At 29.4% G+C, this 144,179-nt stretch overlaps 8 protein-coding genes, 1 long non-coding RNA gene, 1 other non-coding gene and 2 pseudogenes across 20 annotated transcripts; 3 read left to right on the top strand and 9 right to left on the bottom strand.

The window, feature by feature from the left end:
• Positions 1 to 30,776: 30,776 nt before the first annotated feature.
• Positions 30,777 to 35,192, bottom strand: LOC129315692 (putative disease resistance RPP13-like protein 1). 7 transcript variants are annotated; one of them, XM_054959616.1, is made up of 4 exons: positions 34,649 to 35,192; positions 34,047 to 34,466; positions 33,291 to 33,608; positions 30,777 to 32,525 (listed from the first exon to the last, which is right to left on the bottom strand). In XM_054959616.1, exons 1-4 carry the CDS (start codon positions 34,965 to 34,967, stop codon positions 31,369 to 31,371), a joined length of 2,214 nt encoding a protein of 737 aa, XP_054815591.1. In that variant the 5' UTR covers positions 34,968 to 35,192; the 3' UTR covers positions 30,777 to 31,368. The 7 variants fall into 7 exon arrangements, with proteins under 7 accessions (XP_054815591.1, XP_054815592.1, XP_054815593.1 ...); XM_054959617.1 differs by having other exon boundaries at positions 33,291 to 33,605; XM_054959618.1 differs by having other exon boundaries at positions 34,143 to 34,466.
• A 10,782-nt stretch (positions 35,193 to 45,974) lies between these two features.
• Positions 45,975 to 49,676, bottom strand: LOC129315034 (uncharacterized). Its single transcript, XR_008594363.1, has 3 exons — positions 49,203 to 49,676; positions 47,068 to 47,264; positions 45,975 to 46,216 (listed from the first exon to the last, which is right to left on the bottom strand). It is a non-coding gene; the product is annotated as an uncharacterized LOC129315034 (long non-coding RNA).
• Positions 49,677 to 61,660: 11,984 nt separating this feature from the next.
• LOC129316682 (zinc finger BED domain-containing protein RICESLEEPER 3-like) lies at positions 61,661 to 62,831 on the top strand. The gene is made up of 3 exons (XM_054961080.1): positions 61,661 to 62,309; positions 62,402 to 62,581; positions 62,743 to 62,831. Exons 1-3 carry the CDS (start codon positions 61,661 to 61,663, stop codon positions 62,829 to 62,831), a joined length of 918 nt encoding a protein of 305 aa, XP_054817055.1.
• An 8,959-nt stretch (positions 62,832 to 71,790) lies between these two features.
• Positions 71,791 to 77,291, bottom strand: LOC129315236 (flavin-containing monooxygenase FMO GS-OX-like 4). 3 transcript variants are annotated; one of them, XM_054958817.1, is made up of 7 exons: positions 76,386 to 77,203; positions 76,155 to 76,225; positions 74,081 to 74,230; positions 73,669 to 73,751; positions 73,403 to 73,538; positions 72,711 to 72,854; positions 71,791 to 72,217 (listed from the first exon to the last, which is right to left on the bottom strand). In XM_054958817.1, the coding sequence occupies exons 1-7, from the start codon at positions 76,915 to 76,917 to the stop codon at positions 72,044 to 72,046; spliced, it is 1,290 nt and encodes a 429-aa protein (XP_054814792.1). In that variant the 5' UTR covers positions 76,918 to 77,203; the 3' UTR covers positions 71,791 to 72,043. The 3 variants fall into 3 exon arrangements, 2 of the variants coding, with proteins under 2 accessions (XP_054814792.1, XP_054814791.1); XM_054958816.1 differs by having other exon boundaries at positions 72,711 to 72,884; positions 76,386 to 77,187; XR_008594421.1 differs by having other exon boundaries at positions 72,078 to 72,217; positions 72,711 to 72,884; positions 73,396 to 73,538; positions 76,386 to 77,291.
• Positions 77,292 to 79,220: 1,929 nt separating this feature from the next.
• Positions 79,221 to 83,391, bottom strand: LOC129316203 (flavin-containing monooxygenase FMO GS-OX-like 6; annotated as a pseudogene).
• A 1,119-nt stretch (positions 83,392 to 84,510) lies between these two features.
• LOC129316681 (flavin-containing monooxygenase FMO GS-OX5-like) lies at positions 84,511 to 90,217 on the bottom strand (annotated as a pseudogene).
• An 8,082-nt stretch (positions 90,218 to 98,299) lies between these two features.
• Positions 98,300 to 100,643, bottom strand: LOC129314791 (proline-rich protein 4-like). The gene is made up of 2 exons (XM_054958214.1): positions 100,492 to 100,643; positions 98,300 to 99,124 (listed from the first exon to the last, which is right to left on the bottom strand). Exons 1-2 carry the CDS (start codon positions 100,577 to 100,579, stop codon positions 98,508 to 98,510), a joined length of 705 nt encoding a protein of 234 aa, XP_054814189.1. The 5' UTR covers positions 100,580 to 100,643; the 3' UTR covers positions 98,300 to 98,507.
• A 3,642-nt stretch (positions 100,644 to 104,285) lies between these two features.
• LOC129316241 (proline-rich protein 4-like) lies at positions 104,286 to 105,981 on the bottom strand. Its single transcript, XM_054960562.1, has 2 exons — positions 105,771 to 105,981; positions 104,286 to 104,958 (listed from the first exon to the last, which is right to left on the bottom strand). Exons 1-2 carry the CDS (start codon positions 105,859 to 105,861, stop codon positions 104,552 to 104,554), a joined length of 498 nt encoding a protein of 165 aa, XP_054816537.1. The 5' UTR covers positions 105,862 to 105,981; the 3' UTR covers positions 104,286 to 104,551.
• A 10,578-nt stretch (positions 105,982 to 116,559) lies between these two features.
• LOC129316840 (annexin D3-like) lies at positions 116,560 to 120,252 on the bottom strand. 2 transcript variants are annotated; one of them, XM_054961212.1, is made up of 6 exons: positions 120,009 to 120,252; positions 119,542 to 119,687; positions 118,217 to 118,444; positions 117,452 to 117,583; positions 117,205 to 117,294; positions 116,560 to 116,910 (listed from the first exon to the last, which is right to left on the bottom strand). In XM_054961212.1, exons 1-6 carry the CDS (start codon positions 120,235 to 120,237, stop codon positions 116,707 to 116,709), a joined length of 1,029 nt encoding a protein of 342 aa, XP_054817187.1. In that variant the 5' UTR covers positions 120,238 to 120,252; the 3' UTR covers positions 116,560 to 116,706. The 2 variants fall into 2 exon arrangements, with proteins under 2 accessions (XP_054817187.1, XP_054817186.1); XM_054961211.1 differs by having other exon boundaries at positions 117,371 to 117,583; positions 120,009 to 120,251.
• A 1,301-nt stretch (positions 120,253 to 121,553) lies between these two features.
• LOC129316841 (annexin D4-like) lies at positions 121,554 to 124,866 on the top strand. The gene is made up of 6 exons (XM_054961213.1): positions 121,554 to 121,705; positions 122,032 to 122,204; positions 122,832 to 123,050; positions 123,597 to 123,821; positions 124,000 to 124,068; positions 124,577 to 124,866. Exons 1-6 carry the CDS (start codon positions 121,660 to 121,662, stop codon positions 124,784 to 124,786), a joined length of 942 nt encoding a protein of 313 aa, XP_054817188.1. The 5' UTR covers positions 121,554 to 121,659; the 3' UTR covers positions 124,787 to 124,866.
• Positions 124,867 to 128,419: 3,553 nt separating this feature from the next.
• LOC129314907 (annexin-like protein RJ4) lies at positions 128,420 to 134,685 on the bottom strand. Of its 2 annotated transcripts, none has more exons than XM_054958388.1 (6): positions 134,528 to 134,685; positions 129,996 to 130,141; positions 129,574 to 129,789; positions 129,134 to 129,346; positions 128,938 to 129,027; positions 128,420 to 128,832 (listed from the first exon to the last, which is right to left on the bottom strand). In XM_054958388.1, the coding sequence occupies exons 1-6, from the start codon at positions 134,598 to 134,600 to the stop codon at positions 128,629 to 128,631; spliced, it is 942 nt and encodes a 313-aa protein (XP_054814363.1). In that variant the 5' UTR covers positions 134,601 to 134,685; the 3' UTR covers positions 128,420 to 128,628. The 2 variants fall into 2 exon arrangements, with proteins under 2 accessions (XP_054814363.1, XP_054814364.1); XM_054958389.1 differs by lacking the exon at positions 134,528 to 134,685 and adding an exon at positions 130,325 to 130,480.
• Positions 134,686 to 136,638: 1,953 nt separating this feature from the next.
• Positions 136,639 to 136,711, top strand: TRNAR-ACG (transfer RNA arginine (anticodon ACG)). The gene has a single exon. It is a non-coding gene; the product is annotated as a tRNA-Arg (tRNA).
• Positions 136,712 to 144,179: the final 7,468 nt, after the last annotated feature.

The following is a 144,179-nucleotide window of genomic DNA, read 5'->3' as shown; positions in this document are numbered from 1 at the left end:
TAAGATAAATTTATTAAAATTTTTATTATTTTTATTTTAATAAATATTAAATAAAAAATAAAATAAAAAGTGTGAATTTGGATCATCCAGATTTTTAGGTTGCTCATCACATGATGATCACCAACCAAACCTGCTCCGTTAATCATTGATCACTTGTTGATGGGAATGGGACACAACTCAGTGCGTGGCAAAAGTTTATACGCAGCCTCGTTCGGACTTACTACAAGCAAAACTCACTGCGTATTTATTAAAGACCAAAAAAAGACACGAAAGATTATTTGTCAAAACGAACCTCACATCTTGATTGGAGCGAGCAAAATGCTCTACATCAAGCTTTACATGACTCACGAGCATGTGCGTCATTAATTGATAGTTTATTTCTTTAGCAGATTCTTATGTAGCATTACATGTCCTGGTCCCACACCTTCATAATAAACGTGCTTCTCTTGCATGGGGCTCTCAATCACTCTCCATGGCGCACGTACAGTCACTCCACTTGGATTAGCTGTATTAGTAGAGTTAATAATATAGGTTGAGTGCACCAACCCACAAAAATAAGTGGGTTGGGTTAAAAAAATGAGTTCACTTCTATGCAAAAGATTGCTCGTGTTTTGAAAATTTGTGTTTTCAATTTGGGTTCTAATAAAAGTGAATACTGAAATTTTGATTAGCTCAAGTATTGAAAATAATTGCGCTTTTATGTCAATATGTTGATTTATATATTTGATAAGGATGCATGTAAAAGGTGCACTAATGCAAATTATGAATTTTATAGGAGATTTGTTATGTCAGTTAAAAAGTAAACAATGTAAAAAATCCAGACATGTGAATTTTATAATATTTACATTTGACTGCGTTCTACATCAGGTGTGGAGCACTCGATGTAGAAAATGTTTTAAATTTAAAAAATAGTTACTTTTTATATTGGGTGCTTCACACCCAATGTAAAAAGTATTTTAAATTTAAAAAAATAAAAAGGTTAATTTTTATATTAGGGGTGCTCCACTCTCAATGTAAAAAGTGTTTTAAATTTTAAAAAAATAAAAAAATGGTTACTTTCTACCTTAAGTGCTACCTCAGGTGCTTCACATTTGATGTAAAAAGTGCTTTAAATTTTTTTTAAAAAAATACTCACTCTCTATCTTGGGTGGCAAAATCACCTAATGTAAAAAGTGATTTTAAAAAACTAATCACATCTTTCATTTTCTTTTCATCGTGCCTTTTTCTTTAATTTCTTTCTTATCATTTTTGCATAGCGTTGTTATCTCTCCCTCCTCCTTTATGAGGGCTGCTCGTCTTCCTCCTACCTCCTCCTACTCACAATCATCCTCCCCCATAACCCAAAACCCATTTCCCTTTTCGCTTGTCCTCCTTTGTCCGTCCCATCCTCCCCCTCAGGCCTCCTCCCCCTCCCCCCTACCTCTTCCTCCCCTCTCCTCCTCCTGTGGTTCTTGAAGAAATTTTCGATATGCTCTTAACTTTCTTCTTTTTTCAATTTTAATTTTTAATATATATATATATATATATATTATGATTATAGTTGAATTTAATTAAATTTAACTTAATTTTAGTTTAATTAGATGGTATTTTTTTAATTAATTCTTTAATTAGTTAGTGGCTATTATATATATGATGGTCAAATATGATGATAGATGAATATTATTTTAATTGCTTGGGGAGTGCTATTAGTGGCTCGCCTAATGCCCTAGATCGTTTCATGTAATTAAATTATTGTTGTTGACATTGTTTATGATTAAAATTGTGTCTTGTTTACTTGTAAAATTTTTTAATTGCCTAGGCTGGCTCCCTTTATTACAAACTTGGGAAGGAAATGAAGAAGATGATAAACTCGTAAGTATATATATGCAAAAACTATTCAATTTAATTCTCTCTGAATATATTAGTTATTAACTTGGTGATCTTGATCACAAGACAATAAAAACATATTAAAAAGTGATCATGAAAAAGTACAAACATGAGCTCAAGGATCCCACTTGAATCGAGCCAAAGGTAAGTAAACTTATACTTTATGAACATGTTTAATTATTAAAAATTTTCACTGATTTCTTATGATTTATTCTTATATAGAGCTATAGACAACTAGTGTTGATTGTGAGAATTTTAATTGTTGCAATTTTTTATATGAATTATGTTAGGTAGTTGTTAGTTTTGGATAGTTAAATTAGATTGTGATTTATACTAGAAATTATAAATGAATTTTGCTATTTGGCTGTGGCAATTTTTGTGTAAAAGGACAGATAATTGAAAAACAAATACGATATTAAAAAATAAAAACTTTCTACATTAGTTATGATTATAACCTAGAAAGTTTTTAAACTGATGGAAGAGTCCTTTATACATCTATTAAAGTCATAATTCTAGCATTTACAAAGATGAATCCTCCACACTCTAGGGTTGAATTAGCTAAAAAAAGTGCATGAATGCTTGATAGATTGGGGAATTGAGAAGAAAGTGTTTTTTTTTTTACATGAGATGTTGTGCTCACATCTTCAAGAAGGCTTGAAAGTCATAGTTCAAGAAGCTAAGGCTTGAAAGTAGCAACTAATATGGTATATAAGATTAGGGAGAGCATTAAATATATAAAGGTATCAGAGACAAGGATGATAACTTTTTAAAAATATGTTCAAGATGGAGAGGATGACATTTCCATGGCCTTAAGGTTAGATATCCCAACTAGATGGAACTCAACACATGCAATGCTTAGAAGTGTATTAAATATCATTGTGCTTTTGTTAGTCTAGCTTTACATGATACTAGTTCTAAATATTCTCTTACAAGTAAAGAGCAGTCTATGATGGAGGAGATGTGCAAATTCTTGAAGCCATTTGCCATGATAACAAGGTTGTTTTTTGGGTCATCATATCCAACTTCTAACATGTATTTCATGCAAATTTCAAATATTAAGTCATTGTTAACAACAAATTTGGATAATATTGATTTTGTGATTAAAGATATGGCTTCTAGAATGCTTGTCAAGTTTGATAAATATTGGAGTGATTGTTATGTTGTTCTTTCTCTTGGAATTATTCTTAATTCAAGGATGAAGTTTGATATAGTAAAGTATTCTTACTTAAACTTGATCTGATACATTGTAATGAAAAAATTGAATATATTGGAAGCAAGGTATATTATTTTTTCAATGATTATAAAGTTATGGGATCATCATCATCTCATCTTCAACTACTAGTAGTGGTGTTGGAGGAGAAGATGCATCAAGTTCTAATATGCCTATGTCATTGTTGTCATCATCATATCAATCTACTCTTGATTTGGTGGGATCAGAGGAAGATAATTACATGAATGCTTAGTGATTTTAATTTTATGTACCAGGATTATCTTGCTTGCAAAAATCAAGACATTTTATCCATAGAAAAGTCTGAACTAGACTATTACCTAGAAGAAGTAACACTTGATCCTAACTTGAAAAAAAAATGTGTTGGAATATTAGAGAACTAACTTGACTCAATTTCCTCGTCTTTCAAGGATGGCATGTGACATTCTTAGCATCCTAATCACTACAATGACTAGTGAATCTGCTTTTAGCATTGGATCAAGAGTTCTCACAAAGTATCGAAGTAGTCTTTTTCTAGATAATGTTGAAGCTCTTATTAGTACTTGGGATTGGATTCTAAATTTTCCATGGCTCGACAGTATAATAATTTTATTTTTTCAGTTACCTTCTAGACTTCTAAATGTTAATTATATTTCCATGTTTAATTATTTTTTATTTTTTGTTTGTGATAGATAAAGCTTTGGAGAAATCTACTCAAATTAATGTTATTACAATTTCTGATAAAGCTTCTACCATTATGATTGATTAGAAGAAATTTTGTGACATATTATATTTAATTATGTTTTTGGATTGTATTGTATTTTAAATTTGTATTGTATTTTTTAAAATGATTTAGAAGGAGTTTTATTATTATTTGGATAATTAGTTTGTAAGAAGAAAATACAATTTTTTATCACAAAAAATAAAAAAAAGATGAATTTGTAATTCTTAAAATTATTATTATTATTATTGGTGGGTTAGTCCACGAACCCGCGACGGGTTAGTCCACAAGATGCGAGTTATGCCAACCCGTTCCATCAAACTCACAACTCGTGGGTCGCAAGTTGACTTATATTCTTAGCTCAATGCATTGCGGGCCCAATGTGGCTTGTAACTTTATATAAATTGAGATAATAAGAATTCATCATCATTTTTATCATCAACTTTAGTACAATTTTATTAATTTTGGAAAGTTAATAAATTTTATAAACTATATATATATTATAAATTGATAATAAAATTTATTATTAATGATATTCTCCTTCAAATTTTTTAGGAAAATCATTCTCAATTTATATGAAAATTTATCATCAATTTACAAGAAAATTAATATTAAATTTATAGGAAATAAATTTACAAATTAATATTAATTTAAAATATTTTATTAAATTTATAATATAACCATAAAACATGTTTATTTTATTAAAAATAAATATAGCACTACGTATCATTCATATATTTAATATATGGATTTTTTTTGCTATAAATATATGGATATTTTATTAATATATTTACTATATATATTATATGTATTATATATATATATATATATATAGATAATTATATGTTATACGAAAACACATATACGTACTCATTTTGTGTGGAAGGAAATGGGATTAATACCGAAAAAACACGTATTCGTCGCTTTGCTTTCAAATATTGAAGGCAAGCTGTTGACACATTGATTTCAATTGCAGTATTCTGGTAAATATTTTCAATTCCCCATAATAAATATCTTTTACAGTATGACATTTTGATTAAAAAAAATTGTTTATAGTATTTTGCTCAAAAAGCCGTAAAAATGCAAGACACGGTTACTATGTTCGACTTTTTCCCCTATTTTCTTATTGTATTTTTAAGCGGTTGAGATCGCATTTTAATATTTTGAATTTATTTATTCATGTGTTATATACTTATATACTCTAACATTTTAATAATAATTTTATGATATTTTAAATCTGAATATTTCTAATTTTGCATATGATGATTGATGAAGGAATTTGTTTAATTGAGAGAGTGAATTTTAATTGGATATAGATGAGTTGGTACCACCGGGGCAGTATGTGCTATATGGCAATAAGTTTAAAATTTAGAAGGAGTACTTCAGCTGCAGGGGCTAATTTCTAAACTTAAGTAAAGTTCAGAGTCTCTAAAAAGATTAAGATAAAATTGTAAAAGTAATTGAAGTTTACCAAAAGTTAGTTGTGATGCAAATTCCAAAAGGAATTGAAGTTGCCTAAAAGTTAGTTTGATAATTTGGATTTAAAAAACTGGATTTCCATATGCATTTTGTATTTTTACGATTGAGCTTTGTTAAATGTTATCTAATTATAATTGATTTATTATTTGTATTAATAGTGATCAATTTTGAATTTCTTGATCCCAATAACTGGTTCAATGATTATTACTTTCTTTTTTATGTTGGAGCAGAAAAGGATTCCAAAAACGGACCTTAAGAACTATGAGTTACTATTATGAATATTAATGGTTAATACGTTGAGTTGTAAAATATTATTCCGATAAGCTGAAAGTAACGTATCAACATGAAGATGATCGATTAGTTTACTATTTTTTTCTACCTAAATCTTTCCTCAGACATTGAGTTAAAAAATGTTAGCTCTCGATTAATTCAATTCAATGACTCGTTTATATGCCAATCGCCAGGAAGGGGCATATCATCTGTAGTAGGGGTGTTCACGGGACGGGATGGGACCGGGACACCCCCGTCCCGTGTCCCATCCCGAAAAAAAGATCGGGACTGAATTTTGGTCCCGTGTCCCGTCCCGTCCCGAAAGTCGTCCCGTCCCGTTAAGAGTCGGGACAGGACCAGGACAAAATCGGGACGTCCCGCCGTCCCGATAAATGAAATAATATCGAAAAAAGATCTGGATAATAATGTTCATTAAAATTTTAAATTATATAATTTATTAAGTTTAAAATTAAAATAACACAAGTACATAAATAACAATAATTTAAAATCAATTATTGAATTATTTTAATCACAACTACATATTATAATAAAAATACAAGTGATCTTTATGCTATAAAATTAGCAACAACAGGCAAGTCAAATACAACATCAAATAATTGTTCTTCTAAAAATAAGCAAGAAGTATGTTATAAATAAAAGTTATTAAATAGATAGATATAAGAATAAATTATATTAATATAATTAATATATTATAAAAAAGATATCGCCATGTTTACTCCATACCATTAAAATTATCAATATAAAAATACTTTAGTTTTAAATAAGAATTGTAAGTATTAAAATTATAATTGATATAATTAATATAAGTATAAATTATATTAATATAATTAATATATTTAAAATAAAAAATAATATATATAAATTCGGGACGGGACGGGACGTTCCGATGGTAATCCCGTGTCCCGTCCCGTCCCGAACCCCTTTCCTGTCCTGTCCCGTAAAGTCCCGTCCCGATTATTTTCAGGCCGGGACAAGACCCGTCCCGATATGATCGGGACGATACCGGGCCAATCCGGACGGGTCCAGATTGAACACCCCTAATCTGTAGTGTCATTTGTCGAAAATATTAGTGATTAATTATATGATGTTGCCAAGTGAGGTAGCCTGCGATAGATATCATATTTTGATACGATTAGTTATAATATTATGTTGCCAATAATATCTTATTAACTAATTTTTCTGTAAGCTAATTAGAATATGTGACATAGAATATAATTACTCCTTTTTCCTGTGGAATTAATGATAGGGAAGAGTTGGCAAAAAACAAAAACAAAAGAAATTTCCTTCCTATATATAAGATTTGGTTCAAGGCCGGTTTTATTTGGCCAAAAACGACCAATGTTTTGTCTTGATGATGTGGAGTCCATTATTCACTCTCACTAATCAAGATAAGGTCTCGTTTTGACAATCATATCTTCTATGTCTTTTGGTTTTTCATCTGCTCTCTCTTCCCTCCCTTTTTACACTATACACATGCAAATACGTACGTGTTACTTTATTTTATTATTGAATGCTTAGGAAAAAAACATTTATATGATGTTACGTGAAAAATTTGAGTAATTTAAATGAGATAGATTTAGTTTTTATGTAACTTAAATATATAATATTAATTAATTAAAGTTATTTCACTTGAACAATCAAGTTGGCGGTGTTTTTTATTTTTATTTTTAAAAAAATTACTTTGGCGTTTTGCTTTATGCTTGTTTTGTAAGAAAGACAGAGGATGGTGACCATTCAATCATTCATGAAAAATTAGCGGTTTGTTTGCTTGTTAGTCAAAACGAGAACGAGAACGAGGCTGCCTCTATTAAGCTTTTTTGCAAGTGATCAATATTAACAAGCAGTGTTACTGATTGTATACTTGAGCCATATTGAAACAAGCATATATTCTGAGTATATGTCAACTGTTTTTTTCAAAACAAATTTACAAGTACAGACTTACAGTAGATATCTCATATGCAGGGAGCTCATGCTTCTTCCTCCACAAGCTCCTTTTAATTGCTGTAAATATCAGTAGGAACCATGCATGCCTTCACCAAAACTATGGCAAAAGTTCATTTTCCAAAACTCCTTAATACACATTAATTTTTTCAATAATATATGATGGTTAATTTGTTACACATTATTTGAAATGACACCGTAGATGTCTTAACCACAATAAATCCAAAGAATGTGAAAAGTGTTATTACTAAAAAATAAAAAACATGAGAATTGAGCTTTTAAATTTGAGAATCCATAAATTTTATGGAAATTTATCTTTTAAATAAAAGAGGAAACGTTTTATATTTTATAAAAATAATAAATGAACAAATATATTAAAAAACTTTACCAAAATTCATGAATTTTAGTTTCGGATGATTTAAGTCCAAGAAATATACGAAAGATATAAAGGAAAATTTGAATAACCAAAAAAAGTTACTCTTATAGAAAAATTTGTGCCAAGAAAAGGAAAAGAGTTTTGGACATAGAAGAAGGATTGAGAGAATTAAAACAAAAATAATATAATATAAATTAATAAATTTTCATTTAGGATTAAAATAAGATGACTTGTTACTCCCTCGATTCAAAAATATAATATATTTTTTGAAGAGTTAAATGTTTAAAAATATAAAATATTTTTAGTCTTTTGAGGTGTAATCATTGCCTTTTTTTTAAATAATGACTTTATATTTATTGTAAGGTATTTAATAAGAGTAAATATAAAAATATATGATAGTTTGAAAGTAGGTAACTACTTTATTGGGGATAAAATTTAATTAAAAATACCTTATAGTTTTGAACGAATGGAGTATATATTATTTATTTTACAACAAATTCTTGTTATTAATATTATTAACACATTAATATATAACATTTGTGGATAAATTGGATTACTGACCGAAAAAAAATCTCAAGCCCAAAAAATATAGAGTAAATTTTTGAAAATTTGAGAGAATGGCTGATTTACATTGACGTATAGGGAATTTATCATTAGATATTTGATAATCTACAATGGGCTTATTATTGATATATAATGATATATCATTAACAAATATAATAAATTAACTATAATGCAAAGTATAATAAATATTTTTGTTTTCTCGGTTTGGTTCCATAACATGAGTTATATATGTAAAAGCTTCATTTATTTGCTTTGATTTTATTGGATAAATGTATATTAGATATATAATATTAATTATATAAGTCTTGTCAAAAAATTATGAGGATATTCATCTCCTTTTTTATATTTATTTATTTTCTATTCTCAAAGATACCCTATTTTATATATCATAGATATTTTAGTATGGTTTTATTGAAGTAACTGCGATATTTAATTTATATATCAGTTATTTTATACATAAAAATTTTTATGAGATCCCTCTAAAAAGATTTCTTTGATTTTTAACATAAAAACTACCTTACAAGATTTAGTGAAACGTTAATTTAATTATTTGTATAACTATTCTTGATAATTTGGAAAGAAAAATAGGGCATTGATAGATGCTAGCTTTTACTATATTATTAAAAAATAAAGATGCTTGCCAGTTGCCCAAGGCTTATTGGTGTAGTAGCGCCTTTGAAAGGTCGGAGGTTCGAACTGAGATAAAGTTCAGGTGACTATGGTATTGTGCGTGGAGGGCGTGCGGGCTCCCCCATAGGGAATTACATGCGTGTGAGTGAAAAAAAAAAAATAATAAAGAAAGAAAAGAAAAAAAAAAAAAGAAAGAATCAAGATAGTTTTGAAATATTATAATATTTTTAATTAATTTGTAACTACATTAATCAAAATTACATTCCCCTGAAAGGGACGACGTGGTTGTACCCCACAAAGAGACTTTAGCTGTAAATTCTAATATTGTTAGCTTAATAAATGGTGGTCCTCCTCCTCTCTGTCACCCAAAAACAACGCATGTCGCAAAAAGTTTCAAAGCAAGCATATTGCTTACTTTCCTTGATTAATCTTAATTAAATTAAATTAAATTATTATAATTATCATTACTCAAATTTTAATTTTATATAGAATCACCTAAATTTTTTCCTAACTATTTAACAATAAAAAAATAAGTGATAAATTTGTCCTTGGAGATTTTGGTCTATTATTTATTCATAGAGTTATATTGAATAATGATGTTATTAATTGATAATTTGCTTTCTTTTAAGCTACATGCTTGTTTTTTATCGCTTGTTTGCATTCGGTGGATTTCCTCGGTGAGTTGCCTCTTCTCCCACCCTCCTGTGCACATCTGGGCCGTCTTATATTTTTAATTTTATTTTTACTTACTAAATAAAAAATATGAAAATATATTTTTATAAATCTAGTCATCAGTCTAATCAGTCCATATTTAATATAGTGATCCAAATTTAATATTAAATTTTTTATAAATTGATAATTCAAACATATATATTTTGGACAATGTTAATTTAATATGAATGGTTCAAATTTAATATTAAAAAGTTTTATAAATTAATTTTCTAAATATATTATTTACAGTATAGATATCTACTAACAAGCACTTTTAAAAAAATTAGAATATAAATATTTTACATCTAAACCTTATATTGCTTTTAAAATGCTTGGGACTTTGTTGTTATTTTAGAATATTTTGAAACTTACAGTTTGAATTAAATTTTGTGTCGTACATCGGACTAGACATGTGACGAGATTCTAGTCAAATCAAACGGTCCAGTTCTTACAATGCTTATATTGACTAGTCATATGAGAAATTACAAATCATGTGAGAAATTACAAATCACATAATAAAAGAAATTTGCAAATGTCACGCTGAATTTTGAGTTGGTTTAGTTTAGTAACTTCTAAAATTCAGGAAGTTCTTTTTAACTATTCAAAAATCACATGTTGTTTGGCTTTCAATTATTTTTAAGAAGTTCATTTAAAAAGTCTTTTTTAAATGTTATTGAATGTACTTTTGATCAATTTAAAATAATAAAATTTTTAAAAAATGAATTTAAAAAGTGGCTTCAAATGTTATTTGATCATACTAACTTAAATTTAAATTTTTATTTTTTATTTAAAAAATAATTAATTTATTAAAAATATAATTATCATTTTAATAATAATAATTAGATATCAATTTTTTATCATCGTTAATTGAATAATTTATCATATTAATTTTTAACATTAATATATAATAAAAATTATAAATCTTTATTACATTTTTTAAAATTACAAATTAAAAAGTACAAATAACTAGAGATCATGTTTTTAGTATTATAGATTAAATTTTATGTTATTTAAAATCTTTATCACATTTTTGAAATATTTAAAATTTATTACATTTTTATAATAAAAATTATAAAGTATTATAAATTAATGTCCCTCTTGGTAATTGTATATTTAAAAATATAATTCATTATTACAATTCAAACAACTTTCAGTATACTAAAAGAATTTTTGAAAAAATATATCCAAACACAAATTGATTACAACAACTGACTTTTACTGAACTAACTTTTGTCAAATAAACTTTCAGCGAATGAATTTTTAATATATTGAAAACTGAACACACAATTCAAGGAGAAATTTAGCATCATTTTAGTCATGACACTTTTTCTTGCAAAAAGACCTAAGTGGTTGGGAGTAATTTCGAAATTAACTTAATAATGCCCTTTCTTTCTTTCTTTCTTTCTTTCTTTCTTTCTTTTCTCGGTTTAATTTCTCCTTACTTTTGTCCTCATCAGTAATAATGCGGGACCTTATAGAAACAATCAAACAGGCTTGTTTGCATCCCCGGCCCCGTGATATGTAAATCGCCATGCGAAAGTCAGCTCATGGGCAGTTAGCCGTAACGTTTGTTTGCATTCGGTGGACTGCTAAACCAGGCTCTCCATTATCGATCGCTTGTATCAGATTCAGAACGAGCCTCCCTATAAAGTTTTCCCATCAACCGCTAATCTGATCAATTAACAACACATTTACATACTTTGAGCCATGAAATATATTATGACATTAGAAATTAATTAAAGCATGTGTCACTTTAATTCGAGAGAGACATAGATAGCTGGATGTGTTTGTTTTTGTCAAAACAGACTTACAATGCAGATTTCTCATATCCATCAGACTCTTGCTCAATTACTAAGCCCTCATAACTGCTATAAATATACGAACCATATATGCAAGTCTTCACCAAAAATAAGCCTCGCCTCCACTTGCTCTTCATTTTTACTTATCACTAACTTGATCTGCTGCTGCTGCTGCTTCTTCTTCTTCTTCTTCCCCATCGATCATATGGATACAAGACATTCTTCCGGCTTACAGTCCAACATACTCAATATTGTAGTCGCTGATGATGGCGATGGCATTTGTCCTCGAGACCTGAAATCTGCATGGAATAGTCTAAGCTTCACTATTAACGATGACGATGGAGATTCCAAAAAGAAGGAATTCATGATTCGCATCCACACTGAGCGTGACCTTCAGTTCCTACTGGAAAATCGGCCATGGGTGTTCAAAAACAAGTTCATTGCTGTTCATCAGCCACATGAAGCTGCTCGAGATGGTCTCTACGTATCTCCGATGTGGGTGAGGTTCGAAGGTCCACCTACGTGGTATTATCATCAGCTGTTCGAAGGCCTGGACCAAGCTGCTGGATACGTTGGGAGCATAGTAGGTGATGATCCCATGTTCTTTGATGACGTTGCAGAATCGTCCTTGAGAGTAAAGGGTAAGGTTGATCTAAATCTTCCGCTGATTCAGAAAATAAAGCTCCAGTCTGCAGGTCATGTTTGGACCATCCAGTGTACGTACGAGGGAGTTTATCGTCATTGCACCAAGTGTGGCCGTATCGGTCATATAGGCCGTGGTTGCAAATTTAACAAAGCCGAAAGACAAGAAGATCTGAACAAGTTGGACGAGAGAATTCGTGGAAAGGGTTATGGAGATATTAAGGTTGACATCAAAGATGAGAAACCAAGAGACAGAAGTGTGATGGTAAGCATCGGGTGACTTATTATCATGACCCAGTGGCCCGCAGGTTTGAAGTTGGCGGGACGTCAAGCACAGATTCTGACGTGGCACCTGCCAACGAATCACCAAGCTCCATGCAGCAACTGGATTGCAGCACAACACAAAACCTAATGACTGCTGGGACTGGTGTACTGCTTTTTGCAGCAGAAAGCACCCCAGTACAAGTGAGTGTTATTGATTCTTCCTTCCAAATTCCCAAACCTGATTATGGGACTGATCAGGAATTCGAAGCTCCAATGTGGGAGTGGGATCATCTATATGGACCATAATAATATGCCACAGCCACACTCTAATAATGCCCAAGGTAATGAGGAGAAGGAGGGCTCTCGATCGTGATCTGAATCATGGACTATGGCTCTGATCTTGTCTGTTTAAGTAGTTCAGTTCCCCTCTGTTCTGTGATTTGTTTTGTTAATTTCTGAACTCTTGTGTGGCTTTCATGTATGCTTCCGTTAGTTATTTGTCTTTCTGGTTCTTGTTTATTACCCTGTGACTTTGCTTTCTCGTGTGACTCATAATAAATAATGGAGATTGTGTTTGTGCCATAATGATAAGAAGTAAATCTAGCGATCGAACTAGTTTAAAATAAAATGTAAACATTTTTAATTTGTTTTGCCAAAATTTATTACTATTTTTTTTAGAAATAAAAAAAATCAATTAAACTTCAACCAAACCTTTAAAATATCTATAACATAAAACATGGTATATCTTTGAGCAAATTTACGTCTTTTCCAAATAAAATTGATTAAATATGGTATATTTAAAATATAAATTATGGTTGGCATTTCTCTCCATTTTTCATCCTCGGTATGTTAAACCTGCCCGGTGCACATCTTTCATTTTGCATTACATTAGAAATTTAATCCAATGATTCTTCAGCAGAAGAACCGTGGGAAAATATAACTTTCGTGTTTAAAATCTTTTTTTTTTTTTTACGGTCATAATATAAACCTTCATTAAAATGTAACTACGACCATAAGAGGAAGGATAAACGAACAACATAGCAAAATAAGCCAAACAAGGCAAAGACCTAAACAAAAATCGCGCAAAACAACAAAGGAACAATCAGCCAATGCCCTTGTGCGGTTCTGCAAACCAACAACGGTACATACCTGACCCTAGATTTGCTTTTTTCATTAAAATGCTAAAATTTCCATATAAGGGCAATTAATAAGAGTTGAGTTCAATTACTAAGGGACACTATTTGCTTTTGCTAGAAGATATGCTTATATTTAGTATAAACACCTGGGCATAATAAAATCTTTATAATGACGTTATTTCGCATATTCCTTAGTCATGTAATTCTTGATAAGATTATGCTAAAAAAATTATCACTTAATAACATCATTATTTTATACAACTCAATGAATAAATAATAGACCAAAAATTTCCAAGGACTATTTTATTGTTAAATAGTTAGAAAAACATTTAGGTGAATCTATATAATAATTTGAGAAATGGAAATTATAATAATATATAACTTAATTAAAATTATTTTACTGAATTAATCAAGTAAAGTAAGCGATTCTTGTCTTGAAACTTTTTGCCACATGCATCATTTTAACAAGATTACAACTAAAGTCGCTTTAATTTGGAGGGTATACTCTACGTCCCTTTCATGTGAAAATAATTTTGATTAATGTGATTACAAATTAGTTAAAAAATATTATAATATTTCAAAAGTTTCTTTAATCCTTAATATACAGTAAAAGCAAGCATCTATATCTGATCTATTCCCAATTTTTCTTTCCAAATTGTCAATAATAGTTTTATTAATTAACACTTGACTAAATTTTGTAAAAGGTTCTTCTGTTAGGAATCAAAGATATCCTTTTAAAGGGATCTTATATAAAAAAATTATGTATAATAAACTAACCAAAGTATAAATTATTTTTTCGGGTCAACCCTTTTTTCTTTTATAAAAATTTATATATTTTTGGATATCAAAATATCACAATTATGTCAACGAAATCGTACTGAAATATCTATAATATAAAATAAGGTATCGTTGAGAAAATTTATTTACAATGAGTCACATATCTTCATAATTTTTTTACCAAGATTTATGTATTTAACCTTATATATTTAATGTTTACTACCCAATAAAATCAAAACAAGTAGATTTAAGGAAAAATTATTTATAGATCCCATGGAGTAGATTTATGTACAATTAAGTCCCACGAAATTCAAAAACCACAACAAAGTCTTTGAGGACTTTAGTACAATTTGAAATTAGACTATAAAAACAATAATGCCCCTATTAATAAATCATACTAAAATACCCCTATTATCAATAATGCCACTATTAATATGTGTTGATAATATTATTAATAAGAACCTATTATAAAATAAATAATAATAAAGAATTTATGAAAAATGACAATGAGATCCCTTCAAATTATGTAAATGAGAATCTGATCTTTCAAAATGTTATAATATTAATGAAGTCCTTAGGACCTTTTTTGTCATTAAGAAATTAATATAAATGACCAAATTACTCTTTGTTCAAATATTAAATGCTATTCATAAGTTTTATTTCAAGATTCACAACTTTTCTTTTTAAAATAGCAAGAATTCAATAGCAATTCACAAGTTTACATTTAAAATTCTGATATTCCTCAAGTGTTACAAATATCAATTCCCATCCATGAGCTTTGTTCTAAGATTCACAACTTTTCTTTTCAAAATAGCAAGAATTCAATAGCAATTCGCAAGTTTGCATTTGAAATTCTAATATTTCTCAAGTATTGCAAATATTAATTACCATTTATAAGTTGTTATAAGATCCAAAACTTTTCTTTTTAAAATCACAAAAATGTAACAGCAATTCATAAGTTGGCATTTGAAATCATGAACTCAAGGCAATTTGGACATTTATATTAATTCCTTAATCACAGAAAAGTTCCTAAAGAATTAGGATATTTTGAGGGACCAATTTGTCATTTATATAATTCAAAGGAATTTTATTATCATTTTTTCAAGAATTTATATATCTTGATTTTTTTTTCCTTTTTTTAATACTTCTCTGCTTTCCCACTATTCGTTCCCACTATTCACCTTCGGTGCACATAAACTTTCAACTAATAAACAAGTTAACATTTGTTTAATCTTAAAAAGAGCAGAAAAACAGGCAGGTAATACTTTTAAAAGCCAAAATAAAATAAAAAAGTGTAGAAAATGTCAAACCTCACATATTAACAAGCCTGATTAGATTTGCTGGTAAAAAAAAAAAAACAAAGAATAAGAAGAAGAAAGAAGAAACCTGATTAGATTTTAGTTTAATTTGGCCCATTTAGTTATTGAGAAATTCTTAAATAGAATTAGTCCACCATGTCATTTATAATCTGACCAATTATAATATAACAAGTCATCTTATTTAATCCTAAATGACAATTTCTTAACTATATTATATTATTTTATTTTAATTCTCTCAATTCTTCTTCTATGTCCAAAACCCCTTTCTTTTTTCTGGCACGCATTTTGTTATAAGAGTAACTTCATGACAACTAATTTATGGTAAATTCATTATTTAGGTCAAATCTTCAATTTTATATGAGCTTTCCAAAAATTGATCCTTACATATTAATTCAAATTTTCCTATATACCTATCGTATATTTCTTAGAATTAAATCCTCTTAAGCCAAAATTCAAGAATTTTCGTGAAGGTTTTTTAGTATTTTATTCATTTTATTAAATTTTATAAAATATAATTGCTTTCTCTCTTATTAAAAAAACAAATTTGATGAAATTTATGGATTCTCAATCATGTTTCTTATTTTCTCTAATAATAATAATACTTCTCATGTTCTTTGGATTTCTGGTGGATACGTCAACCCGAGCCAATAATGAAGAATGTGAATATAACGGAGCAAGTGAAGGCCGCATACATCTAACAAATTAATCATCATATATCATTGGAAAAATTTGTGTATATTTGGATTCTACTGTTACTTTGCAAAAGGAGTTTTGGAAAATGAATTTTGCCAAATTTTTCTATTTTTCAAGCTTTTAAAAAAATATGCATAGTCAAAGAAAAATATTTTAGATTGGATCAATAAAGGGAAAAAAAATAAATTGTGCCGTGTTTATTCAGGTACCCCACGAGAGTTTATAAATGGAACAAAATAATATATTCTACAATTCTAATAAATATCAAATCCATCTACCATAATCTATATCTATAAAAAGTTTGTCATGGTTACTGTTCATCAAAATTTTTCATGAACTGCAGTAACCATGATTTCTTCTTTTTTTAAAAAAAAACAACAATTGCATATTAAGAGCTCACGTAGGATCTATAACAAAAATAAATCATTGCTCACATTTAATAACTGACTAGACTTTGAATAGCATTCAATGTATATAAAAACACCTTGCATTAATAAAATCTCCATATTGACATTATTTCGTATTGTCATGTAATTCTTGATAATAATATGCTAAAAAACAAATTATCACTTAATAACATCATTATTTGATACAACTCAGTGAATAACTAATAGACCAAAAATTTCCAAGGACAAAATTTATGTTAGTTTATTTTATTGTTAAATAGTTAGAAAAACATTTAAGTGATTCTTTGTAAAAAATTTGAGTAATGATCTAAGGGATCGTTACAGAGACATGACGAAACGCAGCATTCTTGAATGTTACCTTAGATCTTTAATTTTTGGCCCATCTTCTTGAAAGTACAGCCATTGGCCTTTGGGATTATTTTATTTTTTTGTTTTTTTGTTTTTTTTTTGTTTTTTGCTGATACAGATTCGCCGTTGAGATTTTACACAGTGAGAATGGGCATTTGCATCTTTTTTTCTGGCCCAATTCGTGAGCAACAGAAAAATATAAAAGCCCACAGACCTGAGTACCACATTAAGACTATAAAGAATTGAATAGAGAGATGAAAAATGAACACATTTACCCAAGGTTATAAAAACCAAACCAGATCAATCGGTTCAACTGGTTAAATTGAAAATTGACTTTTGGTTAACAACTGATAAAACCGGTCAAAAATTGAACAAAAACCAGACCGATTCCATGAGAAAACTGGACAAAATTTAAAAAAAATTAAAAAAATAATAAATCAAAATTAGAATTAAAATACTGAAAGCTTTGGGCCATAAGCAGTAATTTTTGCAAACATAAGCTCAGCCTCTCCCATGACAACCAGCGTGTTCTACTTCTACCTTTTTTATAGATATGTGCACTTCTTTCTTCTTTCCGCACAACTGATGTGGGATTCAAATAACTAATATGCATGTACAGTATGCTCCCTTTTTTGTTTTCCCCTCTTTTTTCTTTTGATTTTGGTTCTTTTTTTTTTTTGCATATATCTTGATTTCTTTTAATGTAGGCACATCATTTTAATCTTTATACTTTTTATTATTAATACATTTTTTTTAAATCTGACCTTTTTAATTTAGCTTAAACATGCCTTCAAAAAATGTTTAATATTTTATCATTCTATCAACATCTTTCTTAATATTTAAATAAAAAGTTTCACTTATAATTAATATTAATTATGTATTTATCAATAATAAATTATATTACCAAGCATCTATAATATATTTTAAAAAAAATACATATTTAAATGTATTTCTTATTTAATTATGATACATAAATTAAAAATATATTAATCTAATGTCAACCGGTTCGACCCCGGTTAGACCTCGATTCGATAAATGAACCATGAACTAGTGCTTCGCCTAGTTCAATGACTGGTCTGGTTTTTAAAACCTTACATTTACTAATGGATGCTCAATAAATTTGACAAGGGATACTACATACATTTTTTAGAATGAGAGTTCAAACTTTGGGGAGTGACAGACACTATAATTAATGGGACCTCAAAGAAGTCATCCCATTGGTACCTCACTACTATCGTAAAGTCTCCTCACAAGAGGTTCTGATTAGTTTGGGGCAAGCAATGATTCCAGAATATCCCAAGATATCATATGCTTTATAGCAAAAAAAAAAAAATGAACACATTCTAGTTGATAATTATTAAACATTACAAAACATAATCCTTTACTTGCAGAACTGCAAATCTCAACCCTTAATTTGAGTGACTAATAAACCCCAAATAATAAAAATTAATCATGAGGTGAGGATCAAATTAACTTCCCTCTTTTAAGTAGGATTAAACTTCCTTTAACTTTAATGAAATGTGATACCATTTATATAAATTTTAGAGTCATCAACAATTAAGTGATTAACACTAATCACTCCTAATAGTTAGCTTTAGATCACAAGTAGTTAATTTGCTCAGGAGAAAAAAAAAACTTCTATACACTCCAAACAAACTGAAAAGCCTTGATGAGTTGATGACAGTTGAGGTTGGAGTCATCATTTTTCAACTTGGTTTCAAATTCCCATGTTGATAAATCAAGTTTAGCGCATTCCCGCCATAGCTAACTTGGGGATTTTTTTGTCCGCCACACACAAATGACATATACTTTACTAATAGTAAAAATTTGATTTGCCCCTCATACTAAAAACAAGAAATAGAATTATATGAACTGGATTTTCTATATGTGCAAGAGTTAAAGTTGTTTGAATAATAATAAGACCTCTGCCATATACACTAGCTTGCTTTGCTACAATAAAAATTAAAAAACAAATTGAATGTGTAATAGTCATTTAAAATTATATAAATGATTTTAGTAAAAATTTTAAAAAAAAAATAAATGATTCCACTCGTGTGTTACTAGGTTCCTCTCATTGTTTTCCTTCTACTGGACTCTTTAATTTTGCAGCAGGACTGTAATATTACTATGTAGTTTTTGTTTCCCTTGCAATAAGGGGAAAAAAAAGGGAACATAAGAACTAAACAGTTTGAAAATAAAAGTTTCAATAAAAGATAATCTTTTATAATATCTACATTATTATAAAATTTCAATCTTCCCCCACTACCATTGTTTCAAATTTTAATAATTTCATTGTCAACTTCATTCATCCTAATATTTTAAATCTTATGTCCTAGATCCAATCATACTTCCTCTTGTCTCTAACAAACTATGTACCTCAAACCTTCACCTAGACCTAGATGACTGTCCTCTCTAGGGCCATGCACAGTGCCTAAAAGTCAGGTCAACCCGATCTTGCTTGAATCATTCGAGCACATTAAGTTAGGCACAAGAAAAAGGTCAAACCCAACTTGGCTAAAGATATGCCATTTTTGTAAGTAATATTTATTTTATGATATTATTTTTAATTAAAATTTATCAGGAAATATATTATTTTTATGATTTTTTGAACATTTACTATCATTGCAATTTTTTTTAATCTCTTTCAAAATTTAAATTTTTTAACTTTATATTATGTAAAAGTAATCAATCATTGTTGGTCATATGTAATTTGAAAAAAAATAATTTTAATTTTCATATTATTTTTATATAGAATATATTTTATATGATAATAATTATATTTTTTAAAAAAATTATTTATTTATTTCTTTAAAAAAATTTCTGATAATGGGCCAAATCTAGACCGAATATTTGAGCATTAGCCTGGCCCAAACTGCACATCAAGCTGGGGATCAGATACTCGGTAGGCATGATGCCCGCCCTGACTCATCTGTAGCACTGGACTCATTTCTCTCACGTTTCTTTCCTCTTTCCTTAATCCTCTTTCATTTATATACATATATCCCTCTGGCAAGTTAAAGCTCAATACTTATTTACATTGCGCATCCCAAAATTGAGGGGGTGCAGCAATTGCCCACCCTCTGTCGTATGTAGGACCGCCTTGTCTTCTCAATCACTTGATAGGAACCAATTTCAGCAACCCAAAAAACACGAGCTGTGCTCTGTTTTACTGCATCACTTCGTGCTTCATCTTTAATGCCAATCTCAATATCTCCACGAAACTTACCACGAATTCGATTCTTCAACTTGTTCATTGCTTCCAATAATTTGCTCCTCTTCAATTTGCAATCACGAACTACGTGACCAATTCGTGAACACTTCCTGCAATAACGACCAACTCGCTCGTAATTACAAGTAATCCAATGATCTGGTCTCTTATGATCAGACACCCACTTGGTTTTCTGGATCAGTGGAAGCTTTGTGTCAACTTTAACCCTAACTCTTAAAGACGATGCTGAGATATTATCAAAAATTACCACCCCATCATCTTCATCAAGAAACATGGGATCACCTACTATGTTTCCCAACACTTGTGCAACTGCCGGTCTGTGATACCCCATCGGTACATTGTTGAACTGCACCCACATTGCAGATACTGTAACTTCTTCATCATCAGTATTAGGACTCAAATTTGGCTTCAGATTCCATGGCTGGATAGCGATGAAGGTGTCCTTCACCACCCATGGAGCATTTTCAAGTATGAAGTGAAGGTCATGGTCACAGTCGAAATGAATCATGAATGTGTTTTTACAGAAAACTCCATAGATCGAGAAGTTTCCACGTAGATGCCATGCAGATTTCAGGTCGGACTCGAGATGTTGAGGCTCGAAGACACTGTCATCAACGACTCGAGCAATGAGACACTTGTTGAGTTGTTGTTTCACGGTGGAAGGAAGGCTGGTGAGAGCCTCAGCTGCAATGGGGTATGACAGGTCGAAGGAATTAGAGTTTCTAGCCATGACCGATGTGGATGATGATGATGAAGTAGATGGATACGGGTATAAGGAACAAGTTCATCAGAGACGAGGCTTGTTTTGATGGTGACACAGATGTGCTTCTTTTATCTATGACTGAGGAAGAGTCCACCTCACGCACATGAGAAGCTACTTTACGAGCTTGTTTTGACTTAATTGCAACTTGACATCGATGGGCCGGACAAAATCTTTAAAAGTGACTTCCTTCCTTTCGCATCACAAGACTTCTTTTCACGGCTTTGTAGTATGGTGGTCTATTCTCTCTTTTTCTCTCTCTCGTTTTCCCTCTACTTTCCTAATCTTTACTCTTCATTCATTTTATAATTTAAAAAATTATTTAATAAAATAATAATGAATGGTGAATATTTGAAAAGTGAAAAAAAAAAGAGAAGGAAAAGGAGAGACTTAAGTAGCAGAGACATTGCTCCTCATAATTCTTGAGAAATATTTTATGCGCTTTTTATCAATGTTATTGAAAACGGACTCAATCCAATCAATTAAACTAGCAATATATCATTTGAATTAGTATTTTTATCAGTTTTAAAACATATTTTATTCATAACTCATCTCACTATAATTTTGATATAAACTCTTTAATTAATTCTTCAACTAGTTGAATAACTAACCTGGTTTTTAATATTTTAATTTATAGACTCCTCATTTTTTATAAGAGACCTTTGAAATTAGATCTCTTTGAAACCTTAAAACATTTAGTGAAGTGTTAATTGATTATTATTTATACAAATATTCTAGACAATATGGAAAGAAAAATTGGCTATAGATGTTAGCTTTTTCTATATATATATATTAAGGATATTTTTGAAATAATATAATAATTTCTAACTAATTTATAATTACATTAATAAAATTTATATTCTCATGAAAGGGACGGGGAGGCAGTAAGCCCCACAAAGCGACTTTAGTTGCAAAGACGGAATGAATGAATGAAGGAATGGTCCTTTTCCTCTCCCTTAGTCACACAAAACGATGCATATCGCAAAAAGTGTCAAAACAAGCATCGTCTAATTAATTACTTGGGTAATCCTGTGAAATACTTTTAATTAATTAATACAATATTATTATAATTATCATTACACAAATTTTTATACAGAATCACCAAAAAAATTTTCTAACTATTTAGCAATAAAATAAACTAACATATAAAATTATCAATTGTCCTTGGAAATTTTTAGATTCCTATTGATGATTGTTATGCGAACATTTTAGATTTTTAATGGGACAGGAAACCTAGTATTTAATGATTAAGATTTTCACTTAGATTGATAGGAAAGTTTCAGTGTTTGTTTTGACTCAAAGCGCTTGGCCCCCCTCCCCCCTTTTTTAAAATCAACAAAAAACCACATATTGATGTGCTTTTGTTTGTTTTGACTTTGTTTGTACTCATGTAATGGATTAAAAATTGAAGTTTGTTTTGACTTCATTGCAACAACATACTGTTGATGGTTTGAGTGGCCGAGCCAAAACGAATGTGGAGTAATTTAATAAAAAATTAATATTTTTCAAAAAATAGTAATAATTATGTTAAAATTAAAATTATAATAATATAAATAAATGTATCATCATTTTTTTATTTTTAAAAAATTATATTGAATAAGTTGATATAGTCTTTTATTATAAACATGCTTTGTATATTTTATCTAAATTATTTAAATATTATATATTTAATAAATTTTTAAATCTAAATATTTTTTATTTAACTTAACTTAAAGGGGGAAAAAATATAAGAAATAAGGAGTGCAAAGTTATAAATTTTACATGCCTTATTTGTAATTTTTTTTAAGTGAGGGATGCATTCAAGCGAAAGTGACTCCGCCACTGGATGTTTTATTGGGAGACAGTTTCTGGCATATTCTTGTCAAGTATTAAATAACTCTAATAAGCATATACAAAATTATGTACAACTCAAGGGCGTTTAAGATTTTGTTCTTTTTCTGAAATCATATTGGAAAAATTGCTTTCAATTGTGAACAATATTTGAATTTGATTCAATGATACCAAATATTAAATAATTATAATAAAAAACTTATTTAGTGGCTTTAGTTTTGGCCAAACTTTGTCCGTATTCATCATGTTACATTATTTTATTCGTCAAGTATTGCTTTAATTTTCTAATAAATTGTACCCATATCGCATTTCATTAGTGTGAAATATCACTTCAAAGAGCCCCAATGTTGGGACTCTCTCCATGGGAAAAGATTTGACAAATGTAAAAGAATGAAAGTAGCCATCAAAATTTAGAGAAATCTTAAAAATTTATAATAAAAAATAATGGTCTATTAAAAAAATTTGGGATTTGATTGTATGTGGATAAAGTGTTAGGCACGTTATAACACTCATTCATAAAAACGGTTATTCTAAATTGATTGTGTAAAATTTTATTATCCTCTAATCACATGCAAAAATAAAGATAAAAAGGTGAAAATAAATTATTTATTTACATGAGAGGACTTGACCTAAGATTAAATTTTAAGCCTTACATATCATGTGATGGGGATCAAAGTTCACATAGTTTGAAGTAATATTATTTAGGTTTTCTTTTAATTATTTATTTATTTATTATATGAAGAGAATATTAATTATTTGTATTTTTTTATTTTTTTTAAATCATTCCTCAGAAATACCTTTGGATAAGAAGAAAATAATCAATTTTAAAATTTGTGATGATTTAGTATTACTCATGACAAATTTTAAAAAAAAATTAAATTAAATTTTTTATAAAATAACTTAATTATGAAATTTTAAATGCAAAAATTGATACCTACTATAACCTCCCTGAGGTTAATCACAATTAACTCTAAAACATAGTAATTTGAAGTTTTAAAAGGAGAATTTCTTAAAAATTATTTCAAAGGAATCACAATTTTTCAATTCAAATCTCAAACGCAATTTAAGGACTTTAAATCAGAGTTTTGAAAACAAAGCAGAAACTTAAAAATCAATTAGTACCCAAATAAAAAGTTTTAAAACTCAAAAATAAGTTATATGCAAAATGACATGTGCGCCGTGGCGTATCTCCTCTATGCCATGCGTTGTGACGCGTTGCATGAAATTTGACAGATCAATACTATCATTTGACAGCACAGGGAGCGGACTTCTAATGCGTTCCAAATCTCCGTTCGACGTTCAATTGAGGTGGTTTCAGTGTTTACACAGAGCTTTCTCTTAGCTCTAGCTAATGGCATATGTTTCACATTTAAATTCATTTTCTATAAAAAGTTAGACACCAAAATCCATTTCTACCACATTTTTACAAAATCTCCTAAATGGGGTGTTTCAATTTAACCACACGTGCCAATAACCTACACCAACCCTCCAACCATACTCAATGGATTCTTGCAGACTTGTGCAATACACCACATACAATCAAACACACTTATTTTATAAAATTACTACTCAACCCCAATTTTCACAAAACAAAGAAGGGGAGAAAAAGTCGCACAAAATCAACCATTTCATTCATATTTTTCAAAAATACATATGTTCATATTTACACAAGTATTTTGGCCCCATCCATGGGTTCACAACAGATACCCATTAATCCAGGCCATAAAATACACTAGTTAAACACAAAATCATGCAAGTACTGCACCAATTATAACAATTAATCTTAGTTGGCAAAAACATTAACAAATACACATGTAAATAACAAAAGAGAGACATATAGAGGATTACTCCACCAATCCTAAGCCTCTGTATGTTTCCCGACTTGGATCCGATGAGCTAAGTCCTGAAAATATTGAGAATTGAGGGGTGAGTACAATCACTCAGTAACCAAGTTTTACTTAACCCTTACAGTTACATATTAATTGTAAATAGATGCAATTAAGCAAATAAACACATATTTCACATAGCACTAGGCCACGGTTCATAAAACTAATAACTATGTGACCGGGCTTGTCACAAAATACCATATCATGATATTATTAAAAACATAACTCAGGGTCACAAAATAACAACCATGTACCACTAACACGTGCCAGACTATAAAACTAACAACCATGTGGCCGAACTTATATGTATGATCATATGCCAACCTTATATCTTCCTATTACCTCCGACATGAAACTAGTAGTTATGACGTGGTTATGTCCTTCATGGACTAATCTAGCCTTCCACTTGTGAGAAGCTACCGAGCTAAGATTAACTCACTCACTTATGTAATCTGATTTTTCCCAATACTAACAACTATGGGGTATCGTACCCCTAATCTAGCCTCCTCATAAATTGATAGAGACTAGTTAGGTTCGAGTCCCTCGTAGAACAAGTGGGACAGTCTCAAATCAACTATAGGACAAGGGCTACCTCCCAATTCTAACGGTCGGTGCCAAAGCTAGTTCTCGATTCCAACGGTCACTGCCAGTATCACGTGAATTTCTACCAATCTACTCCTTTCCCTAGGCGAACTCCCGCCAATAATCATGCTATGCACATTTCACACATAATATGCATTTTCAACAATCATTTCTCACACATGAACTCACATAACACATATGCTCATAATTAACTCAAATTTCATCACAATTCTTCACCCATAGTAATAAATCACAAATAATTTCATAAAACATCAAGGGTGGCAAAAATTAAGGTTTTCTTTCCAAAATCATTTCCCAAATCCACACTTTCCAATATGCATCATCAATTTAATCCACAAATCACATTCCACAAACCCATTTAACATTTAACTATAAAAATTAAATTTTCTCCGATTACCTTAAACCTTTGAGAGGTCAAAGGTTTACCCCTCACTATATCAACTTCCCAAAGTTTCAACAAGTTCGAATGGTGCCAAAGCAAACCTCTAGTCATCCAAACCATAAGAACATCATTATTACTTAACTCTTGAACTTATCAACATAAAACTCCACAAACACTATTTTAATTGACTCATAATCACTACCCATTAATACCCAATGGGCTCATTAAATTTCATTAATGCACATTATAATTGATAACACCTCAAACCATCAGTAATGCACATTAACCTCTCCTAACTATCTCATAAATGTTAACTTTTGAATATTAAATACTCCCATTGACCACCCACTTCTAAAATCATAAATATGGTGTTTCAATACATTAAACAACTCCCATTTAACTTATTTTAACCAATAGAATCAAACCCATACTCCTATAGATCGAAAATCCATCTTCCAACTCAAACCCTACCATAAATTGTTATAAATGAGGGAGAGAAAAGAAGAAGAAGGCACCATAATCTTACCTTGAATGTTTGAGAGCTTCAATCTATCAATAATGGGACCAAAAGTTGTGCCCTAGTAGAGCCAAAATCAAGCTCTTCATTTTCCTCCTCTTTCTCTCTTCTGTTTTCACACAGCTCATGAGCTGATTTATCTAATTTTTAACCGTGTGTCATAGCGCTCGTTGCCCTCGCCACAGCGCATGACATAGAGGAATCCATTACATTTAAATTGTCTCTATGCACCACAACGTGTGGCACAAAAAATAATTCTTCACTTTTTCATTCTCTTTCCTTGCACGGGTGGCCGGCCATTGATCCGGACCCACTTCTAGGGCTAAAATCATAATAATTATACCAAGTTAAGCTCATTTGGCCACACACCTCATTAACTCACTAGCTACCGTTATTAGGTTAATAAATCAGGGTTAAAAATTTTCGAATGTTAGACCTACAATGACTTAGTATCATGCACAATATTTCATATAATATTTTTAATGATCCACGGTGATTTAGTATTATTCATGGCTAAAATTTTGTTATTTTCATTATTTTACAATAATTTTCAAAAGGGTTTTCTTTGTTCAACAATCACGATAAATTAGTATCACTTACAATGCATCAAAGCATTCACGACAATATAGTATCACTTGTGAACTCTTAAAATTATAAGATGAAATTGAAACATAAGTTGTCAAATGGGTATTGATTGTAAAGAAAACAATGTGTTGGGCCAAACATCACTATTGCTACTAGAACCATGAATCAATAAAACAAGACAAGAATTAACAATGTGTCAAAGCATCCCATGTGTGGACGTGTAGCCAAACCAAGTAAGGATAAAATATGAAGCACAAGAAAGATACAACAGGCAAACATGTAATTGTTTTGAATAAAAGAAGTAAATGTAAGAAGCCACCTAAAAAAGAGTCAATTAAAGATGAGTGCAATTGGTGGTCAAGTATATGGCTACTATTACAAAACTTGTGAGGAGAAAATACCATCCGTGGACTTAAAAGCATATCACCCTAACTTGAGGAAACTCTCCTCTCTACTTTCGAACCAACCATGCACGTAAACCAAAAGAAATGTGAAAGTAGTACAAAAAAGATCACTCACTTTCAAAATTTCGACGATATGCTCCGTGGTCTCATCCCAAAAATTCCTTTCTTGTGCCATTCTTCTCTCCCTTTTAGATATACCACTACAGTTTTTCCTCATTAATGGCCTAATCAAGACCGGATCTCTTCAAATAAAAAAAAAATCCTATTTTGACTTTTTAAATCAGATTTTTAAATTCTTCCTTCAATTAAACCAAATTTCAATTAAGCCATAATCATCTCAAAATCAGAATCAAATAATGTGACTTTCAAATTTTTCTAATTTTCCCTTCATTAAATCAAATTTGGTGGAACATAATTGAGGAGATTTGGGGTCAATGAAAAAGAAGGACTTTTCAATTGAAATTAGTATATTTTTTAAATTTATTTATTATTTATTTTATTTTATCAAGATTTTCATTTATATTTGCAAGTCTAGACAAAATACGGTATTTAAATAATGTCGATTTGACAAAAAATTATGCTTGTGACTTAATTATTTTTGGGTTTATGAGTATTCTGGACCTTAAAGTATCAGGCAAAAAGTATCATGAACTGTGAACTCCTAAAATGTATAAAATAAATAATGAACTTTCAAATCTAGAGTAAATTACCTCCCACTGTTAACTTACAGATAACACCATCAACTGTTGACTTTATAAGGTCCATTCAAATGCTAATGTGGCATCTCTTGCTGATATCATTAGTTAATAAGCACCGCAAACTTTAAACTATTGTGTGAATATCATCCTGGACCCTGAATCTTGAAATTCAGAACAAATTAATCTCATCGTTTATGTGTAAAACGTTGAAAGTTGTGTAAACCAATTTGGCCTTAGTGTGATCCTTCGAGGTGAATGTATCATTGACTGCAGTGAACAACTCAAAATTTTGTGAAATGATGTTTTCGCCTTACTTTTTTGTAATGTTTTTCAAATGATTGATATCTCATGCTTCTGTATACTCTATAACTCTGATTTAGTCTTATTTTAAATATTATTTATTTATTTAATAGTGAAAACTTGGGGTTCCATTTTGAAAAGAAGTTTTCACATTAAATAAGTAAACATTATTTAAAATAAGACTATATCAAAGTTATAGAGTCTATGAAAGCATGAGACACTAATTGTTTTAAACACACTACAAAAAAGGGGTAAAAAAACTTCATTTCATAAAATTTTAGGTCATTCACTAAGACCAATAATGCGTTTGTCATGACGAACCACACTGAAGCTAATTTGGTTTACATAACATTCAATGTTCTACACATATAAATGGTAGAGTTAATTTGCTCTAAGTTTTAAAGTTTATGGTCTAGGATACTACTTATGCAAGAACAACATTAAACCATTTTTTATTGTAAAAGGGGATCATTATAAAACCAAAAAGAGAGAGAGAAGAGAGAGAGAGAGAGATACCAAATGCTTTTACACAACTAATTCAACAGCAAAAATACACTTTAAATCTAAAACAAAACCAAGGAAATTTTATTTTGATCATCCACTCGTGACGTTAAGTACTTATATTGGAGAATGATAAATTGAATTTAATAATGAGATTTCAAAATTTGATACTAATATAGCAAAATTTGACTGCTTTAAATTCCATAATACTAATGTCAAATATTGAAATATCAGTATCAAATTATTTCAAAATTATAATTGAATTTTGATATACATAGATGTGTTTGAATTTTTTTTTTAATGGAAATTGGACACTGCTATATACTAAAAAAAACAAATACAAACAACAAACAAGGAGAGTCTTTATCATTCACCATCTACATAAAAGATGGTTGATGATCAAAGACACAAAACTCACTTGTGATAAGACGACCATGCTTAGCTAACATATGCGCAAGGTAATTCATGTCTCTCTATATAAAATTTATCAAAACATTTCAAACCTTATTTAACATATCAATAATTCTTCGGATTATATCTTCAAAAGTGTGGTGGCCAGGTGACTCCAGAAGGGTGTGATGAGATTAATAGCCTCAAAAATACACTTCAAATCTAGTTCAACTAGTTCAATATACTCTTGAAGATTATATCTTCAAATGCTTTTATACAACTAGTTTAACGGCAAAATACACTTTAAATCTAAAACAAAACCAAGGAAATTTGTTAATTTGATTTTGATCATCCACTCGTGACGTTAAGTACTTATATTGGAGAATGATAACTTGAATTTAATAATGAGATTTCAAAATTTGATACTAATATAGCAAAATTTGACTGCTTTAAATTCCATGATACCAATGTCAAATATTGAAATATCAGTATCAGATTATTTCAAAATTATAATTGAATTTTGATATACATAGATGTGTTTGAATTTTTTTTTTTTTGAATGGAAATTGGATACTGCTATATACTAAAAAAACAAATACAAACAACAAACAAGGAGAGTCTTTATCATTCACCATCTATATGAAAGATGGTTGATGATCAAAGACACAAAACTCACTTGCGATAAGATGACCATGCTTAGCTAACATATGCGCAAGGTAATTCATGTCCCTAGACATAAAATTTATCAAAACATTTAAAACCTTATTTAACATGTCAATATCTTCAAAAGGGTGGTGGTGACTCTAGAAGGGTGTGATGAGATTAATAGCCTCAAAATAATCATTATAAAGATCAATATTTTAATATTTTAAAGAAAATATGGTTTTGAATTTAAAATTAATTTTGACGTTTTTAATGAATGTTTGAATAATTTTAGGAAAACATGATTTTAGGTGCATATATGATTTTAATATGAAACATGGGCATATTTTCACAAAATCAGAATTTTAACCTTTAAAATATATTTATATCATAATCCAAACAGGCACTGAGTGGCTGCTGCGCCTTTAATTTCCAAAAATAAAAGAGAAAAGAAAAGAAAATCATGTTAGCCCCACATTATAAGTTATTATTATACATGCCAAAGAAAATTCCAGTTAAAAATGTGTTAAGTATTGTTGGCCAAGAGTAATCCAATTGTGATAAAGGATAATGCCTCCTCGCCTGATTTCTTCTTCATATATTGTAATCTACACTTCTAATTCATTCATTCCTTTGAGAAGTTCTCTTCATTTGAAATCAGCATTGAAGCCTTCTGCACCCTGGCAGTGAAAAGTTTAAAAAAAAAAAATGCAAACGTGCTCTCATCGACAAGTAGAGATAATATACTTCATCAAGTGATGTGTTAGAATAGAATATATTAAGTATAGCAAATTCATTTCATTGCGTGCCCAAAACAACATCGAAGGATTCAAATTTGGGTCACCACTCACCACTAGCAATAAACATATCACATGATATTGAGCCAAACAGGGGTTCTTATTATTACAAAATCTTAATTACCAACAGAAACATTGTGCGCTTAAAGATAGACTTCTTTTCTAGGTTAGATCGTGTGATTTTGAAGCCTGAAGCTTTATCCACACCTCCTTCCACCCCTTACTACCTAGACTAGCCTTAGCCTCAGGAGGCTAGGTTAAAAATCACCTTTGATCTAATTAAAATCTTGATTAAGAAACACTTGTACTTAATTGTATAAAACAAATTACTCAAAAGGTCATTTTCATAAATAAATAAAAAGAGGCCATTTATCACACAAAGTTACCTAATATAACAAACAAATTTCAAGTGTTATCAAGAGAAAGTCCACATGAAGCCAGTGTGATCTTCAATCAGTTTTCAGCAGACGCATACACGAGGGATGTGAAAACTTTTAGGAAATCTTGTCCTCTATGAGCAATGGACATTTTAATTTTGGATCACAAGAGGCTGCATGAAAAATCAAACCCGCGATCGAACACCAAGAAGGGCTAGCGGCATGCCGCTACGTAACAAGGCAATAGATCATTTTTTATCTATTCTTAATTCATAAAGGCAATAGGAAAGCCATCCTCAGGCAAGTGATTCTATGCCTGAACACGAAGAGGTAGAAGCACTTCCGTCAAGCACCATGCTGGTTTGTCTTACTGACAACTTCCCACAATCTTGTAGACATAGCTCTTCCATAGTAGAGGCCTTGGGGAATGGAGTCTTTAGATTGGGACACTCATGAATTTCTAACCTTTTTAAATGAAGGTGCTGAGGTAAGGGCATCTTCAACTTCGGACAATCACATATAAAAAGCTCTTGAAGACGGGGAAAACTAGCACCTTCATAGCTGATATTCCATTCTTCCCATTGTTTCATTTCGCAAATACTTAACTGTGAAAGGGATTGAAAGGGAGTAGTAGAGGAGCCACTGCCATAAAACTCTGGACCAATCACCGTTATTCTATCAAATCCCCCAATGCTAAGTTTCTCAAGGAAAGGTAGTTGCCCAAGTGGTGGCAAGTTGACACAAAATGTACAACTCAACAAACATAAAGATACTAAGTTGAGATGAGGATCACCCAACCAATCCGGAAATCTAACGCCCCCATAGCATTCAATAAATAGCAGTTTTAAATTATAACTTGGTTTAAGAGCCTTCAATATGCACTCTTCCTGTTCTTGTGGCACTTTGCGATCTGGAATCCATCTCCATTTCAAATCTAGTTTATCCAAATGCTTCTCTTTCAAATTGGCCTCTTGAACATTCATAGGATCGCTTGCGTTCTCTAGATTCAAAATAGTTAATGTACCCCTTAAATGATTTAGGCTTCCTAATTCTTTTAGATCATATCCTTCATGTTTCCTCACAGCAAAGTGAGTCATTGTCCGGAGATGCTTGAGTTGTCCCATGAATTTGGGGGTCTTCTCTATGACACAATTTTCCAAATCAAGATGATGCAAGTTAATGAGTTTGTACAACTTTGATGGCAACTTTCTCAAGAGGGAGCAATTTTTTAATTTCAGAGTCTGCAAATTAATCATTGAGCAAATTGAATCTGGCAACTTCATAATTCTACTCTCAGAAAGATCTAAATAACGCAAGTGCTTCAAATTGTTAATATTATTTATCAACCCTTCAACATTGCAACTTCCATTCAAAGATAATGCCCGCATGTATTTTAGATGAAGAAACACACTGAACAATTTATCTTTCTCTTGCTTATAGTGCCTTGTTGGTCCTGTATCATTTATCAATACAATCAGATAAACTTTTTAGGTAAATAATACAATCAGATATTTAGTTCCCTTAAGAACATGTCCATCGATTACAACAGATGGAAAATTCATCAATTAGATCACAAGCCATCAAAAAGAAAACATGACAAGTACGGAAAAAGCAGTGAACTGAAACAAAAGGTTGCTAAAGTATCGTACAAATAATTAAAAAAAAATGACATCAGTTCAGATATTTGAGCTTAGACAGACATATTATAAGCTACCCAACAATAAAGGGAGACAGAATCATTATAATACTGGTTTCCTGGAAATTTACTCAACTAGATGATGCTACTTGGAAAGACCTCTCTGTTATACAGCAGCAACTTCCTCACTTTGTCACTACTACACCTCTTCTTTGGGGGGGGGGTGTTATAAGGGTTTTATTGTTATTACCCTTAGAGTTACCTAGAAGTGAGAGAAAATGTTAGTGACTTGTCTAGGGGAAAGAATATATCCGTTGTACCTATCCTTTTTCCCCTTTCTGTCGAACGAATATCCAATTTTCCTCTTCTGCTTATATGCCAATATCAAATAGCAGGAATAGCTAAGAAAAACAAACGACAAAAGAAATGTAACGCCAATGAAATCACATATAAATTGAACAATTTCTATGAAAACATCAACGAATAGACTACAAGGAGATATAAACCATGGTTCCATATAGCAAAATGAAGTCAAAGATAAAACGTTTGAGAGATATCAAAGAGAGGGATTGGACAACATACCTTTTACAAAACCATTTTGGAATTTGAGGAAGCAACGTAATTGGTGGCACAGGGAAATATCCTTTAAGTTGTTGATATCATAGGTTGGGAATGAAATGTAACGAGTCTCCCTAGAAATTTCTTGGGCCCAATCACCCTCTAGCCGTAGACAAAACTTACCCATCACAGATTTTGCCAAGTCATTTAAAAGGTCATGCATGATGTATTTATTGCCTTCTTTTGATGCTTCAAAAAATGACCTTGACTTCAAAGAGTTGAAAATTTCCTTGCCCACTTCTTCAATGCTCCCTCTTGTTTGATTGGAATGCAATAAACCTTCTGCCATCCATAATTGGATTAGAACATCCTTGTCTATGACATAACCTTTAGGGAAGATGGAGCAATAAGCAAAACAACACTTAAGATTTGAAGGTAAATAATGGTAGCTCAATCTTAAAGATGGTATTATATTGCTATCATCCTCTGATAAATTCCAGATATCACTATGCAAAATCTTATCCCAATATTGACAAGAATGTTCAGTATACAACAAACTTCCCAATGTTTTTATTGCTAAAGGTAATCCTTGACACCTCTCAACAATTTGTCTACCAATCGATTCAAAATTTTTATCTTCACCATGATGTTGGCCATTAAATGCATGTTTTACAAATAATTTCCAACAATCTTCAACTTGTAATGGTTTCAAAGGATATGTAAGGGAAGAGTGCATGACTTCTGCTACCTTTATATAACGGGTTGTTATAAGAATCTTACTTCCTTGAGCTGCATCTTTGAAAGGAGTTCGGAAGGCCTCCCAAATTTGACGATTCTCATTCCATACATCGTCAAGAACAAGAAAAAAACTCTTACCCATCAATTTCTCATTTAGTTGACATTGATACGAGGTCAAGTCATCTGATTTTGCAGTGGAACAATTGAGTTCTTGGTGGATTGCCTTTGTAGCTTGAACAACATCAAATTCTTCTGAAGCACACGCCCAAGCCCTGTGCTGAAATTTATTTTTCATCCTTTGGTCTTCGTATACAAGATGTGCGAGGGTTGTCTTCCCCACCCCACCCATGCCGACAATGGCAATCACGTCTACGGGTCCTTGGTTCCCACCCATGTTCGGTGATAGTAATATCTCTATTATTCTCTCTTTATCAGCATCACGACCATAGATATCAGCTTCGTCTATCAAAAATGTTGTTGGCAATTTTTTAAAATATTTCCTAGGAACTCCAGAGACTTCTCTCAAACCCAGCCGGTCCCTTATGTTTGCAAGGAACTCAAGGTGAGCAACCAATTCTTTGATCCTTAATTCAATTTTTTTTCCACGTGGATTGAAATAGAAGTAAAGCAGTTATGTAGTTTACCAGTTGCGGGATGAAATTGCAGTTGCAGCTTCTGTCGAGAGGCCTCAGTAGCAATCTCATCCATCAGGTCCTCAGCCCGAAACACAGCATCCTTAAGCTCATCAAGCCAACGCTTCACAGGGGGATCTCTGTATTGCCTTTCCTCAGCATCTTCAATAACTTTGTCGATGCAATTAAGGGTAATGTCAAGTCTTTTCAGCAAGAAGCCATCCTGGATCTTTCGGACACGGAAGAAGTCAAGAATGTCACAAGAAGCCAATCTTTCAAGAGCCAACTGAATGGAAGACGTAAGCAACGCTCCAGCCACCAACTCAGCCATGGTTTTCAGATTTCGATATAAGGTAAGACAGAAGGTATCCAGCAGCAGCGCAGGAAGAAATTCGAAACAGATGGAAGAAGGCAATATGGGTGGTATGGCAACGAGTAGCACCTAAGGCGATGTTGATGGCGGTGAGTGGTTAGGGTTCAAGCGCTGGTGTGAGAGAGAAGGAGAGGGGATGAGATTGGGAGTGAGCGAAGTACAGACAACTCGCCCAAAAAAAGGAAATCAACGAAAAAGTCTTATGCGGAAGATCAAATGGCCCGGTGATACCCAAGCCCCCTTTTAACGAGAGAGGCGGCAGGTTCGATTCGGTGTAGTGTGCGTGGGGGCTTTTCTTTAAAAAAGTGCAGGGTGTGAAACATTTTTGAAAAAATGATTGTAATTTTTTTTAATTATATAAATAACAATTCAATCTTCAAAATATCATAATTTTAATAAAATTTTTAAGAATTTTTTTATAAGTTTTTTAATAAAAATATTTTTTTATTGATAAATTATAATTTTTTATTCAATTCATGCTTTAAATAAAAGTTATGATTCTTTAAATAAAAATTATAAATAAAGTTTGTTATTTTAAGAATCTACTTTTCAATAATAGAAATTATGCTTGACTAATTATAATTTCTCATTCAACTCTTGTGATTTAAAGAATAAAAATTATTATTTCTTAAATAAAAGTTATAATTATTATTAATTTTTTAATAACATAAATTACATTTAACAAGTAGTGATTTCTTACTCAATTCTTACTAATTACAAAACAAAAAGTGTGATTTCTTAATAAAAGTTATGATTGAGATTTGTTAGTTTTAGTTAGGATAAAATGATCTTTTCCTTAAAAAAATTATTAACAAAGACGTTCCTTAAGACTTCATTGATATTGTGGCATTTCGATAGATCAAATTGTCGTGTATGTAATTTGAAAAAATTTTATTATCATTTTTTAATATCTTTTACCTTCTTTTAAGGGTTTATTGGAAAAAGGCTTAAAAAAAATCTTATTGAGTTTGAGTTAAAGTTCATTTTTGTTCATATTATGAGCTAATTTTGTCTCTCAATTTTAAAAATTTCCTCCATCATTATCTTAACGTTAAAAACATTTAACCTTTGTCGGTTATCAGTTGATCCTACTACTTTTTATTATTTTTTATCAAGTTAATGATAATTTTTAACATGATAAATAAGACATCAATGGGTCTCACAATTCTATCATTGTGCTCGTTAGTCATCAGCGTACAAAATTGATAAATAAGGCATGGAGGTTCATATAGAACTACCAAACGAGTCTCATACCTTTTACCTTATTGCTACCAAGAGCGCAAAACCACCACCATTATTGCCTAGCTTCTATTGCAATGAGTAGGGGTGTTCAAGATGTATCCGGCCCGACTAACTCGTACTGGCCCATGCTCGTCCCAATTATATTGGGACGGGTCTATCCCGACTCGAAAAAATTCAGGACGGGACTTTTATGGGACAGGGCCAAATAGGGACGAGACGGGACAGGACTCGGGCCAGCCATCGAGGACGTCCCATCCTATCCTGTTTATATTCAGCATATATATATATATATATATATATTTTAATTTTAACTATTATTTATTTATTTTAATTAAACTAATTTTTAATGGTATTTTTCAATTTTCAGCTTTAATCCCAAGGACAGCTAAGACATGCATGCGACAGCAGGGAGTTCATTTTTTATTTTTCCCTTTCCAGTTTCCACTTTCTAAATCCAAACTTCAGTTTCCAGCTCTCCCTTTCAAAGCTCCAACTCCAAGCCTCCAACCCTCAACCGCAAATCAGTCGTACAGCTCAGCAAACCTTCAGTTTCGATCCTTTCGATTAGAGGCTACCTCCGCACCACAATCCACACGTTCCTCCCTGAATCTCCTTTTTGAACTATTATTATTCCCTTCATCGTGAACGCTTTTAGATCTGCAAGGTTATTTGACGGACGCAGCTGCAAGGTTATTCTCTTCTACCCAGATCTGGTGCTACCTCAAATCCATCGTTCTCTTTTACTCAGATCTGCAAGGAGTCCTCAAATCTGTGTGTTTCATTTCTCATTTGTTGTCTTGTTGAATGCTGAGAAATAAATTACTATTCATATTACGAACAATAAAAAAAAGATGACGATGATAATAATGATGATTCCTTGTGTGCGTGGAGTAGAGCAGTTTATGGACTGTCATGTCAAATGGAAGACACAAATAAAAACAGGACAAAAGGGGCCTTGATTGATAGAATGGAATAACAGGATAACGATCTGTATTTTCAACCTGGGAATAATATATAAAATTTGAAAACTTGAAAATGAAATATTGTGGCTTCCCTGATTGAGCATATCTCAATGTGTGTGTATAATTAAAAAATAATATACCATATTGTGATAAAGAATCAAGGCCGAAGAAGTTTGGAGACCTAGACTAAAATTATTATAGAGGCTTCTTAAGTTATGATATAATTAATGAATTATATAATTTTCATTAAGACTAGCTAGGTTTCACGCTCATTTCAATAGCGTTGGGTAAAAAAAGTTCATTTTATTATTACTTTTTTGAATTTCAAAACATACACAGAGCCATTTTTCAATGAATGAGTGATAACTGATAAGATATTACCGATAAAAATAACAAATAATATATCACACATTCTCAATAATTAAGATCATAATAAATTAATTTCTAAAAGAAAAGATCAATAGATTTTTCTATTTTATGAGTTGCCTCAGTGGCCTATATACAGGTAATTAAACACAGCCATGTTAAGAATGCTAGTTGAGAATCAAAAATGGGACTTTGTTTAATGAAAAAAATAATGAATAAAATCATGAATATACTATCAATAGATTTCACAGTTCCATTGCTAAAGGAAAATACTATTCATATTTGAAATATATATGCCCATGTATATACTATCTATATTTGTAGATTGATAAAAGTAGATACTTCATTACAAATGCAGTATATATATCCATGTTTTAATTAACTTGATTATATTAATTTGCATGTTAGAATTCTATTTAACAAGAAAAAGAAGTTGTGATGCTTCCAATTGAACCTATTACATGCATAATTTTATTTGCATTCTCTGGATTAAGTAAAGCAAATATTGACCATATAAATTATTTAATTATTTGGTTGCATGATTTAGATTATTTGAATGTGTGGAAATTTAATGCCCTTGATTTTTATGCATGCCTATTTGAATATTTAATATGAGGTTTTAATCAGTTAAGGATACTTGTTGTTGCTACTGTTGGCCAAATCTACATTACGAAGAAAAATGGCCACTACACCCACCCTTCAAGAAAATGTAGAAATAATAGAAGGAGATCCTGAAAATGCTTCATCACCTAATATTGAAGAGGAAATGAGTCAAAGAATGAAGGAGAAAGTGGAAGAAAGAGACACAAATCAGCTGTTTGAGCGCATTTTGAAAGGTTGCCATTGGACAAAACTAATGGAGAACCCCGTGCTAAGTGCAAGTATTGCCCAACAACAATTGGTTGTGATTCTACAAGACATGGGACAAATGGAATGAGAAAACATGTAAAAAAATGTCCCAAAAATCTGAACAAAGCAAACAAGTTGGCACAGTCTTTGCTATCGGGCTCTCAATTAGGGTCATCTAAAACTTTGAGTCATCATCTATTTAATCAACTCGATTGCAGACAAGCCATTGCTATATTTGTGATATTGGATGAAATGCCTTTTAATGTTATGGAAGGTGATGGTTTTAAAGAGATGATGAGAAGGTTAGAACCTCGCTTTCAAGTCCCTTTAAGAGCAGAAGTTATTAGAGATTGCTACAAGTTATACCTTGAAGAAGCTAGAAAGTTGAAAAGGTATTTTAAAAAAAATCTCAAATCTGTGTTTCTCTCACTACTGATACTTGAACTTTCAATCAAAATGCCAGTTATATGTGCTTAACTGCTCACTGGATTGATAAGCATTGGACATATCAAAAGCGAATCTTGAATTTTTGTGTTGTTGAAAATCATAAAGGAGAAACAATTGCTCAAGAAATTGAGAAATACTTGCTGTTTTGGAGCATTGATAAGGTGTTTACAATCACAATTGATAATGCTTCTTCTAATAACACTGCTTTGGCATCTTTAAAAGGGGTCTTGAGGCATTGGAATGGTTTAGTTTGTGATGGGGAGTTCTTGCACTTGCGTTGTCGTATGCATATCTTAAATTTGATTGTTTTTGATGGTATGAAGGATATGCACAAGCACAAGTGTATTGAAGGCATTCGGAATGCCATTAAATATGTGAATCTTCTCCATCAAGGTTTCATAAATTCAAGGAGCTTGTGAAAAAAATGAAAATTGATTCAAAGAGGCTACTAAGCATGGATTGTCCAACTAGATAGAATTCAACTTACATCATGTTAGAGAGTGCAATTAAATTTTATAGTGTTTTTGAGAGGATGGAGCAGCAAGATAATGATTATAGAAATTTCTTCTTGGATAAAAATTTGATTGGTCCCCCTAATAAAAATGATTGGAAGGATGCAAAAGATTTTGTGATCTTTTTAAAAGTGTTCTATGATATTACTTTGCAATTTTCAGTATCACTTTATGTGACCTCAAATGTTTGCTTTCAACAAATAGTTGATGTCTTTGCAATTTTATATGAAAGTGCAAACAATCATGATTCCTTTCTTTGTGATATGGCTAAGAGCATGTTGACCAAGTATAATAAGTATTGGGGGAACTTAGAGAAACTTAATCTTTTGCTTGTGGTAGCAGTTGTACTTGACCCAAGGTATAAAATGAAATATTTGCAGTTTGCTTTTGAGGATATGTTTCCTGAGGCTACACAATGTGAAGCTATGACAAAAAAGGTCTCAGATGTCTTGTATCATTTGTATGATCATTATTCAAGTGAGGTTGACACATCTCAGACTTAAAGTCAGAGTCAAAGTCAGACACAAGGAGCAAGTGAAAGTAGTTTGACTCAATCACTTGGATCAGATCATAGGCCTTTAACTTTCTTAAGTTCTAGGTCTAGGGCTTCATTTCAAAGGTTTCTCACCAAAAAGAGACTGAGATTCAAGAATATAAGTATGCAGAGGTGGACAAGTATTTGCATGATGAGTTAGTTGAAGCACTTGATCCAAATTTTAACATTTTAATATGGTGGAAATTGAATTCAGCTAAATATAAAGTCTATTCCTTGATTGCACGTGATGTATTGGCCATGCCTGCTTCCACTGTGTCTTCAGAATCTGCATTTAGCACAGGAGGTCGTGTAATTGATGATTTTAGGAGCTCCCTATCTCCAAAGATGGTTAAGGCACTAATTTGTGCCTAAAACTGGCTATCTCCATCAACTGCAAAATTAAAGGGTGTTGACGTTGATTAACATAATGAATGAAAGGGTCCTTGAAGAACGATAGGGTGGACCGAAAATCCTTATCAAAGACTTTTTTAACTATACAGAGCAAGCTGTGGAAGGTAATATCATTTTTTATAATTGATTATTTCTTTTAATATGATTTAACTTTTTGTTTATCTATATTTAATAATTTTTGTTTATATTGTGTTTATTGTTTTATTTTCAGAAGAATCATTGGCTTCAAATATCTCAGTTGAAGAGGAAGAGCAATGACTCGAAGTTGAAATTGTCCTTAGGGCTTAAATTATTGATTCTTGACTTGTTGTTGCACTTATCACTTAAAAGTTACTTGTCTTTGTTGAGCTGTATTTGTTGAATTGTTGTTGTTGTTGTTGTTTGTCTTTTGAATATTGCTGCTGAAATGTTCTTCTTAGACTTGATTTAATTTGATTTTCTGTTACTACTTTTTTTTCCTTTAGTGGAAAATCTTGGTATTTCCAAAAGCATTCTTTTTCTTGAATTTTTTTCTACATGACTAAGCATATTCTTATGGGGAAGATGGCGACATCACTAATTGAGACTACATTGTATGAAGAACAGAAGAAGGTCAAGAAAAAGTAGCAGGTTTAATACCTTGACACAGTATAGCTTTGCTTACAAAGCATGCAGTAAATTTGTTTCCTCTAATTTGTTTCTTTCTTTGCCATAGCAATTTTTAAGTATCAGGGTTATGAATTGCAAGGGTACGCTAAAAGTAGGGGCAATCTTTCTTTGCCACTTATAAATTGCAGGGACACGCTAAAAGTAGCTTCTTTCTCAAAACTTTAATGTGTTTTTACAGTAATTTCAGTTCTGCAATTAATGATAAATTAATTATAGGAATACTTTAGACAAACAACAAGACTGAATTTTTTAATTTCAATATGATTTTGCAGGGAAGGAATTTGAAGTGATTGAGAATATGCAAAGAAGTCAAGTGCCGTTCAAATGGAAGCAGTATGAGGTAATTTTTCTCTCTCCAAATCTCCCATAAAAGTAGGACATTGTTAAGAAATATTTTTAAAGAAAAAGATCTGGGTGTTGAGTTGTGAACAAAATTTAATTTATATAGTTTAATTCTTCTAGTCTGTCATTACTTCTATGATTAATCATATTCATAATGAAATTTGCATTAAACTTTTTTGGGGTTCTAATTAATGTAACATATGCTTTTTCTTGTCAAGTAATAAGTTGAAAGATTGTAACAATCTTGTTGATGTGTATTCGAGATGTCCCGGTCCCGTCCCGACTCCTTTTGGGACGGGACAACTTTCGGAACGGGACACGGGACAAATTTTGAATTGCGATTATTTTTCGAGACGGGCCACGGGATGGTGGTGTCCCGATTCCGTCCCGTCCCGTGAACACCCCTAGACCTATGCCACAGAGAGAGGCGCCTTGAGCACCAAAAAGCACGGTGACACGAAACACTCTGATATGGAGTGACTGAACTCCCACAATTCACAGGAACGCAATACTATGTAGGATCAAGAAGGGGGGGGGGAATGATCTGTGTCATGGTCACTTGCTAATAGCAAATCCCAGGCTTTCACTGATATTACAAATAGTTGAACTGTTGCAAGGATTAGATTCACTTTTTCTTTGTTTTTCATGCAGGAATTAACAGATTCCATTGTTACAAACACTAATTAATAATCAGGAATCAGAGAGACAGATTACAAAAACAAAAAATAACAAAAGAGAAACAAGCTGACCAAAATTCAGAAATTAACAAGAAAACCCCAAACAGAGCTTAAAACAAATCGATCATGGATTCTCTCCTCCTCGCGTCTGAAGCTCGAGCCGTCATCATCCTTGTGCATGGCTGAAAATAAATTCTGATGTGTCGTGATTAACAAGCCCTCCTTCAAGATCAACATTCGGAGCATGATCGAGTTCAAGAGCTTGAGCAAGCCATGCAAATTGAATACAACATGCATGTACGTGTTATATTTACTGAGTCTCTTCATTAGTTTTTCATATCTGATATCAATTTCAATATCTCAATGATTCTCAATTAACACGTATTCTCTCTTTTACAAGTTGAATGATAGAATTTGTGGTAATTAAAGGACATGGATATATATTGAGATTGAACAACCAAGAGACGCAGCCGTTAAAGCACACATACGTACAGCTTGTGACATGATTCTGACAAAGCAGCTAACAGTTTGGAAAATAAAACAAGTAAATAAGTAATTGCCAATAAAAGCTTCTTCTTCTTCCTCTCGTTTTCACGTGAGAATGAATAATCACACATGACATTAATGAAGTACCAGAATTCTGGGCGGTCTGTGACTTTTATGATTGGATCATTAATTCTCTTGCATTCCGTATGCTTTTGTCAGAACCTATGTGGAGTTTATCTTTTGAAAAAATTACATTCTCTAACTTGTTTTTTTTTTAAAATAAAATTTGCTATGATTCTTATCTGTAATTAATTTTTTTAAATGATTTTGAAATATAATTCTCTCTTATTTTTTTTTCATTGTACTCAGTCACTTCAATATTATTCATTCCAATAGAAGTAGAAGAGATAGATAGACTTTGATATAAAGTATTTGATAGGGCATTAGTTTTATTTTTTATATTGTATTTATTTAAATTCATTGACTATAAAAAATAATGTAGTACAAATTTGAAATATTTTTTATTTGAATATGAGTAAAATTGAAAGTTTATTTTTTTTTAAACAAAGTTAATGATTTTTAGTTTTGATAGATAAAATATAGGATAAAAGGGCAAAAATACTCATAAAATGATTAGTTAGAGAACTTAGTATCCTAAAATGAGAAAAAGAATAAAAATACTCATAATGTTACATGAGTGAGTGCAAAAGTAACTAAACCGTTAGCTTTGACCAAATCAATTAACTTTAACCATTAAATACTAACTATACATGTCATGTGTCAGTTTTTACTGACATAGACTAATAAAGTGGTAAAAATACTTATGAAGTAGTCGGTCAGGAGCAAAAATACACATAATGTTATTAGAACTTGTGCAAAAGTGATCATTTCATCAAATTCGTTAAATGTTGACTGTTTAGCTAACACCAAAGTAGAAGTTGATTATTTTTTCGCTAATGTAGACAAAAGATATTCCTATATAAATTTTTATGAATGTTGATCGATCATCGTATAAGGACACATAATGTTATTTTAGTAGATGCAATAATAATCAATATGTCAAAATCCATGCCACATGTTTTCTTTTCATCACCACGTATCTCGCCACCTTTGTTCCTTCCTCTTTACTCATTTTTCTTGTTTGCAAAACCTAAAATTCATCGTAATAAGATAGGTTGTACACAATTAAAAATTGAGACTGAGCACACTTCTTACACTACCTGACCTTAAGAATATTGTTACAACCTTAAGTAATTTTATTCATGATAGATTTAAAAATTTTAAATAGTTTTCACCACTGTTGCAAAGAAACAAGCAATTTAATTTCATATTCGATCAAAATGATATTTTCTCATATGATATTCATACATTGATCGATTAACCTCTAGAGAATTTGATTTGGAAATATTTTTTATTCATATCAGCAAAAAAATGGTCAACTTCTACTTAGGTGTCAACTAAACGATCAACATTTAAGAGACTTAATGGATTAATAACTTTTGCACCAACTCTGATAATGTTATGGGTATTTTTACCCCTTTATTGGTCCACCTCAGTAAAAATTGATACATGGCATGCACAATTAATATTTAACAATCAAAATTAACGGTATTAGGTCAAAGTTAATGATTTGGTCACTTTTGCACTCATTCATATAATGTTTTGGATATGTTTGTCCCTTCCCTCACTTTAGGATACTATGTGTGTCTCTGACTAATCACTTTATGGGTATTTTTGCCCCTCTATCCTAAAAAATATGAAGTATGAGCATAAGGCTTTTTTTTTTTCAAAGTATCATGTTGAAATATATAAAGTATTTTGGGTTTTTTTTTTTAGCTAATAAGTTTTTTTCTGAAAATACTCTTAATTAAGGGTACAAGTCATGATATTTTTTTAATTAGTGAGAAATAATTCAATTAAATAAAAGTGTCTTATAGTACCAAATGAATGGAGAACTTCCTTTGATCCAAAATATAATCATTTTTCAAGAAAAATCTGCATACTATTAAAATTCTTATTCTTATATAAAAATATATATTATTTTTCTTTCTTACACTTAATCCTAATTATTAATGCATTTTATAATAAGTGAGCGGTAACTTTATACAATAATCTATATTACTAAATAAAAGGGATAAAATAAAAAATTATATTTATATATATTAGGTTGCTTATATTTTGAGTTAGGATTTGTTAAGAAAATAATTATATTTTACATTATACGGAATAATTAGTTAATATTTATAAAAAATCAATTAATAAAAAAATTTAGTTTGCAGTACATAAAAGCTGGCAAGAATTCTAAAAGGAAGTGGAAGTTGAAAAGCTCAGAGTTCCGACAAACATGAAATGAAATGGAGGTGAAAAAATTACTAGCACATGAATAACTTACCTTTTATGGAATAATGTTTGTCCTTGCAAAGGAAAAAAGATAAAACTTTATCTTTCTCTTTCATATTTCTGTAGCAACAACCTCCTCTTCGGCATGTTCCCCCACTATCTTTGTTTAAAAAAAAAATAAAAAATTGGCCTTCATATTATGTTAGATCTTACGCAATGCTTTTCCCTCGCCCTTCCCTTTCTATAATATTGGGAGAATAACGATAAAGTCTTAAATTAAAATTTTTATAATAATTAAATTTTCAATAAAATTTTTAAAAAATAAATTATAAATAATAATTCAAGAATCTCAATTATAAAAGATGAGTTACATTTAAAATTTAAATATCTTATTTATAATTAAAAAATTTAAATTTCTAAAGATTTAAAATAACAATTACTTGTCCATTTTATAAGTTACTCACCAAAATTAACGTGGGTTAGTTTAAATTTTAAATTTTGCTGAAAAGTACTTTTAAAATTGCATGTCAAATATTACAAAAATTAAGAGAAAATAACTTATGTGAAAGATAAAAAAAATTAAAATGTGACTCATGAAAAGAAAAGGAGGGGGCATAACTTATTTTTAAAAAAATTTCATCGAAATCCCAGCTGTAAATAAGTTTCTTCTTCGGACGTGTCATTTAGACTGAGGCACTGACTAGTGACTTGATATGAAGCGCCGCCAATGGCGTGAATGTTATATATTCTTTCAAGCGAGGGCAAAATAGTCATTAAATAATTATAACTCTCAAGTAGTTTCTGCCTGTTTTCGAGGAAGTGGAACTGATCGACTTCCTTTGAAGTCTTGCTTAATTTGCCCATATCATCGGATTTTTTTTTTATTTTTATTTTTGGTTTTGTTTTGACTAAATGGATTTCTTTTCCTTATTTTATATATTCTTTTGTAAAAAAATTTCTTTTTTGGCTTTTGGGATGAAACCTTAACGAAATTCTTCAGACATTTACATTCATTTAGCTTTATTGAACTTTAAAAACGAGGCTTCGCCCTCAAAATCTTGAATCAATATTATCATGGAGTATTTTATGGTAAGAAGTACGTTTAAATCTCACTTAATACAATTAATTATTTTGACATCAATGCTCAGTAAAACTTTATGGTAATTTTTCCCATTTTATAATATTAATATCTTAAAATACATATTTTTATACTAGGCTGAAAATCCACTACCCTTCTCTCTCTCTCTCACCTTCTTTTCACGTGACCTCCGCTCTGTTTTACCTTTTCTATTCTTTCTTTCACGTGACCTCTGTCCACTCATGTGCCCTCTCAAATCTCGTCGTCATTTTTTTCAAGTTCCTTTTCTTTTTCTCTCTCCTTCCTCCATACCTGCAGCAGAGAGAGAGATTGAGCACAACGATAAAACTTCCCTGAAATTGGAAAGCGATGGAATTGGATCCAAGCCAGATTCCCAATTCATATTCTTAAAAAAGTGAATTAATATATACCAAATAACTCAACTTCATTATTTCAATTTTAATCCTATTTCATGTTAGTCAATTTTAACCCACCAAACATAACTTAAGTGCAGTCGTCATTTTTTTTGCCTTACTATGAAGAGACTCATCCTATTCACACACGCATATTTTGATGTACCTTTTGACCATTAGTTTGGCATTTGGCAACATCACATTGAAATATGAAATTTTTGATCCCCCCCCCCCCACAAACTCTTAACTCTTAAGTAGATTACTTGCCAGCTGATTTCTCTTCTTTTACCAGTCATGGGAGGTGAAGAAAATAGAAAAGTAAAACCAAATGGAGAATAAAAATAAATATTTAGACATTGAATAGAGTCATATAAATAGAGCATTTTTTTTAATGCTGCTACGTATATGACTCTATTCATTGTATAAATATTTAGCTTTATAATGGTGCTTTTCTTGTACTAGCCCCCAACTTGAATAATGAATAGAGTCATATAAAATATAAATAGAAGTGGAGAGTGTGTAATTTTCTTAGGGTCCCAATTTGATGAGCTATCAATTTCAAACAACTTAATACCATTTTTAGTCTTACAAAAAGAGAGGCATGGATACCAACTTCAACAACGCATTGGCTTTCATGAATCTTGATTAGTACCACAAACCCCAACTCCGCCAATAGCCCACAAGAACTATAAGGAACAAGCAGGAACCACCAGCAGCAGCCCATATAGGAGTAAAGACAAGAACCCTTACCAGATTTGAATCAAATAGAATAGATCTTCAACACCAAAGTTGCCTTCGAACTAGAATCTCATAGTCCTTGAACCTTCAAGAGTGGGTGCATCGGGGCGAATCTTAACAATACACAATTCACAATTCTCTATCGGACCTTCAAACCATCTTTCTTCATGCCGTCTTCTTTCTTTCCTTCACCAACAAACCCATAAAACCTACCCAATAAATCATGGCCACCATCAACGAAAATATGAAAACATGACTCATCTTAAACCCATGAACACAAACCCTCAACCTAAACAACCTTCCCTCTGACCCATGTCATAGAGAGAGGCGTCGGGCACTAGAAAGCACGGCGGCACACAAAACACTCACAAGACAAAGGGACCGAACTCCCAAACTTCATAGGAACACTTGTCTTGTCCGGATTTTTGTATGCTTACTAATGGAGAATTTGGAAATAACATTTAAATCATCAAAATTTGGAGAAACGTGAGAAATGATCATGAGAAGAGATTGGAATTAATCATTGAAAAAATATTCATAAGTGATTGCATAATGAATGAGGAATATTTTTGGGGCATAAAGAAGAAAATTAGAATATGAAGGAAACGATATTTTTTGGGGGCATAAAGAAGAAAATTAGAACATGAAGGAAACGAATATTTGGAAGAAGTATGTTAATATTGGTGAGTAGAAAATATCTAAAAGAATTAATTATAAAACTTGAAATATTAAAAACTTTAGAAAATACCATTTTTTCGGTATAAACCATTTAGTATCTTGGGATATCCTGGGTTCATTGCCAGTCCCAGACTAATCCGGACTCTTCTTGAGGAGACCTTACGGTGGTAGTAAAGTATCGATAGGATGACCTCTTTAAGGTCACGTTAATTATCACGTCTATCACTCTCTAGTGTTCGAACCATCACTCTCTAGTGTTCGAACCATTGCCCTAAAAAATGTCAGTAGTAGTCCTTGACAACTCTACCGAATGTCCATTAGTGAAAATACCATTTTCTTCCCACCGAGATTCCACAATATCAAATCCACAAGCCCAATTTGAGCCCACATAATGTAAGTCTTACCGTTTTTTTTTTTTTTATATACACACACATTGAGTTAATTCAATTTTTTATTTCTTCTTTAATCAAAACAGTAGGTTCTAGTATAGAGAACCTAATATTTACCGGTGAAGTTTTATAAATGAATTTGTGTATTTAGCTGTGTATAAATTTAAGTGATGATATTATGTTTAATTATTTTGGGAGATATAATATATATATATATATATAGTTCCATAATTTCATTGAGCTGAAACTATGGAAATAGATTGCAAATATGTTTATAACTCAACTATAATCGTGGATGGATTATATTTTGCTATTAAGATAAGTACTTGTCCAAGGTACAAGGTTAGTAAAGGTGTTGTAGTAGTTATACGGTGATTATTACTTTGAATTTTGGATTCTTATAGAGGACAATTCAAGCTTCAAATAAAGTCTGAAATCATTAAATTTGAAAATATATATTATGATATATGATTTTTACAAGATAATATCATAATTCTGGGGGAAAAAAACTAGAGGTAACTGCAACAGTGAGGAACAAAAATTCCTCAATAAATGCTAGTTGTTAATATGAAGTCGTGGATTATTTTTCTTTTAAAGAGAACTTCCTAAGCTTGATTTAGAAAGTTAAATGACCTTATTATAATTTTTATAGAATTAGTTATAATTTTTGTAAGTTGATGAAGGATTTTAAAAAATGCATGTGTTTAAAAGATTAAATCGGTATTTTTCAATTTATGATCTTTGATACTTGGAGATTATTAAGGCTCATAATGATTCTTACAAGTGATTCTTGTTTAAAAGAGTTAAAATAAATAAGATGTTGCAAATACTACTGGGATTGACCCCGGTGTCGTGTCATGGTAATTTGCTACAAGCAAATCCCTGGCTTTCGCTAGTATTACAAATGGTTGTAACTGTTTTTCATTATTCTTTGTTTTTCATTTCTTTTTCTTTGTTTTTCATAATTCATGCAGGAATTAACAGATTTCATTATTACAAACACTAAAAATCAGGAAACAGAGAGACCGTATAGAAACACAAAACAAAAATAAACAAAACGACCAAAGTTCAGGAACTAACAAGAGAACCACAATCAGAGTAGAGCTAAAACAGATGGATCATGGAAAAGCTCTTCTCTTTTGAAGTTCGAGCCATCGATCGTCAGCCTCATCACTGAACAATAAACTCTGATTCGTCCTGATTAACAAGCCCTCCTTCAAGATGAACACTCGGACCTTGATCGATAAAGTTGAAGAGTTTGAGCAAGCCATATACATATTGAACATAAACTGACACTGTATGTACGAGTGCTTTACTGCATTATATTTACATGGTCTCTTAATTTTTCATCTCTGATGTCAATCTCAATATCTCCATGACTCTCAATTAACATGAATTCTATCTTGCAGATTGAAAGCTGTTGAACAAGTCGAAGGATAGAATTCGTGGTAATTAAGAGGTATGGAGATATTGAGATTGACATCAAAGATGAAAAACCGAGAGACACAGGAGATCAATGAACTGAAGTAAAGCACAGATACACAGAGCTTGTGACATGAATGGCGGATTCTTATATAGCAGTTGATTGAAGGTTTGGAAAATAAAACAAATAGTAATTGGAAAAAGCCTCTTCTTTTCCTCTCGATTTCCAGAGTGTTTTGAATCTGATCAATCGCGGAGCACATTAATTAATTAAGTTACCAGAAATGTGGCCTTTTTTTTTTTCTGATTTTTATGGTTGGCATATTAAATTCTCTTTCATCTATAAAGAATTATGTTAAAATCACATATAAAAAAATTAACTATTATAAAATTTATTGCCAATTAAATTAAAGTCATTAACAACTCATTGGCCTAATTCAATTATTAATAAAATTTATAATAATTAATTTCATTGGGTGAGATGTATATATAATTTTTTTTTTATTATTCAAGGAGAATCACATCTCCCTATGCTTTTGTGAGAACCTATGATTAGAATTTTTTTTCCAATTTATATTATAAAATACATTCAAAAAGATAGTAATATTTCTATTTTTTCAATACAATTATTTATCATTTATCGACTGAGGCACTGAGCCCTTGCTAGTTGAGCTAGTACTCATTGATTAGAGAAATTAATATTCTTTAACATAAAATATTTAATGGAGTGTTAATTAATTTTTTTAATATTACTCATATTTAAATTCATTAACTATAAGAGACAATATAATACAAATTTTAAAAAAAATCACTTAAATATGGGTGAAAATGGAAGCTTATTTTTTTTTAAACAAAATTAATGATTTTGCAACCTTTTTCTTGATCTTGGTGTGATAGTTTAAAAAATATTCCCTCCATCCCAAATTATAAGACATTTTTGAAAGAGTTTCTCCTTCTCAAAATATAAGACACTTTTGGTAGATTAAGATTTTATTAAATGCACAATTTTAATATTATCCTTTCTCTCTTTATAATTAATTTCTATCCCTTTTCTTTTCAATTTATTAAATGATGGATATTTTTAAAAGTTTATATTTTTATCTTAAAAATAAAAGGTTGTTAAGTGTATTTAATAAGATTTATTAATATGTAAGATTTCATTTAAAAGTATCTTATAATTTAAGACGGAGGAAGTATGAAGCATATTGGATCGTTCAACATGTAATTAATGAATTTAAAAAAAAAGATCCTAAATAAGAGTGCAACTAATAAGATTTTTTAATTTAAAAAGAACAATTCAATTAAAAGTATCTTATAACATTGAAGGTATGGACTAGTTAGTTAATATTTTATTATAAAAAGATCAATTAATAAAAAAAATTATTTTTTTAATTATATTTATAAATCACTTCTAGCATGTTTTACATAAATTAAAAAAAATTTCAAGTCTCATTAATTTTGTCTAAAAATTTAATAAATTTTCATCTTTATTCTTAATAAATATTTTTAAATTTTATTATTAATATTTTTATTTACAAAATTTAATAAAAATAAAAATGTAAAGATAAATATTGAAATTTAACAAATGTTATATAAATAGTATCAAATTTTTTATTTTATCAGAAGAGGAGTAATTTACAACGCATAAGTTTGCAAGACTACTAAAAGCAAAAAAATATTAAATGAAATAGACCCGGGGGGGGTGTGGGGAGTTAGCACCTGAACAACTTGCCTTTTATGGAAAAATATTCGTCTTTACATTAAATAAGGAAAAAAAATAAAGATAAACATTATCTTTCTCTTTCATTTTCTTGTAGCACCTTCTCCTCGTCATTATTTTCCCCACCATATTTATTTTTTTGTTTCTAAAATTGGCCTGGAGTTTAGTTCGACCTTACACTATGCTTCTCTCTCCCCCTTTCCCTATCTTTATCAATGAGGGAATAATAATAAAGTGTTAAATTAAAAATTAAAAAAATAAATTCTAAAAAAAATTTATAAATAAATTATAAATAATGATTCTAACAGGTATAAATATAAATTCCAATTATGAAATATGAGTTACGTTTAAAATTTTTAAATATTTTATTTATAATTAAAACTTTGAAATTTAAAACTATCCAAATTAACATTTATAATTTAATTTTTGAAAAATTTCATCCAAGTTCCCGCTGTCATAATTTTCTTCTCGGGACTTGCCATTCGCCGATTAATAATCGAGACTGAGGCGGTGAGCAGTGAGCTGATAACTTGATATCCCCGATTCCGCTTCTCTCCTCTGCCTCCTCCGCATTGTCAACTGTCAAGAAGATTTGGACCACTAAATTTAAGGTTTTAATTTTAATTTTAATTCTCATTTATTAAAGAAAAATTAAGGAATTTAATTATTATTCTAGACAATTCTGTCCGAATTTAATATCAAAATTTTTATTATTTTTATAAAGTGAATGTCTAAAATATATATGAATGGTGTGGATTTAAAATTTTTAATTTATAATTTTTTTGAAAGTACATGTTACTCCATTCGTTTAAAAATATAAAATATTTTTTAAAAGTTAGATGTTAAAAAATATAAGATATTTTTAATTTTTTGTAGTTGTAATTATTATTTTTTAAAAAAATGTCCTTATTGATGAATGATTTTATATTTATTCTAAGATATTTAATAAGGATAAATATAAAAAAATAAAATTAATTTAAAAGTAAGTAATTATTTTATTAAAAGATGAAATTCAATTAAAAAAAACTATCTTTGTTAACGGAGAGAATAATAAATTATATTTACTTTTAATTTTAATATTGTATTACAAAAATAATTTTTAAATTATAAAAAAATTAATATTAAACATGCACCGTTTGAAATATAATATTAAATTTAAATTCTCTATGCGAGTGTTTAGATTTATTAACTTTTATTTTATTTTTTTTAAAAAAAATTTAAAAATAACTTTTAAAAATGTAAAATATTTTTAATTTTTTGAGATATAATTATTATTATTTTTAAAATATTTTTATTAATAATAACTTTATATTTATTATAGTGTATTTAATAAAATAAATATTAAAAAATTAATTTAAAAATAAATAATTATTTTATTGAATAAAATTTAATTTAAAATACCTTAGCCGCGTGCATTTCCGTGTACTGAGACAGGCTGGCATAAAAAAATCAACATCGCTATCAATGTTGACACAGATGGCAGTTGGCCACCAAAACACGCCATAATTGATAATCCTCCACTGACCACCCCACCAGCCGCCCTCCCAATTATCCTTTATCATTTTTATTTGAAAGGATCACCTTCACCCATTATTTAAAAAAATTATTCACAATCAAATATCACTGCTCCTTCCGCATGAATATATAAAACATTTTTTAAAAAATTAAATATTAAAAAATATAAAATATTAAATTTTTAAATCACTTATAACTCAGTCCCTTAACTATAACTCGCTGTGACTCAGTCCCTCAACTATAACTCGCTTATAATTCAATCTCTCAATTTTTGAATCACTTACAAATTAGTATCCAAACTTTTGTTAATTTTTTTTTATGTTAGCTTATATTTCACATCGATGAGTAAGAGAAGGGTATTTTAGAATAATATATAAATATTTTTTTATTCCTCTTATTTGATAAAAAATTTTAAAAAAATAAAAAATAAGGACTGAATTATAGGTGAATCGAAAGTTAAGGGACTGAGTCGCAACAAGTTATAGTTGATGGACTGAATTGCAACGAGTCATAATTAAGGGATTGAGTTACAAACGAATTAAAAGTTAAAAGATTAAAATATTAATTTTTTCAATTCTAAATAATTAAAATAAACATTTGTTACCTTTTTAAAATTAAGACTTAATGTGTGTTTTTCACTAAATTTCATTCTCTCTCCCTCTCCTATACTCATCTAGAGACATTGTACATTAGGCTCTATTTTTTTCAAAAGTAATGAATGTTAGTTTTAATTTAACAGTAGGCTTGAAATTGTCATTAATTGATCAGGGTTCAAAATATATCAAATATCAGTTTAAGATTTAAATTGCCCTCGAATTTATAATTTGAATCCAAATTGCTTATTAAATCTTTTATATTTTTATTTTATATTTATAGAAAAACACAATCTTTGATTTTTACGGTTTCATTGGGTTTTGTTTTTAGTTTTTATAATTTTTGTCAATGTTTTTGGTCCTTGTAATTTTAGAAAAATTAAGTGACCTTTATTTTAGATTCTTATAATTTTTATTTTTTTTCAGTTGTCACTATAAAAACTGAAAATATTAAAAAAATACAAGAATTAAAAGTAAAACTTGATAAAATTATAGGACTAAAGATTATGTTTTTTTTTTATATTTATTATTAAAAAACACACAATCAAACCAGAGCTAAAACATATCAATCATGGAAAACCTCCTTGATCGCTTTTGAAGTTGGAACCATCCATCATCAGCCTCATCGCTGAAAAAAAAAAAATCTGATGCGTCGTGATTAACAAGCCCTCCTTCAAGATCAACACTCGGAACACGATCAAGTTGCAGAGTTTTAGCAAGCCACATTGAATACAATTTGCCAAATAATAATAATAAAAAAGAAAAGAATACAAACTGTATGTACATGTGCTTTAATGCATTAGATCTTGGTGTGTCTCTTGGTTTTTCATATCTGATACTAATCTCAATATCTCCATGACTTTCAGCTAGCATAAATTCTTTCCGTCAAATCCAAAGCTGTTAAGCAACTTGGAGGATAGAATTCGTGGTAACTTAAAGGACAAAGAGATATTGACATTAACGTCAAAGATAAAAAACCAGAATTAAGCCTTTTTTTTCTGACTTTGGATTATTAGTCATCCTCCATCTCCCTATGCCTTTTTTTTTTTTTTTTAATGCAAGGGAAATCATATCTCCCTGTGCTCTTGCTTTCAATGTTTCTAGCAGTTGATCGATGGCTTGGAAAGTAAAACAAGCACTCCCCTATCCTTTTTATAAACCTCTTTCTTCTAAAAAAAATTCATGATCCTTTTTATAAATTCTTTTGCATTAAAAAGTAAGTCATTAATAAATTTTTTTAATGTTGTCCCTTCACATTTTTTTATAAATGAAAAATAAAAAATTTCATGAAAATGCTTTTAAAAATAATATATTTATTAGGGATAAATTAAAAATGTTCTTTTATTTTGAGACAATGTTAATCATTTAACTATATTTTCTTTATTTTGGCTTAACAGCATGAAGGAATTTATTAAAAAAAGAAAAATTAGAACGAGTGATTGCTCATAATGGAAAAAGCATCTTTTACCTGTCGTTCTCTTGAAAGGGCATTCAAGATCGACATTACTCCCTCCGGTCCCATTTATAAGTACAATTTTAGAAGTGTATTTGGTCCCATTTATAAGTCACGGTGCGTCTTTTTAGGTAATATTTGAGAGGTATTTCCAAAATTACCCTTCATGAGAGAGAAAAAGTAACAGGATATTACTTTTTAGATTTGTTATATAGGGACATGTTTGGAATTTTACTTACTTTTATTCCTTGTACTTTTATTGTATTGGTATTGATGAGGTTGGTAGAAATGACTTATAAATAGGACCGGAGGGAGTAATTAAGTACCAGATATCCAGAATTGCCGGCCTTTTTTCTGACTTTTATAGTTGGATATTTAATTCTCTCACATGTCCCTCTGCATTTGTCAGAACCTATTTACTCTGCCGTTTCACCTACATTATAAGTCATTTCGTACCTCCAAAATATTGTAAGATAAAATCTTGCGTATAAATAAAATTTATTAAATACATTTTCTTTTTTTATTTAAAAATAAAAATATAAATTTTTAAAAATATTTTTATTTAATAATTTATTATAAAATAATATTAAAGAAAGATAATATATAAAAATAATAATATTAAAAAATATTATTAATAAAATTTTATTTTTATTAAAGTGTCTTTCGTTTTGAGATGTTAAAATTTTATTATAATTTGGGATGAAGTGAATAAGATAAAATTACACATATTAAACTATTTTTATAATTATTTTATAATTTAAAATGAAGGGAATATATTTATTTTTTATCATATAAATAATATTAAAGGGGTGGAATTTATTTTTTAAAAGAATTTCATCTAAGTCATGGCTGTGATAAATTTCTTCGTGGGACTCGTTATTCGCCCCTTCCACAATCTAGATTGAGGCACTGAGTAGCGAGTTGACATGCGGTGCAGAAAATGGTGTGAATGCTATATATTCTTTGAAGCGAGGGCAAAATGGTCATTACTCACTCTTCCGGTTCCAGGTGGTTTCTGCCTATTTTCAAGGAACTCGACTATCCCTGGAAGTCATCCTCAATGTGCCATGTGTCAGGGGGCATTCCTTTTTTCTTTCTTGCTTTGGTTTTGTTTTCACTCGACGGATTTTTTCCCTTTATTTTATATGTTATTCTGTAAACATTGTTTTTGGCTTTTGGAATGAAACCTTAATGAAATTCTTCAGACATTTTCATTCATTTAGCATTATTGAACTTAAAAAATGGGGCTAGCAACCTGCAATGAAAAATTTATTGTATTTTATTTTTAATCCTTACAGTTCATAAAAATTATACTATGACCTTTATTTTTTAAATTTCTATAATTTCAGTTTTTTAATGTTTTTAATCCTTGTAAGAATTGAAAATACTGAAAAAAATTATAGAAACTAAAAGTAAAATTTAATGAAAATATAAAGACCAATAATTACATTCTTCATTTTTAATATTCTTTGCAATGTCCTAATTTTTTTCTTTTTTATTATTAACTTTTATACTTTCTTGATTTAAAAATATAAGATATTTTTAACCGAATCTCACTCCTAATAAAATAATTATCTATTTTTAAATTAATTCTATCTTTCTATATTTATCATATTAAACACCATATAATAAATATAAAGTTATTATTAATAAGGATACTTTTCATGATCCATTCAATAAAATTACACCAATTTAATTAAAAAAAATCTAATGTGTCATTATTTTTAGAGTTGATGAACAAATTACCCCTAAACTTTAGGTCAAATAGTACTATAAATCATGAATTCATTTATTATATAAATTGTTTCATCAACTTTAAAAAATGATACAATCTAACTTTTGCTGTTAATGAAAGTTATCTCTTATCATTAATTAATTAAAAAATGACCCTTCCAATTGCAGAAAAGGACAAAAAATTACAGGCCTCGTTTGGTATGATGGAAGAGTTTTTAATGGAATCGGAATCAAAATCAGAATTGAAATTGGAATAAAATTGAATTTTAAAAGTGTGTTTGGTATGAAAATGAAATTCTAATATAATATTAATTTATATAGGTACTTAAAATAGAAAAAAACTAAATTGCCCTTTTTTAAAAATTAAAAAGACCTTTCTTATTATAAATGGATAAAAAAAAAAAGAAGATAGTGGGGTCCACAAATTGAATTCAAGAGAATTGAAGCAATTCCATGATCAATATGATGGAATTGGATTCTAGCATTTTTGATGGAATTAAAATTTTTAAAAATTATAATTCTTGCATACCAATCATGTTTAAATTAGGATTTCATCTTTAATTCCATTTTTACCTTACCAATTCAATGTTATCAAACATGGCCACAATAAAAGATTCAAAAATTAAATACAAAGACCCAAAAAATTAAAGAAAGAGACAAAAAAATTTGGGTTTGTTTCTATAATTTTTAAGATTATGTTCTAATCAACTAATATTTAAAATTAACTTCTATTAATAATAAAAATCATATTATATTGTTTTTAAAAGTTGAGACTTGAGAGAAGAATTTGCTCATTTACTCTCATTTTTAATGAATTTATTTTTATAGTAAAATATATACTCTTTATGTTTTTATTCTTAAGAGAAAAAAACTATATCACATAATTTGAAAAAAATTAGTTAACTATATTAACTATTTTGAAAATAAAAGAATTGAACTGTAATACCTTTCATTAATTGTGTTTAATCAAGCTTTTATTAATTATTTTTTATGATTATGAATGATAAAATTATAAGGAATAATTTAGAAAGTTTATAACAAATATTTATTAAAAAATGTAATTTTATTTATATAAAAATAAGTTAAAAATGATACTTTTTTTAAAAAAAATATAAAATATTTTTAATCTTTTAAGATATAATCATTACTTTTTTAAAAATATCTGTATTGATAATGAGTTTATATTTATTGTAGGGTATTCAATAGAAATAAATATAAAAATATAAAATTAATTTAAAAATAAGTAATAATTTTATTAAAATGAGATTTAATTAAAAATATTTTATATTTAAATTAAATGGAGGGAGTAGTATTTTTTATAAATAAAAATTGAGGAAGTATTTAAATTTTTGTTTTTCTCTTTTTACTGCCCACATCCGCACTATTTAATGCACTTTAAATCCTACGGACCAGAGAGGCCTCGTGTGGTGTGGCCGCTTCCTAGGGAATTGAACAAACTCTAGTGTACGCTTTCCCACCCTCTTTTATTTTCACTCCTCAGACCCCACATGTGATTCCTTGCGTATGTTACCTTTCCTTTCCGCATTGCGTTTCGGCTCTCGTGCTCTGTGAATCACCAGTCACTTCACCCCAATGGTACCGCTACACGTGTCTCGTGTCACGTTTTCCTTTGTTGCAAAAGCTAAAGGTCGGTTTGACATGAAAGTTGGGAATATGCTTTTTAAAATATATAAATAATAATTTAATCTATTAAAATATTATAATTTTATTTTTTATAATTTTTTCTATCAATTTATATAAATTATTAAATTATTTTTATTAAAAATAAAAAAATTCATAAATTTTGTTTAAATAATCACAATTTTTTTTATATTTATAACAGTATAACATGTTAAATTTTTTATTTATTGTTGCATTATTATGAATATAATAAAAAGAATTGTAAATATTTAAATAAAATTTATAAATTATTTTATTTTTAACAAAAATAATTTAATAATTTATATAAATTTATTAATGATAGACAAGTTTTTAAAAGATTTCCTCTAAAAATACGTTAGAAATAGTAATTCATTTGTGAAAAATAAGTGCTTATTTCCGTTGCCAAATTTTCTCAGTTTTTGGATCTTAATTTCTTAACAAAAGCCCTAAACAGCCCATAGAAAAACAAACTACACACCACCAAACACCAACCCTAACCCTAGGTATGGAAAAAAAGAGAGAACACCGGAAACATGCCAACAAATAAAGGATGAGGGTTTATATAGAATCCACTTGATTTTGATGAGGTGGTTGGATGTGTCTTATAAAATATAAGACATTTTGAATTTTTTAATGTATAATTAATTAATTTTTTTAAATACTTTTAATTAAGAGTGCAACTAAAAATATTTTTTAATTCATGAGGAACAATTTAATTTAAAGTGTCTTATATTATTAAAGGAATCGAGTAATTAGTCAATATTTTATTATAAAGATCAATAAATAAAAAGAAATTAATTTACAACACATAAGTTTACAGGAAATTTAAAACAAGAGGGCAGTTGAAAAGCTTAAAATTTTGAGAAACATTAAATGGAATAGCAGAAAAAATAGCTAGCACATGAATAACTTGCCTTTTACGGACTGATATTTGTCCTTGCATTAAACAGGGAAAAAAAAGAAGATAAACTTTACCTTTCTCCTAGGGCTGAGCAAGCAACCTGCAACCCGCACGACCCGCTTGTACCCGTTAAAAATGAGCGGGTAAAAACCCGCCCATTTAACAAAAAAATAGGCGGGCTAAAATTACGGGCTAGCCCATTAATAAGATATACGGGCGGGACGGGCTACGGGTTCCCACCGGGCAACCCATCCCATCCCGTAATAATTAAAAAAATTTGCAAATTATTTTTTATTAAAACACTGACTGTCAGAGAAGAGTAAACAGTGAAGCAGGACGCTGGCATGCTGTGTTTTGCCTTCTGCGGTTTTCCAAATGCCATTTCCTGCCAATGCTGAAATCAAAACCCTCAGACTCGGTCCCTCTCCCTCGCAAATCATCGCACGTAGACGGCAGACCAGGCAGCCGCAGCTTCACTCAGACAGCCAGACTCGTAAACGCAGAGCGGCAGAGGGCACTCGGGCAGACTCATAGACATAGTCGCATACCTCCACAGCTCTAATCACGCATTCTCATAGTCGTAGGGCAAACTTGTCTTCTGGAGTGTTTCCAAGGATTCTGGGCCATCAGGCTATGGGGTAAGCTTCTGAGAATTCCTTCTGAAGGATTCTTCTTTCTCGCAGACGGCAGACCAGGCAGCCGCAGCTTCACTCAGACAGCCAGACTCGTAAACGCAGAGCGGCAGAGGGCACTCGGGCAGACTCATAGACATAGTCGCATACCTCCACAGCTCCAATCTCGCATTCTCACAGTCGTAGAGGAAATTTGTCTTCTAGAGTGTTTCCAAGGATTCTGGGCCACAAGGCTGTGGGGTAAGCTTTTGAGAATTCCTTTTGAAGGATTCTTCTTTCTCACAGTCGCTACCATGCTTTTTAGAAATATCTTCCAAGTATGATTAATCACTAATCTATATTAATTACTTGTAATTTCTTTCTTATATGATATTTGTGTATGATATAATTAATCTTGCTCAGTCGCTTAGTCACAATATCTTGCTGCCTCGCTGGCTTGCTCACTCCCTGATTCAATCTTGTGCGTGTCTTCCTGCCAAGCTAAGACCAAGTAAGTTATTAACATTATAGTGATGATTATTTGACTCAGCAACTCTGCCTTTGCTCTTAGCTGTGAATTAGTTTAACTGAATTGGATATGCCACCAATAGATTTCATTAACAGAGTTTAGAGGTGACAAACAAATCCTTCCTTTCCAATTTCCAGTATTGCTTGCGTGTCTAACCTGTTGTAGTTAATTAATTTCTTGAACACCATATTCCCAAGCAGTGTCGATGTGCCTGTAAGCCACTGTAAGAAGATCAGGTGATATGAGAACTCTATTATGAAATTATGTGGCTGCTTGAAATCACACAGTTACTACAGTGAGAATGCCACAAATAATGAGGGACAAAAACAAGCACCGGCTAGGAAAAGGAAGAAGTAAAGATCTGAAGCTTGGAAGCATTTTACAAGGATGCCACTTGAGCAAACTAAAGGGAAGCACCATGCCAAATGCAATTATTATGGCATGGATTATGCGAGTTATCCTTCGAACCATAGGACTAAAGTACTTTGGCGGCATTTTGAAAAGTGCCCAAAGAATCCAAACAAAGCCAACAAGATGACACAATCTTTATTCTTTGTTACTTGTAGCCAAACAATGTCTACACAATTGTTCAATCAAGAGAGGTGCAGGAAGGATCTTGCTAAATTTATTGTAAAAGATGAGATGCCTTTTCGAGTTGTGGAAGGGGAGGGTTTTAAAGAACTATTGCACGGACTTGAGCCTAGATTTCAAATCCCTTCACGATGGACAGTTGCTAGGGATTGTTACAAGTTGTATCTTGAAGAAGCAAGACATCTAAAGAAATATTTTAAGAAATTTAAAGTTCGTGTGTCCCTTACCACAAATTGTTGGACTTCAATCCAAAATGCCAACTTCATGTATTTGACTGTTCACTGGGTTGATGAGAATTGGACATTACAAAAGCGGATTTTGAATTTTTCTGTAATTGAAAACCACAAAAGAGATACCATCGGGAAGGAAATTGAGGGATGTTTATTTAGTTGGGGTATTGACAAAGTATTTACAATTACAGTTGACAATGCTTTTTCCAATGACACTGCAATTGCATATTTAAAAAAATGTTTGAGGGAATGGAATGGCCTTATATGTGATGGAGAGTATATGCATATGTGGTGTGCTGCTTATATTTTAAATTTGATTGTTTCTGAAGGATTGAAAGAGATGAATAAGTCCATTGAACTCATTCGGCATGCGATAAAATTTGTTAGATCTTCTCCGGCTAGGCTACATAAATTCAAGGAGCTCATGAGAAAGCAAAGAATTGATTCAAAAAGTCTACTTAGTATGGATTGTCCCACTAGGTAATTTTAATTATTGTTATGAATTGTTAATTTATATTTACTTTTTTATTATTAATCGAGCTTTTTTTATGTTGTTAAGTGGAATTCAACATATCTGATGTTGGAAAATGCTGTGAAGTTCATTAAAGTTTTTGATCAGATGGAAGAAGAAGATGAAGATTACAATGAATACTTTAAAAAGAAAGTTGAAGAAGAACCTCCTAGTCCATATGATTGGGGTGTTGCAAAAGAGTTTATAGTCTTTTTGAAGCTATTTTACTCCACGACATTGAAGTTTTCTGCATCAAATTTTGTGACATCTAACACATGTTTCCAGCAAATAGTTGCAATACAAACCAAGCTTAAGACAAGTACAACTAATTCTAGTGCTCTATTGGGTGACATGGTGAGAAGAATGCAAAGTAAGTTAGATAAATACTGGGGTAAGGCAGATAGCATGAATCCATTGTTGGTGATAGCAGTGATATTAGACCCTAGATATAAATTTAAATATGTCCAAGTTGCTTTGGAAAATATGTATTCTGAGCCTATACAACGTGAGCTAGTTACAAAAAATATCATGGATGTCTTATATAGCTTATATGGTGAATATTCAAAGGATGTCTTTGATAGTAAAGCTTCTCAATCTCAAGCAAGATCAGAACACGATGATGACAATGTTGGGGAGAATCAAGATTCAATTCCCGATGATGATGTTTTGGCAGTCATGGATGATGAAACAATGAAACAATTCTATACAATTGCAAGCATTGAACGCCAAGAGGAAAAAATTTAGAAGTGGATGAATATCTTCACGCTGAGTTAGTTGCTTCTCGCGATCCAAAGTTTGATGTTTTAGCTTGGTGGAAAGTGAATGCTTTCAAGTATAAGGTCTTGAGTTTGATTGCACGTGATGTGTTGGCTTCACCTGTCTCTACTGTCTCTTCAGAATCTGCTTTTAGTACGGGAGGTCAAGTACTGGATACTTTTAAGAGCTCCCTCTCTGTAAAAATGGTGGAGGCACTCATTTGTGCTCAAAGTTGGCTTTCTTAACCTATTTTCAAATTGAAAGAGTTTGATGTTGATAATTTTGGTGAGTCTGACAATCTTGTTATTGGTAATTTCATTAACATTTTCACTTTATATTACTTTACATTGTTTAAATATTAATGAATATAATTTTCTTAATTTGTTTTGTAGAGGAAGAATCAGGGGCTCAACATTCAACCATCTCTAATGATTCTGAAGATGACGACGACGATGATGACGACGATCTAATGCAAAATTAAATATGTGATGGATTGTTTTGTTGCCTTGTTGGCTTGTGAGTTGTGACAAGATTATTTGTGTTGGATTGTTGCTTTTTGCTTGTGCCTTGTGGCAAGACCATTTGTCAATTTGTATGGTTACTTTGATTTGATTAATGTTGTATTTTGAAGACTGATGATGCTTGGTGCCTTGGATGACTGTAATATGTAACTGCTAATATTAGAGTTTATTTCCTTTGATGATGGTGATATTTGAACTATTTTTAGGTAGAATTACAAGAATTTTAAAGCATACAATATTTTTTTATTTTAAGGCAAATTGAGGGCTATTTGTCTAAAACGGGCTGGCTAGCCCGCCCAGACCCATTTGCAGCTCGCCCAGCTAGTTTTTAAACGGGTTGAAACGGGCTGCAAACGGGTACGGGCTGGCCCAGCCCGTTTTGGACAAAACGGGACGGGCTACAGGCAGCCTTACGGGCCAACCCGTCCCGCCTATTGCACAGCCCTGCTTTCTCCTTCATTTTCTGGTAGTAGCCTCCTTCTCCTCCTGTGTCAAAAGTAGGTAACTCGGATAGATTGAGCTTATTTAAATTGATGTTTAAAAATTTATATAATCAAGCTCAATCTTAATTTTTTTTACTTGGTTTAGACCAATCTGTTGGGCTTGATTAAAATTACCTACTCTACATACATGTAGAGTTGAAAACTTTAATAGTTAAACTTATTTGGATTGAGTTTAATTTAAATCAAGTTTATTTAAATCGAGTTTAAAATATTTTAGACTCTTAAAAAAGCCTATATAATTAAGTCTGATCTTAATTTTTTTTTGGCTAGATCGAATTATTAACTTGACCATATTTATTGTTTGTTTTTTAAAATTGGCATTGATTTTAGTCAGATCTTACACTATGCTTTTCTCTCCCCCTTCCCTACCTCTATCAATTAGAGAATAATAATAAAGTCTTAAATTAAAAAATTATGACAATTAAATTTTTGATTTTTTTAAAAGTAAATTGTAAATAGTGATTCAGACACTTACAAATATGAATCCTAATTAAAAATAATGAGTTTCAAAAATTTAAATATTTTATTTATAATTAAAACTTATAAATTTTTAACTATCCAAACTAGTAACATTTACAATTTTTTTTTTTAAAAATTTCATGAAAGTACTCGATCTGATAAATTTCTTCTTGGGAATTGTGAGGCAATGAGTGGTGAGTTGACATGCCGGATGCCGTTTCTCTCCTCCTCATCTGCAATTTCAAGGAGATTTGAATCACCAAATTTAATATTTTAATTTTATTAAAATAAAATTTTTTAATAAATTTGATAATCATTTTGAACATTATAAATTTAATATTAAAAATTTCATAATTTTTATTAATTGACAATCTAAAATATAATATTATAATGTGACCAGTGCGTATTTAAAATTTTTAACTTGTAAATTCTTAATAAATATTTTTTGAAAATGCATGTTAGAAGATTATCTCTATTTTAATATTGTATTACTAAATAAAATTGTAGGAAAATTAATATTGAATTGCACAGTTTAGATTAATTTGGATAGTAAATTTACAAAATTATAAAAATCAATATTAAATTTGAATATCCCTTATTGTATAGACTGTGCAAATGGGTGATTAGATGTATTAATTTTTCTTCTAATTTTTATAGATGTTTATGTTGGAATATTTATATGAATTAATATTAATTAATAAGTCTAAATAAATTAGTCATTATAATTTTGTGTGAACCGTATAGGTGAACCACACAAGTGAGTTCAATGGGTAGAGGCCCAACTCACAATTCAGTAACCGTCAGTTATTTTTTATCTCTTAACTGACTAAGTCAAAGATAATAAAATATAATTATTTAATAAATTAATTTTTGATCTGATCCTTAGAAGTCAATCAGTTGATAATTACAAAACATATGATACATTTTTGTCTACTCTATTATCTCTGTACTTTCTGAAGACTTTGAGATTTAGTGGATTGTGCATCTGTCTACACTCGAGGTGATTGGAATATTTTTAATAAATGATTATGAATTCTTTAGGTACGCACATATTTTTTTATTTTATCATATTTAATCATATTTAAATTGAGATAATATATTTAACAGTTTAAATTAAATATTAATCTGAATCATTATAAATGTTCCAAATCTTTTTAGAAATGTAGAGAGAGGAGCTTGCAGGAGAGGGTCTTTCCACTTCTTTTCTCTCCATTTTCCTCTACTTCCTCCATTTTTATCATTCATTAATTTTATCATTTAAAAAATTATTTAATAAAAAAATTTAAATGATAAGAATGAAAAAAGTGGAGGAAAGTGAAGGGAAAAAAATGGATAAACTCCTCCCCGCTTATAGAGGGTTGTCAGATATATGCAGTGTTGTGAATGGTATGGATGTTATATATTCTTTCAAGTGAGGGCAAAATAGTCATTAGGCATCCATTCCAGTTCCAGGTGGTTTCTGCTTATTGTCAAGGAACTCAACGAGTCCGGAGACCCACTTCAAGGAGCATTTTTTTTTTTGGGTTTTGTTTTGGCTAAATGGATTTTTTCTCCTTATTTTATACTCTCTTAATTTAAAAATATAAAATATTTTTAATCAAATCTCATCCTTTAATAAAGTAATTATTTATTTTTAAACTAACATTATCTTTTTATATATACCTTTATTAAATATTCTACAATAAATATAAAATTATTTATCAATAGGGATATTTTTAAAAAGGAGGTAATGGTTATACCTTGAAAGATTAAAAATGCTTTGTATTTTTTAATATTCAACTCCTCAAAAAATACCTTACACTTTTGAACAGAGAGAGTGTATTCTTTTGTAATTTTTTTTCATTTTTGGGATGAAACCTTAATGAAATTCTTCAGACATTTACACTCATTTAGCATTGTTGAACTTGTAAAATGAGGCTTCACCCTCAAAATCTTGAATTTCCAAAAAGGAAGAAAAAAATCCTCATCTTACATTGTTCGGCCAATTACTTGATGGGTTCACTGTCAATTAAATTATTGCTTAAAAGGTCAAATAAATGGATTTTGAATTATAACTTGAAAATTTTTTATTCCATCTTCGAAACTTATCTGTTTAGAATAACTTATATAGCTCTTGTAATCTCTCCCCAAAAATAAGCTAGAAATTGTTATGAACAAATCATGCAAATTAAAGCTCCTCTATATATTTCTGGTGTATTATTAAAAAAAGAAAGAAAGAAACAGGAAGGTACTTCTGATTTTGAACTTAAAAACAAACAATGGAAAGCAGAAAAATAAAAAAAATTAAATAAAAAACACAAGTCATGACCTAGGATCCGTATCTGTCGAGTGTTGACAACTTACCTAGCCAGTGTAATGTGGAGAAAGAGTCTTGACAACCATGAGAATTTTGATATTTAGATGTGCCTTGCCCCTCAATTCCATTGAGGAGTTACTTGGAATGAAAAAAAAGAAAAGAAAAGGTAGTAGCACCATCCTATTCCTACTCATTCAGTCAGAAATAGGGAGTCACTGCCTAAAAATGGATTGAGAACAAATGGGCAATAAATAATTAAAAAAAACACTATATTAAATTATTAATTCAAAATTTAAGTCTATAATTATTGAATTCAACTTTATTTAATATGAGGTTTCCTACAGCCATTCAAGTTTACTGATATTTGTATTTAAAAATTTTAGACTTTGTTTGGCACATGAGAATAAATTTTAAAGGATTAAAAATAAGAGCGGAATTTAAAAATATATTTGGTATGATATAAGAATAAGAAAATAAAACTCAAATGAAAACAAAATAAAGAGAAACTAAAAGATCAAATTATCCTCATCCTCATCTTTCTTTTGCCAAAGTCGACAGAAACTCGAACCAGATCTAGGCAAAGTCTTCCACAAATAATTCTAACCATTACAAAATAAAAATTTTATATTGGACTGTCTTCATCAATTGAAAGGCAGACAATATAAAAAATTAAGGTGATAATATTTTTATAATATTTGTCATTGATTGCTAGTATTTTTATATGGGTGCTCTCGAAAACAATGTAAAAAGCCTACTTTCTAATTGAATATCAAGGAACCCAATGTAAAAAGTCATTTGCATTTTTTTTTTAACAAAAAAATTCAACTCAATTTTTACATTAGGTGCTTGCTTTTAATTTTTTTTAAATTGCCTTTTCTACAGTGAATGTCTGACGCACCTGATGTAAAACGTTCATTTAAAAAAAATTATGATAAATGAGAGATAACTTTGCCAATACATTTTATGTTAGATGAGAGATGACTTTACAAAAAAAAATTATGTTAATAAATAAAAGGAGTAAAATAAATTATTTTTGTATACGTTAGGTTGCTTAAATTTTGAACTAATATTAACTAAGTGAAAATGCTCATATTTTGAATTAGAGGGAATAATTGGTTAACTTTTTTTTATAAAAAATCAATTAATCAAAAAAATCAGTTTACGATACGCAAAAGTTGGCAAGAATTCTAAAAGAAAAGGGGAGTTTAAAAGCTAAGAATTCCGATAAACATTAAATGAAATAGAAAAAAAAGAATAAAAGTATAAATTTAATCATGTATTATTTTTTTCAGAAGTATTTGGTGACATAAATTATTAAGTGGTGTGAAATAAACTCTTAATTTAAAAAATGAAGCATCTATTAGTTCGTCATTAACTTTACATAACGAATATTATGTGGAGCCCATGATAATAAGTGTCACTTTGCAAGCATGACATGTCAACATGTATAAATGTGTAAATTTAATCACAAACTATTTTTTGAGGAACATTGGATAGTTTCTTCTGTAAAAATTGAACCATCCAATACCTTCTTACCAATTTTGATCAAATATTATTTATTTTTATAATTATGAGACTCACAATGTGTTAATTTCTCTAATTTTCTTGCCTTTGTTTTCAGTCTTAGTTCGAGAAAAAGATATTCAAAAAATTCTTATCTGAAAACATTTATGAGGATAATGTTAATAAAGTAAAAGTTTGATTTTACTACGTGTGAGAGAAGTTTGATTCTAGCTTGATTTAATTATAAATCATTTCTTCTACTTTGCTTGCATCATATTTGTGAATGTTAAGAAAATTGGGAAGATTGACACATTATGGGTTTTATAAATATGAAAGTAAATAGTATTTAATCAAAATTAATGAAAATGTGTTGGATAGTCTTTTTTTTTATAGTAAAGGTGACTTGGTGCTCCTCAAAAAATAATTTGTGACTAAATTTATACCATTACACATGTTAATGTGAAGTGTTACGTGTCATTATGAGCATTACATAACATCCATTAGATGAAATTAACAGCAGGTTACTAAATGTATTATTTTTAAAAGTTGAGAGTTTATTTCACCTTACTTAATAGTTTAGACCACTAAATATTCTTAAAAAAATAATTCATAATCAAATTTGTTATTTTACTAGGAAAAAAAAACTGGCACATGAATAACTTGCCTTTTATGAAATAATAATTGTCCTTGCAGGGCTTGGACAAAACAAGGAAAAAAGATGAAACTTCATCCTTCTCTTTCATTTTCTTGCACCAACCTCCTCCTCCTCAACATTTTCTCCCACCATATTTATTTTTTGTTTTTAAAATTGGCCTTCATTTTTCTCTGATCTCACGCAATGCTTCTCTCCCCCCCTTCCCCATCTCTAATAATGGAAGAATGATAATAAAGTATTAAATTAAAAGTTTTATAACAATTAAATTCTTGATAATTTTTTTAAAAATAAATTATAAATGATAATTTAGACAATTATAAACATGAATCCCAATTATAAAAGATTTTTTTGACTAAATGGATTTTTTTCCTTATTTTATATATTCTTTTGCAAAAAAAAAATTTTGGGGGGTTTTTGGGATGAAATTTTAATGAAATTCTTCAGACATTTACATTCATTTAACATTATTGAACTTGAAAAATGAGGCTTCACCCTCAAAATCTTGAATTTCCAAAAAAATCAACAAAAGAATCTTATCTTACATTCTCCAATGACTTGATGGGTTCACTCTCAAAATTAAATTATTGCTTGAAAGGTGAAATAAATAAACATTGAATTATAATTTGAAAACAATGGAAAATAACAGAAAAATAAAAATAAATGCACAAATCATGACCTGGCATTTTTTTTTTTAAGTATCCTAAGTAGCCATTCTTTAAAAAAGGGGGCGTTCATACAAGTGTAACTACACACAAGCACACGCACATAAAAGTAATAATAATTTTGGAGGAATCACACTGCAGGCCTCAAAAAGAGTAAAAAATTGCATTGCAGGTCCAATATATTTATTATCACACTACAAGCCCAAAGACCTTTATTGCAATTCTTTTGGGGAGCAAAAGCATAATTTTGCCATTATATAATTTGAAAACTTAAATTATATACAACCCAATGTCCATGCTTGTTTGGTTGATAACTAGGTTTAATAAAATATACAAGTGACATAGATAATATGCAACACAATAATCATAATGTACAATATGATGTTTATGCATTTTCAACTAAATGTCCATGTGTGGACACACATGAAAATTGTGTCGAGGTTCTATGAACATTGTATTGTACATTCATGAATATTATATTGTATATGCTTTATATGACTTTATTTTAATTAATCTATAGATCAATTAGATATATATGGACATTATGTTGAGAATTTATAAATATCATGTTATACATTCATGGACATTGTATTTTACATGATCTATGTGATGTATATTATAACTTATAAATCAACTGGACATACATGGATATCGTGTTGTGCATTTGTGAATATTGTGTTGTACATAATTTGAATTTTAAAATTACATAAGAACAAAATTATATTTTTACTCTAAAAAAAATTACAATAAGAATCCTTGAACCTGCATTACAATATTAAAATGTATTAGGCTCCAAGTAAAATTTTTTGTTATTTTAAGGCTTGTTGTGCGTTTCTTCCAACAATAATTTTCCTAGCCACCTAATAATGGAACCCACAACTTTCCTTTTTCATGGGGGTTAAGGAATACCTCTGAACTGACATGTTTTTGACATGACCTACCGTCCTTAATTTGACAATTTACCCAACAAGTGGTAACGTGGAGAATGCATCTTCACAACCATAAGAATTTTGATGTGACTTACCTCTTAAAATTCCATGGCATGTTAATCTGTTGAAAAAGACAAAACGATTTTGAGAAGTTACTTGAAAAGAAAAAAATTGAAAATAATAAGCATTCTATTCATTTGGTTGGAAATGAGAGCGACCCTCCAAAATGCAACAAGAGAATAAATGCATAAAAAAATAGCACAATCACAACGCATCTAAATTCAATATTTAAATTTAAGTCTTTTCTTTACATTAAATTTAACTTTTTCTGATGTAAAATAGAAAGAAACACCTACTTACTACCAATCCTATTTTTCCTTCCTTACTATAGAGACACTCATCCTATAAATACATACATACATATATACATATTGATGTACCTTTTGACTATTGGTTTTGGCACTTGGCAGCATCATATTGCATATGAATTTTTCATTTTTCCCCCTACTCTCAAGTAGATTACTTGCCAGCTGACTTCTTTTCTTGTACTAATCATGGGTGGTGAAGATTTTCACTTGATAAGTTATTATTGTACATATGCCGAGCAAAAATTCAATTTTGATAAGGACATGACAACATAATGCTTCCTCACGAAATTTCTTTTTCACATGCTTCAATTTATACTTCTAATTCATTCATTCCTCTAAGTTGTTTCCTTCACAAAACTGAGATCTGTACCGCAAACGGCCTCCAGGGAAATGCAATATTGAGCACCAAGTGAGACATGTTCTCAGTTGAACAGTTAGTAGAAATAATAATGGATTTGATTGTGATGTGTTTTGATTGTGTACAGAAGAATGCATTTCATTGTGTGAGATCAAAAAGAATTGGGGTTGCAATTCTTTCTAGCAACTCTGAAATCAATATGCCACTGAAGATCAGCATCTTCAACATTTGAATGAGGCCTTCAAGTAATATCTCAGCAAAATACTGTTTATTTATTCATATATAAATATAAATACAGACAATATGACCAGCAAAAAAAAAGATTAAATGATAAACAAACTTAGGCTATTTTGTTACAGAATGAGGATGTACACATAATCTTACTACTGTTCATATATTTTTACCCTCCTCAACTTTTATGTAGTTTTATTCTTTTTTACAGGCTCTTGCATAATGCCAACCCACACAGACAAAAGCATTGATAAGGGACTATAACCTGAATGAATCCAAATTACTTACGAGTCTGGATGCATTTGGTTTAACTTTTTAGCATATCAGATTGGATGGCTCTTTGGCTATCTCTAATTATGCTATTTTTTGCTTATTCATGATATAAAGGATTTTTAATATAACCTTTATTAATAAATATAAGAAAAACACAATCTTTGGTCTTTATAGTTTCATTAAATTTTGCTTTTCGTTCTTACAATTTTTTCTAAGTGTTTTCAATCTCTATAGCTTTAACAAGAATGAATGACGTTTGTTTCCCAAGTAAAAATGTTAAATTATATGGATTATAATGATTGAAAACACTGAAAAAAAGCTATAAAGATTAAAAAAAAATTAATAAAACTATAAGAACTAATGATTGTGTTTTCCCATAAATATATATATATATATATATAAAGAAACTGGAAATCGGATTTTCTTCGCCTAACATTGCATCTATCTACCTCTCACTTCTTATATTCTTATTGATAAACCAGTGGCTTCAGCCGAGAGAAAATATTCGTCGCCTTGTCCTGTTCTGATACATAACACATTTTCCAGCTCCACCCGATTAGCGTCTTCAGTATGGTCTTTTTATTTTATGAGAACCTAATGTGAACCCTTTATAGAATTATAGCATTTGTGTCTCATTAGTTCTGAAAATTCAGAAAGAATACAATTTGACAGACAACAAAGGTAATGCAAAGGGAAACTTAGATAAAATTCAATATACAATTTATTAAGGTTTGGTCCCCAGAGCCAGAGTGAATCCTAGATACATCTGAGTCTAGACCTACATCTAATACTACTGGCCTATTTAACCACGGCTTGTTTCTTATAAATAGACCCGAATGTAATATTAATCAAGATGATGAGACAATAATGAGTATATGGGAAATAAACTCATCAAAACGGATATAGTACTCATTGGAGGGACAGCAACATCAGATCTAGTGAGATGATTCACCCTTTATGATTGTTTCCCAGTAAGCATCATCCCATTGGTCTCTGTAATTGTCTTCCATGTTGCTTATCTTTGTGATGCTCTCTACATACATTTTTTCTCGCCACTCATCCACTGGAGGCAACCCTGCTTCTTCAGCAAGCCACTTGCTGTACCCAACCTGAAAGAAGGATTTGAAATTATGTAAAATTAATCGGCTAGAAAGTCATGAACTCCGCAGAACTTTATGAATGGCCATATGTATTTGATCTATATGAAAAGTTTCCAGACATGAGACAAGGTGCATATAATTTTGTTTCAATCTACAAGCCAGCCGAACGAATAAACCAACCTGAACCGACATGTGTAAACAAATTACTTAAAAAGATCTAATCATGCATTAGATATGAATCTAATACAGCTAACACTTGAAAATAGAACCACAGATGAATGAATCTTCTTGATGGGATTTTCCCTTTTTTTTTCACATGAATAATATAGTTGACATATAGTTTATAGGATTACTTTTTCAGAATATAATACTAAAGGTATTTAGGATATATACTTTTGATATTTTAGGAAATGCCGTTAAATGGAAAGTTCAAGCAAGTAAAATTGTATAAATAATAATATGCATGATTTTTTTTTTTTTTTTATAACACAGACATGAATACCTCCTTAAAATGCAAGTAATGAGTGAAGTGCTTGGGAATCCCATTCTTCTCCATTTGTTGACAGTATTCTTCAACGTACTTCATCATCTCCTTTTCCGTTGGTATAGGGACTTTACCAGATAAAACTCGCGCCACCCACTTGGATTGCAATTCCAATGTTTGGAAGATGATGTCCTGTTCAGAGTATAAATCAAGGTGGACAGCAAAGTTTGAAAGGTCACTTTATATTTCTTAGCTTATCAGTTATAGAATTAAAATGAAATGTGACACATTTATTATGGTAAAATATCTTGAACAAGTTGTAAGTAGATCAGGCCTGTAAAATATAGGCGAACCGAACAATCATAAGCACATATGTAAGCATCTTGGCATTCTTTTCAATGGGATCCTAGAATTGGCAAGTTTGCCTGTTCATTAAGAATTGAATTAATCTGCTTACCTGTTATAAAATGATCTATCTATGAGGTTCTCTTTACATGTGCTGGACTTATTTCTTCATATGAATGTACATACATTAAATTATACATGGATGGAGTTCCAAAAACAAGCTATTTTTTATCAGACACACTTACTAATGCTTTGTTGAAGAGTTTTTTCCTCTCTTCTATGAAAAATCAAAGGGCATTATAAGAACAATTTACATTGAAGAAAGGGGGGAAAGGAGAAAAGCAAAAGAAGAAGTTACCAGTGACCTTTTCAGGTATGCCGATGAAAGAGAGCCAAGGAGCTAATGCAGGAGGAAACACGTGCTTGTATAATGGCCCAACACGATTGTCATCAATGGTTACTATTCCATTAGTTTCAAGGAATGGATAGTGGTACTTGTATCTGTAAAATAATGCCACAAAAAAGTGACTTTAAATTGGTTCTTTTAGGCAAGTAACAGCTTACATCAAGTAAAAGAGTCCTCATTATAGGCATAGCTTCCGAAAATGATATACTGTACATATATACTGACCCAGTACAGTAGAATATGACATCAGCAGAAACAGATGATCCATCCTCAAACATAATCATGCCATCTTCAGATACACATCTCACCTGTGAAGAAAAGTGGCCATGGAGATCAATAAGCAAGATATTAACAAGAAAAAAAAGCTGAATCAAAAGTGTCTTAGATTTAACTTTTGCTCGTTATTCCATATTGGAGGTATATATAACAACCTATCTATCCCTGGGAAAAAATGATTAAGCAGCACTGGCTTGTCCAGATTGTCAAAGGAAATTTTTATAAATTAAAAAGAAAAAATTCTAATATTTACATGCGTCGAGCATGCAAGAATGACATTACTAAAGAAGATTTTGTTTTATAAATGTAACGTATTTATAATTAGAAATAAATAAGTCATAAGGATAATTGTTTCACATACCATGGTATGCTGCCATATATTATCATGATAGGCTAACTTCATAGCCTTTACATTTGTACTTCTTGTTGCTATGTGAACCTCCTTAGCTACTTTCGCAATATCTCTTGAGATATCAAAGGCACTGGGTCCAAATCCAATTACGACCACGCTCTGTTAGGAGGAGATTATTTAACAATGAATTATCACTACATATGCATCCACTATCTACTTAAAATATAGTATACTAGTACGCTGTAAAAAAATTGAAAAAAATAACTATGCGCATAGCACCAATAAGTGCTTTCACAAATGAAGTTCTTTTAATGAACCAGTGTATTAAATGAAAAAAAAATATGTAGAAAAAAAAAAGAGGAGCTGTGAAGATCTGGATATATCATAAAAGATTATTTTAGCATATACAGTGAAAAAAATGAAGTGAATCAATACATTAGAAGTCCAAGAATGAAATAACATATGATGACAAATTTCACATCGCAAAATAAACGGTGAATGAGCAAGATCTACACACACCAAAAAGTGGCAAAATACTAGTGGTTCACGGGTATGTTAGAAGAGAAAATAAAAAAAAAGATATATACTTTCCTCAACGTCAAGCATCATAACTCAAATAACCTATAAAGGAGCTTTTTAATCCATACAGATTCTGAGCCGAGGAATCCACGTGATGCAATACATGACGTGGTAGTTAGGAATCAAAAGATTCTGATACTAATTAATAGGGAAATTTTCAAATAATGACTAGGGAAGTGAAAATAATTACCACGTGATATATCAGAATCTTTTGATTCCTAACAACTAACAAGGGCCTCCTAAGTCCTAATCAACCAATTCCCTTGACCAATTCCTAACTACCATGTAACATAGACAGGGTCGGGCTAACACTTTAAAGAACACAAACAAGGAAAAAAATATAGAAATGTTAGAACATGTTTGTTTCAACTTTTTTTACAGGTAAAAATATTTTTTAAAATACTTGAGATATTTTAAGATGTTTGTTTAATTTTTTTAAAAAAAGATTTCTCACTATCTCCAGAAGTTATTTTTGAATCCTGGTTAAAAAAAGAAGTTATTTTTGAATCATTTCTTATTTTTTATAAATATAAATTAAACTAGGCTCCATTGATAAGAGAGAATATGACCTTGCTTGGTTCTATTGCCTGTTCTTAAAAAATTCTGAAGAATAGATAGGCACTGTCACTTTGAAGGATCCAGTTTCGCTTCTAACCACAGTGATGAGAACCAATTTAGAGACAGTCCAGTTTGGATATAATTTTATTTTTATATTTTTAATAAATTATTATTTTAATAGGTACGTAATTTAAAATAAAGATAATTTTATAATTGTCACTCCATAAAAAAAATTTAAATTATAAAATTGCATGTTAAAAATTAAAAAAAATTATATATAAGTTAGGTGGAACAAACTTATTTATAAATAAATCCTGCAAAATTCAAAAACTACAATTAAATTTCTTGAGATTTGAGTATAATTTTAAATTAAAATAAAAAAATAATGATGCCCTTATTAAACATATACATCATATCATTAAAATAATTTATAATTATAACTTTAACTTTTTACAACTGTAATTTTACATATCTAATAATTAAAATAATTATTTTAACTATTAATATGTAAAGTTACAATTGTAAAAATTAAGGTTATAGTTATAAATTACTAATGATATATTTATAAATAATTAATGTTAAACTTTGTGAGAAACACATGATTGCTTAATTATTGAATATATAAAATTATAATTATAAAAAGTGAAAATTATAGTTATCAATTAATTATTTGATTGACATATATAATGTATGTTTAATAAAAATATTATTATCGTCACAGTTTAATTTTAAATTAGACTTAAGTTTTATGAACTTAATTGTGATTTCTGAATTTTATAAAAATTATTTATAAATAAATTTATTCTATGTGATTTATATATAATTTTTTTAAAAAAATTTTAAATTTATTTTTAAATAGCTCAGATGTGATTAGTAATTACAGTGATTGACATCAAACTCTTCCTTGCTTCGAAAGGATGAAAGTATGAGATAGATTTCACAGTACCTGATCGCGAAATGGTTCGGGTACCCTGTAGTTGTGGCTGTGAATCTGGTTTCCTGACCACTTCTCAACGCCTGAAACTCATGATTCACAGAAATGTAAAACCCATTGATCAATTCAACTTTTTGCAGCGAACTAGATACGAGGTTTTGAATTTGATTTGAACCATGCCCTGATTATACCATTTCTCGCTCAACATTCAATCTAGAATCAACAGACCAATCCAACCTTTACCTGGAATTTTAGCTATTCTTGGTTCTGTGAAGTGACCGGAACACACAACAACTGCTTGAAAAAAGTCCTGAAACAAAGAATCACCACCACGACTCTTTGATTGAATAACCCATTTGTCATTCCTCGCATCGACTCGCTCGATTCGAAGGACCTCCCTATTGAATCGAATCAGCTCGCCAATCCCGAAGTCATCAGCGAACTTGTTCAGAAACCAGAGCACCTCCTCGTGACCCGGAAAAGTTCTCGGATCCCCATTTTCGCGATTTTCGGGAAACGGGTAGTCCAGAAAACCCATTAACGGTCTGGGAAGATTGGTGCGCAGAGAGAGGTATAGGCTACTGTGGACGACTTCCCGCGTCGGGTCAATGCCTAGTGGGTCGGATTCGGTTCGTGGATCGTACTTCCAGGTACCTCCGATTTGATCGCTTTTCTCGAAGACGACGACCGTGTGGCCTTCGCGCAGAAGCTCGCGGGCAGCGCAGAGACCGGCAACGCCGGCTCCGATTACTGCGACAGTCGCGGATTGGACCATCTGTTGAGTTTAGTACAATAATGGAGCTCGGTCACGAGTACGAAACAGAGCATCCATTGAGGCCTTTTGATGATGCCCTTTCGATTTGGTGAAGAAACGGACAAAAGAGAAGACAAAAATGATTTCTCTACCTGGAATTCTATAGCCTCCATAGGTAACTGGTGGTAGTCCATGAGGACGAAACCCCGTCATGAAGTAGCTATTTAGCTAAAGCTAAATTATTTATTTGACACTGTCTCTGCATCTCAAATTATAAAATAATTTTGGAGTCATCTTGTTATTCCATATTATTCTTCAGGATAATCTGTCGAGTTTAGTACAATAATAGAGCTCGGTCACGATTACGAAACAGAGAATCCATTTCGGCCTTTTGATGATGCTCTTTCGATTTACTGATGAAACGGACAAAAGAGAAGACAGAAATAATTTCTCTACCTGAATTCTATAGCCTCCATTGGTAACTGGTGATAGTCCATGAGGACGAAACTTCGCCATGAAGAAGCTATTTAGCTAAAGCTATAGAATCTAACTTTTTGGCCAACTAGCTAAATATAATTATCTATTTTAAAAAATTAAATCTAATTATTTATTAGATATTATTTAAATTTTTTTGTCTCAAATTATAAAATAATTTTACTATTTTCAATTATTCTCTCCCCATTATAATATAAAATATTTTATAAAAATTTTATTTAATTTAAAATATAAGATATTGAGTAGCTTTAATAATTAATTTTTTAAATATATTCCTTCTTTATTTATTACTTTTTCTAAAAAATAATACATTAAAATTTTAATTATCATTGTTAAAGTATTTTTAAAGGGTATTTAATTTGAATATAATTGAAAAGAATAATTTTTTTTAAGAAATTAAGATTCTGGCCAATATTTTTTTGAGAGTTATGAATTAGTTATAAATGTCCTATATTTTGATCCAAAGAGAGTATAAGATAATTTGAGACAAGATTATGGATATCAATAAAACACAATAATGACATTATAGTTTACCAATTTACATTTTCAATAATTATTATGTTATAATATCATTTTAATATTTTTTCACTTGAAATGTAATATTAAAAAATTATCATTAATGAAACCTTAATTTTTTTAAAATTATCTTATCTTTTAGGAGAAAAAATTCTTCCAATATTATTTTATAATTTGAGATAGAAAGAATATTATTTAATTAAATCTATCTTTAAAGCTCAAGTGGGTTAGATATAAAGGAGGAAGCTAATCTTTTATAATGTGATGAATCAATATTCAAATTTTTTTAGAAAAGATGCTTATATTTAATACCTGAGTTTTCAATAGAAAGATATTTATGAATAATAAAAAAATCAATTTGCATTTTTTCTTATTTCATTTGCTTTCTTGTCTTATTTTACTTCATTTTAAAATTATCTTTAGTTTAATTAATAATTTTTGTTCAATTAAAGCAACTTATTAAATAAGTACATGAAAAAATGTATAATTTTAAAAACAATTAATTAGGTATAATTCAATTAAAACTATCTTATAATACTTTTTTAAATAACTACCATGGTACAAAATATTTTGTTATGGTAAAAAAAATTAGATTAAATAAATAAGTATTATCATGATAGTGTTTCAAGTTAAAAATTATTTTAAAAAATTAATTATATTTGTCATGACAGACACTTTTCTATTATAATTGAGTTAATTAATTGTTTGGAAAAAATTTTGAAGATGTTATATAAGAGGGTATTTAAATATTATATAATGATCCATGCATCTCTTTTGCTAAAGTAAAACATTTTTTTATTGCTTACAGAGGAGGACAATTCTATTTAAAATATGCATTAAATAAAAAAAATTAAGTAAAATTTTGGTGCATCAAAATATATACTAGAACTCTTATTTTATATTTCATATAACTTTTTAAAAAAGATCCTACTATAGATAGAAGAATCTTATTTGAGTAATTTATTACTCCCTCCATCTCAAATTATAAAACACTTTTAAAAAAATTCAACCTCCTAAAATATAAGACATTTTAATAAAAATAATGTTTTATTAATGATACTTTTTTAAAATTATCCTTCTCTTATATTCTCTCTCTTCAATGTTATTTTATTAATGGAGTATTAAATAAAAGATATTTTTAAAAATTTATATTTTTATCTTGAAAATGTAAGATTTAGCATATTTAATAAGTTTTATTGTTACGTGAAATTTTATTTAAAAGTATTTTATAATTTAAAACGGAGGGAGTAGTATTTAGGTAAACACTTTTTTTTATTTGTAAAGCATGTTTTATGGTTCACATGAGTGTAATTTAAAATTCAACTCAATAATGTTTCTTTCAATGTTATAAGTGCACATACAAAAAAAAAAAATATAAAGTTTCATCGGCATATCAAACACCCTTTTTAAATTTAATTCCATTTCCTATTTTGATTAAATTCCAGAGTGTTTGAGGAAGAGGATGAAGAATGAATGACGGAATCCCAAAAAGCGCCGTCCCACTGGTCAATGTAGAAATGTTGCATTTCCAGAAATTTCTTTATGATCTCACAGAACATTTCCTCTCTCCATTCTTCCAATGCACCAAATCCACTCTCCCTTGCTAGCCAGTGCTTGTAATCCACCTGTTCATCCATTTTCATTCCAAGTTATTTACAAAATTAATAATAAATGGAATCAAAATAACAATGATGCAGAAAATTATTGATTTATGAATCGAAAATGTCTCCGATCAACAAGGTCTAATATGCTGTTATGAATGAATTCTTAATGCTAGGATTGCCTCTTGGCACCACATAGAGAATAAAAAATGAAATGATTAATTCAACGTAATTTCAATATAAAATTTATAAAGTAGTATTAATCTCAACTAAACAGTACAACAATTCTCTTTTCCAACTCCACCAAACGATGAACGTGAATGAATCCTATAAAGTGACACCGTGCAATCAACATGTGGTTAAAGATGCATTTTGTCAATTGAGGCGTGTTTGGTTTAATTCTTCAAGAGAATTGAATTAACTTATCATGGAATTTTAAGTTTGAATCCTGAGATATATAATTATATTAAATTATATGATTATATGATATTTAATTTAATAATGAGGATTCTTTCACTTGATTCAATTGTTATTTTATTAAATTTATGGATATAAAGTAGTATAAAGGAATTTGTATACCTGATGTGGACGAAGGAAATGAGTGTGACGTTTGGGGATTTCTTTCTGTTTTAAGAATTCATAGAAATTTAGAACAGAATCCATCATCTCTTCTTCTGAAGGTAACTCACTTTTCCAGATAAGACTTTTGCTACCCACTTGCTCTGTAATTCAAATATATGAAATGCAGGCTCCTGCATCCCAAAGATAGAATAGATTATTTTATCACCAAATTTAGTTCTTAAGCTTGACCTAATAATATTAGAAGAGGAACTTTGATCCAATAATTATCCAATGCATTATATGTGTCAACCATGTTATTCAAATTCAACCTAAGTTGATCAATTAGACCGGTGAACTAGTAAGTTAATCCCCTAATTGGTCTGATCAAGAGTTTTGAGTGAGTTGATCATGTTGAATTTCATTTTTTTTTTTCCTCACCCCTTGCTAAGCCTTTAATGACATCATTTTGGGTTTAAAAAAATAAGAAGAAAAGAAAAAATAGCAGTCCATCATATTTTTGCTTTAGTGCTCTACTTTGTTGGGTTATATGTGATTCATACATGAATGTTCTATTCACTTACGAATGAAAATGTTTTTTTTTTTATTTAAATATTACTCTCTCTATTTCAAGGTTATATATGAATATTTTCATACATTTTAATTAAATTATATTATATCAATTATGACACTTGAACCACTCTACCTTGGTAAGTTCAATGACTGTCCAGTTTCAATACCTTGATCTCAACTATATGAGGAAAGAAATGCTTATTTCAACCGTTAGATGAAGTCAATGAATTAGATTTGGACAAGAAATAACATTAAGGACTCAATCAAATCCCTCAATTATATAAGAATCCATTGAAAACAAAATAATTTGGTCAAGAAGATAAATAAAACTTGTTACCACTAACATGAGAAGTCATGCCAATGAAAGAGAGGGAAGGAGCTAAAGCAGGAGGAAACACATGCTTGTAAAGTGGCCCAATTCTATCCTCCTCAACACGTACTATCCCTTTAGTCTCCAGAAATGGAAAATCATATTTGTATCTGTCATTTCATTTAACAAAATTTCAGAGTCATTTGATATCATATATAATATAATGATTTTTATGTTGATAATAGAAATATAACATATATGTTATCTGTGTTTTTGTGTGGAGGGAAGATAAAAATAATTATAATGTGATACCCAGTGCAGTGGATTATGGCATCTGCATAAACTGAAGATCCATCTTCAAAGGCAATCAATCCATCTTCATAGACACATTTTATCTACAAAAACAAGAATATACCATAATGCTAGTATTACTTTATGGGTCATCATAAAATATACCTAATGTCTTTTTTTCAGGGGGCATTAGGAATAAAAGAAATATATCATGTTAATTATTTAAAAAGAAAAAGACTCTGGAACAGCGTATGATATAGTTGTGACCAATGTTAGTATAGAAGAAAAAATAACTTATTCTAGAAGGAAAATATACTTTTTGTTTCATAATTTCTAATTATGGACAAGTTAGTTTCCAGTCTTGAAGTTTTGAGAGCTGTTTGCAAATGACTCAAGATTTTTTTTGACAATCACAAATGACTCAAGATTGAAAGATGCATTTGTCGTCCTCTCCAATTTGATCAAACTCCATCATTGGTTCAAAACGAAGCAAAAAAAAAAAATTCATAATATCATGTCTCCATCAATTGGCCACCATGAAAAGTCAACGTCCCGATGGAACTAACCCTATTGAATATCCCATACTATTTTATATAAGACTTGCTATCTCATACTACAAAGTCTCTATCAGTTTTCAATGAGTAAGATTCAAAATTCTTTTGAGAGAGCATGAACAAGACAAAATAATACGTATGTACATAATACATATTCCCTCTGTTAAAAAATATAAAGCATTTTTAATAGAATCTTACCCCTCAATAAAGTGGTTACTTACTTTTAAACTAACTTTATCTTTTCATATTTACCCTTATTAAACGCCATACAATAAATATAAAATTATTTATTAATAGAAACACTTAAAAAAAAATAATAATTACATCTCAAAAAAATTAAAAATATTTTACATTTTTTAAAGAAAGGAGTATATACATACAAGAGATAAAAGAGTGTACCGTAGAGTGGTGCCTAATGTTCTGAAAGTCTTGGAGCTTCACATTCATCTTAGCCATTTGATCCATTCGGACGGCTATATGAACCTCTTTCGCCACTTTTCCAATATCTTTTGATATGTCAAACCCACTTGGTCCCAGCCCTATTACAACCACCACCTGTTTTAATTTACACACACACATTTTGAGCACTAATTATCAATCACTTAATTTTAAGGCTTTGTTATTGCATTGAGCTCAAGATTACACTCAGAACAAATCATGCTTATCTGCTATTACACAGAACTTGAAACAAGTCACATAGATATTCTGTTGTAAAATTACCTTTACTTTAAGATTTGAAGCAGGTTTTAAAATTTTAACAGAGTTTTTTTTTTAAATAATAAAACACATGATAACTTTTATTCACTGCTAAAATTCAATATTACCTTCATAACATAACATGTAGTGACTAGTTAGAAGTAAATACTGTTCATGCAATGAATTCACTTACCTGTCCCTGAAATGGATCGGGTACCCGATAATTGTGGCTATGCATTTGGTATCGCCTCCAGTTTTCAATACCCGGAATCTTTGCGAGCCAGGGCACAGTGGAGTGACCCGAACACACTGCCACCGCTTCAAACACTTCTCGGGACAATGATTCGGATCCCCGGCTTCTCCACTCAACCAACCAGCCCTTCCCCTTGCTTTCCCCGACAAGCTCCACCCGAACCACGTCCGACTCGAACCGAGTCAACTCAAGGATCCGAAACTCCTTCGCAAAGCATTCCAGGAAACGGAGCACCTCCTCGTGACCCGGGAATGTTCTCTGGTCACCCGATTCGGCCTTCACAAACGGGTAGTCTAAGTATCCCATGAGCTGTCTGGGCAGATTGGTGCGCATCGAGAGGTAAAGGCTGCTGTGGACGATTTCGCGGTTCGGGTCAACGCCGAGAGGGTCGGATTCAGTTCTCGGATCGTATAGCCAGGTGCCTCCGATACGGTGGTTTTTCTCGAAGACGACGACTCGGTGGCCTTCCCGTTGAAGTTCCCGAGCAGCAACGAGGCCGGAAACGCCAGCTCCGATGACGGCAACGTTGAGGGATCTGGGCATGGTGGTAACGGAGAGAGAGGAGTTTTGGTTTTGGCGTTCAGGGATGAATCAACCAATTGCACAGTCACAGCTTTCTAAATTATAATTCTTCGGTATTTTCATGACTTCCATTCGTGCCTTTTTTGTTTATAATATGTTTCGGTGGACTTCAACGTACTCGTAAGTCGTGAGTGTAAGTTTTGCCATAGCCGTTTTTCTTTGACCAGTTATTCCAAGGACTTGATCCCCAAATTCCCAATGCTCCCGCTGGTTGGTTATCTTACCGCCTGCATAATTCTTGTCTGGACACTTCAGGGAAGGTTGGGATTATCATCACTTGCTGGAAACTCTAGGAAATTCGTATTCGTCGCCTTTGTAGCTGAGAAGACATTCTTTATTGACACTGTGCACTGTGCTCCCTCAAAGTAGAGCCATAGTCAATTTATTTTAAGATCCTTTACCACTCAATATATAAAGATGTTTCTAAATTACTTTTTAAAGAAAAATAATCTTTTGATTCCTATATTCTCAACAATCAACATGCTTAAAATTCAATCTCTCAAGTCTATACAAGCAAACAGTTGTAATTGCAAGAGGTCAATATATATATTCTCTTTCCTTCAAATAGTATTTACATTATTTGCTTTGCTAGTCTCTTGACCTCTTCCATATTGGTGCCAAAACATGATTAAGATCCATGGGCTAAACACAAAAGTAATAAACCATAACGGGGCCAAACACAGCAGATGTTTAGGCCTATCCAGCTGTCCTGGCCACTTTTTCTTTGTTACTAAAATTTGGGCTAGACCAATAGAGACCAAGGTTCAGGTCTGCCCCAAATGCTGGCTCGGTAACTGGGAGTAGGCTTCTCTCCTTCTTCTGCCTCTCCTTTGAGGTGAAAAAAAATTTAAATGGTCTAAATTTAATAATTTTTTTATTTTTTATTTATAATTTTAAAATAAAAATTAAAAAAAATTTACTAAATATATTTATCAATTCAAATTAATATAAATGATCTAAATTTAATATTAAAATTTTTCAATAAATTTATTATTTTTATTTAAAATATATTTACACTATTCAGAATATATCTGAAAAATTAATTTAATTTTTTTATATTAAATTTAGATTATTTATATTAAATTTGGACTGTCGAATTAATAAATATATTTATTTAAAAAAATTAATTTTTATATTTTTTTTTTAAAAATATAAATAAAAAATAAAATTATTACATCTGAACGGTTGAGATTTTTCTCTTGAGGCAGTGGCTTCCCTCCACCGAGTCCGTAACTATGAACGTAGATGGATCAGAAAAGAGCTTGTGGAGGAGTCCGATGTAACTCCGACGGCCACTTTATCACCGGTTTTCTCTGTAATCACTTAACCGCTGAGCTTTGGAAGAAGACCAAGACTGGACGATGGAATCCCAGTAAGCATCATCCCAATGGTCCCTGTACATGTGGTTCCCTTCTAGAAAGTTCTTGGCCGCTTCTGAATACATCTTCTCCCTCCATTCTTCCAACGGACCATGCCCATTTTCCTCTGCTAGCCAATCCTTGTAATCCACCTGTCATTTCATTTTAATCCCTCATTCATTAATTAAACCCCCCCCAAAGTCCACACAAAGTTCGAATTGATCATTTGTCATGCTTTGGTATACCAGCTAGTCATTTTTATTAGACTCAATCTTCATCAGTAATAGACATGCTGTTTTTAAATATTCCCTCCAATTTTATTTATAAATTATTTTTATTAATTTCATCAATATCAATACAATAAAAATATAAAGAATAATTATAAATAAAATTTTAAATTTAACCCTCAAAATAAAAAGATCAAAAGTATAGTTAATGAATAAATTTAAAATTTTTTTCTCATACTTTAACAGATATGAGAGTAGAGACTGAAGATGGCGAGGGACAAAGCACAATTTGAAGAGAGAGAGAGAGAGAGATACCAAATTGAATGTGAGACAGGTGGGTCAAAAACAATAAAAGACAAAAGGCATTTTGAAAACTTAAATGTAAAATGTAGAGTTATCATCTCTTGATGACTTATACTGCAGAACACAATTTTCTTCTAAAAATGTCTAATATTGAAGAGCGAAGGGAGTATTCATCACCGCTGTTTATCAAATTGAACTAGATTATGCCCATCAGGGACGAAGCTGGAAAATTATGAAGGGGTATATAAAATTGGGAAGAAAATTAGGGGCCGGCCTTGCAATATTTCTCTAACACAATGCAATATTAACTATATATAAAGAAATTGAAATGATAATAATTTGACAACAGAACGATAGAACAGAGAATTATTATTGCACCTGTTATGAGATGTTTAGATTTATCATCAAATATTCAAACTGAATTGTAAATATACACTTTTTTTTTTTTTTTTGGGTAAAGGTTTAACAACTTAATATCATTGATTTATAGAAATAAACCAAATGAGATGTGAAGAAATATTTTTCAATTATCTTAACATATATGAGCAAGATTTGAGTTGTGTGATCATCATCAGACGTTAATGGAAAAAGTCACACTTTATAATCTTGTTTGGTTGCTAAAAATGAAAGAAAATGTATTGGATTAAAAAAATAAGATGATCATGGATTGAAAATAAAGCTTACGAGATTTTTAAAAAGTATAATAATTTTTACATTTATATATATAATATTGAGTTTTATTATATTTATTAAGAGAAGCAGAGTAATTTAGTTATTTTTATTTTGGTCTCTCCAATCCCTCTATATTATTCTATCAATCTAACCATAAACTACATGTGCTTAAAATTAAGAGTTAAATCTCTTGACATGACCTTTCATATCAATATAAAATTAAAATCCTCATTATTCGTGTATAAAATAAACTTTAACCATTAATTAAATATATGCAAATGAAGTATCTGAGAGAATTTTGTATACCTGGTGAGGACGAAGGAGGTGAGTGTGATGTTTGGGAATTTCTTTGAGTTTCAAGAATTTATAGTAATTTAGAACAGATTCCATCATCTCTTCTTCTGAAGGCAGCTCTACTTTCTCTGATAGCACTTTTGCTACCCACTTGCCTTGCAAATCAGCTATAAGAAATGCAGAATCCTGCATCATCACACAATCTCAAAAATATATTATTTCTTTTCTTTTTCAAAATAATTAGTATCTAATTACTTAAAATATCCTGAGGACTAGTTTATTCTCCATGTACTACCTCTGCCCTACCCATTTTATAAGATATTTTTAAATTGATGAATTAATGTTTTATAATATAAGATGTTTTGAAGAAAAAAAAAATAACTATTGAATAATGAAGTTTTTTTAAAAATTATCCATCACTACTTCACTTCTTAGACATCATTTATTTCTTTCCCCTAGTTGAAAGATATTTTTAAAAATTTATTTTTATGTTTGAAAAATTAAGATTTAGAACTATATTTAATTGACTTAATTTGCATTTTTCACTTTATCGAGAAATTGTTCAAAATCAAAACATGTGTCGTGCAACAAGGTACTTTCTTTAGAGTTTGGTGATTTGGATAAGCCGGGCATAATTTGGTTTGGGTACAAAGAAAAATATCTAGACATATAATAAAATTATATTATTAAATACCACTTCAATACTTTAAACTTTCGAACTTATTTAGGTTTGTTTGAGTAATTAAATTGTTGAAAATTTCATTGTCAAGTCTCTTTTTTTATTCCTAAAAATGTGAGACCAAGCATTGAAAAATAAAGATAAAACTTAAAAGTGTATGAAGTAACTCCTTGTATTTATTTTTGCTTAACATTTCAAACAAACAAAATCAAAACAAACTACTATTGGGAACATTGAAACTTCATTTAGGAGTGCTTGTGAAGTATATGAACTATGAGTCTAAGAAAAAATTTGTGAGTGTGAAGTGGAGGTTATTTAATTTTTTAAAAATAAAAAAAATAAAAAAGTAAAGCCAAGCCCTTTCAAGTTCAGATTTGTCTCAATATTTTTAAGATTATAAAAACATTTCAAATAAGCCTAGAACAAATAAAATTTTATGAACTTCCTAACTTGACTCTAAGATCTTTTAGCCTTGCCCACGTTATTGGCTTATCAAACTTAACCTAAATTATTAGCTCCATTACTCCTCTCATAGCAACAGGAGGACTTGCACACATGAGTGTGTCCCCCACACCTTCTTACCAGAAACAACAACATAAAACATCATACTTTCTCTGATTTTTATTATAAAACACTTTTTAAAATATGTTTTAATCCTTCTTGTAAGGTACATGATGGGATATTAATTACACTTTTCAATATTACTCCTATTAAAATCATTAATTACAAGAGATAATGTAATGTAAATTTTAAAATTTTTCATTTAAATTTAAATAGAGGTAAATTTAAAAATTTATTCTATTTTTAGACAAAGTTAATAATTTAATCTATTTCCTTGATTCAGTGAGATGATTAAAAATATCTTATAATAGAAATAGATGGGAATAAAATGCAATTAAAGTTTTACTATGGTAGAAGTGGTTACAGACTTACAAAGTAAGGGATGCCAATGAAGGAGAGGGAAGGAGCTAGAGCAGGAGGGAACACATGCTTCTAGAGTGGTCCAACTCTGTTGTCCTCGACACTCACTATTCCCTTTGTCTCCAAGAATGGGAAACAATATTTGTATCTGTTTTTACATTTAACAAAATTTTAGAATCCTAGAATAATTATAATAAAACAAAATTCAAGTCTAATTTCCAGTTGAGAAAAATTTAAAAATGTGTAAAAATAATTGCTATGGGATACCCGGTGCAATGGACTATGGCATCTGCATAAACTGAATATCCATCTTCAAAGGCAACCAATCCATCCTCATAGACGCATTTTATCTGCAAATTTGCAAATGACTCAAGATTGAAAGAGATTTTTATCTATGGAAAATTCCACTTGCCCAATGATCTTGTGATAAAAAGTCATAGTTCTGGTGACTGATTTGCTTAAATGATTGAACTGGCCAAGTTACGGGTCAACTTGGCCAGCTTGACTCAAATTTTTATATAATATCTTATTTTTTAATTATGACATTATAATAAAATCTAACAAAAAGATGCTTTTTTTATCGAGACTACTACTTATTTTGGTCTCCATTATAATGCATTTTCTAAAAAAAAATTTGTTTTTAATATAAAACAGTGAGTTATGCTACATTGTTTAAATTCATTAACTATAAAATCAAATGTACTACACATTTAAAAAATTAAAAGTTTATTTTATTTTTAAACACAATTAATAATTTAACTATCTTTTTTTTATATTAATAAGTTAATTAAATCTGTCTTATAGTAGACGCCGGAAGTATAGCATAGGTACGTACCATAGAGTGGTGCCTGATGTTGCGAAAGTCTGGCGGCATCACATCCGTAAGCTTGGGATTCAATCGGACGGCTATATGAACCTCTCTTGCCACATTTCCAATCTCTTTTGATATGCCATACCCACTTGCTCCCAATCCTACCACCACCACCACCTGTCGTTTATATTTATGTTTATATATTAGTACTCACAAATCAACTATTTTTTTAATCAAAAAGTGCTAAAATAGCTTGGAGTAATTACAAACGACATTTAATCTCTGTAACCTTCCACTTACTAAAAAAAAATTATCTGTCACTAAATTACAAGGTTATTGATGTTGAGCAGAGTATAAGACTTGTGAATATGCGTATATAAAAATAACTACTTTTACACAGCTGAAAATGTTCACATTTTTAAGGAACTGAAATTTAACTGTTCAAAAATAAAATAAAATTCCACAAAAAGTAGGTCAGCATAAAGTATTCCGATTTTGGAAAAAAAAATTATACAAATATTTTGTTGAATAATCAACTTATTTGTTTCCAGATTTAAAACATGAATTAATCAATATAAAATGGTAAGAATAGTAAGTTTAGATGTTCTAAATATTATACGAAGCGTATAAAAATATTTTGATATAATTATTTTTTGATAATTTTCTATTGTGAAAAATAAAATATATGATGTCTTTCATTTTCCATGAAAATTTGAAGATTGCCTTCATAAAGAGTTTTATTTTTTAAAAAAAATATTTTATATAAATGATGCAAAATATTATAATACAGACGGCATTTCCTGAAGCGGCTATCTGAAGTTGCATGTAACTGTAGAAAATTCTAACGCTAACTTGAACAGTGAAGTTCACTTACCCATCCCTCAAATGGGTCGGGTACCCGATAATTGTGGCTATGCATCTGGTACCGCCTCCAGTTTTCGATACCCGGAATCTGCGCGAGCTTTGGCACTGCGAAGTGACCCGAACACACTGCAACTGCTTCGAACGTTTCTCGGGTCAGAGATTCGTCCTCCCGACTCCTCCACTCCACCAACCAACCATCCTCCTTGCTTTCCCCGGCAAGCTCCACCCGAACCACCTCCGACTCTAACCGGGTCAACTCAAGGATCCCGAACTCCTCCGCAAAACTGTCCAGAAAACGGAGCACCTCCTCTTGACCCGGGAAAGTTCTCTGGTCACCAGATTCGCGCTTCAAAAACGGGTAGTCCAAGTAACCCATGACTTGTCTGGGCAGATTGGTGCGCAATGAGAGGTAGAGACTGCTGTGGACGGTTTCACGGTTCGGGTCGATGCCGAGAGGGTCGGATTCAGTCCTTGGATTGTAGGCCCAGATGCCTCCGACGCGATGGTCTTTCTCGAAGACGACGACCCGGTGGCCTTCCCGTTGAAGCTCCCGAGCAGCAACGAGACCGGAAACGCCGGCTCCGATGACGGCAACCTTGACGGACCTGACCATGCTGGCTATGGAGGGGGGAGAGAGGGAGAGGACTTTTGCATTTCACGGGTGAATATCGACGAGAGAAATATTTAATTATAAAGAAGCACAATCCGAATTGGGGTTCAATATTCAGAAAGCAGATGGACAGAGGCAAGAATCCTCTTTCATAAATCAATGTGATAAATGTGAATGTGACCAAAAGAATAAAAGGTTGGGGTAAACAAAAATATCATAATTAAATTGACGGAATATGGGATTATTATTAGTTATGCGTTAATGGTGGGAGACAAAGAATGGACGATGAAATCCCAGTAAGCATCGTCCCATTGGTCCCCGTAGAAGCTGTTCCTTTCCAGAAAGTTCTTCGCCACTTCACTGCACAACTTCTCCCTCCATGCATCCAATGGACCATGCCCACTTTGCTCTGCTAGCCAATCCTTGTAATCCACCTGTCATTCCATTTCATTAATTAAAAAATAATAAAACTTAATATAGTACATGCCTTTGTTAGGATACGTTTGGATTAAAAGTTATACAACTGAAGTTAGAATAAGCAGAAGTTAGCAAACTAAAATTAAGGTAAAAATCAGTGATTTTTCTTAAAAGTCAGTTTGAATGCTAGCTGAAGCTGAAGGAGGTAGACCAAAAATCTGTTGAGATTTTTTTTTAAAAAAAAAAATCTAAACATTGTTTCAAGTTTTTCAACGATCCAGACACAAGTACACAACCTTCAATATTAATGTTGGAATTCAACTCGATTCATACCCATCAGGGACGGAGCTACATAACACTACAATGCACCTATATATATATATATATATATACAAACATTAAAAAATTAAGATCTTTCAAAAAAATTGTAAAGTAGATTTTAAACATTAACTAAATGTGTATGTGTGTGTGTTTTGAAAGAAGTTTGTATACCTGATGACGACGAAGGAGATGAGTGTGATGTTTGAGAATTTCTTTGAGTTTCAAGAATTTATAGTGATTTAGAACAGATTCCATCATCTCTTCTTCTAAAGGCAACTCTACTTTCTCAGATAGAACTTTTGCTACCCACTTGCTTTGCAAATCAACTGTAAGGAATGTTGAATCCTGTATCATAGAATTTCAAAATTAGATTATTTCTTTCTTTCTTTGTTTTTTTTTTTGGCTTGCGCACTAGTATCATAAGCTTTGCTTAGATTAATCCAGCTTGGCATCCGTTCAGGCCACCTCGAGGGGTGGGGTACCTCCCATCAAGAAATTACGCCGCTGCATGCCCAAGGAAATTAGATTATTTCTTTTTTAAAAGCTGTATTTTTTATTTAAATTAAAATTTTAATTTGCTCCACTAAGTTGACCTATTAGTCAAAAGAGGAAAGCTTGATCCAGTAATTATATTGGGGTTCAATGTCATTTTTGCGTTCAAATTTTCACGTAGGGTATGCGAATGTCCAAAATTCAATTTTGGGTTGCGCGTGTTCAACGAGTAAAAATGTGTCTTTAGTTAAAGCAAAGATTGACTAAAAAAAGAAGTAAAACTTAAGATTCAAAACATATGTTGTGCTCGTGCATTCTTGTAACATGACCAGTTACATTTATTAGAGCAAATCTTTTAAAGTTGAGATTTATGATTTTTTTATAATTTTCATTTTATTATTCTTTATAATATATATATATATATATATAAAACTTTGATAGAGCTTGCAACCACTTACATTGTAAGGGATGCCAAATTGCCAATGAAAGAGAGAGAAGGAGCTAAAGCAGGAGGAAACACTTGCTTGCACAGTGGCCCAACTCTATTGTCCTCAACAGTCTCTATTGCCTTCGTCTCCAAAAATGAGGAACAATATTTATACTTTTTTTATTAAAAAATATAAAATATTTGTAATTAAATTTTATTCCTTGATAAATTAGTAATTTATTTTTAAACTAAATTTATTTTTTATATTTACTTTCATTAAATACCCTACAATAAATATAAAATTATTTATTAATATTTAATAGAGATATTTTTTTAAAAAAGGTAATGATTATATCTTAAAAAACTAAAAATACCTTATATTTTTTAACATCTGAATCCTCAAAAAATACATTATATTTTTGAACAGAGAAAATATCTGTTATCATATTATTTAACAAATAATTGTTTTAATAGCCATTAATTTCGTAAATAAAATTCAATAAAATAAATGATTTGTATTATTAAATGATTTTGTATTATTGAGTAGTAGAAATATGATTCCCGGTGCAATGGACTATGGCATCAGCATAAACCGAGAATCCATCTTCAAAGGCAACCAATCCGTCTTCATAAAAGTAGTTCATCTGCAAACTAAAGCAAACCGAAAAAAAAAAAAAAAACCAAGTCTTTTGACTTTCTTGTTTAAGGAAAAAGATTATGTGAATTATATAGGATCCATTTAGATTTCAGTTGGATATAATAGATTATAAAAATAATTAATTAAGTAGTAAATTTTAATCATAATTGATTATGTTATAACGTAATTTGTTTGGATACTATTTTTCTAAAATTAATTTTAACATAATTGAAGATATTTGAATAATTTAATCATAATTAATTTTTAACTATATAAATTACTATATAATTTAATTTTTAAATATCAAATATTAATTTTTTGAATATAAAAGTTTAAATTTTATGAAGAAAAAAAAGAAAAAAGAAGAGAGTTTAATTTTATTTTTATTAAATTATGTGCCTTTTTTATAAATTTTTTGGACCTTTCTTTATAATTTTTTTAAAAATTTTTGACAAACTTTTGGTAAAAAGCTCGTGGGAGGAGATTATGAAAAAACGCGCATTTTGTATTTTTAATTAGTTTCTGTGTTTTTGTACTGTTTGGATGATTTTGTTCAAAAAATTAATTTTGAGTTGAAAACGCGTGTTCCTCTGCTATCCAAACATACGCATATATGTCATCATAGAATCTTCTGTAGTCTCTCTTTTTTTAGCATTCGGAATGGAGATCTAATATGGGACAAGACAGAATGGTTTTTAGTGGAAAAATAGAACTTTTTAATTTCTTCAATTATAAATAAGTTATAAACAATTCCATTTCCTTTTGGCTCAAGAGTGAAAGAGACTTTCACCTATGGAGAGAGACATTTATTCTTAAAAAACAAAAGAAAAAGATATTTTCTATTGAGATTTTATATATACTCTCTCATATACTATTTTTAAATCACTTATTTTACTGCCCGGCCAAAATTTAGACAATGTGATTAAATTATTGATGTTTTTTTAAAATTTCAAATTATCTTTGTTAGATCGTCTTAAAAAAATCTTTTATATAACCTTTTACTCTCCATTTATTGAAAATTATAAAAGGATAAAATTAGGAGAAAGTGAAAAGGATTCACATTTTTTAATGCAAAATGACTGATAAAAAGGATCGTTAATTTAATATTACCAATACTTATCTTTGTTATAAATCACTCTCAACCACTATATCGAAACCATTAAAAAATTAATTAACTCATTAAATATGATTTAACATGAAAACCTTTACTTCTATTACAGAGAAAGAGAGACACAATATTCAAGGAGTCCTGTGGAGACCTTAAATTAAAATGAAAATTTTATTTTAGTTATTTGCTAAGGTAAAATTAGAAAATATTATCTCTAGTTCCTATTATATATATAGGACACCTTTTAACAAAATTCTTTAGTTCTTAATGAAAAATACTTGGTGAAATATTAATTATATTTTTTAATATAACCCTTATTTAAACTCATTAATTAACTATAAGAGAAAATGTAATATAGATTTGAAAATATTTAATTTAAATAGGGGTAAATTTAAGAGCTCATTTTATTGCAAGACAAAATTAATGATTCAACCCTCTCATCGTAATTCTAGTTAGATGATTAGAGATATTTTATAATAAAAATTAAAAAATATTAATTAATAACCCTCTATGTGAGTTAAAGATAATTTTTCTTCCTTAAAAACACCTTACAATAAAAACGGAAAATATTGTATGTGAGATCGGAGAGAGCATGTGTTTGCGATGGTACCATAGAATAGTGCCTCATGTTGTGAAAATATGGCGGCATCACATCCGTACTCTTATGATTCAATCGGACGGCTAACCTCTTTCGTCACCTTTCCAATATCTTTTTGATACGTCATAGCCACTCGCACCCAATCCTACCACCACCACCACCTGTTTTCCCCCCAAAATATCACAAATAAACTATATAGTGTCATCAAAATGGATTGGATTAGTTGGTCCAATCGGTCATAGGTCCAGTCCGATTGCAGCAAAAACCACCCATTATGCAAACCATCCATAAATCGATCGAACTAGCCTTAAACTGGGAACAAACCAGTTGAATTAGACACGTTACTTTTTTTTTTATTTTTAATTCATATTTTAAATTATAATTTATTCATATTTATGAGTGTCTCATAAGTATCGTGAAATGAAAAAAATACAAAAAATATTTACAAATTATGTATATATGTATATATTTTAAAATTATAAATTATGAAATAATTATATATATTTTTTGAATGAAAATGATGTAATATTAGTAGATATTATCTTTTTTATTGTATATTATTTTTTAAAAAATTTAAATATTCATTTTTCTTACTATATATGATTATTTCTTTATATTTTAAATATATATATTAATTTATTTATGATCAATTTGACCATGGTTTAAACTGTAGTCCAATTATTAAATCATAAACTAGTGCCTTAACTAGTTCAACAGCCGATTCAGTTTTCATAATATTGCTATATATCTATCTTCTTTTTTTTTTTGGCAAGAGAGAAAATGATATTAAAGAAATTTAAAAGAGGTTTACACATTGAACACCTGAAAATGTGCACATATTTTAAGGAACTGGCCTTTAACTTGTACAAAAATAAAATACAACTCCACAAAAATCTGGTCCAAGCAAAGTATTCCGATTTTTTTTTCAAAAAAGTATTCACATATTTTGTTGAATAATCAGTAATCACTTTAGTTATTTCAGGGATTTAAAGCGCAGCCTCAAATAACGAAAATTTAGTAGTGAAAGTTTAATTAGATGCTCTAAATATAATACGAAACGTATAAATAATATGTTTTTCAAGATTTTAATGCAAGTATATTATTTTAATTTTGATTTTTTATTGTAAAAAATAAAACATGATATCTTTCATTTGCTGTGAAAATTTGAAGATTGCCTTCAAACGTGCTTTGTCTTTTTAAAAAATATTTTGTATAAATGAAACAAAATATATCATAAAATTGTCTTTTCCTAAAATGGCCGTTGGAACTGTGCTTCTTGCTCTCCTCGACAACTCAAGTACTGTCGCGCGCGCGCGTATTTATATTCCTTGTGTCCTGCGGCAAATGAAAGCGATACATACTAGGGTGGATGACTGAGAAGACCGCTAAAATAAAGACATGATTTGTAAAAGTAAAACAAAAACATGTTAATATCATGTTCATGGTATTGAAATTCAGATCGGACTGGTCGGGTCAATTCAAAAATTGGTGATCCGATCCCTTGTCTGGTCTGAATTTACTCCTAAACCGGTGAGGGAATGAACCGGTGTAACCCGATCAACCCGAGTTCAACCCGGTATAACCCGGTGGGTTGATTCGGTCAACCGTGTTATTTTTTTTGGAGATTTTTTTTATTTTTAATTTTTCAGAGTGCTGAATTCAAAAATAAGATAAAAAAAAAAGTGAAACTAAAGTTAAAAAATGAGAAATTAGAGGTAGAACATGCTAAGTCCAATCCAGATTTTCAAATAGCATTTAGTTTGGCCTTTCATCTGTGTCTCTTCTCTCTCGCCCTAATCTAATCAGCGTCTCTTCTCCAAGCTCCAGCTCTATTTCTGTCTCTGTTATCTCCATCTCTTCTCCAACTTAGTCTCTGAGTCTCCGTCTCTTTTTCAACTCAATCTCCGTCTCTTTTCTAACTCTATTTCCATCTCTTCTCTAACTCTATCTCCATCTCTTCTCTAGACTTTTGAGATTGAAGAGTTGTAATTGTAATGATAGATATTTAAAGTGTTGTATTTTATTATTATTAGACTTTTGAATAGTTGGATTTGATTGAATGTTTTTATAATTAATGTCTTTTTATTTAAATTATATTATTTTAATCATAACCGATTTGCCACCGGTTCAACCTTAATTGAACCATTAATTCGTGATTCGATATTATAATCGATTCAATGACCGATCCAATTTTACGTACCTTGATCATGTTTGAATCCGGGCCTTTTTCAGTTGAGAAATGTGGTGATTTTTTTTTTTTTTTACCAGAGAAATGTGGTGCCGTTATACTATTGAAACAACTTGCCATTGACTTTTGATTTGATTTGACACCAATTATCTTTACACATCACACGTCTCAAACTTGAAAAAAGTAACGTTTTACGAATTAATATAATATGAACAAAATTTATTTCTACACTTACAAACTTGATCATTGGGTAAGAGAATTTTAATCAAATTAGCATTTTCAAAACACAAAAAAGGATGACGGTTTTAAAATTTAATTTCTAATTTCATGGTCATGATTGATTATTTGTGATATTTGGAGGTTCTTATTTATAATTTTCCCTTAATACAATATGGGTGATGTGGCATGATGAATGGAAGCTGGAAAAAAAATTATGGATATACTTCTTCTAATTTTATTTATAAATAAATTTTAATATATTTTATTAGAATTAAAAAAATTATAAATCTTATTAACTTTTTCTTAAAATGTAAGAAAAATATAGCTTTTGATCCTTATACTTTATTCATATTTTGCTTTTGATCATTGTATTTTTTCAATGCTTTAAGTTCCTACACTTTTATTTTTTATTATTTTCAGTCCCTCCAAAGTCTCTATACTTTATTTATAAAATGACCAAAAATAATGAAAATAAAAATATAAAGACCTAAAACATCAACAATAAAAAAATACATGGACCAAAATGTATGTTTTTCCTAAAATTTAATAAATTTTACTTCACCTTTACCCCTAATAAATATTCTTAAATTTTATTACTAACATTTTTATTCAAATAATTTAACAAAAGCAAAATGTAAAGAAGAGTATTAAAAATTAACAAATATTTATAAATAAAACTAAGTTTTTTCTTCTCCCTTTACCCTATAAATAGAACAAGAGGAGTATGTTCTACAACAAAATTGAATTGAAAATTCAAATTCTACGGTTAGAACCACATATCATTAATTAAGTGGTTAATTAGAATCACATCATTATGCGGCTCCAAACATGTTCTTACCTAAAACCAACAATTTATTGCTTCTAGGCAAACACATTGGCCGGCTGCCTTTAAATGCCATTATTTATCTCATTTGTAACAATAGTTGTTTATGACTTTATGTTGTGTAAATTTAAATGCTATACTATATGTTACCTATGTAATTGTCATGTGGGGTGTGTGTGTGTGTATAGATTAAATATTTACAAAGTCACGAACCAACTTTTTTGGGTATACTATATTTTAAGATGTTTAATTTGCTATAGTCAAATTGTAGTTGATTTAACTTGCTTTTGCATGGACAGCGTGATTCTCCTTTCTTAGCAGTTCTGAAAGTGTTTAATACAGTATTTTTATTTAAAAAAAAGTTCTCAAGAATATTAATTTATTAATTTACTTAAATAACTTTACACTTTAAAGTTTTCATTTACACCTCATTTGGTATGTTGTTAGATTTTTTGATAGAATCAAAATTGGAAGTAGAATAAAAAATTGAACTGAATTGGGTTTTAAAAGTATATTTAACGTAAAGATAAAATTTTAATGTAATTTTAATAAGTATATGTATTTAAAATAAAAAAAAACTAAAGTGCCCTTTTTAAAAAAATGTGTTGCAATGGAGGGCAGAGGTCTGATGAAAATGATTTCAAATTGCACCAATTCTATCATCACAATGCCGGAATTCCATTTAAAGAAATTTCCTTGAATCTAGAGTCTTGAGAATCATAGCTCAAATCCACCAAACAAGTCTCACCAAAGAATCCATTTCCATTCTTGATTTCTTTTTCATAATTCTTGCATACCAAACCTGGCATTAATGTCCAGGTTTATTTCTATCACTTATTGAGTGAAAGAAAAACGTGCTATTCTTGTTGTGCGTGCGTGCTGCTCAATTAAATCTTTGTTTTGGATCAGTTTGTTTATATTTTGCAACTATATCATCATCTAACTGTTAAACGAGCTTATTGATCACACAAAAATTAAGAAAAGAAAAGAAAAAGACAACATATGTAGAACCAACAAGAACAGCTAATATTAATGGATTTTTGAATACATTTCACATAGATTTCTTTTAGGCTTTATTTAATTTATAGTACATTTATATTTAGCAGTACAAGGCAAGTTACAATACACACTCGAGAAGGTTACTTTTAAGCCAGATTTCATGATATGATAAGGGACAAATATTGGGATATACTTAATTTGGGTTTATCGTGCTTCAAGGATTCACTGGAGGGTAGAAGGGCTTTTTTGGGAATGGAAAAGGTTTCTTCACAAAAGGAATTGGCTTGGGAAAAGGTTTCTTGAATCCAGGAATTGGCAATGGCTTCTCATTATCTACTGGGATTGGCTTTGGAATCCAAGGCTTGGGAAATGGTTTCTTTTCCAATGGAATTGGCTTTGGAATGAAGGGCTTAGGAATAATGAAAGGCTTGGGAATTGGTTTCTTCACCAAAGGAATTGGCTTTGGAATGAAAGGCTTGGGAATTGGCTTCTTCACAATAGGAATTGGCTTTGGAACGAAAGGCTTGGGAATTGGCTTTTTAACAATAGGAATTGGCTTTGGAATGAAGGGTTTAGGAAATGGCTTAAGGAAAGGCTTCTTAAATCCGGGAATTGGCAATGGCTTCTCATCATGGACAGGAATTGGCTTTGGAATTGGTTTTCCGTTGACTGGGAATGGCTTCAATGGAAATACTTTCGGTGGGATCTTGAAAAATGGCTTCTTGAAGATTGGCTTATGTGGAACAAACTTGAACTTCTCTTCCTCATCCTCATGATTCTTCAATGTTGTTTTTGTCAAGTCTTCATTTCCAATGGTGTTTAGCTCATTACCTGGGAAAAACATAAAACAATAATTATGCAGAATTTTCTATTAATCTTAGTAATTAAGCATATCAATCTAGCTTTTATAATATTCCCTCTACCCTAGTTTAGAAGACACTTTTTGACAAAATTAATCGCGCCAATAAAATTTATTAAATATACTTTATAATTTATATTTTTAAAAATCACACAAATATAAAATTTCAAATATCCCATGATTTAATATAATTTTATTTGTGAAATATTAAATAGAGAGAGAAAATATAATAAAGAAAAAAGTACAATATTAGAATAGATATAATTAATAAAATATTATTTTTATTAAAATATTTTATATTTTAAAATATCGAATCACTTTCAAAAGTGTCTCATAAACTAAGATGAAAAGGGAGTAATAATTAGCCATCTTCAAGAAATCCACAAGTTAGTCAAGCTCAAAGAATGAAAACCTATTCAGTGACTACAAGTACATATTGTCAATGTAGAATAATGTTTTCTAACTAATTATTTTTTAGCTAAAGTGTCATTGTCAAATTAAAGTTGCATCATCAGATTACCTTTGTCATTTCGCTTTGCAATAATTTTCTTTTTTTGTGTGGGTAGTGATTAATAATGATCCAAATTCCAAACCCTCTTAATATAATAGAAGGGCACTTTTTCTCCACCTTAAAATGAAATTTTAAATCCCAATAATATGATCTTTCTGTTAAAAAATATAAGGTATTTTTTGAGGAATTGGATGTTAAAAAATGTAAGGCAAATTTAATTTTTTGAAGTATAATCATTGCCTTTTTTTAAAAAGTATCCCTATTGATAATGACTTTATATTTATTGTAGAATATTTAATAGGGATAAATATGAAAAGACATGATTAGTTAAAAAGTAGACAATTACTTTATTGGGAGTGAATTCGGTTAAAAATAACTTACATTTTTTAATGGAATACTTTTGTATATATGAAAAAAAGCTGAATTTTTTTGACACTCATACAAAGAAATCATTGTTACAAAAAAAAAATTAAAGACTTGAAAACAACTCTTTTTATTGGCAAAAAAAAAGAAAAAAGAAAACAACTCTTTTTCTTAAACATTATTTTCGCGACCCCAAATACAAGCTTTAATATAGCTCAACCAAATTCAGTAATTAAATCCTTAAATAATGTTTGCTCTAGGATTCTTCAATAAAAAGACAGCAATAAGTTTATGTTGAGAGCTTCAATATATCTATAAAAATTGTTAAAAAATTATTTACAATTTATGAGCATCATAACTTATCTTGAGTTGCATGAAAATGCTCCAAACCTAACTCTAATTAATTAATAAAAAATATCAAATAGTAAAGGGAAAAATCTCGTATACTCCAAACACCAATTATACCTGGAAAGGCTTCATCTGCTGAAGAAATATAAGACAAAGAGAAGGTGACAAGAAGAAACAATGGCACCAAGAAACAAGCCTTCTCCATTGAGAAAACTCTGATTTTTAATGCCACAATCTCTTCACTATGCGGCAAATGAAGAAATTATATCAAAGGCTTTGAGTGAAACAATAGCGGCAGAATCGCACTGCTATATATAGGAAGCTGCTTAGCTTTTAGATTAATCACTAATAACACGTCTCTTAGCTTGTCTGCTGCATTTTCATGGGGTTTGATTTTACTGTTATTAATTGTGTAGTCTGAGATTACAGGTTTAGAGACCATTTGTTAGTTGACAATTTTTCTTAATATGTATATAGCCACCGATTTTGTCGTTGTTAGTTCATTTTCTCCATTATATTAAATGAGTTTGTTAGCTTTTGGTAGCCACCTAGCTTGCTTCTCCATTCATGAGTTTCTTTTCGTATATCTAGGTACTTTAATCTTATATATTTAATATATTTTTATTCAATAAAATTAGGATAAGTAAATTTTAATGTATTAATAATATTAATATAAAAATAATATGTAAAAGATCCACAGACTAAATTGAAAAAAAGCACATTAAATATACAAGATTATATATATATATATATATATATAGTTATGTACATCTAATGTTAAATTAAACACATGCATGCATCAAATTGGGTGTGATAAGTTCCTTGCTGGAATTAATATCTTACTTATACTAATTAAAGTGCGAGAATACATGAAGCCTTCAATAATTGCGTGATTTGGAAAGGTTTCAGCTATTGGATACATTTATTAGAATCCTTTTCATATATAACTAGAATTCACATCATTGATCACGCCACCGGTTGACTCTTGAGCATTGAACTAAAAGTCATGTGACATTTAATCATATCACTCTTTTTTTTTTTTTTTGCCAACTTAATCAGACCAGCTCTTAATATTTAAGATGTATATCTTTCGTCCAAAAAAAAAATGTTTAAGATCATATATATATATATAGATATAGATATGGCAACCATATCAAGTTTCATATGAAAAGACTTCGAAGATTTATATGAAAGAGTCTACACACACACACACACACACACACCCCAAGTCCAGATTATATATATATATATATAGGGATTTCTAACCTGAGTTATTATATATAGGGTAGGGCAGATTAATTAGCACTTAATTAGCAATGTTTCCAAGACTACATTTGTATTTAGGACCAAAAGACGGTCGATTTTTTTTTTTTAACTACAGAACTAATAAGTAAATGGGGTTTAAATTATTTCCTTGTGAAAATGTAATTTTAATGGAAGGGTATTTAGTCTTTTTCTTATAAACACAAACATGCCCGAACATAAAATAAATGCAAGAATAAAAGAAAATAATACCGTTATATTCCTATATTTTTACTGTCATTTATTGGAAAATAAAGTATTTTTTGGTGCAAAATGTGGAGGACCACACTTTGAAGGTTAGCATTCATTTATTATCTTCTATTATTTTTAAACATGCAAAACAAAATATAACTTTTAAGTACTAGAAAATTTCCCTGTATTACATGGATATCAAAATTTACACACACACAACTTGACCAATAAAAAAATTAAGGAAATAAAATTTTAACTTCAGTTAATTTCCAACTAATTATAAAAATCTTCAAGTAAAATAAAGAATTTTCAAAGTAAAAAACTAATTAAATAATTGAATGAGTCATTTTGATATGCTTAAATTAATTACTCAATGGAGATTTCTGTCATGTCTTTGAAATTTTATGCTATTTATGAAAAAATAAATTTAATCATATTTATAGGATACTTTACTATTTTTATATTCATCTTTACCTGTTCTATCTTTTAAATACTAAGAAAAATTATTAAAAATATTTTTTTATTTTTATTAAGGGTAAAAGGTAAAACTTATTAAATTTTAAGATATAATTAATAAGATTTAAGATTTTTTTTGTTTCAATAAAATATACTAAAAGTGATTTATAAATAAGATTAGATAAAATAATTGAGTATATATTATGAGAAGACTTTAATTTCCTTCTGCCTCCTTGAACAAAAACAATTATTATCCTTCTGATTTGCCAGCATATTACTCACCACTACATTAAAAGCATACTCCTTTAGTTTAAAATATAAGTACTTTTTCCCACTACTCTTAATTCAAAATATAATAAATTTAATATTGATAAAAAAAGTTCTCATTTTATCCTTTATATTTATTAACCTAGATTATTATGTCTATAAATTTATTATCTTTTTCTCACTTGTCATAATTAAAACTAAAAGTAAAGAAAAATATAATATATAGTTTCATGGGAATAAAATTTTTATTTGTATGCAAATTATTATTGTTAAAAGTTACTTATTTCCTCTGAACCATAATATTTGTCATTAATAATTAATTCACATTTTATAAAAAAATGTTAGTTAAAATATTATTTTTCTAAAAATGTCCGCATCTTTACAATTATATCTTTGAGTTTTTTTATTAACAAGTTCATGATATTTAAATATAAAAAATTTAAAATAATGAATAAAAAAAGGCATAAATGGTTAAAAAAATAAAATTTACCCAATGCACTATATTTTGAACTAAAAGATACTTCTAAAAAATGACTTATATTGTGATTCTGATAGAGTATATTTTAAACTGAAGGGATTTTATTTTTGCCTACATAAATTAATGATTCTTAAATAAGTAGTGTTAATAAAACATAGTGCAGAGAAGAACTGCCTGCCTTTAATTTGTTAGTGCTGTCATAATTAGCATTTTAATTTGGAAGTGCGAAGTGCGAACACAAGTGAAAAATGACTGCTGACTTATTTTTTGTGTACCCTCCCTGTTTTTAAATAGCACTGTAAGCTAAATTTTAATATGATTTTTATTTTTTATAAAAAAAATAATTTTCAATAAATATTTATAACATTTTTAATTAGCCTTTCATTAAATGATAGCGTCATTAAATTAGAGAAAAATGAAGGATCAATCACATGAGTATTTTAGTTCAAACATTTCAATTTTAAATATAAGATTTAATTAATAATATTTAAGTTTTTGATAAATTTTTTTAAAAAACAAGTTTCAAATGTTGATTCAGACAATTATAAATAGAAATTCCATATGTAAAGTGAGACTAGTTATATTTAAACTTTAAATATTTCATTTAGATAGACGAATACATTTGTAATTGAGACTTTTGAATTTGTGATTTTATATATGTGAATCGACATTTTCAACTCATTTTTTAAAAACAAAAATTCAAGAACTTTAATTTTCATTAAATCAATCTGACTTAATTCTCATTATCCCTTGTAATAAATATAATAAGATTATATATTATGTTACGAAATTACCGTACAGTTCGCAATATGAGGAGATTTAGATCATTAGAAAATGCCTGGCATATTGGCTTTGTTTTATTTTTAATATCTTTCTGGGCGCTTTCTGGTTTATGAAGTTTTATATATATATATATATATATATATATATTCATGGACTTGACCATGACATTGCTATGCTGAAAAAGTAGCGTTTTTTTTTTTTTAACCTTGGAAAACTCTAAAGAAATTGTGGGCCTTTAAATTGCTTTTACATGAAAAAAAAAATAAAGTTCGCACGTGACCACCTAACACTGCTTGGAAAGTGCTAGATATTTACTTTTCAATAACTTCTAAGTTTTTATCTATTTATTCCCCTGAAATTAAAAATACATGAATTTCATGAAATTTGTTTTTAATTTGACCTTATATAAATGAATAAAAGGAAGGGCAATATATATGTAGAACCCAACGATGATGACATATCTAATTAATGGAATTCTGTGTACATAACAGCTCCTAGAAGCTTTATTTATAATAACGGAAATATTCTGCATGATGCCAGACACATAAAAAAGTACAAACGAGAGAGATATCTGGAAATTCAGGTGCAATTAACATAAATCTGAAGATATAATGAGCATGGATTTATTTTTTTCCAATCAAAAGGAAGGATTTTAATTTTCATATGGGTAATTAGGAATAATAATATTGGTGTGGTGTCTCAAGGATTATTAACTGGAGGAAAGAAGGGCTTTTTGGGGAATGGAAAAGGTTTCTTCACCAATGGAATTGGCTTTGGGAGAGGCTTGAGAAATGGTTTCTTCACCAAAGGAATCGGTTTTGGAATGAAGGGCTTAGGAATTGGCTTCTTCACTATAGGGATTGGCTTTGGAATGAAGGGTTTGGGAAATGGTTTCTTCACAAATGGGAATGGCTTAGGGAAAGGCTTCTTGAATCCGGGAATTGGGAGTGGCTTCTCATCATGGACAGGAATTGGCTTTGGAATTGGTTTTCCATCGACTGGGAATGGCTTCAGTGGAATTACTTTTGGAGGGATCTTCAAAAATGGCTTCTTGAAAATCGGCTTGTGTGGAACAAACTTGAACTTCTCTTCCTCATCATGATCAGCTGCAAATAAAAATAGTTTTGTTGATTCTCAGTTAGTCTTTATCAATAAATAATGATGTCAACAAATTATCCTCATGAGATATAGAAATCAATATCAGTGAAAAAGACTAACTTGGAAACTGTAAATTAATTATAGCGTTAATTTCCTAGAAGAAAAATAATGAATAATTTATTTGGCCTTTAGTTACTGTTCCCTCTGTTCCTTTTTATAGATCTATAAACTACTTTCATGAGATTAAGAATATAATGTCAATTAAAATTAGTGAAATGTTAAAAGCTTTTATGATTTTTCAAAATTTCCTTTTTTTGATAAAGTTTATTAGGGGGAGAAGGAGATAGAAAAGTCATTATCAAAGGGAATTTCAAAAACTGAGACGCAAATCTATGTTATATTTAAATTTATATAAAGGATCAATATGTAAGGCTTTATCAACATAGGACTGGAAGAAAATACCTTCATTACAGACAAAATACTTTTAACTTTCTTAAAACAATTTATTTAGCATAAATACGGTATTGAGTTATGAGGTGATCAACTATTAAAACTGCATGATTCTTTGTATATTTATTTAAAAAATCATAAAAAAAAGATATAATTGCATCGTTTCATTATTATAAGATATTAAAATATCTCTCATTTTATATATAATATTAAAATATCTCATTAAAAGCTAAAGATCTTGTTTTGTTAATTTATAAATATCTCTCTATAAATTCCCATTGAACCCTATACACAAGAAGTAATTTGACAAATATCTGAACCTAATAAACTTACCCAATTAATTTGTATAAGAAAGAATAAAAACACAAACCTGGAATGTCAGAGTCTGCAGAAGAAAAAGAAGAGAAGCTGAGGAGAAGAAGAAACAAAGCGCAATGCAAAGTGAAAGTAGGTTTCTTCATTTTCAGAAACTCACTTATAATAATATTAATGCCACACACACTCTCTCTCTCTCTTGAAGATATATTATGTGTAGCAAATATTAAACAAAGACCCAGAGGCTTGATTGGTAGCACAGTCGCAGCATTGCACTGCTATATATAGTAAGTCAAGCTATAGCTCTGGATTATTACCAGCAAATCACTTTGTGTAAGTTGCATGCATGTTGTCTGATTTTGCTGTTATTGATTGAGTTTGTTTGAGGTTGCGGCTTTAGATTGGGACCATTTGTTAGTTGAGACTATATAATTTGTTTATATATACTCACATGTTATAGTTTTGTCTGATATTAGTAGTCACCGATTTTGGCGTTGAGAGCCTATTTCTCTCCATTAAATGACCTTCTTAGCTAGCTGGCTTGCTAACTTGGCAGCTGCAACATTGATGACTTCAATTTGTTCTTTTCTTTCATGATCAACATAATACACCTGATTTACAATAATGACATGGTTCTTTGATCTAAAGTTTAAATATTTCAAGATTAAATGACAAATTTTACTCTTAAATTAAGGTTCTTTTGAGCGTCTATCTGAAATTTCAAACTCATTTTTGGTATAATAATCTCCTTCAACTTTTGAAAATGATGAATTCTAGTCTTTATTATTAATAAAAATTAATTTTAATAGTTAGTTAATCAGAAAATGATAGAAAAAACTCAAAAATTACATAATAGGACAAAAAAATATGGATAATAATCCAAAAATTTATAGAAAAGAACTAAAAAAATTTTATTGATCTTTTTTCATAACTTTAAGATCATTTTCTATCATTTTTTTAGTTAACTAACTATTAAAACTAATTTTTGTTAACCGTAGGGTTAGAATGCACCATTTTTCAAAGTAAAAAGGAAGCATTCCATTAAAAATAAATTTAGTGTCCCAGACAAATGCTTGAGGGCCTATAATTTAGGGATAAATTTATTCTTTTGCCCAACGTTATGCATCATTGTTGATATGTGATTAGAAACCTTGAGAGGGTTAGGTGTGGAATCGGATAGAATTCAAAAGAGAAGAATTGGTGTTCGATGTTGATGGTGAAAGGTACTGACGCTGGTGCTCATCACGGATTTGAATATATGTTGTTGATAATAAAGTTGGGTGGTCCAAAATTAATTTTTTTATTTATATTTTTAATATTTTTATTTTAATTTATGCAAAGTTTAGAATAGAGATAATCTTCTAACTGATTATTATTTAATAAAATGAATTTTCATTCAAAATATGAAAAATTTAAAACTTTAATCCAGCTGCTTAGGCTAGATTATTCAGGCAATCGTGATTTTATTTCATCAAATTGCCATCGCATTCTTATCTTGTATGTGATGACTGATGAGCACTAAACCTAAACTTGAAAATTTTCAGATATTTTATAGGTTTCATTGGATGGACTTTTTAAATGAATTTTGAGAAAAAGAGCATAAATAGATTTGACATTACTTATTGATTCAAATTTATATAATATTAATTTTATCAACTTTGCATTTATATAATCTCTTCATCCATGTTTATTTAGTATGGGACGCCGAATTTTGATTCAAAATGATATGACGTTAGGTACATATATTATATATTATTCTTTCATCCTAATTTTATTAAATTTGGGAGCTTAATCTTATAAATTAGTCACACTTAATTATCTAAACAATTACATATCCATCAAGCATATAGATTATATTGAATAGTTTATGATATACATGGATATCAGATTTCATATGTTTTTGTGTGTGTGTGAATTAAATTTTGACCGAAGATTTATAAGAAAAGCCTCAATATATATAAAGTCAAGATATAATATGTTCTATTTTGGACCAAAAATAGTCAATCTTTTTATTATTAAAAAACATAAGTAAAATTAATTAATGGTGTGTTTAAGTTATTTGCTTGGTCGTTGATTAATAAAATCAACAAATAAATAAAGGCTTTCAATGCTTAAAACAATATACTAAGAATTGACAAAAACTCAAAGCATCCTAAATCGACATTTGATCTGATCGTCAAGGACATTGAAAATGATTCTTTTTTGGGCTTTTGGTATTTTGAAAATATTGTTCTTAATTATGATGGGTTATTATTGCTATAAGTGAGGCTTTTCCTTGTAATTAAGTAAAACATATGAACTTGACAACAAAAGACATAATCTGATCAGGTGCTGGTTTAGTGGAGGGTACTCTATAAATTTGGACCGTTATATTGAGTTTAATAATTTAGATTTAATAATTTTTAAAAGTATACATTAATTTGTATCATTAAAATTTAATTTGAATTGTTCAAATTTGCAATAAAGATGAAATAAAGGGAAAACATAGTGAAAAGAAATTAACTCCATTTTATCAAATAGGTGTTGAGTTTAGTAGAAGGGATTGACCCCTCAAAACGTAATAAATTAATATTTAAATTTTTGTTAATAGAAATGTTCACATGTAACATGTAACTGCGTCTCAAATATAATTGTCTCTAATAAAAATACATATATACGCACAATTAAATAATAATAGTTTTTAACATCCTACCTAATGTTTGATATTATTGATTATTTATTTTCAATAACAGATACTATTGATTATTCCAGATTTGAGTCACTTAAAATCGCACCATCTACTTTTTCCTACTCACAAATGTCAAGTTTCCAGAGGGGGGAAAAAACTGATGCAAAATACCACCGTCAAATAATTGAAGTATAAAACAAATTTTACTATTTACTTATAGATGCGAGATAGGGTGTTTAATTTATATTCATTTCAATTGGCCTAAATTAAAATAGATCTCATTCCGGCTTAAAAACAAACAAGATAGGGCAGTAAAGGAGTTCAGAAAAGAATGGGACATAGGATTGTTCTTAGGACATTTCGTCCCATCTCAAATATTATATATATTATTTATTTTAAATATATATATAAATATATTAATTATATTAATATAATTTATATTTATATTAATTATATCAATTATAGTTTCAATATGTGTAATTCTTATTTAAAATTAAATTTTTTTATATTGATAATTTTAACAACACAAAGTAAGCAGTGCAAGATAATATCTTTTTTATAATATATTAATTATATTAATAAAATTTATTCTTATATCTATTTATTTAATAGTTTTTATTTATATTATATTATTTTTTTATTTTTGAAAGAGTAATTAACTTAGCATATTTCAACTAAAGAAAAAGAAGAATTACTTGATGTTATGCCTAGCTTGTGATATATTATTATCGCTCTTATATTCTAGAGATTATTTGTAATTGTTATCATAATGTGTCATATACTTTTAATTATGATTGATGTAATTCAATAATTAAAGTTAAATTATTGTGATTTATGTGCGCGTGTTGTTTTAATTTCAAACTTAATATATTACGTGATTTAAAATTTTAATGAATGTTATTATTTAAATATTTTTCCAACATTATTCAATTTATCAAGATGGTAAGACATATCGATCTCATCCCAATCTCGTCGTTATTCTCAATGGGAGATGATATAAGACAAAAATTTAATTTTGATCTTTTTTGAGATGGGATAAGGGTGTTTCAATTTCATTTTATCCTATGAATACCTCTAATTCGAGAGCTACAACTTTGTATTAAACCTAATAGATATTAAGTTAAATAAAAAATAATTTTCTTTATTTACTTATATTGAAATTGTAGTATTGCGTTAGAGAGCGTGGTAAAGAAAATAAATAACGAGGGACGAATTACGTTGAGATACATTAAAGTATTACATTGAGAACCAAAAGAAAATTTTTAGCTAGCTTTTTCAAATTTTTTTTTTCCTTAACATTTTCAAACAATGGCGTTCAGTCATTAGATTGTATTTCATTTATACATTATAAGACGCATAATATAACAAGTTCTTTTTTGTGGCAAAAAAAAAGCAAATTCTTTTTATGACTTAATAAGGTATAGTATTGAAAATTACCAAAAAAAAATATACTATTAAAAATTGGGTCAATCCAACTAGTTAAAACGGTAAATTATTAAACTATTACCTTAATTAGCTCAATAAAATGTTTTGTTAAGACACTATAATTTTGATCACAAACTTTTAAATCAATGTCTTAACAACTTCAATAACAATAAACTTTAGTTTGTGAATCATTACTCACTTGCTATCTTTATATATTAGGACAATGACAAATAGGGATCCTATAAAAACATTAATAAAAATTAAAGATCTCAAAATATTAAAATATCATGGAAGAACTAAGTTAATTGTAAATTTAAGTAACGTTACTTATGAATCAATGAAAGTGAATCAAAAATGACTAGATAATTTTATGAATTTATATATTGTTATTTATGAATTTAAGGATAGTAAATAGTGAATTTTAAAAAGATTAATAGTAAATTTATAAAATTTTACTTATGAATGAAGAGATAGTCTCATAAATTCATGTATAACTTATAACTCAGGGATAATAAATTATAAATTTAAATAATGTTATTTAAAAATATATGAAACAGCAATTATAAATGAATATGAATTTATAACGTCCACTTGATTATAGTTATAAATGAAATATAATAAGAAGAAAGGGAGACCAGAGACTTTAGTGGTGCAAGGACGTGGGAGTGCCAGCCAAGTGACAGAGCTGCCAAGAAAGGGACATGTCATCTGTCCGCGTGCTCCAACACAATTTCCCAAACGTGACATGTTCCTTTTCATTTGATTTTTTCATCCAATATAATAATATTATCATTTGCCAAATCAGGCTCTTATGGTAGGAAGGGAGAATCACATTAGAGTCCCAAGATAAGGAAATTATGAGTCACAAGATAATAAATTTATAACTAGATCTCGATAATTTTTTTAAAAATCAATTATAAATATTACTTCAGACAATTATAAATTCAAGAGTTATAATTATAAATAAAATATTAAAATTTTAAATATAACTCTTAGTTTGCAACTAAGGTTTTAAATTGTAACTATTTGAATTACTATTTCTAATTTTTTAAAAAAAATTGTTAAGAATTTAATCATAAATTCCCAATTATAGGATTTATTGACATCCTACCTAGTATGTATGAAACTTCATTAAGTAAATTATACAAATATAGAAAAATACTTAGACAGATTGGGTGTACCATATCATTTATGGTCTATCCAATTAAAATATAATTTTTAAGTAGCATTAAATATAAATTAATTTTGATATTAATAATAGTAGAGAGAGAAAAAATAAAAAAAATAAATATACATTATGTTATAAAAATAAAATAAATTAAAAAAATATTACATAAAATTTTATTCAGATTACTTATAGATATACGTGCATGTTGTGCAATATGTATGGATGGCAAGAAAAACATGACCCAAAATAGTAAAAAAAAAAATTATTTTTTAAAATATTTTGTTTTTAATTTTTTTTATTCCTCTTTATTTTCTCCTCACTTTTCTTTAACAAAGCCTGAGGCTAGAGAACTAGAGATTAATGCTACGCTTGACACATGTGGGGGAAGGGATAAACACATGATTAAATAAATAATATGTTAAAAATGTTAATTTTTATTCTATACAAATATTTTTCAACCAATAATAAGTATATTATTTACATAAAATTAACAATTTTCTCCTCCTTTCTTTTCTCATGTTGAACCACATATAACAGGAGAAAATCACATTCATTTTATTTTTTTAATTTTCATTCTCTCTTCTTATTTTCTTTTATCATCCAAAAATATGTATGTACTCTATTTGGTTCTAATTATGGGGAAGAGAGAAAAGATTTTTTTTATCTCATTTATAAGTCATTTCATTAAATTTTCATCATATTTTTTTTTATTTTTTCTCCATTAAATGTTAGAGAAAGAAAATATATTATTAAAGTTTGCATATTTAGTAGGAGTAAAATTAAAAAATTATTAAATTTTACTTTTTAAAATTTTAATAAAATATTTTAAAAATAATTTATAAATAGAATAACAAGAGTATATGAAATAGAGGCAAGGTTGACTCAAGCAGGTGTACCAACTGGGAAGCAGAGAAATTGAAGTGTAAGGAGGAGGAGGTCCACATTCTGAAGAGGATGATGGGACAATGAAACCTAATACATTTGGCTGTAGCCACCTTTTGCGGCTATGCTTCATGATAGGGGTAGCTTTACCCCTTTGTCTTCGGGCCGACGGCACTCCCAATGTTTTCAAATTAAGATAGGCCAAGAGCAATGAATTACAGTTTTTATTATTCAATCGGTTAAATTAAAAAATAAATTAAAAATATAAAAATTAAATAAAAATAATATATATATATATATATATATATAATTTATTGATGGTGTTTATAATCTTGACATTAAAAATTGGATGCTTGAACTATTAAAATTAAAAGCAGAAGCATATCGTCATAAACTTGCAATTTGAAGCAAAACGTTGGAACTATAGACACGACATTATGTCACAACTTATAAGCTTCCCGATCTCAAGGTTAGATAATTAAAGTTAGAAGTAAAGATTGGAGGAGAGGTTAGAAATTAAATTTAAATTGTGAAGGAGAAATAAAAAATTAGAAAAGAGAAAATAAAAGAAAACTAAAAAATAAAGAAGAGAAATTACAAGTCTGAATGACTTAGCTTAAATTTTTTTTTTTATTCTTTTGATTTTGACCTAAGTTTACCCACTCTAATTTTTCAATCAAATCTAATTTTCTTAAAATTGATTGGGTCAACTCAATCTAAATATTAAGTTAGTCTAACTTATTGAATCAAGCTATTTTGATCAGTAAATGACGATCGGCTGACACCACCCAATTCATTCACGTCGGGTACCTTTTTCAAATTAATGTATACGGCTATACTCCCAGGAAATACAACTTCGTTTTTTCAAATAAATGAGACATCATTCAATTTTAAAATTTTTTATTATAAATAAAATGACAAAGCATTAACTGTATTATTCTAAAATTATCCCTCACAAATAGATGGTATTATTAAATTAAAAGGAGAAAAAAGTAAACATTAGTTACAATCCAAATATTTTAATTCCAGATATAATTATTGTGAGTAACTGATTTAAAAAAAAAAACTTTGTGAATTTGTTGAAATTACTGTGAGTAACAAGCAATATATTCCAACTAAGTATTTTTGTTGGCATGCTGGTCCGAGTCTGTCATATTTCTAATTTCACCTCTAACAATATAATGTATAGAGAGTATTAAATTAGATCGGGATCAACACGCTAACAAAAATACTTATCTAAAATATATTGCGCGTGCTATTAATGTGTTGCAAAAAGAATTACTTAATAAGAAAATAATAAAGAGATGAGCAGAAAAATCCCTTCATTAATTTAAAGGTTTATTCTTTTCATTTTTAATACAAAGTTATAAAATATAAAAATATAAAAATAATAAATTTGAATGGTGTAATATTTTAAAAAAATTATTAGTTGAGTAAAAAATTATAAAAAATGACCTAAAAAATTTAAGAAACTCAATCAATATTAAAGATATAATCAATATAAAAAATTACAAGTCAATTATAAATTTTTAAAAAACTAGTTTGAACTACTAATATTTAAAAAATACTTTATAAATTTTGAATGAATATTATAAATAATTGATGTTACTACTTGTGATCGAACAACTGATATTTAAGTCTTATATAATTATTGATAAGTCAAGTCATGTAATTTATAATTTATATTAATAAATTAATAAATAAAGTAAAAAAATTAATAACAAATAATTCTGCATCTCAAAAAAAAATTAACAAGTAAAAAGTACTTTATTTTTTTACTGTTAAAATTATATTAACTTTAACCCTTCTAAATTAAATTAAAATTTTAAATATTTTAAGACTCACATGTAATTAAATCACATCCCCATTCTTTAGTTGAAATTATTTCTTTTTAATACACAAAATGTAGTGTGACCAATAAAAAACCTTGCCTGCGAGTTATAGGGTCCACATTTGGTGTGCATTATGGGGATGATAGAATAATGTCACCCCTATTTGCCTATTGCCTCTGCTTAATGAATCTGCTTTAACTTCCTTTGTCTTTGGCCAGTGCCTACATACCAGTGACGGCGTGCATTAATTTTTCAAGCTAGTTGGGCTTTTTATTCGCTGTCTTGTCTTTATTGTAAACTATTTTTAATTATTTATTAAAATTAATAAATAAATGACAGATAATTTATTAAATATATTTTGAAATAAAAAATTCAAATTTCTCCTTATAAAAATAGGAAAAAAGGATACATATTATACTATGAGTCATAAAATTAAATTTATAACAAAGATAAAATTAGAAAACAATAATAAATAACTCTCCATGTGCCTTTATATTAAGAATCAAATAATTCTTTTAGAATGTGTTATAGTATAATCTGTAATTTGGATCAAGTTTGAATCGACCCAAAAAATTTAAGACCAAGACACAAAAAAAATATTTTTTTAATGTTTGGACCTATTTTGGCCACTTCGAATGCCTGAATTAAAAAATATTTTTAAAATTTATAAAATATAATAAATATTAATTAATTTTTATGTTTTATTTCATTTTATACTAAAACACTATATATTTAATTGTATTATTATATTTATTTTTTTAAAAATAAAAATATTTATATTTTTTCATATTTTTAATCGATAAATATCTCAAAATAATATTTAAAATATATTTTAATATTTATTTTATATTTTAAAACTTATTTTTTAAAAAAGTTTTGAGTCATATATTGTCTGAGTACTCAAAAAAAAAATACGTTTTTTTGTAAAATAAGAAAATTAATTTCACAGTCAAAAATAAAATTAAAAATAATTTTAAAAGTACGAATTCTTAACTTTACTACTAGATAAATATAATAAATAAAATAATATTTTTAAATAATTATTTAGTCATTGTCTATACAAAACTTGGTTAAAATTAAGAATAAATTAGAGTAATTACTCCAATTATGTAGAAGTTAAACAATATAAAAAGGTATAAAAATAATTTTATAAAAAATAGTATTTTACTCATAATTAAATGATTTTATTTTATACTCCCTTCAATCCTTATTATAAAATATTTTTAATTATGTCATGCATCTTAAAAAAATAGTTTTTTTATATCATAAAAAAGTAAGATATACTTTCATTTTTACCCTTAATTTTAAATAATAATATAACTACATTAAATATATTCATGCCAATCAAGAAAAAGTAAAATTAAAAAAGTGATTTAATTATTATAAGATGTCCTGTATTTTAGATCAAAAATTATATTTAAAAGGTGTTTTATAAATAGGATCAAAGGGAGTATTATATAATAATGATTATTTTTTTCATATTCTTAAAAATAAAAAATATAATTTACGCAAAAGTTATTGAAAACTTTGAATTAATTGGGGCAATAATTTTAAGTTAGTAGTTTAACCGTGATTGAATTAAAATTAATTTAATTATAATTAAAATAATATAATTTAATTAAAATATATAATATATTTAAATATGATCATGACAAGAGCAATATTTAAACAATTAAAATATTAATTTATAAGTAATGAAAATATTCATGAATAAATTATATATAATATAACAAAACTGTAATAAAGTTACTTAAGTACAATATTAATAAATTATTATTTTTTCCTTTATTCTTTTAAAGACAAAATAATATTTTATATTTAAAAATATTTACTTAAAAATTAAAATACGAGCTTTTCAGTGTCAAAGCCCAAATAAGCTCGAAACCTAATGGTGTTAAAGTCGGGCTTAATTATATAAGTTTTTCATATAAGGTAAAATGCTTTAAATCTAACCTAAATAAGTTCGTATCTCATGAATTATCAGCTTTAGCTGTAAGATAGAGATAAAAGGGAGTATTATATGAAGCTTGAGGAAAGGATACTATGGCCAGCATGAAAATCTGAAGGGCACTCTCTTTATTTAGTATTATGAGGCACTTTTACTAGTATTATATCTTCAATGAATTAATTAATTATCTTTAAAAATTGCACACTCTTTTTATATTTACTTTTATTTAATAGGGTTCTCAATTAAAAAATATTATTAATTACACATCCTAATTAAGGGTATTTATAAAAAAAATTATTAATTGCTTATTGAAAGATCCAAAATGCCTTCTATTTTTTGACATGATACTTTGAAAAAATACCTCATATATTAAATAGAAGGAGTATTATTTATAATTTATAAGTAGTACAATTAATTATTCTTTACATTCAAAATTATAAAACACTTTAAACTAAGCTAGCTTTTACTTTTAACCAAAAAGAAAAAGATAACATTATTAAGAACTACTTTTTTTTTCTATGTTTACTCTTATTTAATAGGACAATTTATATACAAATAAATATGAAAATTTTATTAATTTCAAATATCTATTAAAATGTTTTTGGAAAATATCATTAATCATTCTTAGAAAAAAAATATTAAAATGTATTATATTTTTAAACACAAAAAAAGTAAAAAAATGCCTTATAAATCAATTCTGAGTTATGAGTTATGATTGTGGTTGATTTGCCGTCATGTTAAATTTTAAAATTATACATTCCAACTTTTTATAATTTTGAATTTACAAGATTAATTGAATTCACACTTAAGTTAAACATTCTAATTTTTTTTAACTACTTCATCAACATTTCACCTTAACTTATCTACCACACATTTCACATTGGCAAAATTATGTTGAAAGATCAGAATCAGAATTCTTCATGCTAAAAGATCGCAGATTTCTAAAATTACTTCGAAGGATGAAGGTACTTTCTTTGTAAAAGAAAAATAATTGTGATAACTAAATTGCCCCTACCAATAAATTTCCAATTTATGAGAATTCTCATGCCCATCATTTGTGATTGATCATCAAATTCTCTTGCCAAGCAGAGTCATCAAGAACTCTTTGTAGTCACTTGAAGTATCCCTGACGATTGCTCCTTCAAGATCTTCATGGTACATGTTAGCATATTCCTCTCTCACTCTCAACATGTCAATCTCAACTCGATTTATCACAGCTCTGTTTAGAGACTCTTCATCAGTTCCAAGCCCAATTATAGAATCTCTCAGAACCTGTCCATGAATGATATCATAGAAGCTTAAAACAGAAACACATCAATTCGAGCACTTATATATATATATATATATATATTCCATGAACTTGGTCCACAAAATGATATTTTTACTTTTGGTTGAGAACTCTCCAATATTTGATACTACCCACCAATTTGGATTTAAGGTCATGTCAATGACCTTGAGGGACATTGAATTCCTTCCGCTTCAACCCAATTAGATAATTGGCAAAAAAAAAAAAGAAAAAAAGGTAAGTCATGCTATCCATCAATTTGGGGTGAAGAAAAAAAATACCTTTGCAAAATGTTTCTCAGGGCGTTCCACACACCATAATACCACATTCAAAAGAGATTCCAAATCACCATTACCACATTTTTTTATGTCCTGAAGAGAAAATCACCCAAGTCAAGTTCTTTACATGATATGTAAACATGAAAAGACTTGAGATTTCAAGTGAAACCTCTTCCAATGCAATCCCATAAAGTTTCTTGTAGCATGCAAAAGTTTCCCGGAGCTGGAAAAAATTCCTGGTGCTAAGTACCCAAATCAGGTTTTCATCGTCTAATTGCTTTGAGTCGACTGCTCCGTGCAGCATTGATGCCTCTGACTCTACTATCTCCAAGTTTACAGCTTCCTTGTCATATCTATAGGATCTCACTAGACTCATTAGAAGCTGCACAGTACCCAGATCGATCATACATCGACAAGAAACCAGAGAATATTGGAAGTTAAACTGTAGTGTGAAGCAGGAGTGCCACTGAAAATTCTGACATCAATACATGTTCAGTTGAGTCCATGAATTATAAACAGATGTAAATTAATATGTAAAAATGGAATAACTTTTACCTTGATTTGCATGTTTTTGTTTTAAAAATTTTTCCTCTCCCTACGGTAAGTCTTGATTTTCATGATTTTCATTAATAAATTTGACTACATGCGGGCAGGCAATCCATGAGGGATTGTACTCGCATGATGATATAATTATGGCCTTGACATATACTTCAACCCTCAGTCAACTGGACATAAGTTTCACACAGAAATCAACCTTCCCAGGATTAGTAAGTAGAAATTAAAGTTAAAACAAGCATTCTATTCATGATACATATTACTCACTGCCCTGAAAATTGCATTATATTCACCTATACTTATTTTCTACATGAGGGACTCGAGAACCCAATTGCAAAGTATAAGACGTGAGTCCCTATACAGGAGTGAGAGATTATGATATAGGGTTTATATAACGGGCTTTCCCAATCTGACCAGATAAATGATTTTGTTAAGTGGTTCAGCAACTTCATTGATTTACCTTTCTGATGGGCTGAGAAACACAGGATGCAATGTCCTCTTCAAGCGAGCAATCAAAGATAGAGCAGTAAGCCTCCCTCACAGACATTAGATGGTTAGGAGTGGATGCACATGCAATTTCAACCAGGACCTGTAGGTGTGTCACATCTTTTTTCCTATCCTTCAATGCCTTGTTTGCTAGGTGTGCATCCCTTTCTGGAGGGTCATATGTCCACAGAATTACTGCATCCTGTTACATAAAAATCCTGAGTTGCATTCTACTATTGTGTATTTCATAATAATTTCAGGAATATAGTTTGCTTTTATTATTATGTTTTTCTTTGCTCATCATACCACCCGGTATCTTAGAGTCGCATTAGACCGACTAATATAAGTCAAGCCAAGTGAAAAAGGGAAGCAAAACTCTTCTGATGAATTTTTAATACAACTATATACCCAAAGCTCAAACCTGAGTGGCTGAAACCACTAGTTAAAGTAGCATGGCCTTCACCTAGCTGAAATATGCACTTATTGTTATAGTATGATTTATAATGGAACTGAAATTTTACCACCAAATTTTGTTTATTGTCACCGTGAATCTTCATGACCAGATAGCATAAAAATATAGCACCTTTGCAGACTGCACTAACATTGTTCACCAAAGCACTGACGTGCAAATGGATATTTGAATTGACAAGAAATTAGTCAATTACTATAACTTACCTATATTATCATTATCTATTTACTGTTAAAAACAAGGTTACTCTTATGAACCAACAATAATATAGTAAGCCTCAAGGAAAGACAGAGAAAATGATTATGCGACCTAAAGCTTCCTTCAAAGAGGAAAAAGTAAAACAATGAACAAGCTTGATGCTGTAGTTTACTTCTCTTAGTAACAGTGAACATGCAAGGAAGGGTACTCATAATTCCAAAGGCAAATATGTGGATACATAGAGATTATGCAGAGGGTGAAACGCAAGGACAATCGGTTTCATATTTACAATAATGGCCGCAAAAATTACAAAAAATGAGAAGATGAATCAAATTAACTCAAAATTAAAACCCAAATTGTGGAATCAAACTCAGAACAAGATTGATAGATGTATAGACAGGCAAACTGGACACTGAAGCTACATATATATAGGAGGGAAACTAATAGTCTGTTACATTTTGAATCATCGAACGAAAACTATGGCATGAAATTAGCACAAACAATCAAACCAAGTACATTATTTATAGGATATGTGTGTGTGTGTGTGTGTGTGTGTGTGTGTGATAAAATGTTGATGGCTTGCCCCTAGAATTTTAATACAGACAAAGTTAAGAGCAAGAAGCATGATATACTCTGAAATTGCTGGAGAGCCCTTTATGAAGGCGATCAATGAGTGATTCATTGAATAGCTGCTGGTAAGTTTCTCTGATTTCCTTCCTTTGCCTGGCATTCCGGTGTCCTAATACCCAGATTACTTCCTTCCCATCCGTCAAAAATCCTGCAACATTGTACAGTAAAAACAAAGCATATCTTACGTAAATACTTGACCTAATATCCATGAATCATAGAAAGATTAAAATACCATTCAATCCTTAAAAGAAATATCATCTATCAATTTAATCACAAACCATTTGTAATTATTATTATTATTTTTTTAAAAACATCAGCAACAAAACAATCCTGTCCTGAGCTCTGTTAACCACCAATTTGTACTCACATTACAACAACTACCCTGGAGGAACTAAGAAAAATAGAATAGAAAACTAAGAAAATTAGACAATTTGTGGATAACCCCGACAAAGATTAAAGGAAGAGAGACCTTCGAAAGCCCTTCGGAGTCGCTCGCAATCATGGGTGGGAGAAGGAACAATCTCTGGGACTCTAAGGGTGCTCATTTCTGTCAGAGATTTTTCTCTCTTCCAGGAAATGAGTATTTGGTGATTAGAAAATCCCAAGTTATATAATTTTTGAGAAAATCCAGCCTTGTTCTGTTTCGTCTGTTTCTCATTCACTGAGAGTCCGGACGAGAGGGGAAAAAAACTACTCATAACTGTCGATCAGAGCTGAAACGCAGGATTTGCGACCGTTTTACTCGAATGAATAACCAATGATATTTTTCAATGCACATTACACAGTGTCTAGTTTAATGTTTAACCATATTAAATATAAAGTTACTATTGCTGGTCAAAAAAAAATATTAAGTTACTATTTGGCATGGTACTGAAACCGTTAGCTGGAAAGACCAGTGAATTGCTGGACCAGTCTTTTAACCAGTCTGATCAAGAATTTCGGACAGGTAGATCAAGTTGATTTTTTTTTTTCTTTCCCTTTTTTACTTACCAAGCCCAAAAATGACATTGTTTTAAATTTAAAAAAATTAAAAAAATAGCAGTCCATCATGTTTGTGCTTTTTTTCTTTTTATTTTGCCAATAAACATGCTTTCGTTGAAACTAAAACAATTATAGCATGCAAGTATAGATGAGACTGAAATTAAAAAACAAGACAGAAATAAAGTGAAAAGAGTTAACCAATGCCTTCACATGGGTTACCAACATCACAAAAACTTGAGCATCTTCAAATAAAATGGCCAAAATAGAGGATAGTGGATTAACCAAAAATCTCGAGGGATCCATCCTTTTCAAATTAAAACAAAGGCTGTTAAAAGATTTATAATTATATTACCATATATGTAAGTGGAGGAGAAAGAGACCCAACTCAACCTCTTTTTGATATCCCAAGCATCATGTTTGTGCTTTAGTTACGATGTTCTATTAGATTACGTGTGATCTATACATAAATATTTCATTTACATATGAATTAATGCCTTTTTGTTTAAATATTCTTTTTCAAAACTATGTACAAACATTTTTTTCTTATATTTTAATTAAATTATGTTATTTTAATTATGATTGAGTTTAACCTAGATTCAATCACGTTTAAACCACTTAGTACTTATTTTTGAATTGTCTTAATCGCTTCAATAACTAATTTGCTTGTTAGTTTTTTGTTTGGCTAAAAGAAAATATTGAGCTACTATTATTTCCACACACACAAAAAAAAAAAACACATAAAGAGAGTTGCGAGATCCAATATAACCGTCAAAGGAATGTGTGACGAGTTTTGTGGGAGTTTTCAGATTCAACATCTGTTTGTTGCAAAGTTATAATGTAAAGATTAATTACCTTATTAAGATGTAAGAGCAATACATGGTCAGTAGGTAGTAATAGTATTGCATAACTGTAAATTAAATAATTCATTACTTTACCGTATTTTCAGAAAGACTGTCTTCGTTAATCGAAACGCTGTTTTAAATTGTAATTTTGTTTAAGAACCGTAATTAGAAGTGACGAAAGTGATTAACACACAACATAAACAGCAAACGCTCTCCGATACGAAAGAAATGACGAAAGTGACCTGACAGATTCGTATAAATATTGAGCTAGAACACTTCAGTCTCTTCAATCCTACAATGGCACTCCCCGAAGAGGTAGAAGCTCTCACCAAAGCTTTCTCAGGTTCCTCTCCACTTCTCTCCTCAAATTGTACCAATCCAAATAATTCTCTTTAAAATTCATTACTCGTATATTACTTTCATTGTCTCCAATACTGATTCTGCATGTCATTTTGAAGTTTGCGAACTCGTATAAATTTCAGTGCTGTGAGATTTCACTGGAATTACGATTCCCATTGATTTGGGATTCATATTTAGGGTCTCCAGTATCATAGTCAGTCAGCTTTTAGGGATAGCTTCTCAGAAGATTTATTTTACTTTTATTGTTGAAAATTTTTCGAAGCTTCAGAGTATGGAAATTGATTCTTGTTGTGTTGTTGATGATGAAAGGACATGGAATTGATGAGAAATCAGTGGTTTCGATTTTGGGAAAATGGGAGCCGGAGAATAGAAAAGCTTTCAGGAAGGGGACGCCACATCTCTTCATAGAGGATGAACGCCAATTTGAGAAGTGGGATGATCGTCGTGTTCGACTTCTGAAACACGAATTCATGCGTTTTAAGGTATATTCATGCTGCTCTTACACACATGCACGCACGCACGCACGCAAGTTATTTTTCAACTTGGTCACTCATCAAAATCTCTTCCCAGTATACGTCATGTTGGCATTTTTCAGGTTAGTCGCTCTACTACTACGAGGATCATTGTCAGTAATAATCCTTTACATACCAGTAACAAAATTGAGATACTCATCTTAGAGGAACCGAATTGAGGAAGTTATTTTATAAAGGACCAAATTGAGTTACCTCTTATTTGGGTGGGATTTGATTGAACAAACTGTTGCATGAATAATTAAATCGATAATTTCATTATCTATACATTAAAGCACTACAATTAAGTTTTACTCTATTTATATTACTCCACACAAATTTTTTCTGGAAGTGTCTTGAACTAGCAGGAAACCGTAATTTAAATTTTTGGTTGTGTGAGAATAGTTGCTCGAAAGGAAGTAAGTCTCATAAATCCAAGATAGAACTGATTGCCAAGAAGTCTCAAAGGATTGAACTTAAACTCTTGCAAAATTCTATTCAAAATTATAACCAAATTCTGAATCACCAAGTAAGATTCACATTATGCGTCATTTTAAAAAAAAAATGGCAGAGGACATAAGTATCATTTGTGTTTATCAGAATGCGGTGGTATTGTGGGCAATGCATCCATGGGAAAGAGATGCCCGTTTGGCAAAGGAGGCGCTGAAGAAGGGTCCTCAGGCCTATGGATTGCTGGTTGAGATTGCATGCACCAGGACCTCAGAAGAGCTATTGGGAGCTAGGAAGGCCTACCATTCTCTTTTTGACCGTTCCCTTGAGGAAGACATTGTCTCACTTGTTGATGGTGTGGAACGTAAGGTGAGTGTCCCCATACTAAGGGCTTCACTCAAGACTACCCATAATAATGATTGTTGTTCTCATTGGTTGATGGTTAAGATATTCCTATGTAGATCTGAAGGATACTGTACCAACAAGCTTTATTCCACTAAGTGGAGAATTGATAAATCAAACTAATTATGAATGGAAAAGCAATCATAGCAAGCAAGTTTTCTTGTATACTAGTGTTCCTATGTATTCATGAATAGCCTTGTTTAATTCTATTTTGTAGACTAAGTCTACCCTAAAATTTTTCATTTGACAATCACCTACTTATGTTTGATACCTTTACTGGTCTGTCACTTTGATTAATCCGATTTGCAGTATGTGGAAATAGATCAATTATGAATAAACATGTAAGCATGTCAGGACACCTTCCATTCAGACCTACTTCTAACATGGTTACATACACATGTCTATTTATGATTCGCTTGGTCTACCTCTACAGACTATCTAAGAAGTTTTTCTGTGTTGTTATTTGTTGGAAAATAAGTTTTCTAACTTTGCTGCTGTTGCTTTTGGGAACAGCTCTTTGTTTCCCTTGTGAGTGCCTACAGATATGAAGGATCAAAGGTTAAAGATGAGACTGCAAAATCAGAGGCCCAAGAACTTTCCGTTGCCATTAAGGCTGGTTATGAGAAGCCAATTCTTGAGGATGAGGAAGTAATAAGGATACTAGCAACAAGAAGCAAACCTCATCTCCAGGCAGTTAACAAGCACTATAAAGAGTTATATGGCAAAAACCTTGATGAGGTATTACACGCTACTAATGCACTTCTTAAGTATAAACAAATTATATATATATATATATATGCTATAAGCCTCATGTTTAGTGTTTTAGATTTCAACCCTTTAAGTTTCTGTTTTCCCCCTGTCAAAGATTCACCTGAGAAGCTGTATTTCTGTTCAAAACCTCTCTGCCTTTGGCTAGGATCTTGATGACTTGAGGTTAAAAGAGACTGTGCAATGCCTATGTTCCCCTTTAGCATACTTTATTCAGGTAATGTTGAACCAAACTGCTCTGCTTTAATTTTTTTAATTATATAATTGTTTTTATACCTATCTTGTATCTAACATGAAGCATTTGAATCTCCCTTGGATCTTCAAAACGTGCTACCCTACCGCATGTTTAATCTTACAGTTAAATGTTAGCAAAACTGATTGCACTTGAAATACTCCTCTGGTCTTATTTATAAGGCAGACAGAGAAGAAAAAATTTGATTCTATTTATAAGGCACTTGTCAATTTTCAATGTTCATCTTTACATTTTTTTTCTTTATTAAATGCTTTAAATAAAAATACCACTAATAAGATTTAAGAGTATTTATTAGGGATAAAGGTAGAAGCTTGTTAAATTTTAAGACAAAGTTAATGAGGTTTAAGATTTTCCTTGATTCTAATGAAACATACTGGAAGTAACTTATAAATAGGATCAGAGGGAGTATCGATTAAATTAGAAGAGGTTATTCTGAAGAGAATTTGTATTTTTTTTTTTTTCGGTCCCTCAGGTTCTGAATGCAGCATTGAGATGTGATGCAGATAAGAATACCAAGAAAGCTCTTGCTCGTGTGATTGTTACTCGAGCTGACACAGATATGAAGGACGTCATGAACGAATACCAACAAGCCTATGGAGTTTCTTTATGCCAGAAAATTGAAGATACAGCTAACGGGAACTTCAAGGATTTCCTGCTAACCTTGATTGCCAGAGGATGCTAATTTTAGAATTTGAACAATAAACAAAATCTAAGAGTCTAGTTGAATTAATTTGAAAATTAATGTGGTTGCATTGTAGCAAATCATGATACCAACTTTGATTTCAGAATTAATAAGTAATAAACAATTGGAAGTTACTAGAAAATCCTGTTTGAAATAGTGAGCCAACCAAAGCCATTACTTATGTTGGCCGTTTTATTTTTGGATCTGTGAATGTTGAGCAGTTGAACGTACCACTAAAATATCTGAAAAAAAGATGACGTGTTCTTACTTTAAAGTTTATACTAAGCCAAATAAATAAATAAATAAATAGACAAAGCTACTTAATCCAATAAAAATAAAAAGAAAAAAGAAAAGCCTGCCTAAAATGATGTGGAGGTGCATCGGAGCTGAACGTGTTAAAAATGTGAAAATATCTCACTTCTGAGTTAGACCTTAAATATTAAGAACATATTAACATTAATGCATGGCCATGACTCATGAACATTTATTCTATTGAAACTTTTATCCAAAGTGTTCAGGTTTAGAAAGTAAAGAAAATCAGGATGCAAACATAAAAAATAAGTATATTTAATATGATATGAATAGAACAAAAGTATTATTTTATTTAATATGTGATTGGATAACAATATTAAAAATAAAAAAATAAACAATCATGATGATCTTAATCCTTAATAAAATAGGATAAATTGGCCCCAATGGTTGAAAAAAAAATCTTGTGTTTAAAAAAATATGGATCAAATTTTTGAAAATTTGAAAGTATAGAGTTCATATTGATATACAAGGAATTTATCATCAATGTGCAAGAGATTTATTATTGATCTATAAATGATTTATTATTAAAAAAATTAAAAATTTACAAAAGGTTTATCATTGATAAATATAGTAAACCAACCATAATACGAAATATTATAAATATTGGGCTGTTTATTTGATTTAATCTTATGACATGGGCTATACCTGTATCTTCATTTATCCAAGAATTGTTGGGAGAATGACATATAGATTTTAAGATGATCAATTAATTTAAATTAGGTCATAGGTGTCAAATTTTATGAATTTGTTAGTCCGTCTTTTAATTTTATAACTTCATTATAATAAATTTGTAAATAAATTTTTAAATGTTAATATGGTTGAACAATAAATAAATTTGTTATCTCTTTTAAAATTTAAAATATAAGTTGCCACTTTATCACAATAAAATTAAAAAATTAAGAGCTAAACTTACAAATTTTTGAAGTCACTTCAAACTAATTTGACCTTTGTCATTCTCCCAAAATTAGTAAATTCTCCATGCAATGCATGGGCCATATGCAATAGCTTTGTTTTTCAATAAATGATATATCTATCATTTGTGATGAATTTTTACAAAAAATATATTTTGTTGACACATTCTCCCAATTGTTCTATATGTAATGAGAATTTTTAGCTATTATTAATAATAAGTTTGCTTGTTTAAGATCAAAAAGTAAGTATTTTTTTAGATATTTTAGCAATTTTATAAATATGTGTGTGCATGTGCTGTAGAAATCTTATAAAAAATAGATATTATTTTATGTTAGGTTACAATAATAAAAAATAATTATTAATTTGTTATTTTTTTAAATGTTATGATATCCTCCTTTATTTCTATTTTATAAAAATAATTTATTATTTAATTATTTTTAAATTTTATAATATCTTTATATATCTCGTATTTTTAAAACATTTTCTTTTATCTATTGCATTATATTATTTTTAGAAGTTATTCAAAGTAGCTTCTAAAAATAATTAAAATTATAAATTATTTTAGGTTTTGATTATTCTCAAAAATTTAAACAAATATAGTAAAAAATCAAACAACATTTTTTTTCAAAAAAAAATAATTGATTTTTTATAAAAATAAGCTAAAACAAATGGGCTCATTATGTCAATTATGCATAAATAGAGTATAACAAAATGATAAAAATATATGTTGAAAATATATACAATGTAAAGCAAATTAAGAAAAATTCATATTTTTTTTGGTTGAATTATCAAAGACTTCACTATAAACTATATTTGAAATTCTCATGGTGGTGAGTGACCATATACCCTCATTAAGAATCAATATTTTTAAATATTTCATACTTTGAACACAAGAAATAACAACATATAGTTGGTTGTGGGAAAAAATATGATAAAGCTATAGGTACAGTCTAAAATTACACAGGCTTTGACTCTAGTTTTATAAATGGTCATAAAAAAGACAATATAATGAAAAGCTACCTTCTCATAATAAATGGCAACTTGGAATCAAACAAACATATAACAATATACATTATACATATTTTCATCCCTTCATTTGATCTGAACATTTCTTGAGCCACAAAAATATGTTTTTCAATTTGTATAACTATAAGATGTATGGCATTGCACAATTCCATAAACTTATTAGTTCTTTATATTATAATAATTAAGACATCTATTTCAAGCCTTATTTCATGATTCAAGAGGCTTAACATTGAAAATGAATTTAGAAAATCTATAAGTGAATTCATATTTTCATCATTTTTCATGATATTATTGGAGTTCAAATATTCAATTTTTTCATCAGGGAGCGTGGATAACATGTACCTATTTATTTTTTCAACCACAATAACATATGTAAGAGCTAATATAATCTTATCCCTAAAATATAAAAAATTATAGATATTAATGTTATATAAACTTGAAAATGTCAAATCAACAATGAACTTTATTAAGTCATTTGATTAATTCAAATTAGGTCCCAAACTATCAAACTTCATGAATTTGCTAGTCCATCTTTTAATTTTATAACTTCATTGTAATAAATTTACAACTTACTTTCTAAATGTTAACATGGTTGAATAATAAATAAATGTGTTATTCCTATCTCTTTTAAAATTTGAAATATAAATTATAAATTTATCACAATAAAATTAAAAAATTAAGAGCCAAACTTATAAATTCTTGGAGTCACATCAAACCTAATTTGACCTTTGTCATTCTCCCAAAATTTTTGGTTGTATCTTTAAATTTTATTTTGCATTCTAGGACTTATTTTTATTCGGGTTTTAAACACGAGTCACTTTATAATTGTTTTTCAATATATATTTGAAAACAAGATTTTTGACTTCATGTATAGCGGCAAAAAAGAAAAAAAAAAAAATATTATTTAATGACTTCAATTAAGATAAAAATGGTTTTGAAATGCTGTGATATTTAAAAAAAAAAAATTAAGATCCTCAACTAATTTTATATTATTTTTTTATTTATGTGATTCAAATTACAAGCTGTGGAATAAATATAGAGAAGACTCGATTTTAATGATCTTGGGGCCTAGTAAAACCAAGTTGCTCCTTTAAGGAACGGCTGCGTTTTGATCCTGTGATACTTGTGCTTTGTACACCGCCAAGTACCTGCATTAATTAGCATGTGATTGTTTCAAACTTAATCAATAGTTTTGAGTTCAAGCCAGATATGGTAGAGCTTGCTACCCAAAAGATTCCTATCCTACACGATCTGAATTAGTTTGGTCCTCTTCAGTTCTCTCAGCTTGACACATGCCAGGCCATGATACTGAGTGCTGCATTTTGAGGATTTGCTGTAATAAAACTGAGAGAGAGATTCATTTTTTATCTTTGAACCGAAGCATGAGGCATCTCTCCATTATTCATTACGGCAACCAAACAAAGCATATCATAAAGTAGCAAGATCACAGCCCGAAGTTGTCAAACCACGCAGTAAAAAGGGCAATATCAAGAAGGAAGTAGGACTCAGACAACGAAATCCTACAGAGTTCAAACCACCACTCTAACTCAGACCCATCATCAGAAAATGCCCTCTACACAACTTGAAAAGCCTTAATCTTCCTTTCCCAAGAGAGTGAGGAGGAAGTTCTTGTAGTCTCCTGAGATCTCCTTGGCCACTGCCTGCTCAAGATGAACACTGTTCCTCTTGTAATACAGCTCTTTGATTTCCCTCAGGTCCTTTTCTGCTCTGCTCACGATCACACGGGTCAGTGCATCCTCATCAGTTCCCACTTTCTTTATTGCATTGCGCACCACCTGTTTGATGAAATTACTCCCATCAGTGAATCCTTTGTTTCTTCGTTCAAAAACATGTTACGTGTTATGATCTCACATTTGGAAGAAGAAAAATTGACACCTTACCTTTTCATAGTACTTGGTGTGGTCATTGAAGCAGCGGATGGCTGTGTGCAAAGCCTTTTGGAAGTCATCTGATGTCTCATCCACCAATTTCTGCACAGATAAAAACGGGGGGAAAACAGCAAACTCTTCGTTTAGTCACATATTTGGAGGAAAAATTAAGGATAATGAAAAAGTTAGGAGCCTCTTTTGCTGGTACCTTCGAGATGGAAGTGCCATGGGCCTCTCTGTAGCGATTGAAGGTTGCAACAAGTTGAGCCTTGCTCCTTGTGGTCAGGATCCTAATGACTTCCTCTTGGCTTCCTTTTTTCTCCTTGATAGCCTCATGAAAGATCTCAGCTTCAGATTGTGCCAATCTCGCATTGATCTCTTCTCCGACATACCTATATGAGGTCACCAACCCCACCAAAAGCTGGGCCCAAAAAATACCCCCACAGAGAGACTCAAACCATGTTAACATACCTAAATAAACACCTCCATCTCACTTCTTTTCTTTAACAAACCCACTTCATTATACCGTCTTTCACTATTATATTCAGTGAAAATTTCGAAGTGAACTCAGTTATCTCAGAATGAAAAAGATCAAGCTAAAGGTATGAATGGATTGAGGTACAAAGTTGAAAGTAATGATGAACTTGCCTGGCGAAGATGGCCTGAAGTAGCAGCAGCAACATCTTCTTCCAATGAGTGCTTGTAGCGGAGGAGATAAGCACGCCTCATGGCAAGCAGCTCTTCAGGGGAGAGCACTGTGGCAATCTCTGCAATCACATGGTAGTTTTTGCCATCCCTGATGACCACATGGGCCAACACTGCATCACGATCTGCAGGTTCCAGAATCCACCGATACACAGCCCTCTGTTTTGTATGTACACAAGATTTGTCAAGAAAACTACAGATAAGTGAATTCCTGAGAATTTGTTTGAACTCTTGCGATGTTACAACCAATTTAATTCAAAAGTTTAATCTGTTGAGTGAAAAACTTATGAACTGTTTTATTTATTATGATCTCTGACAGGACAGCCACGTTGATGATAATTGATAAACTTAAGAACCAATGTTACCTCAAAGTCGCCATGGATCTCCTTCTCAAGACGTTTGACAAGATCCTCCTGGAAAAGTTCCTCATAAGCCTTTCTGATTTGTTGCCTCTGGTAAGTGTTTCTGTGACCCAGGATTGTTATTATTGTCTTCTCATCAGTCCCCCATCCTACCAAATTAAAAGACACACAGAAAATCTATCTCAGATTATGTAGTAAAACTAGTGATTTGAATTCACATTGAAATGATCCATAGATCATACATAAAGCCAACCCATGCACAACCAAGATCATAAGCCAAAACAAACTATAATGTTTCAAAAAGAAATGGATTTTCATTGGAAAATCAGAACCTTCTACAGCCTTTCGGAGAGCTTCCGCATCTTCAACTGGGGAATTGTTAATGGGAAAAATTAGGGTAGCCATGGTCGATTGTTATCTTCTTACTCTCTAGGGGTAACTGAAGCCCCGTGATGATGAAAATCCTCTCTAGTGTTCTATATATATTAGTGTCTCGTTGCTGATGCCGTGTCTCCAGTGCAGTGGTCTTTTGGTCATCAAATGAATTTATTATTATTTATGTAATATTCTCAAACACTTAGAGCTATTTAAGTGTGTCCCTCCCATTGGTCAGTACCAAGGTCAATAATTTATTTATTTACCATGGCCTCGGAAATTTCGTGAAGGGAGAGTTTGGCATTATATGCATGGGATTATTAAGAGAATCATTTTTATTGTTCATGTGATTTCCTAATTCCAAGGTTTGGCTCTATATGGAATGTAATTCTGAATCAACGGTGGCATGATTTTATTTTCATTTTCATTTTTATTTACTTTTTCTATATTCCAATGCTCCTTGTTTCTAATGTAAAACATTTTCTAAAAAATTCTTTAATTCTTAACATAATATAATTTAGTTGACAGTATATTGATTAAATTTTTCTAATATTACCTTTATTTAAAATCATTAATTATAAGAGAGAATATGATGTAAATTTGATTTTTTTCCATTTAAATAAGGATAAAATCATAAGTTTATTTTATTTTTAGATAAAATTAATAACTTGACCACCTCTCTTTAATTCTATTGACGTAGTTATGTGACTTATAAAGATCGAAGAGAGTATAAATAATTTTAACAAATTCATTCAGTTTAATAAAGTTAATTAAGTATAATAATAATGTCTGAAATTAAAAAAAATTAAACTAAAATATCCTTACAATTAATATTTACTATGTCAAGGATTGAGAATGTGTAATTTTATGAATAACAATTTAAAAAAAATATATATATATATATAATAAATGTTTCTTGAATTTTATCATTTTGCTTATAAAAAACAATGAAGCATATGGTAGTTTATCTTATAATAAAAAAATAGTTTTGCCTATAATAAAAAACGAAGGGAGTAATTATTATTTGGTTGGACATTATATAGGCATGGTTTTAAATGAAATACTGAATGAAGATTTGCAAATTAGTTAGTCACACAGATATTGAATTATTGGTTTTTTTTTTTTTATTGGTTGAAAGAAGGATTAGTTGAGTTTTCCAGTAGAAGCAGAAGTATGGCTGGAAATAGCAGAATTGCCAGCTATCATCTTACTAATGCATTAGCCTTGTCCAAATTTGTATTGAAACTGTAGTTAGTAGCATTTTTGTAATTCATGAGGATAATAATAGGAAAATTGTAATGGATAATAAGAGGAAAATTGTAATTAAGTGTTTGCCATTTCCTTTTCATTTAAATTTTTCCTTTCCTTAATTAATCACTGAGGAAAATGGTTCCTTAAGGAAAGGCTTAAAGTCTGTCAATGAATCTTAATCTATCAAAGGTAACAAGTCTATCATCAACATTTATGCCATGCTTGGTTCTCAAAGGAAAATAAAAAAGAGAGAAAATAAAGAGAAGAGAAAACAAAAGAGATGCAATTTTGTGCTTGGATAAGAGAGAGAAAATTTAAAAAAGAGAAAAGTTGTCAAAATTTATATGGACAATAATAACCTTATTATTTATAAAAATATTTATATAATAAAATTTAATATTTTAACATATTGTGTAAAACAAAAATTATTACTCCTTCCGTTAAAAAACATAAAGCATTTTTTAAGAGTTAGATGTTAAAAAATATAAGATATTTTTAATTTTTCAAGAAGTAATCATTATCTTTTTTCTAAAAGTACTCCTATTGATAATGACTTTATATTTATTGTAAGTTATTTAATAAGGATAAATATAAAAAAATAGAGTTAATTTGAAAGTAGATAACTATTTTATTAGGAGGTGAAATTCGGTTAAAAATGTCTTACATTTTTTAACAGAAGAAGCATATATTACTAATTGAACAAAAAATTATTAAAAATTATTTTATTCAATATTGATGAAAAATTATTTTATCCAATTTAAAATTATATTTATTAAATTATTAAATATATAATAATCTTAAACTTTAAAACTACAAATGAATATAAAGTACTTAATTGAAAATTTAGAATTAATATTTATTTAATTAATTTAAAAATTAAATATACTACTTGATTAATAAAAATTCATGATCAAAATGTAACTATATGATAAATATCATGATAAAAATAAATAAAAGCAAGAGGTAGCAATGAAAGAGTTGATGGGTAAATTTAAAAATAAGATTTTTTTTCAAAATATCTCCATGGAGGGAAAAGTTGAAAGTAAAAATATGTAAATTTCATATATTATTTTTTTCTTACTTTTTTTTTCCCTCCGCTTTTCTATCCATAGCCAAGCGAAGGAAAATGTTGTTTTTCCCCAACTTTTTCCTTCTACTTGTCTCTCCCCCTCACTTTTCCCTCTTGCTAAACATAGCATTAGAGTGGATTGGTGTATTTGTACAGTGCCTAAAATAAATAATATTTTCTTTATCTCAAATTATAAGATATGTTTAGACAAAATCTCATATATTAATAAATCTCATTAAATACATTTAACAACCTTATCGTTCTAAAATAAAAATATAAACTTTTAAAAATATCTATCATTTAATATATTGAAAAGAGAAGGGACATAAATTAATTATAGAGAGAAAAAATAATAATGTTGTTTTTCCCCAACTTTTTCCTTCTACTTGTCTCTCCCCCTCACTTTTCCCTCTTGCTAAACATAGCATTAGAGTGGATTGGTGTATTTGTACAGTGCCTAAAATAAATAATATTCTCTTTGTCTCAAATTATAAGATATATTTAGACAAAATCTCATATATTAATAAACCTCATTAAATACATTTAACAAACTTATCATTCTAAAATAAAAATATAAACTTTTAAAAATACCCATCATTTAATATATTGAAAAGAGAAGGGACATAAATTAATTATAGAGAGAAAAAATAATATTAAAATTGATGCATTTAATGAAATATTAATCTACCTAAAATGTCTTATATTTTAGGATGAAAAAATTTCTTCAAAAGTAACCTATAATTTGAAACGAAGGGAGTATTATTTATGGTAACCATACCTGCATTATTTATTAGGAGAATTATATATAAATCTCAGAAAAAAATTAATTATTTACATGTCTCGTCTATTTATAAATACTAAAATTTAACACGTAAATATAAAAGTTTTGACTTGTGAATAAACTGAAGAAATAATTAATTTTTTATTTTAGACATGATATTTCTCCCTTATTTAAAGTCTATATTGATGTCGATATTCATACTGATGTTTGATTGCATCTATTCCGTCATGTAAGAAACAAGGAACAAATTAGGCGAAGTTTCAAAATTTGTCAAAATTTGATCTTCACTTCAAATGTGAGAAATCTTTGAAATCGCTCACTTTTTTTTTTTTTTTTACTTTGCAATCATATTTTTATGAGAAAGTGTGTGAGACTGTTAGAGATTTTATTGAAATATTGGGTAGGTAAACGATTATTTTCTAAATGAAATAAAAAATCTACCTATTTTATTTTTTAAAGTAGATTTTACATTTTCTTTTTAAAAAATATTTTCCGTAAACCAAATATAAATAAATTTTCCTAAGAAACTTTAAGTCTTGTCCTGAAGAGTGATCTATCAATGGACGGCTAATATTGAAAGAATTACTTTTGTTCGAATCATTCTTCTACAAGGACTCACAGAGAAAAGATCAAAATAGTGGGCGATTAAAATTTCTCATTCAATGTGTTCCCATCACCGGCAAGCAAGGTTTGAGTCCAAGTTACTTTGTTAATTATATCAAATTCTAAATAGTCTTTTTTTTTTTTTTGCTCCAACGCAAAGATATGTATTAATACTTATGAGCTGGCCATATGCAGCTTTTCATATTTTGCTTCTAAGTTAGGTCACCTAATTATTTCATAAAAAGCCAAACCCTCGTCAAGTTTTGTTAAGTATGTCTCAAAATCAAAACCCAAATTTAAAGAAGAAGAAGAAGAAGAAGAAGATATTCAAAGAAAATGACATGTTTTTCATCTCTTCTAAGATTGTATTAAATTATATTAAATAAATCCAATGCATGATGAGTGATGGCATTAAAGAGTATAGAAAGCTTCAAATGAAGGAGGCAAAAATAATACCTTGGAAGGACTTGTGGATAGACTCAGCATCTTCAACAGGAGAGTGCTGGTTAGGGAAAACCAGAGTCGCCATTGTAGAAAGTGAAAGAAGCTCTTTCTTGGTTTGTGTTTGGCTGTGGAGATTTGAGGGGAAGTGAGAATTTATAGGCAAAAATTAATGCTTGGGAATTAACGCCTTCTCACAATAATTTCGTGTTTGAACTGGCGTTTCTTTTTCCAAAAGAGCATCCGAAGCATTTTTAAAAATTAAAAATGGGGCCAAAAAAAAAAAAGAGTTAGTTTCAAAAGTTTAAGTTTTGGTGGGAGTTGTTAATGATGAATTAGCTGGAAAGACAAAGTGTGGAGGCTGGAATCATGAAGCGTTTCTGTAGGCTCTCCTTCTGTTTTGCATGTCAGACAAATGGCACCCACAATCTCTGCCACTTTTCTTGCCCCTTTTCGGTCCTCAATACTATCATTTCTTTTTCATGTAACCGCATCTCAAAATATGACTTTGACAACGACAATTAAGTCCATCAAAATAGGCAAGTATTTCTTTCGGTCTTATTTGTTATTCACATTCTAATAAATTTTAGAAAGAAATACAATATTTTAATTTTTAAGAAAAATTCTTTTCACATATCAAATCATTATTTTTCAATTTAAAAATAAAATTAAAAAGGGATTTATTTTTAAGACAATTTTATTATTGTAATTAACTTATTTTAATTTTAGCGATATAGTTTATTTACATAAAAGACCCAAGGGAGTAACAAATAAGTTAGAGCTTATAGTGGTGACAATCTCATAACAATAAAAAAACACACACACACAAGATGTGGTGTATTAGTTGGCAAAATCATTTTTGCATTTAGGTCTTTAAGTGGTTGTTGAAGAACTTAGAGTCCCTCAATATCATATAAGCTTGCAGAACTTTTTGGTTGAAGCTTCAAGAAAACCTAAATCCTCATTCAAAGGAATCTCTACTAAGCCATCCACCTAAGGTTTCAATCATAATTTAATCTTTTGATCAAAAGCAATGCTAGATATGCAATTAAATGGACCCCTCCAACATTTAAGTGGGTTAAACTCAATATTAATGTTTCAGTCAATATTAATAGTGCTTTTGCTTGTGAATGCATCATTAGAGACGACAAAGATAATTAAATGAAGAGATTTTCAAAATATCTAAACTATTATCCTAACACATCAGATGAACTCATGATAAAAACTTTATTAATATCTACTCTAACTCTATAAAAATTTTATCGCTTATCAAGTATAATTACTCAATAAGAACCCACTCTCATAAATTATCAAGAAAATTAGAGATTTTATCATGAAGAAATAGTTGATCACATTCAACCATATTTATAGAGAAGTTAACAGATATACCGATTTATTTATCCACAAGACATTTTTAAATAGTTTTGATATTAGGATTTCAAACTGTGTACCACTTGATGATTGCAGAAATCTTATACTTTAAGCATGACTTGATTGATGTATATATATTACATAGTTTTTCGTGACTTTGAGAAAGATATTCATTAGTACTCTAGTAACTCCAAAGTAGGAGTAACCAATGTTGAGGTAGTGGCATTGATAAAGCCCAACTCTGGTTCAAAAGAAAGGGAGATGCATAATGAATCACTCTGACCCCATTGATACTGTTTGGCAATCTTTTGAGGAGCCTTGAACTTCCTTCGCAAGCCAAGGGATGCCAGCTTATAATCCTAATACCCCACTTTGAATCATAAAATTGATCCTCCTCACCAATCATCACCAATGTTCCACAGAATTGCACCGTCACTGTAATCACAAATTGGTAAATAACTAAATAGTCTCACTTATCGTTTTGTATAATTACACAAACTCGCTTTAATCAATTAAATAAAATTAAGTGAACTTTTTTTTAATGACTGCAACAGTATCGTGAATCCTTAGGACTAGGAGGCGTCATTAGGACGTCACATGTGCCATTGAAAAGAAAATGCCTTCCTTAGTTGAGATTTTTTTTTTTTTTTTTTTTTTGCCACCCCTTCGTCTATGTAGATTCAACCATGATCTTGAAAGTGATGGGCGAGAATTTAGAATATCAAATTTTAACATACCAACACATGTCAATCAATGACTCCATGGCCCAATGGATAAGGCGCTGGTCTACGGAACCAGAGATTCTGGGTTCGATCCCCAGTGGAGTCGGCAATGTGTTTTAAAATTTCTCTTAAACAAAAAAAAAACCAAAAAAATTCAATGTTAATTTGAGATAACGATCTTTACTCTAAAATTTTATCCGCTCGTTGGCCATGCTTTGAGCGTGTTGTGATTTCTCACTTTATAGTTTTTTATTTGTTCTCTCTTATTGACTTCACAAATTTTCATGCTGCATTCGGAAGGAGAAATACATATATATATATATATATATATATTGGGTTTGGACTAAATTTTCTGTGTGGGCACTTAAAAATTTAAGGATTTGAAAATTCAAATTTTATCTTAATCCTTTCATAATTTTAAAAATTTTCTAAAAAAAATTAAGGATTTAGAAATCCAAATTTTATTTTAATTCTTTTATAATTTTAAATATTTTCTAAAACCTTGTTATCATAATTTTCTATCAACTTCTCATCTCTCACCTCGTCTCTTCATGTTCTTGTTTTTAATATTGTTGGTTTTGATTGTTTTCTTCATTCTAGCCTCTCACTCAAGTGAGTCCAATATCTTACTTTCCTCATCTCTCAAAACTTCTCTTTATCATTACTTTGTTTCATCTACTCTCACATCATCACTACCCCCTTTGATCTCTTTTTACTTTCCTCTTATTTACTAGCTTTGCTTTGTTGAGATCAGTTTTACCTATTTTTCAAGTAGATTTTGGGACTAAAGAAATCTATATCTGTTAGATGAACTTTGAAATTTACATTGTATTTGGTATTCTCCCCTTAATTGTTTCTTTGCTATGAATATTTGAAAGAATCGGATGTGAAACCATGTAAGAGATGAATGGTTAAATAATTGTTTAATTATTTATACAGGATAAAATTCAAATAGCTTTGGAAATGAAAACTATTTTTTGACCAACAAAATGAAAAAAATTTGATATTTCCAAAATATGAAAAGTCACAAAGAACAATTATGAAAACTCACAAAATGAAATCTATTTTTAACAGTATTGTATTATATTTTAAATATTTTAAATAATTAAATATATTGCCTGCATAGCCAAAAAATTCCTGGGTTCGCCTATTGCCAAGCACACGTGATTTATTTAAAATGTAAGATTAATTAGATAGTTATTATTATATACTTAATATATTTTTATTCAATTAAATTAAAAAAAAATTGAATTTTAATATATTAATGATATTAATAACAAAAGTTTGTTATAAAATAAATAATATATAAAAAGATCATGTGTCATGATTTAATTAAAAATAAGCACCTTAATTCTTTAAATATATATATATATATATATATTGGTATCAGACCACTAACAAACGTCTAGAAAATAATAACTGATTGTGAAATTCAGAAATTAACTCCTTAACCATGCAAATATAAGTATGTAAGATTTTTTCTTATTTAAAAATGAAAAATCCAAACCACGCATACCTTAAATGGGCCCATGAAGGCTTGTTAAGCGGGTGGAAAAACCAAATGGGCCTAACTCTTATATATGGGCTAGCACTGCTTAAATTATTAGCAAGAAATAAATGCCTTATTTCATTATCAATCATCACTTCTTTATTATCAATTGAGGTTTGATTTAATGAAAGAGACTAATTTTTTATAATAATAAATTAAAATTTAATTTTTTAATTAAAAAAGTATCCACATTTAGTGCTTGATTGTACCTTGAGTAGGATTGTTTATAATAGAAAGATACACGTAAGTATTTAAAAATTTCTTACGTTTGCAGCTTGCATTTTTTCCATATGGAAATAGATGAATTACTGCAATTATTTCAATAAGTAAAGAGAATAATTACTTCTTATCCAGGATTATAAAAAAATTAAATTATTTTTACAATTTCATTTATGTAACTAGAAAAAATAACCCTATACCCATAGTAATATAATATATCTTCTTCCCACCCATAATAGACTAGAGCGAGAGATTCTTGCATGGATTTAGTATATCACATCATTTATGCTTTTTCTAATAAAAAAATCATGTTAATGATTGTAAATATAAATTGATTCTGTCATTAATGATAATAGAAAAAAAAGATAAAAAATTAAATAGACACTCTATTCAAAAATAAAGTTATTAAAAAAATAAAAATAATAACATATAAAATTTTATATGATTGAATTAGTATAATATAATATGTTTTTATTAAATAGAACATAAATAATATGGTAAATCGAGTTCATGGAAGAATTTCTTCTTCCACATACACACAAATTAAGCATATATTACATACTATAATATATTGTAGGCAATACAAGTCTCTCTCCTCCCACACACACAAAGCGTACATGATTACTAGGTAGAGTCACATCTAGATGGGGATATATAGCGTGAGTGTCGGATATCTAGCACATACAAGATTATGACATGCTCCTCTATTTATGATTATTACTCGCCTCATCAACTTACAGATATATGTCCGCCTTATGCATTGAATGGGGCAAGATTTTGTTATTCTCTCATTGTTTTTATGTTTCTTTTATCTCCACTATAAATAGTGGAAAGATATACGATTTATTTGTTATTCACATGGATTCAAATCTTAGTAAAAACTTCAATTATCGGTGATAAATGCAAACATATTCAAATGATGAAGATAGTTTTGTCTTTGATTAAGTCTCAAGATCCAACTCGTCAAAATTTAGTGAATAAAAAATAGTCAATTAGAAAGCAAATACCATTTATAATTCCCAAGAATGTAATTTACAAGAAGTAAAACCAAAATTTAGGTGTATATATGTTTAGATCTTTTACCCCTTAAGATTTCACATTGTTTTTTTTTTTTACATGATTCAAAATTAAATAAAATTTTAAGGTCAATTAAGTTGTCTCAATCTATACATGACTTCAAAAATGGGGTATAAAGGAGTGAGAGAAAATTAGTTAAAAGTTGCTATCAACTTTGTTATGAAAATGGTTGTGCCATGCTGGCCACTCTCTGTCCAATTTGATCAACCGAAATTCAGGTGGTTGAGGTGCCATGCACAAAATTGGAAAAACAATATCAACGAAAAATAGGTCACACAAATTTTTGGGAGAACCATTTTCTTTTCCTTTCTTTTTCTTTTTAAGGAGAATGACATTAGAGTTTCAAAAGAGAGAAACTAATAACAATTAGGTTTCCAATACATTTTCTAAAAAAAAATACAAATATTAATTTTTTTGATAAAATACAATATTAATTTATACAGTTATAAATAGGAATTGAAAAATGAGAGTTATATTAGAATTTAAAAATGTTATTTATGATTAGAATTCTTAAATTTTTTAATTTTTGAATTGATATTTATATCTTATTTTTTTAAAAAAATTATTGATTACTTAATGGTCATTAATCTCTTTTTAGGATTTAATTGTCATTCTTCTTTAAAAAAACGGGCCAGTATCCATTGACCATTAATTAATTCCAATTCAAGTAGAATTGGGCCCTAAATAAGAAAATCTAATCTCATATACTCTCTTCATTTAAATTATAAGACATTTTTATGAGAGATTTATCATTTTAAAATATAAGACACTTTAAAAAGATTAATTTTCATTAAATAAACTTATTTTATTATTACCTTTTTTTCCCTCTCTCTATTTAATACTAATTAAGAATAGATTTAAGTTATTAAATGAAGGGTATTTTAAAAGTTTATATTTTATTTTAAAAAATTAAGATTGTTAAGTATATTTAATGAGGTTTATTAATATATAAAATTTTTGTTAAAAGTATCTTATAATTGGGAAGAAAAGAAATGAGTATTTTTTTCCTATTTGTAAAACTTAAATTAGGATCTTAGACAAATTGTTGGTGAAAAAAATACATCTAGAAATATTAAAAAAGATAGACAGCTGAAAATGAAAGTAAAAAAGTCCATAAATTATCCCAAGCAGTGAAATTTACCAAATAATTACTATAAGATACGAAGAAACATTATTAACCCATTTAAAATCATGTACATTCCTGATCAAATTAAATTTCTCGTGCAATTGGAATATGTTACATACATAAATTAAATGTATATAATTAATACATTGTCAATGATTGAAATAATCTCGAGACATTTGAGTAGTTGATGACTTCATAAACCATCAACGTACAAGCAACTATAATACCTTCCATTCTTCGAAGTGAATGGATGTGATATTTGAAGATAATATAGAAAAAATAAATGTTAGAGGAACAATATTAAAGGACCAAAATATAGAAAGAAAATCTTAAAAATTTTATTTATAATTTTTAAGGTTTTTTTTCCAACTAACGATAAAAATTAACTTTTATTTTGAGTAGGAGTCAGTTTGTATCATTTTTAAAAGTTAAAAAAATACTTAATTTATACAATAAATAAGTTCAAAATTGATAATACTACTAAACATAAAATTTAGAAAATAATTTAATTATTTATCTTTTATGATTTGCAACAATCAAATCAAAATTTGCAAATTAAATTCATTAATTTGTGAAGGACAAACTTATCAAATATATAATCATTTTAAGTGATTTTGCTACTCTCATATTCTTATTTTATAATTCTCAAAACACAAATTTATAAGTGAGATTCATTAATTTATGAAGGAAAACAATTTTCAAGTAATTATAATGCATTTGATAAGTTTTTTTTTTCCTTTACAAATAAGCGAATCTTACTTGCAATTTTTTACTCAATGGGTTGTAAATCATGAAACGAGATCATGGTAAGCTTTTATACCAATTCACCAAAAAAGTGTCTGTCATATTTTTTATATAAAAAGTAGAAAGTCTGAATAAAAATAATGAATATTATAATGTCAATTTTGTGCAATACTGCATATGTATCCCTCCCTCCTTCATACAAAAGCAATATATACCTAATTAAATATCCATTACCTAATTAAATATCTATAGCTTTTTATAACACTCCCACGTGGACTTGATTAGCCTTAAGATAAATAGGGTGATCATTCCTTGATCTTTTGATTTGTTTTTTTAGTAAATTTAATATATAATTAAAAAATGATTACAAGTAAAGAGGAATCATCACTTGATCGATCACATTCATATGAGATATGGTTTGGAGTGTCGGATATCTAGCCTGCACAATATTGTGCCGTCTTACTATTTTTATTTAATTATGAACATATATCGTCCTCCTCAACAACTCAAACACACACACGTGGCTGCCACATGCATTACGATTATTTGGCAAGATATTGTCTATTTTCTCATTCTTTTTGATTTGTTTTTGCTATTGTAAAAGTAGGGTAAGAATACGACTAATTTCTTATATGAAATTGGATTCACAGTGAAATCTTAAACTTTTTTTTTTAAATCGCTATTTGACGGGAGAATGACAAGGAAATAAAGAAATGATAATTTAATCTCGTAGAATATGATAATGTCTTTAAATTTTAAGTAATTTAATTGTCATTAATTTTTTTATAAAATAACAAAAATATCACTTAATTTAAAAATTGCAACAAAGTTTTTTGGTCACAACTTTAGTTTTAAAATTCACAACTTAATTCAACAAATGATTAAAATAATTTAAACATTTATAACTTTCTCTCACAATTTTCTTCAATTGGCATGGTAGAACAAAATTTTTTTCGTTCACAATTTGGTTCTTGAATTCACAAGCTTGGTTTAATATATAACTATAGTGCTTTAGTCATTCACAACTTTTTTTCACTTTTTTAAATTAAGTAGTATTTTTATTGTTTCATAAAAAAAATTTAATGACAATCAAGTCTTTAAAACTTAAAAGGCATCAGCACATTTTACAAGATCAAATTGTCATTTTTTGAATAATTTATTTGTCATTCTTCTTTATTTGATCGAGTTAATTTGGGTATTATTAGGTTAATGAAGGGAGTTTTTTCAAAAGATATTTTGTATTCATACATATTCAAATCCAAAACCTCATACTTAAGACTTAAGAGTTCATGAACATTTTCACTAGGATCAATGTTTGCTGGCGGTGAAATCTTGAAACTTTATTATCATGAACTCGGTATTTGCATTGATTTTGAAAGATATTAGTTTTTTTTTCAATTGATTGTCTTCGGGTTTGTTACTTACCTCCTCTATTTTTATATATAAGAAAAATATATATTACATAATTTAAAAAAATTAGTTAACCATAATAATTATGTCTGAAAATAAAAAAATTGGACTAAAATGATTTATGTTAATCAACATAAATATGCATTAATTATTTTTCATTAATGTAAATTATGAGGGGTGATTTAAAAAATGTGTAATAAATGCTCATTAAAATAGATAATTTTGTTTATATAAAAAATTAATAGTTTCTCCTATAAATAAAAACAGAAGGAGTATTCCTTAAGAAGCCATAGATTCGAGTCTTATTGTAGAAATCCAATAATAGGTGACATAGAAATACATTGGTAAATGCAATAGTTGACCTCAAAATACAACTTATCAAAATCTAATCAATATAATTAGTTCGATTAATAAGGATATTATGGCTAAAGTGTATTTTTATTCTTTAATTTTATATAAAATTTTAATTTAATTTTTTAATTTTATAAAGTATATTTTTAGTTCTTCTAACCCTAATTAACACTGCTAGTTATGTTTCAAATGATTAATTTTTTATGTCAATTATTGTTATTTTTTAAAAAAAAAACTTAATATATCAATATTTAAAAATATTTTATTAATATTTAAAAGTTCAGTATAAAAATCTCTTATGATAGAACTAACAGTATTAAGATTAAATGATTGAAAATGTTCTTTATAAAATTAAAAACCAAAATAATATATTATATAAAGTTAAAAGACTCATGACATACTTTGACTCATTTATATTTCATAACGTTACAAATGTAGATCTCATTGTTGAATTAAGGATTTCAATAATTAGTAATATATAAGTATTTCTATAAATATTTGTTAAATAATAAAACTAACTTGCATAGTTTTACAAGTCTCAAAATTCAACTAATCGAATTTTTTATGGAAAAAAAACTCACATAAATTTAGGCATATACACATAATTTGACAATTTCATGTCAATAAATAATTACTTAAAAATGATTGGTTAAATAACAATTCAGAACCAAAGCTGTAACTTTTTTCCCCTTAAGAAGGGGAGTATCCCTGAAGGAGTATAGGTGTCCCCTGTCCATGTAGAAAGTAATAGATTAGCAGGCCCTGTATACTGTTTTTATTATTAAATTTTAAAAAATTACCTGAGATTTTTGAGACATTAATTAATGTTTTTGCTCTTGTGTCATCGTTCACACGTAATTTATTGATTGGTGCAACAAAAAATTGAATGAAATAAAAAAAAATATAGTTTTTTGCAAAAGTTAAAATTCTCTTTCATATTTTTTATATCAATATAGAAAAGTATAACAGTTGAATACATATATGTATGTATTGGCGTATCACTAGAAGTTTAGGATATAAATCTCTACCACTGCCTCAAGGTGGCGTGAATAGTTGAAATTCTCTTCATTTAAACAAATAATTTGGTGTTAGAATTCT

Source organism: Prosopis cineraria, unplaced genomic scaffold (assembly GCF_029017545.1).
Source record: "Prosopis cineraria cultivar Desert tree isolate PC_DT_omini unplaced genomic scaffold, ASM2901754v1 PC7, whole genome shotgun sequence".
NCBI classification, from domain to species: domain Eukaryota; kingdom Viridiplantae; phylum Streptophyta; class Magnoliopsida; order Fabales; family Fabaceae; genus Prosopis; species Prosopis cineraria.
This window is presented reverse-complemented; position numbering and strand designations above follow the sequence as displayed.

Bases quoted from the DNA above. Each gene is read 5' to 3' on its own strand.
- LOC129316241 (XM_054960562.1), bottom strand. From the start codon at position 105,861: ATGAAGAAACCTACTTTCACTTTGCATTGCGCTTTGTTTCTTCTTCTC. The intron at 104,959-105,770 runs GTTTGTGTTTTT...TTTTATTTGCAG, and splicing joins TGCAGACTCTGACATTCCAG to CTGATCATGATGAGGAAGAG.
- LOC129315692 (XM_054959614.1), bottom strand. From the start codon at position 34,967: ATGGCTGAGTTGGTGGCTGGAGCGTTGCTTACGTCTTCCATTCAGTTG. The intron at 34,467-34,648 runs GTAAACTACATA...CATTTTTGATAG, and splicing joins GCAATTTCATCCCGCAACTG to ACGAAGCTGATATCTATGGT. The intron at 32,526-33,290 runs GTATGTTGTCCA...TAAATGATACAG, and splicing joins CCAAAATGGTTTTGTAAAAG to GACCAACAAGGCACTATAAG.
- LOC129316841 (XM_054961213.1), top strand. From the start codon at position 121,660: ATGGCACTCCCCGAAGAGGTAGAAGCTCTCACCAAAGCTTTCTCAG. The intron at 122,205-122,831 runs GTATATTCATGC...TGTGTTTATCAG, and splicing joins ACGAATTCATGCGTTTTAAG to AATGCGGTGGTATTGTGGGC. The intron at 124,069-124,576 runs GTAATGTTGAAC...TCGGTCCCTCAG, and splicing joins CTTTAGCATACTTTATTCAG to GTTCTGAATGCAGCATTGAG.
- LOC129314791 (XM_054958214.1), bottom strand. From the start codon at position 100,579: ATGGAGAAGGCTTGTTTCTTGGTGCCATTGTTTCTTCTTGTCACCTTC. The intron at 99,125-100,491 runs GTATAATTGGTG...TGTTTTTCCCAG, and splicing joins AGCAGATGAAGCCTTTCCAG to GTAATGAGCTAAACACCATT.
- LOC129314907 (XM_054958388.1), bottom strand. From the start codon at position 134,600: ATGGCGACTCTGGTTTTCCCTAACCAGCACTCTCCTGTTGAAGATGCT. The intron at 129,347-129,573 runs GCAAGTTCATCA...TTTTGGGCCCAG, and splicing joins CTTCAGGCCATCTTCGCCAG to CTTTTGGTGGGGTTGGTGAC. The intron at 128,833-128,937 runs GTAAGGTGTCAA...TTCATCAAACAG, and splicing joins ACACCAAGTACTATGAAAAG to GTGGTGCGCAATGCAATAAA.
- LOC129316682 (XM_054961080.1), top strand. From the start codon at position 61,661: ATGTTGGAAAATGCTGTGAAGTTCATTAAAGTTTTTGATCAGATGGAA. The intron at 62,310-62,401 runs GCATTGAACGCC...TTGATGTTTTAG, and splicing joins ACAATTCTATACAATTGCAA to CTTGGTGGAAAGTGAATGCT. The intron at 62,582-62,742 runs GTTGGCTTTCTT...TTTGTTTTGTAG, and splicing joins GGCACTCATTTGTGCTCAAA to AGGAAGAATCAGGGGCTCAA.
- LOC129316840 (XM_054961211.1), bottom strand. From the start codon at position 120,237: ATGAGTAGTTTTTTTCCCCTCTCGTCCGGACTCTCAGTGAATGAGAAA. The intron at 117,584-118,216 runs GTAAATCAATGA...GGTACTGTGCAG, and splicing joins TTTCTCAGCCCATCAGAAAG to CTTCTAATGAGTCTAGTGAG. The intron at 117,295-117,370 runs GTTTCACTTGAA...TTTTCTCTTCAG, and splicing joins ATGGGATTGCATTGGAAGAG to GACATAAAAAAATGTGGTAA.
- LOC129315236 (XM_054958816.1), bottom strand. From the start codon at position 76,917: ATGGTCCAATCCGCGACTGTCGCAGTAATCGGAGCCGGCGTTGCCGGT. The intron at 74,231-76,154 runs GTACTGTGAAAT...TCCTCCTAACAG, and splicing joins CCGAACCATTTCGCGATCAG to AGCGTGGTCGTAATTGGATT. The intron at 72,885-73,402 runs GTCACTGGTAAC...TACTCTGAACAG, and splicing joins TCATCGGCATACCTGAAAAG to GACATCATCTTCCAAACATT.